The 142,784-nt window shown below is 50.0% G+C and overlaps 2 protein-coding genes across 5 annotated transcripts; one reads left to right on the forward strand and one right to left on the reverse strand.

Moving 5' to 3' along the window:
- The first annotated feature begins 17,256 nt into the window (after positions 1 to 17,256).
- On the forward strand, positions 17,257 to 62,260 carry BRPF3 (bromodomain and PHD finger containing 3). Of its 4 annotated transcripts, none has more exons than XM_054027014.1 (13): positions 17,257 to 17,466; positions 27,270 to 28,671; positions 30,701 to 30,857; positions 32,495 to 32,626; positions 34,993 to 35,121; positions 35,504 to 35,816; positions 37,671 to 37,940; positions 39,451 to 39,954; positions 43,922 to 44,018; positions 51,066 to 51,163; positions 55,140 to 55,237; positions 57,744 to 57,898; positions 59,829 to 62,260. In XM_054027014.1, the coding sequence occupies exons 2-13, from the start codon at positions 27,287 to 27,289 to the stop codon at positions 60,010 to 60,012; spliced, it is 3,522 nt and encodes a 1,173-aa protein (XP_053882989.1). In that variant the 5' UTR covers positions 17,257 to 17,466; positions 27,270 to 27,286; the 3' UTR covers positions 60,013 to 62,260. The 4 variants fall into 4 exon arrangements, with proteins under 4 accessions (XP_053882989.1, XP_053882990.1, XP_053882991.1 ...); XM_054027015.1 differs by having other exon boundaries at positions 43,925 to 44,018; XM_054027016.1 differs by having other exon boundaries at positions 39,454 to 39,954.
- Positions 62,261 to 119,701: 57,441 nt separating this feature from the next.
- On the reverse strand, positions 119,702 to 139,447 carry LOC128837213 (chemokine-like protein TAFA-5). The gene is made up of 4 exons (XM_054028187.1): positions 138,255 to 139,447; positions 130,053 to 130,205; positions 127,252 to 127,379; positions 119,702 to 120,559 (listed from the first exon to the last, which is right to left on the reverse strand). The coding sequence occupies exons 1-4, from the start codon at positions 138,349 to 138,351 to the stop codon at positions 120,551 to 120,553; spliced, it is 387 nt and encodes a 128-aa protein (XP_053884162.1). The 5' UTR covers positions 138,352 to 139,447; the 3' UTR covers positions 119,702 to 120,550.
- Positions 139,448 to 142,784: the final 3,337 nt, after the last annotated feature.

The following is a 142,784-nucleotide window of genomic DNA, read 5'->3' on the forward strand; positions in this document are numbered from 1 at the left end:
GTGACGGCAGCGTGGCGACGAGAATGATGAGGACATGGACATGGACACAGAATTCTCTCAAACCACGGGCCCCAGCGCTTTGGCGATCATGCTGTTAATGGGGCAAGTTATAGCCGTGGAACGCTGATTCTGGGCCCAGGAAACAAGCACAGACTGGTAGGACCGCATGGTGTTGCAGGTGTGGGACGATTCCCAGTGGCTGCGAAATTTTCGCATGCGTAAGGGCACTTTCATGGAACTTTGTGACTTGCTGTCCCCTGCCCTGAAGCACCAGAATACCAAGATGAGAGCAGCCCTCACAGTTGAGAAGCGAGTGGCGATAGCCCTGTGGAAGCTTGCAACGCCAGACAGCTACCGGTCAGTCGGGAATCAGTTTGGAGTGGGCAAATCTACTGTGGGGGCTGCTGTGATGCAAGTAGCCAAAGCAATCACTGAGCTGCTACTACCAAAGGTAGTGACTCTGGGACATGTGCAGGTCATAGTGGATGGCTTTGCTGCAATGGGATTCCCTAACTGTGGTGGAGCAATAGATGGAACCCATATCCCTATCTTGGCACCGGAGCACCAGGGCAGCCAGTACATAAACTGCAAGGGGTACTTTTCAATGGTGCTGCAAGCACTGGGACCTTTTCAATGGTGCTGCAAGCAATGGTGCTGCAAGCACAAGGGACATTTCACCAACATCAACGTGGGATGGCCGGGAAGGGTTCATGACACTCGCGTCTTCAGGAACACTAATCTGTTTAAATGGCTGCAGCAAGGGATTTACTTCCCAGACCAGAAAATAACCGTTGGGGATGTTGAAATGCCTATAGTTATCCTTGGGGACCCAGCCTACCCCTTAATGCCATGGCTCATGAAGCCATACACAGGCAGCCTGGACAGTAGTCAGGAGCCTGTTCAACTGCAGGCTGAGCAAGTGCAGAATGGTGGTAGAATATGCATTTGGACGTTTAAAGGGTCGCTGGCGCACTTTACTGACTCGTTCAGACTGCAGCCAAACCAATATTCCCATTGTTATTGCTGCTTGCTGTGTGCTCCACAATCTCTGTGAGAGTAAGGGGGAGACCTTTATGGTGGGGTGGGAGGCTGAGGCAAATTTCCTGGCCGCTGATTACACGCAGCCAGACACCAGGGCAATTAGAAGAGCACACCAGGAAGTGCTGCGCATCAGAGAAGCTTTGAAAACCAGTTTCATGACTGGCCAGGCTACAGTGTGAAAGTTGTTTTTCTCCTTGATGAAAACCCGCCCCCTTGATTGACTCATTCCCTGTAAGCAACCCACCCTCCCCCTTCGATCACAGCTTGCTTTCAAAGGAAATAAAGTCACTATAGTTTAAAAATCATGTATTATTTATTAATTGATTATAAAAAGAGGGAGAGAACTGACAAGGTAGCCCGGGTGGGGTTTGGGAGGAGGGAAGGAAAAGGCCACTTCAAAAGTTCAAAATAATGACAGCCTTTTGCTTGGGCTGTCCACTGGAGTGGAGTGGCAGGGTGCATGGAACCTCCCCCCTCCCCCCCCCCCCCAGCATTCTTATACTTCTGGGTGAGGAGGCTATGGAACTTGGGGAGGGCGGTTATACAGGGGCTGCAGCAGCACTCTGTGATCCTGCTGCCGTTCCTGAAGCTCCGGAGCATGTCCGTTTGATCACGCAGCAGCCCCAGCATTGCATCCCACCACCTCTCATCTCGAGCGTCCCTCCTGGCCTCACGTTCGTCCCTCCTGGCCTCACGTTCGTCCCTCCTGGCCTCACGTTCGTCCCTCCTGGCCTCACGTTCGTCCCTCCTGGCCTCACGTTCGTCCCTCCTGGCCTCACGTTCGTCCCTCCTGGCCTCACGTTCGTCCCTCCTGGCCTCACGTTCGTCCCTCCTGGCCTCACGTTCACTGACAGCTTTCCTATACTGTGTCCTTCCACTCATTCAGATGAGCTCTTTCATTGCCGGTCGATTTCATGATTTCGGAGAACATTTCATCTTGGGTACATTTTTTTCACCGCCTTATCTGAGATAGCCTTCGGGACGGAGGAGGGAGGCTTGAAAAATTTGCAGCTGCGGGAGGGGAAAAAAGGGAGAGAAGTATTTAAAAAGATACATTTTATAGAACAATGCTTATACTCTTTCACAGTGAACAACACTATTCACATTACATAGCACATGTGATTTAGGTACAAGGTCACATTTTGCATCTTAATATTGAGTGCCTGCGGCTTTGGTGTTAGAGATCACAGACACAGGTCCGGGCAACAGAATTTGGCTTGTATGCAGCCATGGTAAGCCATTGTCTTTTGGCTTCTGCAACCTTCATAAAAGCAGCATCCTCCTTTCCCACATACCAAGCAAAGCCTGTTGAGTGCTACGGTTTTCCTGTTAACGTGCAGCAGCAGAAACCAAACTAAACCCCCTCCCGCATCCAATTCTCTGGGATGATCGCTTTATCCCTCCCCCCACCGTGTGGCTGGTATCAGGGAAGATCGCTGCAGAAACCAAACTAACCCCCCTCCCCTCCGCCCCGTCCAATTCTCTGGGATGATCACTGTACCCCTCCCCCCACTGCGTGGCTGGTATCAGGGAAGATCCCAGCTAGTCAAATGCGAAAAGCTCAGCGCCAAGGCTCCACCCTCCCCCCGCTTGGCTAACTGCAGGGAAGGATTTCTTTTCAGCCACAGGCAAACAGCCCAGTAGGAACGGCCACCTCTGTCCCCTTAATTAAATTCCCATATTTCAACCAGGTTACCATCACTCTCCTGAGGATAACACAGTGAGATAAAGAACAGATGTTGCTTGAATGCCAGCAAACACCGGGACCATACGCTGCCAGGCTTTGTCATGCAATGATACCAGATTACTTGCTACTAGCATGGCGTGGTCAAGTGTCCTACCATGGAGGACGGAATAAGGCTGCACTGCCCAGAAACCTTCTGCAAAGGCTTTTGGAGTACCTCCAGGAGAGCGTCATGGAGATGTCCCTGGAGGATTTCCGCTCCATCCCCAGACACGTTAACAGACTTTTCCAGTAGCTGTACTGTCCACGAATGCATCCCAAGTCCTCAGGGCAAATTAATCATTAAAAAACGCTTGCTTTTAAACCATGTTTTATGTTTACAAAGGTACACTCACCAGAGGTCCCTTCCAGGCTTCATGGTCTGGGATACCGCCTGGGAGGGTACTTCAGTCAGGCTGAGAAAAAGATCCTGGCTGCTGGGGAGAACGGAGTGCTGTGTGCTCTCCGCAAGCTCATCCTCCTCCTCCTCATCTTCCCCGTTTGCAGAATCCTCAGGCATGGCTGAGAGTACCCCCTCCTTGGAATCCACGGTCAGGGGTGGGGTAGTGGTGGTGGCCCCCCCCCCTAGAATTGCATGCAGCTCAGCGTAGAAGTGGTATGTCTGCAGCCCTGCCCCGGACCTTCCGTTTGCTTCTTTGGTTTTCTGGTATACTTGTCTGAGCTCCTTAACTTTCACGCAGCACTGATATGAGTCCGTATTGTGGCCTCTCTCCATCATGCCCTTGGAGATTTTTTTCAAATGTTTTGGCATTTCGTCTTTTAGAACGTAGTTCTGCTACCACGGAATCCTCGCCCCATATAGCGATCAGATCAAATACCTCCCATACGGTCCATGCTGGTGCTCTTTTTCGATTCTCGGACTGCATAGTTACCTGTGCTGATGAGTTCTGTGTGGTCACCTGTGCTCTCCACGCTGGGCAAACAGGAAATGTAATTCAAATGTTCGTGGGGCTTTTCCTGTCTACCTGGCCAGTGCATCCGAGTTCAGATTGCTGTCCAAAGCGGTCACAATGGTGCACTGTGGGATAGCTCCCGGAGGTCAATACCGTCGAATTACGGCCACACTAAACCTAACTCGAAATGGCAATGTCGATTTCGGCGCTACTCCCCTTGTCGGGGAGGAGTACAGAAATCAATTTTAAGAGCCCTTTATGTCGAAGTAAGTGGCTTCGTAGTGTGGATGGGTGCAGGGTTAATTCGATTTAACGCTGCTAAATTCGACCTAAACTCATAGTGTAGACCAGACCTAGGAGAGGCTGAAGGTGTTTTAGGGGACAGAAGGGAAATGTCTTGGGAAATCTGAGATAAGTCATCCAGCCTCCTTTGTTTCTCAGGTGGGTTTGTGCAAGAAGGTAAAGTTGCAGGAAGTTACCTTTTCTCCCTTCTAGGTGAAGAATCTTGTGGATCCAGCAAATGATCCGACTACAGATTCATGTGATGCTGTTGTGCCACCACAGTGGGAGTAAGCTGAGTAAACTGGCGATGAAGCTACCACTGATTCCAGAATTTCTTTGGATCCACTGCAGTCCTCGGAACTGGGAAATGATCTTTACACAAAGATTTACCCTCATCTGAGATTCTAGTCTTTGGGCATGTCTATATGGAGTCTTTGTGCGCAGCAAAAAGGGGTGTAAATCTACAACACACCAGCCTGCTGAAAACTAAGTTGCGACGTAGACTCTGCTACCGCATGCTAGTGTGCCTTGATGTACTGCTGTTTTGGTTTAGAATTAGTTGTTCTTGGCTCTTCCTCTGACAGACCTGAGGAGTCTCATGAATGTGACTTAGCCTGCTTACAGGAGCCTTTTTGTCCTCTACAGACTTTTTCAGAACTGATATAGGTGGAACTGATGATTCATTTTGTGGTTTGGCTCTTATCTCAGAGCTGACACTGATCAAGTGTCTTAGTGCTTCAAAGTCAGATCTGATAAGTTAGGAACCAACTGCTCAGCAGTCTTGGAACTTGATTCTGAGACAGAGTCTTTTGCATAGCGGTCGTCTTCTTTGACCCAGAGGCATCCAGAGCCAATAACAGTCTTTGTGATCAGGTCTCTCAGAGGTATCAGATCTAAGAGGATTCATGACCAGAGCTTCCTGAACCAATAAAGCTTGCAGCCTGTTCTGGTGCTTCTTGTGCACTCCCGGGGTAAATATGCTGCAGACAGAGCATCTTGGAGGACAGTAGCCTTTGCCAAGGCGTGCCAAACATCTAGTACAGGCGTCCAACTCCATGAAGACTGCTGGGCCAGAGGCACACCTTTTAAAGCCAGGTCTCTCTACCTTCAGATGTTCCATGAAACCAGTAGCCAGAAACTATAAACTAAACTAAGAATGAAACTTTTCCTTATCAGACTAACTAAACCTTATCCTATGATTAACACTAACAACAAAACAGTAAACTACACTGAGGGTATGTCTACACTACGAGAGTAGTTCGATTTTACTTAAAGTGAATTTGTGGAACCGATATTACAAAGTCGAACGTGTGTATCCACACTAAGGACAGTAATTCGACTTTGTGAGTCCACGCTAACGGGGCAAGTGTCGACATTGGAAGCGGTGCACTGTGGGCAGCTATCCCACAGTTCCCGCAGTCCCCGCTGCCCATTGGAATTCTGGGTCGAGCCCCCAATGCCTGCTGGGGCAAAAAATGTGTCGAGGGTGGTTTTGGGTAACTGTCATCATTCAACCCTCACTCCCGCCCTCCCTCCGTGAAAGTGCTGGAGGGCAATCAGTTTGTGCACTTTTCTGGTGATTGACAGCATGGACGCTACAGCACTGTGAGCATGGAGCCCGCTGCGATCATCGCTGCAGTTATGGCCGTTGTCAACACCTCGCACCTTATCATCCACCTTTTTCAGAGGCAGATGCTGAGAAATCGGGCGAGGAGGCTACGGCAGCGCGGTGAGGACATTAAGTCTGAGAGGGGCACAGACCTCTCACAAAGCATGGGACCCCGCACCGTGAACATCATGGTGGCAATGGGTCATGTTGATGCTGTGGAACGGCGATTCTGGGCCCAGGAAACAAGCACAGACTGGTGGGACCGCATAGTGCTGCAGGTCTGGGATGAATCACAGTGGCTGCGAAACTTTTGGATGCATAAGGGAACTTTCCTGGAACTTTGTGAGTTGCTGTCCCCTGCCCTGAAGCGCAAGGACACCTGGATGCGAGCAGCCCTGACTGTCCAGAAGCGAGTGGCCATAGCCCTCTGGAAGCTTGCAACGCCAGACAGCTACCGGTCAGTCGCAAAACAATTTGGAGTGGGCAAATCTACCGTGGGGGTTGCTGTGATGCAAGTAGCCAACGCAATCGTTGAGCTACTGCTCTCAAAGGTAGTGACCCTGGGAAACATGCAGGTGATCATAGATGGCTTCGCTGCAATGGGATTCCCAAACTGCAGTGGGGCTATAGATGGAACTCACATCCCTATCCTGGGACTGGACCACCAGGCCAGCCAGTACATTAACCGAAAGGGCTACTTTTCAACGGTGCTGCAAGCACTGGTGGACCATAGGGGACGTTTTACCAACATCAACGTTGGATGGCCGGGCAAGGTTCATGATGCTCACGTTTTCAGGAACTCTGGTCTGTTTAGATGGCTGCAGGAAGGTATTTACTTCCCGGACCACACAAAATTACTGTTGGGGATGTGGAGATGCCTATAGTGATCCTCGGGGACCCAGCCTACCCGCTAATGCCCTGGCTCATGAAGCCCTATACAGGCGCCCTGGACAGTGAAAAAGAACTCTTCAACTACCGGCTGAGCAAGTGCAGAATGGTGGTGGAGTGTGCTTTTGGACGTCTGAAGGGGAGATGGAGAAGCTTACTGATTCGCTCTGATCTCAGCGAAACCAATATCCCCATTGTTATTGCAGCTTGCTGTGTGCTCCACAATCTCTGTGAGAGCAAGGGGGAGACGTTTATGGCGGGATGGGAGGTTGAAGCAAATCGCCTGGCTGCTGATTATGCCCAGCCAGACAGCCGGGCGATTAGAAGAGCCCAGCGGGACGCGCTGTGCCTCCGGGAATCTTTGAAAGCTAGGTTCCAGAGTGAGCAGGGTAACCTATTAAGTTTGTTTAAACAGAAGCTGAACCTGCCCCAGTTTCTTTACCCAGTTAATGTTGACTATCCTCTCCAGTTACCAACCCCCTTCCCCCCCTTCCAACACACCTTTAAAAATAAAATAAATGAAACTTTGTTCATTAACACCATTTTCTTTATTAAGGATTTCATGGTAAAGTGTTGAAACTGGGACGCAGACTGTGGTGGGGAGCGGGTGTAGTGATGGAGAGGACGCTTCTAAACTCGAGGAATGACAGGCTCCTGCTCCTAGAGCGGTCCGCAGTGGTGGACTGGTTGTTTCAACGGAGACTGCCACCCCTTCTTTTCAGGACTCGGTGTGTGGGGGCTATGTGGCTTTGTGGCGGAGGAGGGCGGTTACAGATCCCCTGCTGCGTGGCTGTCATCCAGGCTAAGGACCGCTGCATAAGATCTGTAACCGCCCTCCCCCGTCACAAACTCCTAGCGCCCCCCCCCCCCCCCGAACATGAAAACCACCTCCCAGACTGACCAGGGTGCCTAGTGACTGCAATGTGTGTGTGACCTTCTGCTGAACCTGCCCCTATGTCTGTACCCTGGTAAAGGTGACTGTCCTCTCCAATTACCAACCCCCTTCCCCCCCTTCAAACACACTCTCCTCTAAAAGAACATGACGGAAACAGTAATGAACAGAAACATATTTTTTATTAACAACTACACAGTTAGGGGATGAAACTGGGACGGGGGCTTGGGTGAGATGCTTTTGGAGTGAAGGAAAGGACTTATCAAATCTTTGGGAATGAGAGCCTTCTGCTACTTGAGCAGTCTGCAGGGGTGGAGTGACTGTTTTCATGGCCCCTGCCGCCCCTCCTTCTTGGGACTTTGGTTGAGGGGGGGATGGGACTTTGTGGCGAGGGAGGGCGGTTAGAGATAGAATGCAGTGGGGCTCTGTCCTCCTGCCTCCGGTCCTGCAGAACATCTACAAGGCGCCGAGCGTGTCTGTTTGCTACCTCATTAGTCCAAGCAGCGTTTGAGTCGCCTGCTGGTCTTCCTGCCGCCACCTCTCCTCCCGTTCGCTGTGTGATCGCTGGTATTGCGACATGTTCTCCCTCCTCTGGGTCTGCTGTGCCGCCTCGGCTCGGGAGCAGCCCATAAGTTCTGAAAACATCTTGTCCCGTGTCCTTCTCTTTCGTCGCCTGATCTGCGCCAGCCTCTGGGAGGGGTTGCCGGGGTAGCTTGGGCGACACTAGCAGCTGTTGGATGGGAAAAAGGGAGTGAATTCCTCACAAAGATACAGTTTTGCGAACAATGAATATAGTCTTTCTCTGTGAACAAGACCATGCACAGTACCTATCACATGCGCACTCAGTACAAGGTCGAATTTTCGGCCTTCCCATTGAGTGCCTGGGGTCTTGCTGTACAGATCACACAAGCGGGGCCGGACAACGGAATTCGGCTAGCAGGCGGACATGGTAAGCCATAGACTTTTGGCTGCTTAAAGCTTAATTTATAGCAGTGCCCTCCTTTCACATTCCAAGCAATGCTCCTAGCGTTGGCCAGTTCCTGCTGCCGGCAATCCGGCCAGCATGAACTCTGCCCCTGTCCCACCCCTCTCGTGGCTGTCCCCGGGAAAGATCCCTGCATGCTGCCCCTGTCCCGCCTCCACCGCGTGGCTGTAAACCGCCGGTTACAGTTATGTAAAGGAACAGGCAATCAGTCCTAATACTAACATTCCCCTAATTCAAAGCAGGTCACCATGAGTGATATCACTCTGATGAGGATTTTGGAGACAGAGAAAAACTGCATGCTGCGTGAATGCCAGCAAACACCAGGGCCGTATGCCGCCATGCTTTGTGAGGTAATGATCCCGGAGTACTTGCTGCTAGCCTGGCGCAGAAAAGTTTCCTACCATGGAGGACGCAATAAGGCCGCTCTCCCCAGGAACCTGATGCAAAGACTTTCACAATACCTCCAGGAGAGCTTCGTGGAGATGTCCCAGGAGGATTTCTGCTCTATCCCCGGACATATTGACAGAATTTTCCAGTAGCTGCACTGGCAAGGACTAAAAACTAAAGCGCCTAGGGCAAACTAATCATGAAAAACCGGACATGTTGACAAACTTTTCCAGTAGCTGCACTGGCAAGGACTAAAATCTAAAGCGCCTAGGGCAAACTAATCATGAAAAACCCACTGTTAAGATACCATTCCTATTCTGTTCAAAATAAATGTTTAAAACACTTACCTACTGATCCTTCCCCTGATTCCCGGTCTGGGTTACCGCCTTGGGAGGGTTGGTAGGGGATCTCTGTGGGGGTGATGAAGAGATCCTGGCTGTCGGGGAAATCAGCGTTCAAAGCGCTGTCAACTGCCTCATCCTGCTCATCTCCTTCCTCATCTTCCCCGTCCGCAAACAACTCCGAGGAAGCGACCGTCAACAATACCCCATCGTCAGAATCCACGGACAGTGGTGAGGTAGTGGTGGCGGCCGCACCTAGAATGGAATGCAGTGCCTCGTAGAAACGGTATGTCTGGGGCTGGGATTCGGAGCATCCGTTTGACTCTTTGGTCTTCTGGTATGCTTGTCTCAGCTCCTTGATTTTCACGTGGCACTGCATTGCATCCCGGCTGTATCCTCTCTCCGTCATGGCTTTTGAGATCTTCTCGTAGATCTTCGCATTCCGTTTTTTCGATCGCAGCTCCGAAAGCATGGACTCCTCGCCCCACACAGCGATCAGATCCAAGACTTCCTGATCAGTCCATGCTGGGGCCCTCTTTCTATTCTGCAATTGCATGGTCACTTCTGCTGGAGAGCTCTGCATCATTGCCAGTGCTGCTGAGCTCGCCACGATGTCCAAACAGGAAATGAGATTCAAACTGGCCAGACAGGAAAAGGAATTCAAATTTTCCCGGGGCTTTTCCTGTGTGGCTGGTGGCTGGTCAGAGCATCCGAGCTCGGACTGCTCTCCAGAGCGTCAACAGAGTGGTGCACTGTGGGATAGCTCCCGGAGCTATTAGCGTAGAATTCCATCCACACTACCCTAATTCAACATGGCCATGTCGAATTTAGTGCTACTCCCCTCGTCGGGGAGGAGTACAGAAATCGATTATTTTGATTTTATGTCGAAATAAATAGCTTCGTTGTGTGGACGGGTGCAGGTTTAATTCGAGTTAACGCTGCTAAATTCGACATAACCTCCTAGTGTAGACCAGGCCTAAATTAGGGCCCTATATTCTTCTTGAAAGAAGGATCCAAAATGATTCCCTTGCCTCTGTTGTTGCGTCTGGAAGGAACTGAAGTTGCTGAGTATGCCACCCCACCCCACCCTTTTTATAGCCTCACCCTCTGAATGCTCAGGGACACAGAAGGGGAGGAGGATGAGTGCTCAAATGGGCTCTGCTTATCAGAAGATTCTGCCGTCCGGGGCAGCACCTGCTGGTGCATCCCATGAATGGGACTATGCAGTGGACACTCGAAGAACTGATTTGTAGTGTGGATGCAATGTACCAGTGCAAGGAGAAACAATGTGCTTTCATGCACTCAGATACAAAGATGATGGACACATTTGAAAAAATTAGATTCTCCCTGCAACAGTGCACTTGCCTAATACAAATGGACTCTTGATAACTGTGGTACTGTTTCTTGCTCCAAGATATTGAAAAGAAGTGAGAGCTATAGCTCTAGGAAGATATTTCATCAGGCCCAGGAGCTTAATTTTTCTTTAATGTTCAGATGGAGAAGACTATTCACATCGGTGAGCAGTTACTCATATGACTAGAGCCACTGACTTCAATGCATCAATTTGTATGAGTAAGTGCTCACCAATATGAGTAAAGGGTTCACAATCTGGCCATTTATGAGTATAGGATACTATAAAAGCTTTCCTTCATTAACTATTTCATATATGAAAGTGAAGTCTCCATGATAGTTGATTCACAATTCAGTAGGTCAGCAAAAGAGTTGCATCATTCTATAGGATACTTTGTTAGTAAGCAATTCACTTCTATCTGTCATACGCTAAGGAGCAGTTTATCCACTCTGCTGGGCCAAAGACTCTTCTAAACACTTAGTGAAATTTTTGTTTCTTGCCTTGACCTGTTTATGTCTGTTGTTCATGTGCTGTCTTATACCACCTGATGATTTGCATATATCTGACTTCTTTTCATGCTTTTCATCACAGACTTTTGGTTTGCCTTTTTTCTGAAATTTTTTTTGTCCCCTACGACAGCCTTATGCTGGCCTGCAGAGGTTTGCTGATGGCCAAATCATTTTCACTAAACCAATCTTGTTTTCAGTGTATCTTGAACGCAAATATCTGAATGACAACCAATTCCAGTTGTAAAAAAATATATAGTCAATTCTTCTTCACAATCTATTGAAGCATCTTTGTATTTGTGGAGCACTTGTTTTTGTTCCATGTCATATCCATCAGGACACAGATACAAACAACTTTCCATTTTTAAGATAAGAACAAAATACTCTCGCATATCCTGTTGAGTCTTCAAAACCCTAGCCTAAATTCCTCTCTTCACCTTATCTTCCTGCTATAAAATATCACTTTTCAGTTGGACTAGGGTGACACACTCTAATAGTTTAAAATTCTTTTACATTCATTGTCACTTCCTCTTCATTGATTATATGAGACATAATTTTGGTCTTCTGCACATTCAAGGTTTCGGAAGATCTTACCGAGAAAGCAGAGGAAGAATTTAGATGCAACAGTATCTCGTTTTGTAAATCCATGCCCTCTGCTCAATCTGCTTATTCTCCTTGTTTTGCTTAACTGTTGCCGCACTATTTATGTAGCTATTTCAGAACTCTTACCTTTGTATTTTTCTACTTCTTACTCTTCTGTTTACAAAACTAGTTTTACTTCCACCAACTTCGAAGGCCTCTCCTTATCTTCAGAAGTCACATGCAACCATTTGTAGCCAACACTCTTTCCTCAAAACTTTCTTCACTCCCTGCAGGTGATTTATGATCCTGCGGTGCAGTCGCAAATAAGGAAAACTGGGTAATGCACTCAGAAAACTCCCAACTGTGGCTTCTGAGTGCCATTTGCAATAATAAAAAGCTTTCTTGTGAACTGGGTAAGGTATTATTGGATTTCCTGGAAGTTTCACAGCTGCAGTTTAAGCTGTTATATCTTTTTTTTTCTGTTTTCTCTAGCAGCAGTGCTGTGATATACATACATCTACATGCAAAACTGGATGTTCCAAATTCCTTAATACTTTTTGTTGGTCTATTTTAAAAGTAAATAATGTTTAGAATAAATTAAAAGCTGTTCACAAAAGTTGTAGAGAGTCTCACACAGACCCCACACCCTACATCTGTACATCAGCCTTGAACTCCTGAGATATTGTGTGTGGACTTGTTGGGTTGTTGCTTCGGCATGTACTTTTAGGGCTAGAAAGCACTTAAAGGCTTCACTTTTCTTTTTTTTTTTAAAGTGATCTTTCTGCAGATATTTTCCTTACTGGAAATCAGGGACACAACCCCATGCTCCAGATGATCCTAAACCTCCAACTTGCCCGAAGCTGGAATTGGAAACCAGAGGATGGATCACTTGAAATTGCCCTGTTCTGTTCATTCCCTCTGAAACATCTGCCACTGTCCACTGTCAGAAGACTGGATACTGGGCTAGGTGGACCTCTGGTCTGACCCATTATGCCCATTCTTATGTTCTAAATCAGATCTGTGAATAGTTACTTTGTTGTTCTGTTAGAAACATCAGTAGGAAAAGAAAAGGATGAAGGCAAATCTTTTCTTCTTTAAAAGGGCTCAGCACTTCCAGGACTTTGGACACCAACTAGAAGGCATTTAATTTCCTTTTCATGTGGATCTTTGGAAAACACCTACAGTTGCCTGGAAAACAGGTGGTTTTATTTTGTCCCATAGGATAAAAAATAAAATCTATTTTCATATTTAAACTGTAAACATTCTAAGGAATAGTCTGGGTAGACAAGTCACTTTCAAACTGATACTGTGATGTAGAAAAAGCTGAAGGGAAGTGATAGGAATCTCTAAAGAAGTTTGTTCACATTAATGAGATAATGGAAGAACGATGATTTTGGGTTCTCATATTGCATTGGCTGACCCCTACCTAAACTAGTGATGTGAATGGTCTGTGGAGGTTTGGCTAATCACTGGATGCTCGCTCTCCTTGTTTCTACGCCAGAGAAACAAAACTGGTGGAAGGGGATGATTGAGGGGGAAAAAGCAAAACAGACAGTGAGAGTTCTTTCTCCCCACCTCACCCCCCCAAAAGAAACACTTATTGCACTAGTGACCGGTAAAAATACACATACTTTCCTAATATTTTCCCATGTAATCAATACTTTCCATAGGGATGTCATGCAACAGCAAATGGCACACAAGATGGTGTCTTTGAGACCTCTCTGTTAAGATGCAGTCCACATTTGAGAACCCATGGACTGGCATAATCCAACAAATAGGGTGTCATAAGGAGGAGGGAGAGAACTTGTTCACCTTAGCCTCTAAGGATAGAACCAGAAACAATGGGTTTAAACTGCAGCAAGGGAGGTCTAGGTTGGACATTAGGAAAAAGTTCCTAACTGTCAGGGTGGTTAAACACTGGAACAAATTGCCTAGGGAGGTTGTGGAATCTCCGTCTCTGGAGATATTTAAGAGTAGGTTAGATAAATGTCTATCAGGGATGGTCTAGACAGTATTTGGTCCTGCCATGAGGGCAGGGGACTGGACTCGATGACCTCTCGAGGTCCCTTCCAGTCCTATAATCTATGAATCTATGAAAAATGAACTTATCCTAAGAAGGGGAAACGTTACTAGAGGTTATGTCTGTGCCATATACATAACATGTCTAAACACACTTTATTTCGAAGGATTTGTCCATCAGCGTTATTTCAGGATAGGCGTTTCAGTATATGCAGGTGCGTATGGCACATGTATTGTAATATTTTACCAAAATCCTTATCCAAAGAGACATTTTCTGAGCATGCCAAGTTTTTTGCATGCTTCTAATACAGTGGCATAGCCAATGCTGCTTCACATTTTAATACCATCAACATTTCTGTTCATTGATGACTGCTTTTTTTGAAAGGTCATATTTCTGCTGCTTTAAATCATACTGCAAGCTTAGCATATTTGTCTTTAGCCCTATTATAATTTTGAATTCATAAAAGTGACTTAAATCCTTCAAACCCTTTTTATAAATAAAGAATTTAAAAAATGGAAACCACTCCAATTTCAATCATTGCCACCAGGGCTTCAGACTTTTTTGCAGATAAGTTCAAGCTCAAAACAAACAAATGGGTTTGTTTTAAAACAAAAGTTTGCATATTAATGTCAAAAAGATTTATCCATGCCATGGATATATAAATGGATCAGTTAGGCCCCAATCCTGTAAGCTGTTCCATGTGGGTGGATGCTGACGCATATGCAAAGCCCTCTTGAAACGAGTGGGACTCCAGATGGCCATGGATTCTCAGGTATCATATGCAAGATCAGTGCCTTAGAATGCCATTTTTAAAGGGTAACTGAACAGTTGCAACTCCATCTGGAAATAAACGGGAGCTGAGAATGTACGAGAATGAAGCTGAAGAAATTTATGATTTGGAACTGAAGGCACACAGTTCTGTTTGAGCTTCATTTCCTGTCATTTTCCTTTGAAGGAGCAGCATTAATTTTGAACTTGCCCCCTTTAAAAACGGGTAGAGAAAATAAATTGAATTAAGGTGTCCCTCTGAGACAAGTTTGAATGTTTTTTCAAATAACACCTTAGTTCCACAGATGTATTGTAAAATTAAATGATGGAGAACCTGTTATAATGCAAGGCCCTCAATCTTGCAAAGGTTTATGTGTGTGCTTAATTTTATGCCTATGAGTAGTCTTATTGAACTCAGTGGAATTATTCACAAACATGACATTAAACATGTGTAAATCTTTACAAGACTGCGGTCTAATCTCGTAAAGATAGCAATTTCAGTGCAAGTCTAAGGCTAAATCTACACTGTGAGATAGGGGTGTGATTCTCATCTCCCATACACATACTTGTGCTAGCTCTCATCTGAGCTAGAATGCTAAAAATAGTGTAGCTGTGATAGCATGGGCAATAGTGAGCAGCAGTACATGGTACCCTGTGCACAAACTTGCCTGCACCCCAGGGGTATGTACTTGGAGCAGCTAGCCCTGTGCTACCATGGCCCATGATACCACAGCTACACTACTATTTTTAGTGTGCTAGCTCACGTGAGAGCTAGTGCCTGAGCAAGCTGGGAATCATCCCCCTAGCTCATGATGTAGAAGTAGCCTAAGGGGCTAAAGAGACCCAGAGCTGAGGTCGAAGTAAAGCAATTGGTACAAGTTACATCACTGTATATGCCAAACATATGTAAACACACACAAAAAAACTTTGTTTAAAATGAAAATGAAGTTCTAACATGAACAAAGGAAATGAGTTATTGACATTATTTTAATAGTAAGAAGGGTCTCTCCCTGCCCCCCCCCAACACTCTTGCTTCAGATATTTGGAATATCTATTTTGTAAATAATACTATGCTTCATTAATAAGATGGGGCTACAGTAATTATTAATTTGGGGCCAGTTACCATCCCACTAAAATTGATGAGAGTTTTGTAGTACCGGGTCTTGGCCCTTTTTTTCTAAAGCTCCCATTGATGCACTCATCAAGTGCAGCAGATAACCCAGTATGTGTTACTGAAGAGTTGTGAGTTCTGGCAATTGGGGGTTACCCTTTTCTTAAAGAAAAGAATGCATTGACGCATGGTTTGGAAAAGAAAGGTGGCTTTTATTTTGCAGCTGATATGGTGCTAAAACATGCATGTCCTTCTCTACAATATTCAGCACAAGTTTCCCAGTGTTATTAAACAGTTATTTCCCCCAAACTGGGATCCTTCTACCATGGGTGTGTTGCAAACCTGTCAGATGCTGCTGTCTCATATTCCACTGCTAAATTACATCAAAAGCTAAAACTCAGAATAGGACAGTAAAGGGGAGAAAAATCAGTATAATTTTCATTTCCATTTTTTGTTGAGATTTAACCAGAATTTTCCACCTAATTCTATACATTCTATTCTATACAGGGATATTATGCATGATCATGAGTGGGAGGTGGGATGTCCATGAGAGCTTTTCATAGGGCATACTACATATAAAAAAATGTTTGGGAACCCTTGTTCTACCTCACTGACTTCCCAGCTCAAAACCTAGTTTCTTCTGTACCCAAACCTTAATTACTCTTGCCGTTCTATGTGTAACTCCCCCATACTTTAGGTGACTGTCTGTATGAATGCTACACTACAAAATAAATGTGGATTTTATTGTTCCGGCCATTTGTTTAAACTTGGTCATTCAGGTGAACAGCAATAGAGACAAGATTCTGGGCTGCCTTTGAGGTGGGGTTGAAAAGGGGTGCAATGGGTGGCAGAGCAGTCAGTACACAGATTGCATTCAGAGTGTGAGAGGTGGCACTCAGGCTGACCCTTCAGCATATTTTTGGGGGAATGGGAAGGGAGAAAACCCCAGCTTGCTGTGTGTGTGGGAAGGATAACTCACCTGTCTTCTCAGACCACCACAGGGGTGGGGACACCCTAAGGCTGCCCATCAGTATATTGGGGTGTAGTGACATCCCCAGGGTAGGCCCCCTATATGGGTATGGGGATACCCTCAAACTACCCCCAGTCCAGCAAATGAGGGTGGGGGTCAACCCCAAGGCTGTGCCCCAACTTCAGCACACTGGAGGCAGGAGGACACCCCCTCAGCTTAATATATAAGGGTGGAGGTCATCCACCCAGGCTGCCCTTCACTTCAGCATACTGGAGGTGGGAGGAACACACCCCAGGCTGTTTCCCCTTTAGCACACTGGAGGCAGGGGAACACCCCCCCAGTTCAGCCCAGTGGGGGTACCCCCAGGCTGCCCTTCACTTCAGCACACTGAAAGAAGGGGGGCACACTGAAGCTGCCCCTTCACTACCCTGGAGGCACGAGGACACCCCCGCAACTTAACATATGGGGTGGAGGTCACCCCCCCCCAGTTACTCCCCCCCTTCACCACACTACAGGCAGGGGGCCCATCCCCCCAGTTCAGCCCAGCGGGGGTGGGGGCACTCAAGCCGGGCAGTCTCCGCTCCCCTCCCCCCCCCCGAGAGGCCGCTGCCCCCGGGCCTCCCGCTCTGTGGTGTCCGGGGAGGGGGGAGCGAGGGGGGGCGGTCCCTGCCTGTGGGGGGGAGCGAAGCTGCTGCAGCCCCCTCCCCCGCCCGCTCTCTCGCTGCCTCCTTCCCTCTCCGCTCGGCCGGGCTGCGCTGCCGCCGCCGCCTCCATCTTGTCCCCCCCTCCCTGCTTCCCCCCCGCAGCAGCAGCCGCCGGAGCCGCGGCGGCGGAGCGAGCGCGGCCCCAGGCGCGGCGCGGGGAGCAGCGGGGCCGGGCCGGCCAGGCTCGGAGCCGCCGCGGCGGGGGCATGCGGAGGCGGCGCTGAGGCGACAGCAGCGCAGGCGGCGGAGCGGACCCGACCCAGCCGACATCTTGTCTCCCCCCCCGCACTCCCCGGCCCTGTGAGCCCGTCCGCCCCGTGCGGGAGGCGGCGCGGGAGAGCCGGAGCCGCCGCGGCTGAGGAGGGAGGAGCAGGCGGCGGCAGCGCGGCCAGGTAAAGCGGAGCCCGCGGGGCCGGCACCCCACCCCGGGGGTCGCGGGAAGGTGACCCGGGAAAGCGGGCGGGGCGGCGGCCTTCCCCAGGCCGGGCGCGTGCGGGGCTGGGGGGAGCGCGGCCGCCTCTGCGGCGCCGTATCGCGGGGGCAGCGGAAAGGGGTGGCGGCCGGGGGGGGGAAAGCTGGGGCAATAACCCCCCCGCCATCTTGTCCCCCCGAACGGGGTAGCCCCGCCCACCTTCTCCCACACCATTGGCCGAGGCGGGACCGAGACCCACCCCTCGTGCCCTGCCACAGGCCCTGTGCTATCATTGGTCTCAATGGTCGGATGGACGGCGACAGCAGCCAATGGCAGCGGAGAGCTAGCTGCCCTTCCCCCCGGGCTCCCTCCGCCAGTGTAACCAGAGGAGGGATTTTCCCCGCTGAAGGTCTCGAGAATGCTGAAAAAGCGACAGACCACCCCACCCCTTCCGTCCCCTGCTGAGACCTGGCACAGCTCAGGGCCTGCACCATCCCCCTGCCATGGGCTGACCCACCTCAGCCTTGGGGGGGAGCGCCCTGCTGAGACCTGGCACAGCTCACTGCATGCATCAGACCTTTGAGAGGAGCTCTTGCCTAAGTCCTTACACATCTCATTGCATGCACCATCCCCTGAGAGAGGCTCCCTGCTGAGTCCTGGGAGCTTATTGCATGCATCATCTGTTGCCTGACAAAGTTCACTGCTTGCACCATCCTCCATAAGAGGATCTTTTCTGCTGAGACCTGACATGGCTCATTGGCATACTCCATCCCTGGTGAGAGTTGCCTGCTCAGGCCTGATACACCTTATTGCATGTACCATTCTCCTGAGAGAGGCTCCTTGCTGAGGTCTGACAGCTTGTTGTATGCACCATCCAGTGCTGAGTCTTGAGACAGCTCATTGCCTGCATCATGTGTTGCCTGACAAAGTTTACTGCTTGTATCATCCTCGCTAAGAAAGTCTCCTCTGCTGACAGCTGGCACAGCTCATTGCATGCAACATTCCCCCTTTAGTGGTGTCCTTACTGAGGTCTGACTCAGGTCACTGCCTACACTATCCCCACCATGGGAGCAGAGATTCTCCTGGTGAGGCCTGACATGACTCACTGAAAGCACACTATCCCTGGTTTGGGAGTCTAGAGGACCCCCATAGTGAGGTTTGCCACTCTTCTCTACGTGCACCAAACCCATCCTGAGACCAAGGCTTTCCTACAGAGACCTGATATTACCCATGGCATGCTCCATTCTCACAATGCGCAGAGATCACCCCTGCTAACACCTGCTGCAGCTCATTGCACGTGCTTTCCAGTGGTTTGACCAAGGTTGGGACTGAAATTCTAAAACGGAGGACCTTTCATAGAGAATGCCCTGCTAGCTGCTGCTTTTTCTTTATATCAAAGGAACGGCAGTTTGAGCATCTCTGCTGATCTCAGTTGCAACAGCATGTCATGGAGGGAGAGGCAGTCCCTGAGGTTACCAGGCCCCAAACCATTTAGGGGGTTGTAGGCAAAACCAACCCCTTGAATTCCACCTGGAAGCTTATTGGAAGTCAATTCAGATCATGGGGCACTGATCGGATGTGTTCCCATCATGTAACTCCATTTAATAAATGGGCTGCAGGATTCTGTACCATCCTCAGCTTCTGAATGGTCCTAGCACTCAGCCCCATGAAGAGCACATTACAGCAATCTTACCTTCATGGCATGGAAAGCTATGGCAAACTCCATTTTGGAGAGAAAACGTCGCATTTGTCTTGCCTGGTGTAGGTGGGAAAAAGTGCCCTCTTGGCCACATCTGCTGCCTGGGCTATCCAGAGTAGCCCAGGATATAACAACAGCTTCAAGTGGTTCACCTGTTTTGCAAATGGCAATTGCACTCTGTGAATGAGGGGTGCTAAAATAAGATCCCCAAACAATTCCAGCTGCTTTCTCCAGCCCACCTACATTATCTCAGCCCTGGTCTACACTGGGGTGGGAGATCGATCTAAGTTACGCAACTTCAGCTATGTGAATAACGTAGCAGAAGTCGACGTACTTAGATCGACTTACTGTGGTGTCTTCACTGCGGTGTCGACTGCTGCCGCTCTCCCGTCTTCTCTGCCTGAGCTTCTCGAGGCGCTGGAGTACAGGAGTCAACAGGAGAGGGCTCGGGGGTCGATTTATCACGTTTAGACTAGACGCGATAAATCGATCCCCGCTGGATCAATCGCTGCCCACCGATCCGGCGGGTAACGTAGACATACCCTCAGTCTTGTCTGGATTGAGTTGTATCCAGCCAACTCTCATTCAAGTCCCAGGTTCATCTAGGCACTCAATAATTTGTTTTGCTGCTCTCTCTGTGTCATACAGGATGAAGAGGTAGGGCTGGATGTCATCAGTGTACTGAATACAGTGCAGCCCATGTCACTTCCCTTACCCTCTTTGAGGAGTGTCTTATACACATTGAACAAAAGAGTTGACTCTGTTGACCCACGTGGCATCCTGCAAACGAGATCCATTGTGACATGGGACAGTTGCCGTCAGCTGTCTTTTGAGTTCTCAGAAAGATGGGAATGGAACTGCCCAGGAGTAGCTACATTCATCCCTGCTAATGTCTGCAAAAGAAACCAAAAAATTGTACGGTCAGCTGTATCAAAGGGTTCTGGTAGATCTAAAAGAATCAGTATGGACACTTTGTCCACTACTAGCAGGAGGCAGGAGATCAGCGGCTAACATAATCAATGCAGTTTCTACCCCATATCCAGGCCTATATAGCAAGACTGGGTAGAATCTAAGGAATCAGACTGCCAGAGTTGCCTTGTCACTACCCTCCTAATTAACCTTCCCTGAAAATGGGAGCTGGGACAGCAGTGGATAGATAGCCAGATTGTTGACATCAGGAATTGATTTCTTGAGTATGGGCCTCAACACTGGGGAAACTGACAATCTTGATTAACAGTGGATCCAATTTTTCCACTGGTGTTCACCTGCCAGGAATGACAAGAGTCCAGATTTCAGGTTGTGACACGAAGCGGACCCAGCATGTCTATAATCTCAGCAAGCAATACTGGCTGAAACTCAGCAGAGAAGACAGTGTGTGTATGTGTCCTCTCAAGATATAGTATAGCCCAGTGCAGACAAAATTGCTCATGTTTGGAACGTAACATGAAAACTTCACAAGAGAAACTTGACTTGGCAACTGAGGGGAGGCAGTGAGGATTCACCAAGCTGTCAGCCGTCACTTGGAACAGTTTTGCTGTGCGAGACGTTGCAGATGCGATGGTGGAAGTGAAGAAACCTTTCTTAGCACAGCCATGGCATACGATCTTAAGAGCTGTGTGTGCCACAAGCAGTCAGGCTCTGCTTTAGACTTCTGCTTCTAATGCTTTAGCAGTCTCCCCTTTTGCTTTGTCTGTCACAGTTCACCAAAGTCATTTGTGAAGCCGAAGACAGCAGAGAAAGAGGGCCTTTAGGGGGTCACTGTCTGTAGTGGAAGAAAAAAAGATTGTTATAAAGTCTTACTGAGCTATCAATAGAGTGGTCTTTTGGAAGAACAGCTTTCTCCCTCAAGACCTCCTGGAAACTTGCTGGTTCCATCAGCCTCTAGGGCATTGGTTCTCAACCTGTTTACCATTGAGGGCCGTATATGCAACTCTCTGTGTATTATGTGGGCCACATCCACACTATATATACTACCTGTATGGCCCTGAGGATGTCACATGGGCCACAGCTGTGTGCTGATTGGGCCGCAGCTGGTCCACGGCTTGAGAAGTGCTCTAGGGCAAACCATCAAAACATGTTCATCACCCTTGTGCGATGGGGGCATCCTGATCTCAGATTGAAGGAGCATGCGGTTGTCTCCTGACAGGAAATATCCATCATTCTAACCTCTTCCCCCTGACGCAAATATCAGATCTAGAGTATGTCCACCCTTACAAATGGAGCTTGCAATTATGTGGGGCAGTTTCATGGTTGTCATGGCATGAAATTCTGGAATGATCCAGAAGAACCATCATCTACGGGGATATTGAAATCACAAAGCATTATCAGTGACTCTAGTGCCACTGTGATGAGGAACCTGATCTTGCCACAGTGGGCCTCCGCACTCACCCCATTGGAGCCCCTTCCCAGAACTCACACATGGTGTACACACACAGACCTCGCTGTGTTAGGGGAGACAGCCTGCATTTGAGATCAGATGCAAAAAGCACAACACCTCCTCCTGGATACCTTTTTGTTTCATGCTGAACCAGAGAACTGGAGTCAAATGTGCCAACAATGATCCTGTAGCACCATTCATATTTTGCATGCAAAGTCAGGGGCCTCATCCATTATTAAGTCATGGGTGGTACTAACTTCTTTAGCCACCGACCCTGTATTTGATAGCGTGGATCCTGCTCTGTTGCTTCTCTTCACCAATGCCTTGTTCTCCTGAGCATGATTATTTGGTGAAACCAAAGGAACCAGGATGTGATATCTTGGCCTTGATTTACACCTTTGCCTCAGTCAGTGCCTGGAGTTTTCTTTTTGCCTTAGCTGCCTCTGCTCACCACCACAAGAATCGAGGGGTCTAAGCTCTCGGAGTCCATGCCTGCCTGGAGTCCCCCATATCCTCAGCTGATGGCAGCATTGTTCAACCTTCTTGGCCAGCCTAAGACATTTATCAGAGGGGCTTGGTGTCCAGATTAGAACCTCTCCAAGGCAGGACTTAAATCTGTCATAAAACACAGCAACTCCCAGGGCAGCCTCCTGTTTTCCGTGGTGCTCCCACTCAGATGGCACCTTTACTAGCTGTGGGGAACCCTAGTACTCTCACCCCCACTCCCTGAGGGACTTTCACTCCATGGCACCCATTCTTAAGCCAGCTTAATTCTCTCCACATCAACCAATCCAATAATACGGACAAAACACACACAATACTGTTTCAGACATTTTAACCCCATCGCCCCCGAATACCCCCCCGTACAAGTCTTAGTGGCTTCCTTCCAGTCCTGCTGGATGGAGGTGGTGGGGCTGATCTATAACCCCCTTTGGCAACTCTGTTGGGCGAGGGAGGGGAAGAACCAGGCTGCAGGTAGAGAAAGGGGGTCAAATGGCTGGCGTGTAGGCTGATGGCAAGTATGTTGTGGCCTTGTTACTCTGGAAATGGAGTGGAGGAAAGGTGAGACCTGCAGCTAGCTAAGCAAGGATTGAAGCTTGGTGGCACTGGAAATGGATTAGCAAAGAGATACTGAGCTGCTGGTGCTGGGGAAGGAGGACTTTGTTGTCAGCGCAGCAGAATAGCTCCAGAAGGACACCAGTAGAAAGTGAAGTGGTGTCTCTGGGATGGGATTTAGGAATCCTTAAATTGTGTGGCATAATGGCATGGGAGGAGAAATATTTTATGGCATCAAGGAAGCAGAAGGGAAGGACGGTGTTACAGGAATGGAGTGGAATGGAATAGGAAGAGTGTACAATGAGCATGGAGGGTTGGTGAAGGAGGGTGTGTTGGCAATGGAAAATAGTGTTGAAATTCTGGAAGGGGTAAATCCAGTATTGCATGGATGTAAATCAGTATAGCACTTGGCCCCTCTGTCAGAGGCTTTGTTTGTGTAATTGAATTGCTGCAGGCCACTTTTACATTTGAGAATCAGACTGCTCCTGAATGAACTGGTGGGATAGAAACAAGTTAAGCACAAATGGTTCAGTGTGTGCATAACAGTCATGCTATTTGGTTCAGTTGTAGTGCTTTCTAGGTACCTCGCCACAGTTCCCAGAAGCAGTGCAATATGGGAGATTTTTGAAAAGCCACCTGTGTACCATGTGACAGTAAGAGGAGGACTGCTTGAACCTTTATGCTATTACCTTTGTTCATGTTGGGACTAAAACAGCACAGACCACTACAATACTTAGCCCTGATGAAAGCAAGTATTTTGGCACACATGTACACCCTTTGGAGCAATTTTTTCATGACCATGAGGTGTTTTACAAAGTGCTGGGAGGACTAAAGAATTAGAATGGCAAATTTCGCTAATGTAGACAAAACTGCAGCATTTGGCTAGCTCTATTTCAGATTCTTTCCTTGTTTTGGAGTCAGGTTTCAGAGATGGTTATGCTGACACCCTGACAACTTTTTGGGTTCAGCTGCCCTCTCTGACCCAGCCACTCCGCTCTCATTGGCGGTAGTTTCAGTAACTTTTTAAATGCTTCTGCATAGTATTAAGTGATGGTATGTTTTATAACCTTGTTTTTTATGACAGCCAGTTGTGATGAGAGAAACCCCACTTTTCTCAATAGGCCTAAGTAGGAGGTAAACGTTGTGATTGGTTTGGGTGCATGCATGTATTTGCAACAGAGTCTTGAGGACATGGAGACTGCATGCTCAGTTAGTGGCATGAGTAGTGGAATTTAATTCTGTTTACCAAACTTGGGGCCTATTTAAATTCTTTAGGCTCCAGTTTCACTTGTGTCTCTGAAATCCTTGTTTTCCATGTTTCAGTCCCTCCCTTGTGTGTTCTCCAGTTCACTCTTTATAAGCCTGGCTGATTTGCAGTGGGGAAGGAGGCCAGGAACATTTAAAGGAATGTGCAGTGGGTATTCTGTTCCCATTGGTTTACAGGTGACAAGTTGGGAAGGGAGTTGACTAAGGATAACTTGTCTCTGCTGCATGGACATCCCTTTCTTCTTGGTTGAGTTCATTTCTCCCTTAACTCCATTCCCCAAGTGGGGATCTTTTGCATAATTGCTTTACTTCCCCATCAGAAAGTCATTTTTCTGCGGGGAAGCAAAGAAACCAGTGGGGGACATAAATTCTGCGCATGTGCAGTTGTGCATAATTCTCCCTGGAGTAAAATTGAGACAACCGGAAGCTCAGTCAGGACAAATGAAATTGGATTCTTTACTACCTGTTGATTAGTGCTTTAAGGTCCATGGTTACATTTTATGATACTCCATTAGTCCTGGCTGCAACCTGGACTCCGCCTGCTGTGGCATATTAATACTCCAGGGCTAGAAGCATCATTCCCAGAACTTGTTTACCCCTCACCAATAGAACTAACTGATTACTGTTGTAGGGCCTGATCCCTGCAAGCCTTTACTCATTCTTGTCTCTTGTGAATATGCGTTTGCAGGGTCAGGCCTTTTATAGACCAAAAATCATGCAATGGGCTAAACACAAATTATGTTTTATAATGTTTTTTCATGGCTGCAAAGTCTGTAAGCAGGGCTGAATTTATATATTTAAATAAAATATGGGTGAGGCAGCAGTTCAGACCCTTCGTGTATCCTCATTGCAGCAAGAGATAAGCAGGAGCCCACTTATCTTTTCAGGAGGCTTTCACGTTCTGTTTTTCTTTCTCTCCTCTCTCTTTCTTTCTGGGTTTCTTCCTGTGATTTGGCCGTTTTCTTCCCACAGCTCTTTTTCATGTTGCTGGCGCGGCTGCTGTTCTCAAGTGATTTATCTTGCTCCCTATTAACGTTCCCATCCTGCCTCTTTCCCACCTCTCTCCTCCATAGCATTTCTGTTACTGCATTTTCTTTCCTCTCTCCAGCTGCCTCAATTCCCACTGAATCTTCTGGCACCAGCATACGGTCCTGTCTCCCTGTTAAAAAATCATCACCCTAAACGTGTTGTGCTTGCTGTTTGAAAAGTGTTTGAGAGGAAAAAAAAAACTCCTTTCCCGTGTTACTCTCTCATCCCCTATTCCATGTTTGACCAGTCAGCGCTTGAGCCTGGGAATGAAACCTAATCTCTGTCACCCACTGTGTTTCCTTGAGAACCCCACCAAATCGCAGAAGGAATGGATGCTTCATCCTTACATCTGGCCTGCTACATTGCTAAATTCTTCCTCTGGCTTTGCTCGGCCAGTTGGGCCCCGTTCTGCATGTTCCTATTGGGTTCCGGCCCATTCTGCATGTTGGGAGGCAGACACAGGGCTAGTTACCTACACGCTCTCGAGAGTGCTCCAGAGGGAACAGCTGCCATTGTGGAGAGAGAGGCTGGAGACCAGTTTTCATTGCAGGCTCAGCTCAGTTGTGTTGGTCAGTCAGTGCACCCAGGTATTTTTAAGTTAAAGACAATCTATATCTCTAATCTATGTATAGTATTTATATTGCACCAGCCATGATGGTATGTAAGTGCTGGAATAGCATCTTGTCCTTGACAACTGGCTAGGCAGCGTACGTACACAAAACTTAAAAAATAACTACTAAAAATTAAGTCTTTTCCTGGCTGTAGTGAATAACTGGCCTCCATGTTGCGCACTCTCTCTCTCTCTCTCTCTCTCTCTTTCACCAGCACATGCATTGAACTCCTCTGTCTGTCCACTTTCCCCCCACCCTTTTCCCCATTTGGGCTAATGTTTCCAGCAGGTCCAGGAAGTCTGTTTATTACAGATCCAGATTGATTTGCAAATCGGGAGTTGCATTTACCAATAAAAACTAGTGATATTCAGTATAGAGGGATCACTGAAGGGATGATTGTGCACATGGGTGGAGGATGAGGTCCCTGGTTCTCGGTAATTCCTTTCATTGTTTTCAAGACACAAGAGTAGTGCCATAATGAATGAACAGGCAACAGTCATCAGCTTCTGTACTGTATTTTAGCAGTAGACGTTACTCTCTTTGGCTGAGAGCTGTGTCTGGGATTATATACCCATTATTTATTAATTTATTTTATTTCTTTGACTGTTTAAAAGAAGCACCTGTTCTGACATGCTGCATCCTTGTATGCTTATTTGCAATATAAAAAGCGAGGATAAATTGGATTCCCAGACTGCAGCAAGAATTGTGTTTCCTGAAGGCCAGGAATCTGAAGGCCAATCTATTTCAGTGCTAGTTCCTTTCGGTAGATACCCTGAAAGTGCTCCAGAGCCATGAGACAATTTCAAACAGCACTTGGCCAGATTAATCTCTTCCAACCCTTTCCATATCCCATTGCGCAACCACTGTCTTGCAGCACTGCCTAATGCAGCCCTCTGAGCCTGTGTGAGAATTTTTAAAATGAATATTTTTGTGGACTACTTTACAGAAGGGTTGAAAATAGGACCCAGATTCAAATGCTGGTTGCAACCTTAACCAAAGGAACTATGACTGGCTCCACTTAAAAAAGACTGGTTCCTGAAATGTAGCCTTATATCTGGAACTCACATAATGTATTCTGTCAGCAGTGGGATATTACTTGCAGATATAGGCATATAACCCTCTTCTGTAGAATTCTCAACTGTTTTTTCACCAGACTTTGGAAGTATTGCTGCAGCTGTTGAGTAAAAACAGTACCATGGTCTACAGGGCAGGAACAGTGCCTGCTTTTAAGTTTGGAAAATATCTAGCACATTGTGTGTGCTACAGGAAATAAATAATAATAACAACAGGCACAAGAACATAGAGGAAAATTCCATGTGCAGCATGAACTTATTAATGTATGGACAATGCCATCAGATATAAAAAGTGTTATTTGATTTGGTGGGAGTTCTAACTGTGAGCTAGGCAAAGCACAACATTTAGCTTGCTACAAAATACCATCAAACTCATTCCAGCCTTTCTCAGCTGGTTGTACTGTGGTATGCCAATCCTCTGGAAAGATAAGAGCAGGGGCCTGGAGGGGATTTGCAATGCAATGCTACAACATAATGGGAGAGATAGTAGACCCTATCCACTGGTGGATGTGTGCCCCCTTGGATCTAAAGAAGGAAGAAATGCTTTCGGTGCTTTAGTGAATCTGAAATTAGTTGAGCCTCTAGTGGACATGTTTCACTCCTATCGTGCTGAGTAAGTTTTTGAATCTGTGCTGCTGGCTTAAATTGTACTCTGTCTGGGTTGTGTTACAGGGTTTCCAGGTGCAGCTATGAGGAAGCCTCGGAGGAGGTCCCGGCAGAACCCCGAGGGGAGACGTTCTCCCTCGCCTTACAGCCTGAAATGCTCGCCTACCCGGGAGACTCTGACGTATGCCCAGGCCCAGCGGATAGTGGAGGTTGATATTGATGGACGGCTCCATCGCATCAGCATCTACGACCCCCTAAAGATCATCACGGAGGATGAGCTGACTGCCCAGGATATCACAGAGTGCAACAGCAACAAGGAGAACAGTGAACAGCCCCTGTTCCCTTCCAAGTCCAAGAAAACTCCCTCAAAAGGCAAAAAGAAAGAGTCATGCTCCAAACATGCACCAGGGACATCTTTCCATTTACCCCAGCCCAGCTTCCGGGTGATGGACTCCTTCAGCCAGCCAGATGCCCCTCCTCTGCCTGCAGCATACTACCGGTACATCGAGAAGCCTCCTGAGGACCTCGATGCAGAGGTGGAGTATGACATGGATGAGGAGGATCTGGCTTGGCTGGACATGGTTAATGAGAAGCGGAAGGACGATGGCTACGGGACAGTTTCTGCTGACGCTTTTGAGCTGCTGGTGGATCGGTTGGAAAAGGAGTCGTACTTGGAGAGCCGCAACAACGGGGCCCAGCAGTCCCTGATTGATGAGGACGCTGTCTGCTGTGTCTGCATGGATGATGAGTGTCACAATAGCAACGTCATCCTGTTCTGTGACATCTGTAACTTGGCCGTGCACCAGGAGTGCTATGGCGTACCCTACATCCCAGAGGGCCAGTGGCTTTGCCGCTGCTGCCTGCAGTCCCCTTCTCGCCCGGTTGATTGTGTTCTGTGCCCAAACAAAGGCGGAGCCTTTAAGCAGACCAGTGATGGCCGCTGGGCCCATGTTGTTTGTGCCATCTGGATCCCCGAGGTCTGCTTTGCAAACACTGTGTTCTTGGAGCCCATCGAAGGGATAAATAACATCCCGCCCGCTCGCTGGAAGCTGACTTGCTACATCTGCAAGCAGAAGGGCATGGGAGCTGCTATCCAGTGCCATAAGGTGAACTGTTACACTGCCTTCCATGTCACCTGTGCCCAACGGGCTGGTCTCTTCATGAAGATAGAACCCATGAGGGAGACCAGCATCAACGGCACAACTTTCACGGTGCGCAAGACGGCTTACTGTGGGGCACATTCCCCACCCGGTACAATGAAAAAAGGGTCTACGACTGCTGCTAGTGAAGGGGAGGAGGACATCGCAAAGGAGGAAGGAGAGGAGGAAGACGGCACCGGCACCCCCAAGGGATCCCTGAAGAAGAGCAAAGTGAAGCTGAAGCAGAAGATCAAAAAGGAAGCCTGTGACCTGGCAGATGGGCGTTCATCTATGCCACTGGTGACAGTCACACAGATCCCCTCTTACAGGTGAGTGTTGGCACCAATGCTCTCTGGTGGATACCTGGGACTGGCCAGGTCTTTTGTATTAAGGACTGGGTTAGTCCAGCATCTGTCTTCCCTTTAATCTTTAAACTGCACCCCCTGTTGTCGGCCCAGTTGTAGCATCACAGAGAGATAAAGCGGGTGAGGTAAGATCTTTCATTGGACCAGCTTCTGTTGTTATTTTTTCAGCAGTTATGCCCAAACTGTGCTATAAACTGTAGCTCATTCCCAGGGGATCTTTAACAAACACCAGACCTGGAAATTCAAAAAAAATATCATTATGGGTTGAACAAAATGTTTTCTTTTGATTTTGGGGCCTTTTTAGCCATTTTAAAATAAAATAAAAGCAAAGGGGGCTGCATTCCCAAGGGAACTTTGGGACTACTGGCATTCAGACAACTGAGGAGAAGGTGCTGCCGCTTTCTCCTATATCCTACAGGCTAGAGGTTCAAATCCTTCTTACTGATGTGGAGGATGGGTCTTTCCCTCCCAGTTTTGCACCCTGACCACTGGGCTATTGGCTATTCTAGGGTGGGTCTCTCTCAAGCTCTCCTGTTAATATTCATTGGGCCAGAGTGAAAAAGTGTCTTGATAGCTACATGGTTAGGACTCCCTCCTGGTGGCGGGGAGGAGATACCTGAATTTCAGTCCCTTTGAATTGAATATTTAATTATTTGTACAAAGTAGAACAGTTTTAACGGGAGAGACTGAGAGAGACTTACCTTCAAATGCCCCAGAGTCCAGTGATGAGGGCCCTCACCTGAGAGGGGGGACATCCAGGTTCCAGTCCCTGCGCCACATCAGGCAGAGGAGGGATTTGAACCAGGATTATCCTGGGTGAGTGCCGTAACCACTGGGTTATAGGTATAAGAGGAAGCAGCATCTCCACCTTGGGCCTTGTGAAAGCCAGTGGCGCCTTAGTCAGGAATCTAGTGCAAAATACTGAAATGGTGTGTTTCGGCAATCTCAACACCAAACATTTTGACATTTCCAAATTATTTTTCCTGACCAAAATAGTTTGCTAAAACCGACACAAATTCATGAAGTATTTTGATCGACCTGAATCTGTGTTTATTTGCGAGAAAAAGTTTAGTTTGAAAAATGTCACCCAGCTCTAATTATACCAAATTATAGCACACAAAAGTGTTCACGTAAACCATGTTGGGCTGTGACCAGGCTTTAAAATAGTTTCAGACTTGGTTGCAAGCCATTGGGTGAGCAGGGCCTCAATGGAAAGTAGCTTCCTATTGATCTAAAGCCACTGTATTTTGACTCCTCACTTCATGGCTCCTAAGCATCCTGCTTAATGAGCCGAATGCATCATTGTCATAGCAGCTGTGAATTTGGCCTAGTGTATTTCGGCCAGGACACCCTCACGGAGCAGGGATGGTGCTCTATTTTCTTTTAGCATCTTGGAAAGTGCAGCCAGATGCCCCATATATTTTAATAGATGTTCTGTTGGAAACGGCTCAGATACAATGTATTGTTTATTATTTGTATTATCATAGCACCTCGGAGTCCTAGTCGTGGGCCAGGACCCCAATGTGCTGGGTGCTGCACAAACACAGAAATGGTTTAATAATTATTACATGGTTAAGAATATTGTCCTGGGACTCCATTTGAGTTTGTTCCCTAGTGTGCCTCGCTTAATAATGTGAAACTTAAATGACTCTAGTAAAGTTAACTGCTCCCTTGGAGCTGAATTGGTGATTGGATACTTCTCACCCTGCTATGACTATTGTTTGGTAAGAGCCTCCAGCGGAGCTGCTGTTAAAATAACAATACATTCCTGAAGGCAGAGATGGCTATCTTCACAGCTGAAAGACCCTAGATTGGCACAGACTGGTGTGGATTAGGTGTATGGTTCTTACGCATATTGACACAACATTGCAAAATTGTGCTACACTGTTACTGCAGCAGGAGATCTTAACATGTGCCATCATGGTCCATAGAAGTTGATGATTGCTTTGATGTGCGGGGTAGTCTGCTTGCTGATCTGGTTTGTTTCCTGTAGGTTGAATAAAATTTGCAGTGGACTCTCTCTCCAGAGGAAGAACCAGTTTATGCAGCGGCTACACAACTACTGGCTGCTGAAGCGCCAGGCGAGGAACGGTGTCCCTCTGATCCGGCGCCTCCACTCTCACTTGCAGTCCCAAAGAAACGCAGAGCAGGTACCACCCCTCATTCCAGTACCACATGCTGTAGCAGCTGGGCAGAGAAGAGGAATGTGGTTGAGGAAATAAGTTTGGGGTAAACTGGAAAGGGGAGCAGGGTGGAGAAACTGGAAAAATGTAATTCAACTTTGAGCACTGGCAGAGGTGCAGTCAGGTGATGAGTTCTGGGTATTGAATTGGGGATTTGGGATGGGTATGAGCGGTAGAACTAGAGAAACACCCTGTTCTTTAAGGTAATTACAATGGAGAAGGAGTGCTCTTTCTTAATCTATGCTGCCTTCTGTTGGTACACTCAAGGAGTCAGGCCAGGTCAGTACTTGAATGGGAGATCCATTGTGCTGCAACAAATGGTGCTGGTGATTCAGTGGGTGGCACTCTTCCTCGTGAGTCAGAATGGAATCAGTGCCCTGGGATTGTGCTAGTGTGTGATGTGCTGCTGGTGGGACCATCTTTCAGATGAATCATAAAACCAAGCACTATTAAAGATCCCATTCACAAGACAAGAGGTGTTAGCTCCAGAATCCTGGCCGAATCCCAATTTGGGTAATTCCTCCTGCGGCTTCAATTTCAAATCCTCCAATGCACATTTATGGCCCTATTTAAATAATAATCAGATATAGCCTTTTTCGCTTCCTCTTCTGAACTGACGTGCAGTGTTAAACAGTGGCTGCGTTCCAGACCAGTGGTAGCTGATGAGGTAGTGAAGTCAAGTGATTCCTGTATGCTGTAAAACTTCTTTGTGGAGCATTGTGTATATTGTGCACATATATTTTTACCATATTTAGTGGAAATCACAGATTTGATTTGTGTGGTGACTTCTGACTGACTAATGCAAAATTTAATTTGAGTGCAAAATTTCCTTAATATATTGATTTAGCAGTTTTCAGTAAGTAGTCATTGTAAATTAATGCTTCTGGGTGAAAGACACTTATACAAGTGTAAATCATCAGTACTTCCTTTGTGTTTGTCTTTTATTGGTTGTCTCGGGTGAGCATTTATACATCAGTATGTTCTTGTCATTAATTGAAAAGCAAAGAAAAGGACCTTAAGAGAGGAAGGCTGGCTGTGTAGTTGAGGAACAGGGTTGGAACTTGGGAGATCTGAGTTCAGCTCCCAGTTCTGACTCTTCCTGTGTGACTTTGGGCAACTTGTTTATTCTCTCTGTGCCTCAGTTCCCCATCTGTAAAAAAGGAGATAATACTTCCTTTCTCCCATACATACAGACTAAACCCTGTCTGTCGAGGTTGTAAACTCTTTGAGGTAAAGACCATTCCTACTATGTACAGCACCTAACACAATGGGTCACCAAGCTCAGTGGTAGTGTAAATAATAATGACTTTTATATAAAAGGAGTGAGAGTGCGAGTGAACATGGACTAGATCTTATTTCTGGAATGTGGTTATAACCTGGTTTAGACCTGTCCACACAGACAAGACCAAATGCCTGTTTTACCATGATCAGGTTGCTATTTAAGTATAGTGCTTAAACCCAGTTGATTTTGTAGTGTGGATGGGGTCTAGTAGAAATGGAAGTAGACAGGAGGAAGAGTATGGGAGCGGAGACACTTGGAAAAAGTAGACAACATAAGAAGTCTGTATGTGCATTTCATCTCATCCCACTGTTACCCCTGACAGAAGGAGCAGGATGAGAAGACCAGTGCAGTGAAGGAGGAACTGAAGTACTGGCAGAAACTGCGGCATGATTTGGAGAGAGCACGGTTGCTCATTGAGCTGATCCGTAAGAGGGAGAAACTCAAACGGGAACAGGTAGGTAGATCCTGGGCCTTTCCTGCAGCCTCATGCGCCTCTCCACTTGCAGCTGGAAGAGGAAAGGAAACACAGCAGCTTTTCTTAAATCTTTTTCTCTTTGCACAGGTTCTGACCTGCAGAAGTGCTGAGCACCTACAACTCCCATTGAGGTCTGAGGGAGAGAGACAGGTGCTCAGTACCTCTGCAAATCAGACCCTTGCTGACTTGCAGTGCTCGGGAGAGGCTAACTGATGGCACTGTGCTGTGCAAGCTTCTTTATATACCTGTGCATTTGAATCATGACCTGCAACGCCCCTGCTATTTCTGTCCTGAGCATGCACCAGATGCTTGTGCAACAGAAACTAGATCTTCTTTAATGTTTATTCCAGTATTTTGGTAACCGTCACACCAAGAATGATCCTAAACCCTCCTCCTCTCCATTTGGTAAGGCAAAGATTCCCATGTCTTACCTTGAGGTGTTGTTGGTTTTTTTTTTTTTTTTTTTTTTTTTTTTTGGTGAGAGAGGCAGTTTTAAACTTAGACCACTTACTAACCTGGAAAGTTTTCTCTTTTGTCCTTGCAGTTTTTCAAACTTATACCAGCTTGCGTGGTCAGATTTCTTCCACACTCTCCATCCTGGTTTCAATATTATTTACTTTGCTTATGAGCTTGTCCAGTTGGAAATCCTTTCTAGTGACAGCTGACTGGACTCCATCCATTTTTTGACCGAGATCTTCTGATGGGGCCAGCACTGGTTCATCCTGTTTATGTTGTTCCTGACTTACAGGAGTGGGGTTATCCTGCTGTGAATGCTGACATCCTTTGGGTGGGAGGGTAAAAAATCATTCCTTTGTTTGTTTCCTTTTGCTTTTGATATCTTGATGTGTCTGTATCACAGGTAATTACATCCTAAACAGTTTAGTGAAATTCCAGTATAGTTTGGAAAGGAAAAGTTACCATGGAATCATAGAATCATAGAGTATCAGGGTTGGAAGGGACCTCAGGAGGTCATCTAGTCCAACCCCCTGCTCAAAGCAGGACCAATTCCCAACTAAATCATCCCAGCCAGGGCTTTGTCAAGCCTGACCTTAAAAACCGCTAAGGAAGGAGATTCCACCACCTCCCTAAGTAACCCATTCCAGTGCTTCACCACCCTCCTAGTGAAATAGTGTTTCCTAATATCCAACCTAGACCTCCCCAACTGCAACTTGAGACCATTACACCTTGTTCTGTCATCTGGTACCACTGAGAACAGTCTAGATCCATCCTCTTTGGAACCCCCTTTCAGGTAGCTGGAACTGCTTCTCAGCACAGCTTTTAGATGTATATAATATACATTCTTGGCAGTCCTAGCTTTTGGTCTTCATACAGATTCATCTTTGATGTTGTGGGAAATACAGTATAATCATGCTGTCACTGTAAAGCTCTTTCTGTGTTGTCGTCCAGGCTCTTACTGTTGCTGTCTTGTCATTTAACACACAAAATAAAGTTTGCCTCACATAAGTAGAAGTCCTTTCCATAGACATTGGGTTGGTGATTTTAATGCCATACAGAAGGACTGTAGTATCAGGGACCTTAAGAAATTAAAGGAGGAATATATTTTTTCATTCAGTTCCATTGTCCTTGAAATAGAAACACAGCCAGATCAGATCAGATCAATGGTCCATCTAGTCCATTATCCTGTCTCTGAAATCAACCAGTAGTAGATGCTTCAGAGGAAGGAGCAGGAAATCTTCTGATGGACAACTATTGAATAGCCTACCTCTAGAGTCTTTCTAGTTAGTGATTGGCTTATGCCCAGAAACATGAGAGTTTATATCCCTTATAATCTATTTATTTTGTCTAATGTAACCCTGGATGTTGCTATTCATATCAAAATGCCTAAATCTTTTATCCTTAAAAAAAAAAACAATCCTGCTAATTGATCTTATATTTTGAGGCTGGGAATTCCATGGGTTACTTTGTGTGGTGTTAAAAGGTGTTCCCTGTTATCAGTTTTACATGTGTTGCCTTTTAATTTCATTGGGTTTCCCCTTGTTCTAGTGTTATGAGATAGACTAACTAGGAGCGCCCCAGTTTACAAGGTTTAGTTCCCCGATAGAGGATGTATCAGATATTACACTTGGACTGTAATTATTTTTATTAAGACGGTAAGAAGGCAACTTCTTTAGCTATATGACTCAGTATACTGCACAGTATTTTTGTTAATTTCTACATTACAAACAGAAGAAACAAGCACTTGATCAAACGTGCTTCAGAAACGAGTTTAAAAAGGTCTGAGGTTGCCGTCAGTGAATGGAATGGAATTTAACAGAAGTAAGGGAAATGCCACTTGCATTTTCCATTTTTGATAACTGCATGTGATTCCTTTCCACCATTCCCAGGTCAAAGTTCAACAGGCTGCTATGGAGTTACAGCTGACTCCTTTCAATGTGCTGCTGCGCACAACTTTGGACCTGCTGCAGGAGAAGGATCCGGCTCAGATTTTTGCAGAGCCCGTTAACCTGAATGAGGCAAGTATCTTTCCTATAAGCTAAGGGCACTGCTTTGAAGATGGGAGGAAGCCCACATGGTGTCATAGTTGGCAGGGGCAGGGCATTGTTTTGAGAGAGCTCAGACCATCTTTGTCCTCAGTTAGCATGAGCTAAAGAATTTCTAAAGGAGGCTCACACGGGGTATCCTAGGCATTGTTTTCAGGAAGCTTACTACAGCATCTCAGTCAAGTAATTTCATTCTGCAGAGCCGGGGCACATCTGGCTCAATTGGGTGGAGTATATGTGCATTGGAGACACTACCCCTTCTGCAGGTGGAAAGGACATTAAGAGTGCTTATGATGGATGCGCTCTGGTTGGCTAGTAAATGGTTTTTGTAATTGTACAGGTTTTATATGTTTAGGTTCCAGATTACCTGGAATTCATTTCCAATCCAATGGATTTTTCCACCATGAGGCGGAAGCTGGAGTCCCACCTGTACCGAACCTTGGATGAGTTTGAGGAAGACTTTAACCTTATAGTTACCAACTGCATGAGGTATAATGCTAAAGACACGATTTTCCACCGAGCAGCTGTCCGGCTGAGAGACCTCGGAGGAGCGATATTACGCCATGCGCGACGGCAGGCTGAAAACATCGGCTTTGACACTGATGTGGGGATTCACCTGCCCGAGTCACCCAAAACGGAAGACTTTTATCGCTTTTCTTGGGAGGATGGTGAGTTCCCCTGGGCTGTTTATTTTTAGGATTGGCAAATAGTCCAGTAAAAGCCAGACTCCTAGACTCTGTGTGTAGGACCAGCCATCATTCTGACCATGTTACTTTGGCTGGGCTATAACTGTACCCACCATTTGAGGTGTAAGATTTGGGCACATCCATTTACCTATATAGGCACTTATATGGCTCCATTATTGTAGCATCTAAGGGCCAGATTTCAGATGAGTTTAACACCCACTTCCAGGGACAGGTTTTCAAACAATCTTAGCTCCTCTTTAGGGACTTAAATAAGTGGGCAGCTTCTCAAAAGAGCCCCGTAGTGTGCTGAGCTCGTTTGAAAGTCTGCAGTGCTGCAATGGGAGCTGCTGGCTGTTGAGCACTTTGGAAAAGCTGGCCCTGATTGGGGATGCCAGGCACTTGGAAATGTGGCCTTGAGCTACTTTGAAAATCCGGCTGTATGCATCTAACAATCACAAATTTATCCTCACAACACTCCCTGTGAGTCAGGGAAACATTTTTAATCCCCATTTTACAGATGGGAAGCTGAGGCATGGAAAGATTAAGTGATTTGCCCAAGGTCACAGAGGAAGGTTGGACTAGATGACCTCCTGAGGTCCCTTCCAACCCTGATATTCTATGAAGTTTGTGGTAGAGCCAGGTATTGAAGCCAGCTCCCCTTAGTCCCAGACCACAAGACCACGGGTTCACTATTTGCTGTGGAATCCACGTGCCACGGCCATAGTGTAAATTGGGTATTTTTAAAGAGCCTTGAAAAGATGAATTCATGCAGATTTAGGCTGCCTTGTACTTTATATAATTGGCCCACCATTCCCCGACCTCTACCTAGGTTGGGAGGCTGGTTTATTGGAATTTAAAATGTATGAGAAAGGCATTCCAGTGCATCTCACAGAGAAATCAGTTACATGCTTGTAGGGCAGTTTATTGTAGGGACAATCCTGTCCTGGCCAGCAGCTGGAATGGGAGGGTGTCTTCCATTTCTAATTTCCATGATTATTTTGAGTCACAACTGCAGATAGCCCAGTCTAACCTCATTTCACCCTTCTCCTTGCACTGGACATAATGACCACATGCCCTCTCTCAACAAGGTCAATCTGGGTAGTCAAAGAATTGGCATGTTCTGAAGGAGTTGAGGCAGGGGGATGGGAGGAATTCTTTGTGAAGGGGACAGCATGGGTATGGTGGGATTGTGACCCAGAATACCGAAAACACCGTAGCAACAGTCTTGTCACAGAGACCTTTATTCCTGGCATGGCCTGAACTTATGATTGCTTCAGTTGTAGAAACCACCATGAGACGAATCTGCATCTCTGTAGCATTTGTTCCCAACCCCATGCAGTACGAAATAACTTTGCTGAACTTAGTTCAGACTACTGCTTCCCATCCCTCCCATGGAGCTCGCTCTCTGTCTGTGATCTGCTTCCTAAAGGACGCATCCCTCTTGGAATGTGATCCTGAGAATTCTTCAGTCCTCCACCAGTGGCATAGCGTTCGCAAATAGCATTGATGAGAAGAATCATAGAAATGTAGGGCTGGAAGAGAACTTGAGAGGTCATCTAGTCCAGTCCCCTGCACTGACGCAGGACCAAGTAAACCTAGACCAGCCCTGATAGGTGTTTGTCCAACCGGTGCTTAAAAACCTCCAATGACAGGGATTCCACAAGCTGCCTTGAAAGGATATAATTATCCTTATAGTTAGATGCATGGCTGTGACGTGGAATGGTTGGTTTGGGTACAGTGGAATTTCCTCCTCCAAGGAACAGAGCGCCTTTCTTTCACTCTTTGAGTACACAAGGTGTCAGCAATCACTTCTTAACATTGCTTCTCTTGGTGCAGTGGACAACATTCTCGTCCCCGAGAATCGGGCTCACCTTTCCCTGGAGGCGCAATTGAAAGAGTTGCTGGAGAAGCTGGACATGGTGAGCACCATGAGGTCCAGCGGCGCCCGGACTCGACGCATCCGGCTCTTGAGACGTGAGATCAACTCCATCCGGCAAAAGCTGGCCCAGCAACAGAACAAGACCATGCCAAATGGAGAGCCTGCCTCGCGGGAGGAGGGGCTGGACAAACCGCTAAGGGGAGAGCAGGACGATGATGGGAAGAAAGGTGAGAGGTTTCCGAGGGAAATGGAGAACACTGCAGCCTGGGCAGGAAGGGAAACCTGTTGGGGATTGCAGAGGACTGGCTAGATGATTGTATCATTCATCTGTGTGCTGGGAAAGTGCGTTTATTGTATCAGAAAGAGGTATGGGCCACATGTAACGAATTTTTAAAACAATCTGGAGCAGGCTGTCCAAGGGATGTAGGGCATCAGAAACCTTCCTGATACTTCATGGTACTTTATCGATTGGAATAGGCCATAGATTTCTGCTGCCGGGATTGTATCGTTTGAGGGATTGGAATTGGGAATGGGGTTACAAGCCTTTCAGGAAAGGCTGGAAGAGTATGAGAGGAGAGGTTGGAGGAGTATGTCACAGGTTGGGTTACACTGCATCTCTTCCCCCTCCCGTGGTCTGCTCAAGGGATGTTCCTTTAGGTCTCAGATCTCAGCCATCATTTCTGTATGGGTGGAGACCCCCGTCCCTCTCTCTTTGGGCTGGGGATTTAGGCTTGCAATCCCCCTGTTATTCTCTATGGCTATCCCAGCAGGTCTGACCGTAGTTCAGCACCTGTGGTTCGTGCTCTCCCAGGGACTCTGACAGCATTACCATTGACTAGCTAGCTTTCACAAAGTGTAGTACATTTATTTTAAGACAAAAGCAATAGAGAGAAAACAGAACATAAAACAATACAGTCTACACTCATGCAACGCTTACCAGGTGTATCCCATCTTCCAGATAGAGCCCTGGTAGGTTCCCAAAGTCCTTCAGACCTTTCCAGCGGAGTTTTACCCTCTTGGTTACAGTTTCATGTCAGTTTGAGGTTCAAAATGAGGCGCTGTGGCTCAGTTCAGGCTCCTTCTTTATACCAAAAGCCCTTTTTTTGTCTGCTGGCCTCTCAAACCTGGCCTGAACTAGTTTATGCAATTCCTCCCAGGGGTGGTACTTCTCTGGAGTTATTTGTCACTGGATTTGCAGTAATTATCTCCCTCTGTTTGTAGTCCCTGGAGGAAGCTTGATAACCCTCCCCCCGTGGAGCTTAAATACAATCTCTCGCTCACAAAAATGCATATAACATTTATAGAAGCACAAGTTTATGAATAATCCCTGTGCCTACGGTGTATGGCATATCTCTAAATAATAGTCTTTAGAAGTTTCTACGCTTCCAGTGTCTCACATCTGTCACTCCCCTGCTTTGCTGTGTCTTACTATCTGAGGTTGTTCTTTCATACATTGGAAATAAAATACCCAGATAGTGGCCGTAGAGATATGAGGCATGCAACCGACATGGCAGCTGGATCTAGTGTGGAAGAAGATGGACTTGCTCTCCATCTGGGGGCACTCTAGTTCTGACCTGTATCTTTATCGGGGTGCCTTCCATAGGGGAGAATGACAGGCGTCTGTTATCATTTGAGCCCATGGCTTTCCTGTCGTCATAGGAAAGGGGTAGAGTTGCTGTCAGTATTTTGGGGAATAACACTTTCTAAAATGTTCAAGCAGGTTCTTTCTTTCTTTAGCAGATGACACCAAGCCCCCACATCCACCCACCCTGGAGCCCACGGGACCCGCACCCTCCCTGTCTGAGCTGGACTCTCTGCAGGACCCTCCAACGCTCAAACCCATCAGTGAAAGCAAATCCTTGAACAGACTGCAGAAGCGGATGAAATCGGAGGGCGAACTCTTTGATAAGAAGGCGCTACAGAGGGAGAGCCACGCTTTCCAACGCTTGCTCAGTGACAACGGGCTGAACGGACTGGCCCTTCAGGCCATGGACGCTCCTGCCAGCCCCCCGTTCAGTGGCGTGGGCAGGCGTACGTCTGTCCTTTTTAAAAAAGCTAAGAATGGGGTGAAGCTGCAGAGGGGCCTGGACTGCCCCCTGGAGAACGGAGAGGACCACAGCCAGAGCGGACAGCTTTCCCCCTCCAGTGCGGAGGGCGAACGACAGGCCCGGAAACGGCTGCGGAGTGGGAGCTGCAGCGCGAGTGATGGCGAGAAATCCCCCAGGCAGTCAGGAGAGACAGGTGACTCCGCTGGGCTTTTCTTCCTCTGATGTCTGGAGCTAGTCTGGGCAGGGCTGCCTGGTCACCACTCTCTTGGCCAGCTGGCACAGCTGCCTTTGTAAAGATGGTCTCCAAACTCCCATAGGGTCAGCTGCTTCCTTTAGTCATTGCAAAGGGGTTGTTGAACTGATTGGTGATTAGTGGGCATCGTAGGACTCCAGTGCTAAATAAATAGGGGGAAACTATGGTTAGGTAGGAATCTATCCAGAGGAATTGCACTCCAGTAGCCAGCCAAGAAGTGGTGGAGGGAAAGTGGCTTGCAAGTGTGCGAGCTTCCCCTTTACTCAACAAAGGCTGCATCTCTTCTTCCACCTCCCAGTGAGCCTGGCACTAATATCTCAGCAGGTGATTTATTTATTTTTGAATGTAGGGCTTCTTAGAAGTGTCTGGTTGAGTAAAGTCCCCAGTAGTGGTTTAGAAATGCATGCTTTCCTGCACTCCCCTCTGCCTTAAAAGCTGAACATGGACGGACCCCCTCTAGGAGTGAGAGTTCCCTACCACAGCGATGACTTGTTTAGGCCCTGGCATCTCTCCAAGGCCCTGACAGGGGAGCATAATGTACTGGGGGGCCATAGAGGTTTAGGGGCCTCTGCTCTCCGTAGCATGGTATCTGGTGTTGGATGAGACATTACTATGTTAAATTAAATTAAATTTACAGATGGTCCCAACTCACAAAAACTGGAGAGAAGAGAAAAATACAAAGGGCCCTTCTAGTGGTTCAAAATGTGCGTGGGAAATGCTAAACGAGATCCAATTTAGGATGCTGCCAAGTGTGGGGGAGCACCTGAGTGAAAACAATTCAAAGCAAAAATAATGACCGATGGGGGGACCTGGAAAAAGATCAGATGGCAAATAAAGTTAATGTGATTTTGGGCTGCATATTCAGAAGCATCACAGGGCAGGGAGATAAGAGTAACCTCTGTTTGTAAGACTTTAGTGAGCTTGCACCTGGAATATTGCAATCATTCAAGGACATCTCGCAGCCAGAAAGATGTTAACAAATTGGAGAGAGTTTAGAGAAAAGTAATCAGAATGGTGGAATTGACTTATCGGGAAAGATTAAAAGAAATGAGTTAAGTACAGTTTGTTTAAGCAGTGACTCCTGGTTGGGGGACACACAACAGATACTTAAAGGACAGAGAAGAATGATCTAAAGCTGTCCAAGGTGGGCTTAGGTTTAGCTGAGTAAGAGGATGAAATTAAGAAAGAAGAAAAAGTTAGGTAGGCTATCAGGAAGTCCACTGCTGAACAGGTCATAGAATCATAGAATATCAGAGTTGGAAGGGACCTCAAGAGGTCATCTAGTCCAACCCCCTGCTCAAAGCAGGACCAATTCCCAGCTAAATCATCCCAGCCAGGGCTTTGTCAAGCCGGGCCTTAAAAACCTCCAAGGAAGGAGACTCCACCACCTCCCTAGGTAACGCATTCCAGTGTTTCACCACCCTCCTAGTGAAATAGTTTTTCCTGATATCCAACCTGGACCTCCCCCACTGCAACTTGAAGGTGTTTACTTCTTTTTCCTATGAGCTGAAATGTTGCTTTTTTGATCCAGTCCCTTCCCCAACTTCAAACCTGGCTGATTTATCTTAATATTAGGAGTGTACGTAGTATATAGGGTTTGCACTACCGCTGAAGCGTATAGGTCAGCATGACCTGTCTTACTAGAACCAGGTTACTCCCAGAAATATGTTTCTTGTGGCTCCTTGTTCCATATTTACTGGTTCAGAGATTGTAGTGACATTGACACAGGCATATGGTGATCATCTCTGAAGTGTCACGTTTATTCCTGTTAGAATTCTGACAGCCTGGTTTGAAACTTGTGTGACCTGGTATCTAGAGCCAGATTCAGTCCAGGTGAAATCTATGGAGTTGCATCTGCTAACACCAGTTATGAATTTTGCTTCTGGTGTCCATGGAATGCATCTCATATGATGGTGCTCAGCCTCCGAGGTGACCTGTAAGCCCTCACTGGCTATTCACTGTAGGTGTGTCCCTGCCTGTTCTTTGGAGTTTGTGTCTCCTTATGGTTTCTTGTGTAAGCTGAAAGATGATCCTGCATTTGTATTTATTTATCAGAGAACACCACGTCCTTGCAATGTGGGTTATGTTTTGTTGAATTGGTAAATTCTGCAATTGTATAGAATGAAAAACCGGGCAGCTTAGGGAGTGTTTCCAACTTTGGATATTAGAGTTCAGAGGAATAAGTTTAAATATTCCGTTTCATTGTTAAAGTGACATTTGAAATGGCCTGAGAGAAAGATGGTAGAGGGAGATTTGGTCTACCCGTGGACCGTTGCTTCCTTATGCTTCCTTACTCTCTTAGCTTATTCAAGTGACCTATGCATTGGAAATCCAGAAATCCAAGGTAGAAGGTTTTATCTAAGGTGTCCTTTTCTAGATCTCGGATTTGGTTTCCTAGCAAAAAAAATACAATTATCCCTTTAGTTGTTAGTTGTAGCCAGAATGAGTTACCATTAGTGTTCCAGCAGATATGACACCAGACTGGGAGTCAGGATTCTGGAGTTCAGTTCCCAGCTCTGCCACTGACTTTCTGTGTGAATTTGAGCAAACTACGTTGCCGCTCTGTGCCTCAGTTTCCCCATCCTTAAAGTGGAGGTAATAATGCTCAATCACCTTTGTAAAGCAGTGGTCTCCAAAGTGGAGAGTTCGGGCGGACTATCCGAGCAGCTGGTTTTTTTTTTTTTGCTTCGGCAGTTCGGGTGGGAGTCCAAGCGGCTTTTTTTTTTTGGCTTCGGCATGGCAGGGGGTGCATGTTCAAAAATTTTGTACTGATAGGGGTGTGCGATCAAAAAAGTTTGGAGACCACTGTTGTAAAGCACCTTGGAACTGATGGGCAAGCTGTTGATCTGAGCTTGAAAATCCTGGGTGCATTGACTAATGGGCACATCTGACACAGCCGGACGCTAAAACTGGGCTCCTGCCTCGTTTTCTTTTCAGACAGCCCCAGAAGAAGCTGATGATTTGTTTGCTTTGGGTCTCCTCTGACGCTGCTTTGCTAGTTGCACCCCATACTGGTATGCCATAGCGGGCTCCTTTTGTATGAAATGTGGGGGGACTGCTGCTTTCCAAGGGAACAGAGGCGAGAGGCCTGTTTTCACGTTTAGCCGTGGGTAGACATAGCAGTCAATCAGTGCTCCCAGGATTTGTGTGTGTCATTCTTCAGCCTGTCCAGTGGACAGTAAATAAAGCGCTTCATTTATCCAGGACAGGTGTTTGGTTGTCCAGCCAAGAGGCCTTGCCTCCAGTAATCCCAGTGAGTTACAGACCAGCAGGTGCTGGGGAGAGCGAAGGTGAGCGAGAAGTGCCCTCTCATCAACAGTTAGAAACTGATTGGAGAAATGTACCAGTGACTGCAGTGACCACCACCCCTTGTTTGAAGCTAAACCATTGTTCCAAAGAGTTAAGGAAAAAGCTGTTTTACTAGATCCCTGCTGGATGCTGCTGGGTCTGGGAAACTGAGTTTAGCATTCACTTTGCTGTTAAATAAGATCTTTTTTTAAAAGTGTGTGTGAGGGGGGAACAGTCTGGCTGTCAGTATGATACCCTCCTTCTGAGATGCAGGATCCAGAGCATTAGGATGACTGCTAGCAGAGCACCTCACCCTCCCCTGATTGAACTAACCTCGTTATCTCCATACTGATTTATACCCGCCTCTGGAAATTTCCATTACTTGCATCTGTTGAAGTGGGCATTCACCCACGAAAGCTTATTCTCCAATACTTCTGTTAGTCTTAAAGGTGCCACAGGACCCTCTGTTGCTTTTTACAGATTCAGACTAACACGGCTACCCCTCTGATACTTGAGTTCCTGAGCAGGTTGTGATGCCTCTGGGTCTCCCCCTTCAAGCATCCTTGGGTCGTGGAGAGGCAAACCAGGCCTTTAGGCTGATTCTTTTGTGTCTTCTCAGCAGGAGTGACCAACGGCTTTGGGAAACATACGGAAAGCGGGTCTGACTCGGAGTGCAGCTCCGGCCTTGGCAGTGGGCTGGCATTTGAAGCCTGCAGGTAAGTCCCCTTTGCTGAGCTCTTCCCCAGAATACATACTGTCTACACACGAACACGAAGCTGGGGTGTAAATCTACCCCACACTAGCTTGCTGTACACCGAATGTCTGCATGGACCCCACTGCTGCGCACTAAAAGTTCCATAGAGTGCTTTGAGCTATCCCGCTTAGAAATGGACTGGATCAAAATGCTCTAGGGACTGACTGCACTGTCAGTGTGAAGCAGTAGGGTCCACCCGGACACTTAGTGCATGGTAGATTTGCACCCCAGCTTTTTGCAAACTAAGTGTAAGTGTAGGTAAGTCCTATATGTTCTCACTGCGTTTCCTTGCCCTTCTTTCTAAGGCAACTTCACCATGTAAAATCCTGTTCAAATTGTTTCTTAACTTCTGTATTAATGTTGGGGCTGAGAGCCAAAAGCCTCTTGCATCTGCACCCTTTACACTCCCGATATAGTCCTCAAGCCAGTTCATAGATCCCAAGACAGCGTTTGATGTTTTAGATGTACTGATGTAGAGTAGACTCATGTCACCTGATCGGCATGTACGTGCTCTAGCCACTTTTACACAGGTATATCCATTACCAGAGAGCCAAAGTTGGGGAAACATAGGTCCTGCTTGGTTAGCCCAACCCTCTTGAGGTGAAGATGAGCCCCCATCACTTACCAGCACTGCTGCTTTCATTCTCCAGCACATGAATTTCTTAGATGCTCTTGTAACTCACAAATAGTATTGTTTTTAAAGCCCAATTTTGCAGAAAGATAATCCACAGTACTCACTAATCTTTTGAATTGCTTTGACAAATATTTCAGAAGGTCTGAGATAGCAGGCTGTAAAACAGTCTACAGCATGTGAGAAGAATGTATTCCTTCCCACCCACCCCACCACTTATAGGGCTGGATTGTGCCCTATCCTCACACGACTGCGTCGGAAGGAACACAAAGACACTTCCCTGCACACATACCATGTGTGGCAAGTAAGGGCTAGTCACAATTTCAGGGAGCTTAGGGATTGCTTCTGACTTCCACCCCTGCAGGAGCAAAAGGACAGGGAGGGTAGAGGCTTAGCAAAGTAATGGGTCCATCCCTGAAGAAGGAGGTATACTACACCTATTAAGGGGGTGTAGTGAGATCATAGAATTCTATCATAGGACTGAAAGAGACCTCGAGAGGTCTTCTAGTCCAGTCCCCTGCACTCATGGCAGCACTAAGTATTATCTAGACCATCCCTGATAGGTGTTTATCTAAACTGCTCTTAAAAAGCTCCAAAGACAGAGATTCCACAATCTCCTGAGGCAATTTATTCCAGTGCTTAACCACTTTTACAGTTAGGATGTTTTTTCCAATGTCCAACCTAAACTGCCCTTGCTGCTATTTAAGCCCATTGCTTCTTGTCCTATTCTCAGAGATTAACGAGGAAAATCTTCCTCCTCCTTGTAAAAACCTTTTATGTACTTGAAAACTGTTATCATGTCTCCCCTCAGTCTTCTTTTTTTCTGACTAAACAAATCTAATTTTTCCCGTCATAGGTCATGTTTTCTAGACCTTTAATCATTTTTGTTTCTGTTCTCTGGACTTTCTCTAATTTGTCCACATCTTTCCTGAAATGTGGTGCCCGGAACTGGACACAGTACTCCAGTTGAGGCCTAATCAGCGTGGAGTAGAGCAGAAGAATTACTTCTTGTGTCTTGCTTACAACACTCCTGCTAATGCATCCCAGAATGACGTTTGCTTTTTTTGCAAGTGTTACACTGTTGACTCACATTTAGCGTGTGATCCACTATGATCCCAGATCCCTTTCCGCAGTACTCCTTCCTAGGCAGTCATTTCCCATTTTGTATGTGTGCAACTGATTGTTCTTTCCTTAGTGGACAACTTTGCATTTGTCCCTAGTGAATTTCATCCTATTTAATTCAGATAATTTCTATAGTTTGTCCAGATCATTTTGAATTTTAATCCTATCCTCCAAAGCACTTGCAACCCATCCCCGCTTGGTATCATCCGCAAACTTATCTAAATCGTTGATGAAGATATTGAACAGAACCAGATCCAGAACTGATCTCTGCGGGACCCCATTTGATATGCCCTCCTATTGTCTGGGAACGGTTTTCCAACTAGTTGTGCACCCACCTTATAGTAGCTCCATCTAGGTTGTAGTTCCCTAGTTTGTTTATGAGGTGGTCATGCGAGACAGTATCAGAAACCTTACTAAAGTCAAGATAGACCATATCTACTGCTTCCCCCCATTCCACAAGGCTTGTTACCCTGTCAAAGAAAGCTATTAGGTTGGTTTGACATGATTCGTTCTCGACAAATCCATGCTGTTACTTACCACCTTATTATCTTCTAAGTGTTTGCAAATTCATTGTTTAATTATTTGCTCCATTATTTTTCCGGGTACTGAAGTTAAGCTGACTGGTCTGTAATTCCCCGGGTTGTCCTTATTTCCCTTTTTATAGATGCGCACTATATTTGCCCTTTTCCATTCCTCTGGAATCTCTCCTGTCTTCCATGACTTTTCGAAGATAATCACTAATGGCTCAGATATCTCCTCAGTCAGCTCCTTGAGTATTCTAGGACGTATTTCATCAGGCCCTGGTGATTTGAAGACATCTAACTTGTCTAAGTAATTTTTAACTTGTTCTTTTCCTATTTTAGCCTCTGATGCTACCTCACTTTCACTGTGTTAGATGTCCAATCGCTACTAAACTTTTTTGGAGAAAACTGAAACAAAAAAGTCATTCAGCACTTCTGCCATTTCTGCATTTTCTGTTATTGTTCCCCTCCCTCCCCTCCCCACCCGCCACTGAGTAACAGGCCTACCCTGTCTTTGGTCTTCCTCTTGCTTCTAGTGTATTTGTAGAATGTATTCTTGTTACCCTTTATGACTCTAGCTAGTTTAATCTTGTTTTGTGCCTTGGCTTTTCTAATTTTGTCCATACATACTTGTGTTGTTTGTTTATATTTATCCTTTGTCATTTGACCTAGTTTCCACTTTTTATAGGACTCTTTTTTTTGAGTTTCAGATCATTAAAGGGTAAGTCAGGGTGGTCTCTTGCCATACTTCCTATCTTTCCTATGCAGTGGGATAGTTTGCTCTTGTGCCATTTCTAATATCGCTTTGAAAAACTGTTGACTCTCTTGAACTGTTTCTCCCCTTAGACTCGCTTACCATGGGATCTTACCTACCAACTCCCTGAGTTTACTAAAGTCGGCCTTCTTGAAATCCATTATCTTTATTGGGTTGTTTTCCCTCCTACCATTCCTTAGAATTATGAACTCTCTCATTTCATGATCACTTTCACCCAAGCTGCCTTCCACTTTCAGATTCTCAACCAGTTCCTCCTTATTTGTCAAAATCAAATCTAGAACAGCCTCTTCCCCTAGTAGCTTTCTCCACCTTCAGAAACAAAAAATTGTCTCCAATACATTCCAAGAACTTGTTGAATAATCTGTGCCTTGCTGTGTTATTTTCCCAACAGATGTCTGGGTAATTGAAGTCCCCCATCACCACCAAGGCCTGTGCTTTGGATGATTTTGTTAGTTGTTTAAAAAAGCCTCATCCAACTCTTCTTCCTGGGTAGGTGGTCTGTAGTAGACCCCTACCATGACATCACCCTTGTTTTTTATCCTTTTTATCCTTTCCTGGAGACTTTCCACAAGTCTGTCTCCTATTGCCATCTCACCCTCAATCCAAGTGTATAAGATAACATCTCCTCCCTTTTTTCCCTGCCTGTCCTTCCTGAGCAAGCTGTACCCTTCTATCCCAATATTCCAGTCATTTGTATTATCCCACCAAGTCTCTGTGATGCCAATTATGTCATAGTTGTGTTTATTCACTAGCATTTCTAATTCTTCCTGTTGTTTCCCCATACGTCTAGTTATTCCTGCTTATTCCCCATACTTCTCAAATGTTGATACAGTTGCCAGGTATCTGTTTTTTGCCCAGAACGTTCAGTCGAAAAGGGCCCCGCTGTCTCCAGTCAGCATCACTGACTGGGTTGTTAAAAGTCCGGTTGGCAGTGCAGCTGGGCTAAGGCAGGCTCCATCCCTGCTGGGCTTTGCACGGCTCCCAGAAGCAGCGGCATGTCTCCCCTCCAACTCCTAGGCATAGGGGCAACCAGGGGGCTCCGTGCGCTGCCCCCGTCCCAAGTGCCAGCTCCGCAACTCCCATTGGCCGGGAACCGCGGCCAATGGGAACTGTTGGGGTGGCACCTTAGGACAGGGCAGTGCGCAGAGCCACCTGGCCACCCCTCTGCATAGGAGCCGGACGGGGGACATGCCGCTGCTTCTGGGAGCTGCCTGAGGTAAGCACCGCCTGGAGTCTGCACCCCTGACACACACATACACACCCCCGCACGCCCCAACCCCCTGCTCCAGCCCTGATCCCTCTCGTGCCCTAACCCCTCGGTCCCAGCCTGGAGTATCCTCCTGTACAGGGCCGACTCCAGGCACCAGCCCACCAAGCTTGTGCTTGGGGCGGCACCTGGAGGGGGGCGGCGCGGTGCGGTGCTCCGGCTCCGGCCGCCGGGGAGAGCGGGGCCACGGCCGGGCTCGCCGCCCTCCCCCCGGCGGCCAGGGCGCCGGGGAGAGTGGAGCCCTGGCCGGGCACTTTGCCCTCCTCCCAGGGCTCCGGCCGCCCTCCCCCGCGGCACCCTCCCCCCGGCCGCCGGGGAGAGCGGAGCCCCGGCTGGGGCTCGCCTCCCTCCCCCCGGCGCTCTGGCCGCTGGGGAGAGCGGAGCCCCGACCGGGACTCGCCGCCCTCCCCCCGGCGCTCTGGCTGCCGGGGAGAGTGGAGCCCTGACCGGGACTCGCCGCCCTCCCCCCAGCGCTCTGGCCGCCAGGGAGAGCGGGGCTCCAGCCGGGGCTCGCCGCCCTCCCCCCAGCGCCCTGGCCGCCAGGGAGAGCGGAGCTCCAGCCGGGGCTCGCCGCCCTCCCCCTGGCGCTCTGGCCGCCGGGGAGAGCGGAGCCCTGGTCGGGCACTCCACCCTCCTCCCAGGGCTCCGGCCGCCCTCCCCCGGCCGCCGGGGAGAGCGGAGCCCTGGCCGGGGCTCGCCGCCCTCCCCCCGGTGCTCTGGCCACCGGGGAGAGCAGAGCCCCAGCTGGGGCTCGCCGCCCTCCTCCCGGGGCTCCGGCCACCCCTCCCCTGCCGCGCTGGGGCGGGGGCGGCTGGAGGCTTTTTTGCCTGGGGCGGCAAAAAAGCCAGAGCCGGCCCTGCTCCTGTATCCCAAACCCCCCAGCCCCAGCCCCACCCCAGAGCCTGCATTCCCAGATGGAGTCCTCACATCCCTCCACCCCGACCCCTTTCCCCAGCCTAGATTTCCCTCTCGAACCCTGAACCCCTCATTTCTGACCCTATACCAGAACCACACCCCCAGCCCAGAGCCCATACCCCCTCCCCCAACACCCTGCCTCAACCCAGAGCCCCCACCCATACTCCGAACCCCTCGATTCCATCCCCCAGCCCAGACGCCCCCTTCTGCACCCCAAACCCCTCATTCCCGCCCTCCCCCCCCCCCGAGCCCGCCCTCACCCCCCCACACACACTCCAATCCCCTGAGCCAGCCCGGTGAAAATAAGCAAGTGAGGGAGGGGGATGGAGTGAGCAGGGGGCGGGGTCTCAGAGGGGAGGCGGAGTAGGGGGCGGGGCAAGGGTGTTTAGTTTTGTGCGAGTAGAAAGTTGGCAGTCCTAGATGTTGAGCCTCTCTAAGGCATAGTGCCTCCAAGTGCTGTCCCTGAGCAGTGCACCTTTTCATCTACCCTTATAGTGGGCGTCCTGCTAATAATATGATCTAATCAGTTTTGCCACTCTTAGTTAGGTTGAGTAGACTCTTGTTCCATATGTTGTCTTGATGAAACCAATGGGACATCGAAAGCAATGGAACTACTCACAGAGTACGGTGCAAATGAGTATCAGAGGGGTACCCGTGTTAGTCTCTATCCACAAGAACAACAAGGAGTCTGGTGGCACTTAAAGACTAACAGATTTATTTGGGCATAAGCTTGGAGTGAAAATTACAGCTACAGGCATAAATATATTGGCACATGAAGAGAAGGGAGTTACCTTACTACTTAGTGTGAGCAAAAGTGGGAGAACTGGGCTCATAATTAGTTCTAATACTGATTAGGTAGATATTTCTGTATCCACTGGAAGTTCCTTAAAGGAGTAAGAATGGTCCAGTGATCTAAGGACAGGACCAGTAGCCCGAAATTCAGTGTCACTTCACCTTGCCTGTTTCCATATCTGTAAAATGGGGAAAATGATACTTGGCTCACAAAGGAATTGTAAAGATTAGTTAATGTTTTGTAATACACTCTGAAGATGAAAAGTGCTATGTAAATGCTTATTATAATTACAAGCAATTCACATCTCAAAAATGACATTAGTGTCGTGGGATGCACACAAAAACAGGGAGTTGAAAACTAGCCTGATGCCTCATGGAAAACATATACAATTATTCTAAGTAGGGTCAGTTCTCTTTACTGTTTTAAAATAATTGGTTACTAGGAAATTGCTATAATGTTACAAATGAAAATTTTCAGCTAGGGAACAAAAATCAAGAGTTACAAAATTCTTCAGACGTAGGGATACTGTTTTCATAAATGTTCTTGGTAATAAAGAACAAGGAAAAAGAGATCCTGAAAATCTGATACTGGAGCCCTATTTATCCATTAGAATCTGTTTCAAAGATGTTGGCTACTCTTTTATCCTCCAATGTCTAAACTCAAACCAGGTAAACTTGTTGAGTTTAAGTGTTATAGATTTGACTCTTAATGTACACTTCTTTGATGGGTTTCTTCCTCAAGTTCAACAGGTCTCCTTAACTGCACCCACAAAAATATATCAAAGCAGATATATTGGCAAATTTTACTGGAGCATTTAATGAGGCCTGCTGAAAGTAGACCTTTAGTGTTCTTTTCATATTGAGATTGCATCAGTCCAATCATTTCCCAGCATTTTCCAAACAGCTGGGGAATCCTGTAACTCAGCTGTGTTTTGTAGTGAAATCTTGCTTTCCCTAACACTCTACTTTCTGTTCCTTTTTAACAGTGGTTTGACTCCTCCTAAACGTAGTCGAGGGAAGCCAGCCCTTTCTCGGGTCCCCTTCTTGGACGGTGTGAATGGAGACTCTGATTACAGCAGCTCAGGTGAGAATAATGTCTATAGAAGAAGCTCTTTGGGGCAGACAGTCTTTTTTTCTTTGTTTGTACAGTGCCTGGCACTACAGGTCCTGGTTTGTGTTTGGGATTCTGAGGCGCTACCACCATACAAATAATAAATAATACTAATAAAAGGAGTGCTGTCTCTGAAGCTGACTTCATCGTTGTTCACTGTCCTATTGCTATCACTACTTTCCTTGTCAGTGTGTGCCATACATCAGTGTCATTAAGCCACACTCTTCTAATATTACCCAAGGCAATTCTGTGGTTTTCTAGCACGCCAGTGATCAGATTCTGATCGCAGGTACTGAGGCCAGTCAATGGAGTTATTGCAGATTTACACTGGTGCAGCTGAGATCAGAATCTTAACTCTCTACTATACATCTATCCCCTTCTTTACAGTCACTGTACTCTGTCTCCTATCTCAATGGAAACTGTTATTGTCAAGGACATTGTACACCCAGCAAACTGCTGCTGAGATAAGCTTTACATAGTCGGCCCACTTCTGGGGAAGTTTGAATCTTTGGGACAGCTCTGTGTATTTTAACCTCACATTGGGATAGCAAAAGAAAAAATACATCATATATTTCCCAACCTCACCCTCAGTTGGGTCATCCTATGTATGTATTTTTCTGATTCATTCTGACTTCCGATGCAGTCTATAGTCTGCATTGTACAGTATAGTGACCGTTCAAAGTCGGGCAGAGACTCTCTCACCCGGGGAAATTCACATTAATTAAAACTCCTTCTCAGAGGCCAGCAGCTAGCAGATTAGTCATGTGTCCCCCACATGGAACTTTTGCAGCCCTTCTGGCTATGATAAAAATGGGAGCTAATCTTATTCTATCAGCCTGAGCTAGACATCCCCTGCAGGGATTAAGCAGCCAGATACGTGACAGCAGAATAGTCTGCGTGTTTGTACTCCATTGAAAAAAATCTCGCTGTCTGAACAGTGGTGCGGATTCATCCCTACTGTAACTTCACTGATTTCAGCAGAGATTCACTAGGGGTAGATTTGACCTGTTATAATTTTGTTCTGGGGCTTACTGGGCCAAATTAATCTCTGATGATTTGATTTTAGGGGAGTTGCACCCATTTACTCTAGAACTGAATCTGATCAGTGTTTCTATATTAAAGGTGTGTCTTGATTCAGGCATGTGGTTGGGGTGGCAATTTAGGCTATTAGAAGGGAGTTGTGGTGACCCTATCCCATGATAAGAGGCTCTGATCTTGCAAGCCTGACTATATATATTACTATAGCATTAATAAGGCTGGGCTTTTGCCATGGGACCCATCGATTACGAAATCTTCCATGGGTGTTTTGTGGGGGCTGTTTTGTTTTAATGTTCACAAATTTTGATATTTTAGAGTTTTTTGTGGCTTAGGTGGTAAAATAGCTGAATAAACCTCACTGTGAGGTGCACAGTAAAACTGTGGGTTGCGTGATTGGCTGACAGAGGCTAGAAGCCCAGCCACAACACCGTGACAACACAAAGAAGTAGAGTATAAAACAACATCTTAAATGGAGGAGACTGTGTCTAGTTGGTAGAGCTAGTAACTGGTACGTAGAACCCCTGGATTCTCCTCCCAACTCTGCCAGAGTTGCTGTGCACTCTAGGGCAAGTCACTTCAACTCTCTGTGCCTGAGTTTCTGCAGTTTTATAATGGGGTTAATATTTCTGTAATGAAATCATCAGTTCAGGATTATCATTCCTGTGTCTTGTGCCTCCAATATGAGTGCCGTGAGAAACTCCCCAGCTCTTAAGACTTTTGACCCTCTGAAGCACCTCTGCCATTGTTTGATGGCTCTGGACCATTGAGTCTCCAACCTCAAGTATCTCAAATCATTTTGGCTGGTTCCTTTCAACAGCAGAAAGCAAGAGCTCTCCTACACCCTGCACTGCATATAAAAACACAACTAAGGACTTAACTTGCTGATTACCTGTTCTGTTCCCTCTGGGGCACCTGGCACTGGCCACTGTCGGAAGATAGGACACTGGGCTAGATGGACCTTTGGTCTGACCCGGTGTGGCCGTTCTTATGTTCTCATCTATACAACCATTTATTTTACGGCAAGCTGGGGTGTGAATCTACCCCGCACTAGACTGCTGTGGACTAATTGTCCGCATGGACCCTGTTGATGTGCATTAACAGTTATTTGGTGTGCTTTGGTCTAGTCCCGTTTCAAAGATGACTAGATCAAAGAGCATTAATTAAACATTAATGTGCGTCAGCAGGGTGCGCACAGACAGTTGGTCTGTGGCAGGCTAGTGCAGGGTAGATTCGTGCCCCAGCTTGCTGCAAACCAATTGATCATGAAGACAAGCCTAAGATTCCTCTTTTTTTTTCCTTTCAAAAAATTAAAAAGGGGTCAAACCGCATCTTTCCCCCAAGCACTTCTTGTTATGAATGGAATTCACCCCTGTACTAAAGTTACACTTCAACCCTATTTTGAAGGTTGAAGTGGTGTGAAATGCTTTGAGCCTGCTCTTTGCACAAGAGTGAATGTCACCCATTATTTGTACTGGTGTTTACAAAAGTATCTTCTGCTTTGGTGACTCTTCTGTTCAGAACTATTCCACCTGTCATCAAGCTACATGTACCACTGTTATCACCCTGTGACGCTTCTTAAAAAATTCAGTGACAAAATCTTAGTCCTGCTTAGAAATCACATAGGGCCTGATTTTCCGAGGTGCTGAGTCCCCCACAACTGCAGGTCAGCCACAGGTCTTAGCACCACCTTTTTCTTAACAGATTTCTTAGATGTGTGTGTTTCTAAATCACCGTATTGAGTTTTTAATAAAACTTTAACTGTTGAAAATGTTGTATTGGGAAATGAGATCAGGAGGATGAGCACTTACCACCTTCTCAGCTGTTCTTTGCTCGCCTTTCCCCGATGTTGTGAGAGTGTACAGGGGACCCTGCTGAGCCAAGTCAGAGTGTTTCAGAATTTGGAGGAGCTGGAGCACAGATTTACTATTAGGGAAGTAATGATTTATAAAATATTGTTGGTCTGGGGCCAAGCAGGGCTGCAATGGCATCCCAGAGGCAAAGCCATGTGCATTTTGCATCAGAAGAGAGCAAAGTTGGCATGGGACTAGTGAGACCCACCTCGTGTCAGGTTGGAGATGGCTGGGGAAATTCCAGGCAGTGGGACCATCTTTTTGTTCTGTGTTTGTACAGCCCCTAGCAAAGTGGGGTCCTGGTCCATGACTCGGGCTCCTAGCACTACGGTAATACAAATAATAATAATATAATAATAGTAATCTCCACACAACTGACCTTATAGTCACAGGTGGACAGATCCCAGTCTCCAACTTCCAAGACCTGAGTCATGAAGCCAGATTGTCCAACACAGTAATTAAAATAGATTAGCCCGAGATGGGGGGTTCTCATTGCACCATCCCAAGAGGAGGGGGAACTGTGTGGGATTGCTTCTTACCCAAGGCATGGAGAGGTGGTGGAGACTCCCCTCCTGCTTACTTTACTCCCTGCTCCGCCTGAGGATGTGAAGCAGCTCTGTTTCTGGTGTTGCACAACAACATAGAGCCTCGGAGCAGGGATATGGAGTGGCAGCAGAAGGCAAAAACAAGTGACTTTTCATTTTGCGTCAGCCCTCCATCAGGAAAATGGTGTTGATTATAAAATGATGTAGACGCCCACGTTCTAGTGGTGACATGTATCTATTTGTGGGGTAAAAGGTGGGGCAGATGTAGGTTTATTTTGAACACAGTGAAATTTCAGCTGCGCACTTACCACATAGCAAGTAGGTTTAAAAAAGCAAGGCAGAAATTCTGCTCATGTATTTTAGCCACAACAACAGTCTCATCTGCGTTAGCTGGTTGCTTTGGAGAATGTGTAGGCTGCTGTGTCTGAGTTGTAGATAGAGATGTTGCTTCTGTTCCCTACTTCTCTTTACTAATGCTCAGGCACTTCTAAGTCGTGTTTCTTTGTGACCCCTTAGGCAGAAACCTCCTGATGCCCTTTGAGAGCCACGCTGAACTGGAACCTTTGGAGCTGGTGTGGGCAAAGTGTCGAGGCTATCCATCCTACCCTGCCTTGGTAAGTACGCCTGTTGCACAGGATCCTCCCTTTCTGCAGCAGCAACTTTAGCAACGCAGAGTCCAGTGCAGGGGGTGCAACATAGCCAGTTAGAAAAGAGAAACTTCCTCCAGATCACGTAATGCCTGGGTCTTTCCGTCGCACTGTCAACTGCCATTTTGCTCATTGTTTCAGACCATTGGGAAAATGTTGCAAAACATAAATCTGTTGGTGCCCAGCAATGAGCGCTTTCTTCTCCTATCTTGCTCACTGTTCTGGCGTATTACGAGAGCTATCTATGCTGTTGGCCACATGAAACATGCATGTGCAATTACACACTTCGCTTGCATAGTTACTGCAGTCACACATGTATATTCCTAACTGGCCATTTGCATGTGCAGATACCCAATGAATGTGTACAATTACAATAATTGCATGTGCAAATATGCTGTTGCTTTCACATTTTTGCGCCAAGCCTTAGGCACCTGGTCTTTTGAACAACAATCCTTAGTACCTTTTGAGATTGGTGCACGGGCTGTTGCTAAGAAATCCATAGACTGGCATCAGGGGTTTAAAGGAAACGTGCTAGAGTTCATGGTCTAAGACAAAGAACACAGCTAGTGCTAAAAAGTGTAGTTAGCACTGTGTTTTACAAGCATCATTTAAATAACCAATAAAGAGAGTATTCTGACATAAGTTTGAACAGGAGCCAGATAAGCAGTAAGTGTGATTCTACTCTTCACAGTTTCTGCTGCATATAACAAAGACATCTCTCAAGAAGCTGATCTTTTTGTTCCCCTTGTCTGTGTAATTTCCCAGTGTGGCTAGCACTCGTGCATCTGCATTGTTGGGAGTGTTAGGATAGACAAAAAACAGATGGTCGCTGGTTACCCTTTGACGGAAAATTGTAGGAAATAAAAGCTATTGTAGACAAAGGGGTGGAAAGTACAAAGGTGTCATCTACACTGGTGTAACAGTAGAGTTTTCACACCATGCTTGAGCTTAACCAGGGTTTATACTTGATTGTGGCCAAGCAGAATTCCTTCACTGTTTGGTCAGTCACTGTAGACAGGACCAAACTATGCTAGAATGGTGTTCATAATCCATGTTCTTATCCCAGGTAGGAGCCCAAGGTAGAGAACAATTGTTCTGTGCTGTCCCATATTGGCCAACCTTAAGGCATTTTAGATCCTCGTTTGGCCACAAGCAGAGTTTAGACTGTGTCAAAGCTTGGTTTTTAAACTGTTATGTCAGTATAGACAGAGTCTTTTGTCATGGTTGAAACTGGACACAATCTGCTGTGCTGATGAAGAGTGTTGTTATCAAATTCGTCCAGCTGGCCAGTGTCAGCGCCCAACAGGTCATCCAAGCCAGTAGGCTGCATCTCTGCGCCCAGGTCAGAAAGCACAGAAGACTGGACCTGGTTTCATATCTGGTTTCTGCAGTTTCATCTTCCCCGTCTGACCTAATGTAAATGTTGGGCACATTGGCAGTTCTGCTTTATACAGAGAGAATTGATACGTTTGATTTTACATCTGCATTTTTGGCCAGAGTACCCCTGGATCTGGCACTGCCTGTCAACGCTTCTGAAATACTAGACCGGATTCTCATTTAGTACCAGTGTAAATTCAGAAGTAACTCCACTGAAGTCCATGGAGTTGCAGCCGGGTAAAACTGGCATGAGTGAGATCAACATATGCCTATTGGATGCAATAATTTTGTTACATTTACTGTGTGAATTTAAATAATAAAATACTGGGTTTATACTAAGGTATTGACTACCAAAAAAGTATATATTAAAATACAATATTGTGACAGTGCCTCACTCAACGCTGTATGTTCAAGTCCTTTCCCTTTCAAAATTAGCCTCTGGGCTGGAGACCTTATGGGTCTCCCACAATACTGCATACTCCCTAGAGACAAACCCTCTTCTACGAAGACTCTGTGCAGGGAGTTACTCAAATGGAACAGGAGGGGGCCTCTTGCTTATATGTCATAGGTTACTTTAACCATCTAGCTTGGACATACTGAAACAGAGAGAGTATAGATACTGCTTTTCTTCAGGGCTTCATGCTTAGCATAATGGGACCTTGATCCTGACCAGAGCCTCTGATTGTTACTGTAGTAGTCATTATGATTATAATTTAATATTCATATCTAACTATCTTAGGTGCTTATATGGCTCCCATTGCCCGTTTCTGTCCTGACTGATATCCCATGGAAACTCATTCGTTTCAGACTGCATTTAGCTTGGCTATGAAGTTGTTTAATCTCTGGTGCTGAGCAGGTCGAGAGCCCTCCCATTAGCACAAATGTATTTTGCATTGGGAAATCCCATGTCTGCTATCAAAAGTCTGAACTCTTTTGCATCCTCTTCCTCCCTCCTGTTCCCTGCAGGTTCCCTCCCTCCGGTGCCTTTATGCTCAAGCAGCACAGAGCAGGGCTGTGCTCTTAGGCTGAACTTGCAGGAGGCTCCTGTGGTGGGGCTTTCAAAATACTGACCCGTGCGCCTCATCTGTCTCTCCAGATAATTGATCCCAAGATGCCGCGCGAGGGCCTCCTTCACAACGGAGTCCCCATCCCCGTCCCTCCCCTGGATGTGTTGAAGTTGGGGGAGCAGAAACAGACAGAGGCAGGAGAAAAGCTCTTCCTTGTCCTGTTCTTTGACAACAAGAGAACCTGGTGAGTGAACAGACATCGCGGGATGGGCTGCCCAGAAGGAAGATTTAACAGAATCTCAGGAAAAGGGGGCCTAAAAGACTTGTCATTATTAAGGCAGATTTAACGTGGAGCATTTGTAAAGACACAGAAGTCACAAAAATCTCATTGAAGGGTTTGCACACCTCTCCCTTGCCCGAATGCATGACAGTGGGGTCGCCTGCTTACATGATCAGCAGGTGGAAGAGGCATTTGCGCTATGGCCTTACCCCAGGATCACAGGATGCTTTTACAACAAAAATACTGAATTGTATCGAGAACTAATTTTACAGTCAAAATTAGCAACCAATAAAAAGTGCCTTTTGTTCTGAAAGCAGAGGCAGACCGTGCAGCCAGTTCTACCGTTGTAGAGAAATTTTGCTAAAATTTCAAGGTCAGCATTTTCAAAACGTTAGATTTATTCCATATTTAGACACCTAAACAAGCAGCCTCGTTTTTCAGAGGTGCTGAGTGCCTACAGTTTCCAGATCAGGCTATTTGTTCAAGTTCCATAATATGGATTTTAGGCACCTATCGTAAGGCATCCAAGTGAAAATTTTGTGCCTAGCTCTCAAGGACTTTATCATTCAATCTCAGACAGACTAAATACTCTGCTGATCTTGGCCTCAGTGGATGACCAGGTTTATATGGTAGCAAAAGACCGATCAGATATAATAAGCCCCAAGCCAATGAAGTGCTTTGAAAATAAGCAATAAAGCCTTGAAATCCATATGTGAAGCAATGTAAAGATTGTAAAATTGGAGCGATATACTGGGAGAAAGACAAGGGGGGTGAACTAATATCTTTTAGTGGACCAGGTTCTGTTAGGGAAAGAGACAAGCTATCGAGGTACACAGAGCTCTTCTTCAGGTCTCTGGAGAAGTTAGTCCACCAAAAGATATTACGTAACCCACCTTGTCTCTCTTATATCTTGGGACTGATACGGCTACAACAACACTGCAGACATCCTGGGAGAGAGGTGAGTCCCTATAATGATGCTGATAGCCACATCCTCAAGGAGCTGCATTAGTGAAGCAGGAGCTCCCACAAGGAAAGAGGGACTGACTGTGGAAGTAAAAGTCAGATGGTAGGTAATAGCCATGTGCACTTCAGATCGCTGCTTCAAAGGGCTTACACGCTGAACAAAGAAGACACAGAGTAGACAGATACATTAGGAAACCCAGAAAAGATAATGAATAGGATTTTTCTTTCTTCTTTTATTATTAACTCTCCACTTGGCATTGCAAAATGGAATGATGCTAGGATTTTCAAAGGAGCCCAAGGGAATTAGGCACTCGCATCCCATTTCAGTGAGCCCCTAATTCCCTTAGGCATGGTCTGCAATACACAGGTCGACGTAAGGCACCTCATGTTGGGCTAATTATGTCAATGTCTACACTACAGCCTTGTCCTGCCGATGTAAGTGCCATACTTCACCGACGTAATGACTCCATCTCCACAAGAGGCCTAGCACAGGGGTTCTCAAGCTTCATTGCACTGTATGACTGTAGCTTTCTGCAAAGCTGGAGCGATTTTAGCCCTTAGCCTTGAAAGGGCTGGAAGTCTTGGGTGACCCTGGGCCATCGGCCATTCTTTCCCATCTGCCCTCTCTCCATTCAGGGCCGGCTCCAGGCACCAGCGTAGCAAGCAGGTGCCTGGGGCAGCCAATGAAGAGGGGCGGCACGTCCGGCTCTTTGGTGGCAATTCGGTGGCGGGCCCCTCGCTCCCTGTTGGAGTGAAGGACCTGCTGCCGAATTGCTGCCATAGAATGAAGCGGCGGTAGAGCTGCCGCTGAATTGGCGCCGATCGCGATGGCGGGGTTTTTTTTTTTTTTTTGCTGCTTGGAGCAGCAAAAACGCTAGAGCCTGTCCATTTCTCTCAGTGACAGGGTTTTGGTATTCTGCTTGGATTGCAGGCAATGGCTTCCGCGGGACAAAGTTCTTCCCCTTGGGGTGGACGACACGGTGGACAAGCTAAAGATGATGGAGGGCCGAAAAACCAGCATCCGCAAGTCCGTCCAGGTGGCGTACGACCGAGCAATGATTCACATGAGCCGCGTCCGGGGAGACCACCCCTTTGTCACGTCAAATTATCTGTAGGGAGTCGGAAATGCCCACTCTGCCCCATTCTTTCAGACTCAGTCCTTGCACCTGTTGGCACAGTGGACCTTGCCATGCACAGAATGGTAGGGGCTTCCTCCCTGCCTGGAGGAGTGTGATGGGGCATCTGCTGTGTTCTTTTCTGTTCCTGTGAGAGCTGAATTATGCCTAACAGTGTGAGCAGCTCCTATGAAGTACCTTGATTCGTGCCAAAAAGCCTGTCTGGATTCTTTCTGAATGTGTCTCATTGAAGAGCCGGCAGGAGAGGAAGTGATGTATTAGGCTGGACCACAAGAAAGAAGCCAGGAAGAGCTGCAGTGTGACAGCTGTGCCTTGGCAGAAGTCACAGTCAACTGGTGAAGTGCGGGGGGAGCTGCAGTCTGATGGTTGGACCTCACGCCCCGCACCTCTTGGGTTTTTAGTCTGCAGCCAGCCCTGAGTAATTCTCTGGAATCCATCACCATTGTAAATAAACCAGGACCCTTTAGTGGAACTCCAACTGGACTGTCTTGTGCCAAATTTACAATAACCATCACTGGACTTTTTTAATTTCATTTTTTAAATGACATTGGTTGCCCCATGGCGTTAACAAATTTGCAGCCTACTGTTATTGTTATGACTCCCATGCCTATGTATATATAATATGTTTTCATGGTAGGTTTTCACCACAATTAGAAAAGATTGAGATCATATTTTGATAACTCCCTTTTTCCTTACGCACACATGCACAGATGCACAGAGCTTTAAATATAAAAAACAAGTTCCCGAATTTTATTTTTTATTTTTGTGTGTGTGTGACCTAGACCTTTATAGTCAATAGTTTTCATGTGTAAATTTCAATTTCAGTGACAGTGTGACAATTCCAAGAACATGTACTTCATATTGCATCTTAACAGAGTATTGAGTCTGGGGCAAGAAAATGTCTTTTATGTTTTTTTAACCTAATTTTGGAAGCGTCTAATCAGCTGGAGCAGCTTTACGGACACTAACGTTGATCAGGGCGGGAGGAAGACACACCCTGTGGTGTCGTTTTATGCACATTCAGTTTAAAATAACTAGTTGGAATGTCAGACCCCAATTCCTCTCTGCCCTTATTTTTTCACTGACTGTCTTTTTAAAGTTTTCCTCCAGCTTGGTTTGGACTGAATTAAAGCTGTGACTGGATTCCTGCTAGCTGGAGCACATAACCATTTCACCCGTTCACTTTTTCTCACACTAACACATCTCTTCCCTGCTCTGTGGGTCTCTAGCATTTGCGATCCATTCAAAACAAAAAAACAAAACCCCAGCTCTGCAGAGAATCCTGTTTTATTGCTTTTATATTGCAAAAATGGGGACAGCTAATGTTTGAAAGCTGATGACAAAACTTTTCTTTTCTATTAGCCAAGGATTCATCATTTCTCTTATCTGTTCTGTTGTGTTTTTTTTTTTCTTTTAAATTTTAAGAACCAAAGGTGCAGATCAAGATTGTAGACAGAATATCATCCTTTCGCTTTTTAACTCAATATTTTTTTATTATTTTAACTTTTTCATACTAAAGAGAATGTGGGGAGAAAATAATAATAAATGGGTGGGGGGGGGAAATCACTGCCATTTCTACTTGGTCTACTTTTTTAAAGTACCACTTCTTATACATTGGGACATGGAACCACACTTTAAGGAAAATACCTGTAACATATAAAGACGGGGTATAGGATTTTGTAAAAAAAATAATAATCCCTAAAGAGTGTGGATAGGGAAGGAAGTTGTGTACATAGTTGTAAAATATTGTTCTAAATTATTCAGGCCTATTGTCACCATTCTTGAAAGTCCTCAGTTGTGTTGCTGGGTCTTTTTGTATGCACACAGTATAATTTATTTAAAGGAACATACACTTTTTCCAGATAGTAGCTCAGCTGTGGACTTGTGACCTGTGTATAACTGTTTTAAGATCTTGGGGGCGGGGTGGGGGATTTGTTTTGTTTTCTTTTTTTTTTTTTTAATGACATTTTAGAAGTTTAATTGGCTAATATCCTGCTGTTGCTATGGGACCTAAACGTTACTGTCAGTCTGCTGTAAAGCACAGATTGCTCTATTTATTGTAGAAAGTGAGTTTATTTGCTTTCTAGAATTGTTTATATCAGATGGTATAAGAGAGGTAATAAGAAAATCTATGCTTGTAAAGAAAAAAAATGCTAATTTTACCTACTATAATCTGACTGTCTGAAACTATATTTTCTCTCTGAGAAATAAATGTTCTAATGTAAAATCTGTGGTCGTGTTTTCCTGGCGTGTTCAGACTTTTGAAGACTGCTTTCCCACCCTCCGCCAGCCCACCGGGATGAGAAACATGCAAGAAACCTAATGAGGATCACATCTTGAAGAACTGTCCTCTTCTGCAGAGTGCTTTTTGGCAAGCAGAGTAGGATCTCTCTGACATCTGAGGAGCAGCTCCTTGGTTCCTCCAGGTCCCTTGCTAATTACCCGCTGCTATGGTTTGTTTCCCTTTATCCTCCGTATTGCCATAGAATGAATGGCTCCATGTGGGATGTATTGCAGTAAACAATGAAAATAGTCCTGCAGAGGATGTGAAATTCACCCCCGGGCAGAGGACCAATGCAAGGTCTATGTGCCACTGAAGTCTCACTTAAACCCTGAGCCTGGATCCTGCTGTCCCTCATTGATTTCAGAGGGACCGAGCACGGGTGCAGACGGTCTTCCTGTTCGTATCTCATTGCAGGATCAGAGCCTATCAGCTTAAATGGGACTTAAATGGTCCACATCGTGTTGGCACTCCGCGCATGGATGAATTTAACCCCTTGGTCTGAGGTGTCTGCTTCCTGGGCCGGCTTGAAGTCGTCTTGGTTCATCTGCTTTTCTTATTCCTAAGACTCACTGTAGCGCTGGTCTGGCCTTGTAGCCGGAGGGCTCTTGAGAAAGAATAACTACTTTGAGGCTTGTGACAAGCACCTGCTTTTTATTTGCTCACGTTACCGATGAAATCTCTCCTGTTGCTAGCTTGTAAAGCCTCATTCTCATCTCACTTCCCCCAGTGCACATCAGGAGTGATTCCACTGTAGTTGATGGATTGATATTTGGCATAGAGCTGTTGCAAATGAGAGGAGAATTGAGCCCTGATTTTCCTGTCTCCTGAAATGCCAGGCAGCGAGTAATATGACCTCCCGCTCCTACCGGCAGAGGGAGACAAGAACAAATAAACCATGCCATCAGTCCACTCGAATGGGAAACCGTTGGTTCCAGCTATGCAGACCTGCCAGATCAGTTCTTTCCTGGCTCCCAGCAGGTGGAGGTTTTCTGACCAGATCAGCTTGGGTTTAAAGTTCTTTTTTCAGTTGGCTCTTCAGCACATTCTTTCCTAGTCCTTTTAAGCCATGCGGCTTCTTTGCTTTTAAACCCGGTTGGGCTTTCATCTCAAATTCCTTTTTATATTCCTAACCCGGGTTTAAGATCTGGGCCTGCAGACATGGCAGGGCTTCACAGCCATCAGGTACGCCACACAACATAGCAGTGTGGGATAGACCTCAGAGCCTTCACCTCCAGCAACACCCCGGACGCTTACAGTGGTCCATTCAAACACTGCTGCTGAGATCAACTTGGCTTGTCACTCCTGTGGGAAGGCACTGGAGTGACTTACCAGTATTCTCACGGCAGCGGGTGGGTCACCAGTGAAAGCAGAGCTCAGGCTTGAACACCTCCCCCACCCACTCCCCGGCAGGCTAGCTAGCCTGGGTTGAAAGCACCACTTAACTTGGGTGAGGGAGGGGTTTGCGTTTGGATGGGAGGGGGGCTAGGGGCAACCCCTGAGTGAGAACCTAGGCTAACTCTGCAATGAAGACACACATTCTCCATGTGGGGGCTATATGGGTATCAGATAAAGTGATGCTTAGTTCTGCTATAGAGCTGTCCAGGGTTGGGACCCCGTTGTGCTAAACCACACAGGGTGGGGCCCCCTGCAGAGAGTCACAGTCTGATCCTAACACAGAATGTCGCGCCACCTTCATCCTTTGGGTAACTCCAGTGCAGGCAGCAAAGCACTGATTTACCACACGCCCAGATGTTGCTTCCCTAGCTGCTGCATCTGCTTCCTCGTGGGGCTGGATTCGGCCCTGGCGCTTGTTGTAACATCAATCCGAATCCGGCCTTCGTTGTGCAAATCCCCCCAAGGAACACCAGGTGGGTGCGAGTTACATTGCTTTACCCTTCCACCCGTTGGGCCGTTCAGACCATTGTTCACAGCCTCACTGAACTTGGCACTTGACCGCCATGGAAAGTGAAGGATCGGCACGGCCTTGTCTTGGAGACTTAGCAAACACACAGTAGGAAAAGATGTTGCATTGGCCAAGTGGATGGACTGGCTACAAAACTGATTCTCATCCATGTGAGATCTCTGTTCTGGCCCTTTGTCCGCGGTGGGATTTCTATCCTGGCCGTCTCTCGTTGATGCCCAGGCATTACTGTGGATGAGTGGTTCTGCAGATGCTGCCTGGCACAGGGCACAGCCTCGCTGGATTTTTCTCTGATTTCCCTCTACTTCCCTCTAGGTGGCAACCAGGCCGTTTAAGAGAATCTTCTCCCACTTTTCCATGCGCTGAATCTCTTGGGGGGGGGGGGGAGGAGGAGAACTCACTGTCTCGTTACTGCTCCAGGATCCATCACTTCTTTAGCTAGGGGCAGGGAGGGAGTGCTGCCTTATCCCAAATGCTGCTTTGCCTTTTCCGTCCAGCCACGTCTTAAACGGTTAGTTTTACTGCAGCCAATGCAACTGGCAGTCAGGTTATACGGAAACCCACACACATGCTGGAGTCCCACGTGTGCGCCAGTCCATCCGTCCCTCCAGGGTGTCGTCCTGGACAGTGTGGAATTGTTTTCTCTCCCTCCGAAGCACTGCTGGGCTCGGGCTAGCAGAGCGCTCAGAACCCAGGGCTGGCCCAAATTGGAAAGCAGCTGCTGAGAAACTGGACAGGAGAAAGGGCCGGGGAAAGGAGAACGAAAAGAAAACGCCTGCAGTGTGCAGACCCCGAGGGGACCAGCTAGCTCACAAGCCTAGGAGGGGAAGGCAGAGCTTCCCCCAGGTTGCCAGCTCAGGCTGGTAGTGCCCAAGGCGTGTTACCATCTGGTGGCTGTGTGGGGGCCTGTGGGAAACGAGCTGATGCTCCCTATAACAGGGTGGTTTGCCCTTTGCGGGCCAGTCCTGCTCCATCAACCTCAGCTGTGCCATAATTAGCTGCTCCCCAGCCTAGGGACTGGACTAACTGGGGTCAGGTAACAGCCTGATAAACATCTGGGCCTCAGCAAAGCAGAGCACTCACTTGGAAGGAGGAACTGCAGGGAGCAAACTGGGCTCTGGGGAAGGCCCCCGAGGAGGGGCTGGAAGGACTCCAGGGAAGCGGCCTGGGAGCTGGGGCTCCAACCCAGAGTGGACAGACTTAAAGGTATCCTGGAAGGGCTGGGAACTGAGGGGAGGCTGGCTGAAGAGGGGCCCAAGCTGGGAGGAAGTACCGTTTGTTTGTTTGGACTGGTGTTAGCCTGGAAGGAGACGAAACTCTGAGAGTGACCCAGCTGGAGGACTGAGCCCTGTGAATCACTGGGGAGGAAGCAGAAAATGGGGGTGAAGGGAAACCGAGGCCAGGAGCACATGCAGTAATGTGTTTGGCCAGCAGGAGGGGGGTGCTACAGCAGAACCGCTTACTCTCCCAGTCCAATTCCTAGTGGGTGTGTTGCAAAGCCATCCAGCCCAGAACTGGGCAAGCGCAGCAGAGAGGCCAAGGGCTGGATGAGCCCTGGAGACTGAACTGCCCTCGTGTGTCTGAGGTGGGTCGCTCCAGGCACAGATGGAGGAAGCTTTGTTGGCTCTGACTGTACTGCTGATAGAAAACACCAGCCTCCCGGTCCATCCGTCTTTCCCCTCTCGCCAGCCCTAGGCTAGAAGGAGCGACCCTTCTCCATCCCCATCTAGTGGCTGGGACACAGATGCACACACCAGGCCCAATATATGGGGTGGTGGGGAGGGTATTTAAAGCCCCTCCCACACATGGTTATTCCCTTCCTCCCAGCTCTTAGCCAAAGAGCAAGGAGAGGCCTGATCGGATGTGCTGCCCTGCGGCCCAGAGGAGCCGTCCTGCTGAGAAGCCTGCGGGATTCCTTCTGAACCGTGAGCAGAGGGCCCGTGCGCTGCCTCTTCTGTGGAAGGATTCAGGGCTTGCTCCAAAAACTCCCCAGAGTCAAGAGGAGTCTTTCCACTGATCACAATGGGCTTGGGGTCAGCCCCTTATGCTCCAGCTCTGTCAAGCCAGCACTAAATCGATGTAAAATGCATTTGCCTCCAGCTAACGTAAAGGGTGTAGACAATGAATGCAGAAAGGCATTGGGGGGGGAGGAACTAGCTCCTGGCTCCTCAGCTTGTGCTCAGGAGAGACCTAGAATTTGCACCCCTTGCTTTGAAGCATCGTCCTCGATCCCTGCTTTCTCCCCAGCTCTCTGGACCTACCTTGCTGCAATATTCCTGGCCTTTTCGGCTCGGGTGACTTGGCAGCCTGAAAAGCCCTGGTTTCTGGTAATCTCCCATCCCCGGTGGCCAGTCCGCTATCACAGACAGCTTGTAAACTCCCCAGTAATTAAATTCCTGGTTTCCCCCTAATAGATTTGGCCTTTCAGCCGCCGCTGCCTGTTCCTTAGAGCTGAGCTGTAGGTTTCAAGGGGCAGCTACAGGAATCAATTCCACTTACCTTTGTGCAAACTCTGTAAGAATTAAGAAAAAAAGTGTATGGATCCCCTAGCTCCTTCATGTCACCCTTAGCAAAGGAGGAACAGGAGGCTATGTTGCTGGGACTTAGTCTAGAGGCTGATTAATGCCCAGGCCAGAACACATGTTCAGCGTCCGGCATGGGAAATCGTCTCTCTCTGAGCACGGTCCGCTCCCAGCTCGGAGCTGCTGTATCACCAGAATAACAGCCGATGTAAATAGGCCAGTGCTTTAATAATTCACTTTCCCTCCCATGCCCAGGGTGTGCCTGGTCCCTGAATGTGACAGGGCATCGCAGGCAAAGAGAGTGGGGAGAGGTTGCTTTGCAGCCTACCTCTTTGCGGCTACGCTGCTTTGAGCCTTGTTTCTGTTAAGTGCTCTGCTCCTGGGAGGGCTCTTCATTTTGGATGGCGTCTCTGGCTTGGCAAGATGCCCGCAGGCCCGCCTGCTCCGCCGGGGTTAGCGTGGTGCCATTTGGAGACAGCCCGTGTTTGAGATTCTGTCTGGAGAGTCGTCCTCCGAACGCAGGGCCTATGGTGGGCCCAGCAGCAAAGGCACTGCAAGCTTGCTGGGCTGGAGAACTGTTTCCTTCAGCTCCTGGCCTGACCTGAGCACCGTCCCCGTACGTCCATGAGGATGGGCTGGAAGATGGCACTGGACCATCGGTGGGCTCCTCACTCACAGGCACTAAAGGGGAATGCTGCATGCTGGAGGGATTGCCAGGCGTATGGGTGAATGGGTGGCTGTTAGAGAGGGCTGGCAAGATCCCCAGTCTCACCGGGGACGGGGACGTTAGCATGGGGGGGGTTAGACCCTGCAGTAATGGATTTTCTGTCTGGGGGGGGGGCGGGTCTGTGCTGGAGAGGATGCCTGTCTCGGGGAATCAGATGAGAACTGCCCCCTAGTGACAGGGAGCAGGAAGCGCAGTCACAACTAGACACACTGAAAGCTTAGGATAGGCTTTGAATCCAGGTTTTGTTTAAACACTGAAGGCAGGGAAAGGGTGTTATGTTAATAATATTACCGTAGCATGGTAAGGCTGCCACTGACTCATCATCAGTCCTTGGGCAAGTCACGTAACTTCTTTATACCTCTGCTTCCTAATAGGAAGGACATATCTACCTTTTGTAAAGTGCATTGATCTATTCCGCCAGTAGATGCTATGGAAACATAATTGCTATTAAGGAATCGCTCCCTTCTCCCTCTCCCACCGTCTCCTTTGGCTGAATTTTCAGTGTATTGCAAGAGTCAACAAATTGTGTCACAGCTTGGGTGAGCAGACATCCAAGCATACGCGCAGCTAAGTGTCTTGAGCCACTTCGCTGCCAGGTACTGGCAATGCAGTTAGGTGGCACCTGGTTAAGCCAATTGTCAATCGTTAGACATCCGTGTTCTCTGTCACCGTCTTAGAATGCAATCCATTTCCCTCTGCTGATTATTAGACTCGCCTGTTAGATACCTGCAAGATGTGATGGCCTTTTGGGGCACATGCACCTTCTCTTGGCCTTAGGTAAAAATCTCTTCCTAATGGGAAACAAACTCTTTGGACCCTCATGGCTAACTGCCAATCCAGGAGGGATTTTTTTTGCAGGGATGAAGTCCAGGTTTTAACCAGGACTTGTTTCAACTGCACTCAGAAAGGGGTTGTGTAAGTCTCACAACCACCTAAGCTGCCTTCCTTTAGACACCGAATTGTTGATTGCAGGTGTTGAAAACAGCACCTAGATATTCAGTCCATAACCTTATAGACTCATAGACTCATAGACATTAAGGTCAGAAGGGACCATTATGATCATCTGGTCTGACCCCCTGCATGCTGCAGGCCGCAAGACCCTTCCCTGGACTCTACCGTTGAAGTCCCCAATCCTGTGTTTTAGTGACTTCAATCGGCTGGGACCCTCCTGCTAGTGATCCCTGCCCCATGCTGCGGAGGAAGGCGAAAAACCTCCAGAGGCTCAGCCAATCTACCCTGGAGGAAAATTCCTTCCCGACCCCAAATATGGCGATCAGTAATACCCCGAGCATATAGGCAAGAGTCTCTAGCCTGACCCTTGTTGGCCATTATGCTGTTCATGTACCATTGCTTGGTTTTCCTTGGCTACTATGTTTTATCATTAAACCATTCCCTCCATAAACTTATCCAACTTAATCTTAAAACCAGACAGGTCTGTCGCCCCCACCGTTTCCCTCGGAAGGCCGTTCCAATATTTCACCCCTCTGACGGTCAGAAACCTTCGTCTAATTTCAAGCCTAAACTTCCCCCCGGCCAGTTTGTATCCATTCGTTCTCGTGTCCACATTAGTACTAAACTGGAATAATTCCTCTCCCTCCCTTGTATTAACCCCTCTGATATATTTAAAGATAGCAATCATATCCCCCCTCAGCCTTCGCTTTGTCAGACTAAACAACCCAAGCTCCTCTAATCTCTTTTCATACGACAGGTTTTCCATTCCTCTGATCATCTTCGTCGCCCTTCTCTGCACCCGTTCCAGTTTGAGTTCATCTTTTTTAAACATTGGAGACCAGAACTGCATACAGTACTCCAAATGAGGTCTCACCAGCGCCTTATACAACGGAAGCAGGACCTCCCTATCTCTACTAGATATACCTCGCCTAATACATCCCAAGACCGCATTGGCTTTTTTCACCGCCACGTCACATTGCCGACTCATAGTCATCCTGCGGTCCACAAGGACCCCTAGGTCCTTCTCCTCTTCCGTTACTTCTAACCAATGCGTCCCCATCTTGTAACTAAAATTGTTATTATTCGTCCCCAAGTGCATCACCTTACACTTTTTACTACTACTTGCCACAACTCTAGGAGCACAGGGTGACCTTCAACTCTGGGCATCATCTGCAAAGCTGACTGTTAAGTAGCCCACGCTGAGACTCTGATAGTCATAGATGCTAAGGGACCATTGAGATCACTTAGTCTGTCTTCCTGTATAATCCAGGCCATCGAGAACCTCATCCAGTACAGGTTTCAGAGTGGTAGCCCTGTTAGGGTATGTCTACACTACGAAATTAGTTCGAATTTATAGAAGCCGGTTTTATTGAAACCGGTTGTATACAGCCGATTGTGTGTGTCCACACAATAAAATGCTCTAGGTGCTCTAGTCGGCGGACCGCGTCCACAGTACAAGGCTAGCGTCGACTTCCGGAGCATTGCACTATGGGTAGCTATCCCACAGCTATCCCACAGTTCCCGCAGTCTCCGCCGCCCCTTGGAATTCTGGGTTGAGATCCCAATGCCCGGATGATGCAAAACAGTGTCGCGGGCGGTTCTGGGTACATGTCGTCAGGCCCCTCCCTCCCCCGTCAAAGCAACGGCAGACAATAGATTCGCGCCTTTTTACCTGGGTTACCTGGGTTACCTGTGCAGACAACATGGAGCCCGCTCAGCTCAGCTGAGCTCACCGTCACCATATGTCCTCTGGGTGCCGGCAGACGTGGGACTGCATTGCTACACAGCAGCAGCTGCTAACTGCCTTTTGGCGGTAGACGGTGCAGTAGACTGGTAGCCTTCATCGGCGGTCTGGGTGCTGGCAGCCGTGGGGCTTGCCTTTTGGCAGTAAATGGTGTATTACGACTGTTAGCCATCCTATTACAAGTCGGGTCATCGTACGTTAGCAGAGTCTTCCCTGAGCAGCCGATTGTGCAATAGGCCTGAAGACCATCGTCATACACCGCCCCGTATTTGCTGCCAAGCACCCAGAAAGATGCCGAGGGCTATCAGTCACGCTGCACCGTCGTCTTAAGATGTAAAAAATAGATTTGCTCTGTATTCATTTGCTTCCCCCTCCCTCCGTCAAATCAACGGCTTGCTAAACCCAGGGTTTTCAGTTTAATCTTTGGGGGGACCATTCTGTGTGACAGTTGTTTGTGTCTCTCCCTGATGCACAGCCACCGTTCTTGATTTTAATTCCCTGTGCCTGTATGCCATGTCGTCACTCGGCCCGCCCTCCCTCCTTCCCCTAGTCCGTCAGATACTACGTTTGCGCCACAGCTCAGAGAGCCGAGAAGCGGTTCGCGCCTTTTCTTTGAATTCTGGGTTGAGATCCCAATGCCCGGATGATGCAAAACAGTGTCGCGGGCGGTTCTGGGTACATGTCGTCAGGCCCCTCCCCCCTCATCACAGCAACGGCAGACAATAGATTCGCGCCTTTTTACCTGGGTTACCTGTGCAGACAACATACCACGGCAAGCATGGAGCCCGCTCAGCTCAGTTGAGCTCACCGTCACCATATGTCCTCTGGGTGCCAGCAGACGTGGGACTGCATTGCTACACAGCAGCAGCTGCTAACTGCCTTTTGGCGGTAGACGGTGTAGCATGAGTGATCTGCATTGCACCAGCCCCTTGCCAGGAGATGGTATATTGTGACTGGTATCCATCATCGTCGTACTGGAGTGGCTGTCAATCATGGCCACCTGGGCAGACATGCTACTGTTTCGATGATGATGGCTACCAGTCGTAATATACTATTTTCTGCCAATTGCCCAATATTGTCTGCTAAGCACCCAGAAGAGGCCGAGGGCGATGCTGGGTGCTGGCGGATGTGGGGCTGGCAGACGTGGGGCTGCATTGCTACACAGCAGCAGCCCCTTGCCTTTTGGCAGACGATGGTATATTATGACTGGTAACCGTCGTCATCATACTGGAGAGGCTATCACTCATGCTGCACCGTCGGCTGCCAGCTTAAGATGTAAAAAATAGATTTGTTCCGTATTCATTTGCTTCCCCTTCCTCCGTGAAATCAACGGCCTGCTAAGTCCAGGGTTTTCAGTTTAATCTTTGGGGGGACCATTCTGTGTGACAGTTGTTTGTGTTTCTCCCTGATGCACAGCCACCTTTCTTGATTTTAATTCCCTGTTCCTGTACCTGTACGCCATGTCGTCACTCGGCCCTCCCTCCCTCCCTCCCGCCCTCCCTCCTTCTCCTGGTCCATCAGATACTACTTTCGCGCCTTTCTGACCAGGCGCCATAGCTAGCACTGGGATCATGGAGCCCGCTCAGATCACCGCGGCAATTATGAGCACTATGAACACCACGCGCATTGTCCTGGAGTATATGCAGAGCCAGGACATGCCAAGGCGAAACCCGGACCACCCGAGGAGGCGATTGCAGCGCGGCGACGAGAGTGATGAGGAAATTGACATGGACATAGACCTCTCACAAGGCACAGGCCCCAGCAATGTGGAAATCATGGTGTCACTGGGGCAGGTTCATGCCGTGGAACGCCGATTCTGGGCCCGGGAAACAAGCACAGACTGGTGGGACCGCATCATGTTGCAGGTGTGGGATAATTCCCAGTGGCTGCGGAACTTTCGCATGCGTAAGGGCACTTTCATGGAACTTTGTGACTTGCTTTCCCCTGCCCTGAAACGCCAGAATACCAGGATGAGAGCAGCCCTCACAGTTGAGAAGCGAGTGGCGATAGCCCTGTGGAAGCTTGCAACGCCAGACAGCTACCGGTCAGTCGGGAATCAATTTGGAGTGGGCAAATCTACGGTGGGGGCTGCTGTGATCCAATTTGCCAGGGCAATGAAAGACCTGGTGATAGCAAGGGTAGTGACTCTGGGCAACGTGCAGTCAATAGTGGATGGTTTTGCTGAAATGGGATTCCCAAACTGTGGCGGGGCAATAGACGGAACCCATATCCCTATCTTGTCACCGGAGCACCAAGCCACCGACTACATAAACCGCAAGGGGTACTTTTCAATGCTGCTGCAAGCCCTGGTGGATCACAAGGGACGTTTCACCAACATCAACGTGGGATGGCCGGGAAAGGTACATGATGCTCGCGTCTTCAGGAACTCTGCTCTGTTTCGAAAGCTGGAGGAAGGGACTTTCTTCCCGGACCAGAAAGTGACCATTGGGGATGTTGAAATGCCTATCGTGATCCTTGGGGACCCAGCCTACCCCTTAATGCCATGGCTCATGAAGCCGTACACAGGCAGCCTGGACAGTAGTCAGGACCTGTTCAACTACAGGCTGAGCAAGTGCCGAATGGTGGTGGAATGTGCATTTGGACGTTTAAAAGCGCGCTGGCGCAGCTTACTGACTCGCTCAGACCTCAGCGAAAAGAATATCCCCATTGTTATTGCTGCTTGCTGTGCGCTCCACAATATCTGTGAGAGTAAGGGGGAGACCTTTATGGCGGGGTGGGAGGTTGAGGCAACTCGCCTGGCTGCTGATTACGCGCAGCCAGACACCAGGGCGGTTAGAGGAGCACAGCAGGGCGCGGTGCGCATCAGAGAAGCTTTGAAAACGAGTTTTATGACTGGGCAGGCTACTGTGTGAAACTTCTGTTTGTTTCTCCTTGATGAACCCTCCAACCCCCCCCCCCCGACCCAGTTCACTCTACTTCCCTGTAAACCAACCACCCCACCCCACCCTCCCCTCCCGCTTGCAGAGGCAATAAAGTCATTGTTTTTTCACATTCATGCATTCTTTATTAGTTCCTCACAGAAGTAGGGGGATAATTGCCAAGGTAGCCTGGGATGGGTGGGGGAGGAGGGATGGAAAAGGACACACTGCATTTTAAAACTTTAACTCTTATTGAAGGCCAGCCTTCTGATGCTTGGGCGATCATCTGGGGTGGAGTGACTGGGTGGACGGAGGCCCCCCCATTGTGTTCTTGGGCGTCTTGGTGAGGAGGCTATGGAACTTGGGGAGGAGGGCTGTTGGTTACACAGGGGCTGTAGCGGCTCCTGCTACCTTTCCTGCAACTCAACCATACGCTTGAGCATATCAGTTTGATGCTCCAGCAGACAGAGCATTGCCTCTTGCCGTCTGTCTGCAAGCTGACGCCACCTATCGTCTTCAGCCCGCCACTTGCTCTGTTCATCCCGCGATTCAGCCCGCCACCTCTCCTCTCGTTCATATTGGGCTTTTCTCATCTCCGACATTGACTGCCTCCACGCATTCTGCTGTGCTCTATCAGCGTGGGAGGACATCTGCAGCTCCGTGAACATATCGTCCCTCGTCCTACGTTTTCTCTTTCTAATGTTCACGAGCCTCTGCGAAGGAGAAACATTTGCAGCTGGTGGAGGAGAAGGGAGAGGTGGTTAAAAAAGACACATTTTAGAGAACAATGGGTACACTCTTTCATTACAAGGTCGCATATTTCGGCTTGCAGGCAGCCATGGTAGGCCACAGTGTTTTGGCTTTTTTAATGTTCTTAACATGCGGGAAAGGTTGCAAACAGCAGCGCATTTCCCATATCAAGGATGAATTGGGTTGTCCATTTAAAATGGGGTTTCAATGTAAAAGGAGGGGCTGCGGTTTCCCGGTTAACATGCGGCACAAACACAAGTAAACCGCCACCCCCCCACACACACACACGATTCTCTGGGATGATCACTTCACCCCTCCCCCCACCGTGTGGTTAACAGCGGGGAACATTTCTGGTCAGAAGAGCAGGAACGGGCGCCTCTGAATGTCCCCTTAATAAAATCACCCCATTTCAACCAGGAGAGCTTTCTGGAGATGTCCCTGGAGGATTTCCACTCCATCCCCATACACGTTAACAGACTTTTCCAGTAGATGTACTGGCCGCGATTGCCAGGGCAAATTAATCATTAAACACGCTTGCTTTTTTTTTTTTGTAATGTTTACAAATATTTACAAAGTTACACTCACCAGAGGTCTCCTGTGTGCCCTGAGGGTCTTGGGTGAGTTCGGGGGTTACTGGTTCCAGGTCCAGGGTCACAAACATATCCTGGCTGTTGGGGAAACCGGTTTCTCCGCTTCCTTGCTGCTGTGAGCTACCTACAGTACCTCCATCGTCATCTTCCTCGTTCCCCGAACCGTCTTCCCTGTGTGTTTCTCCAGTGAGAGAGTCATAGCACACGGTTGGAGTAGTGGTGGCTGCACCCCCTAGGATCGCATGCAGCTCCGCGTAGTAGCGGCAAGTTTGCGGCTCTGCCCCGGACCTTCCGTTTGCTTCTCTGGCTTTGTGGTAAGCTTGCCGTAGCTCCTTAATTTTCACGTGGCACTGCTGTGTGTCCCTGTTATGGCCTCGGTCCTTCATGGCCTTGGAGATCTTTTCTAATACTTTTCCATTTCTTTTACTGCTACGGAGTTCAGCTATCACTGCTTCATCTCCCCATATGGCGAGCAGATCTCGTACCTCCCGTTCGGTCCATGCTGGAGCTCTTTTGCGATCCTGGGACTCCATCACGGTTACCTGTGCTGATGAGCTCTGCGTGGTCACCTGTGCTCTCCACGCTGGGCAAACAGGAAATGAAATTCAAACATTGGCGGGTCTTTTCCTGTCTACCTGGTCAGTGCATCTGAGTTGAGAGTGCTGTCCAGAGCGGACACAATGAAGCACTGTGGGATAGCTCCCGGAGGCCAATAACGTTGAATTCCGTCCACACTACCCCAATTCCGACCCGCAAAGGCCGGTTTTATCGCTAATCTCCTCGTCGGAGGTGGTGTAAAGAAACCGGTTTAAAGGACCCTTTAAGTCGAAAGAAAGGGCTTTGTTGTGTGGACGTGTCCAGGCTTAATTCGGTTTAACGCTGCTAAAGTCGACCTAAACCCGTAGTGTAGACCAGGCCTGAGTCCGTATCAGCAAAAACAATGAGGAGTCCTTGTGGCACCTTAGAGACTAATTTCAGAGTAGCAGCCGTGTTAGTCTGTATCCGCAAAAAGAAGAACAGGAGTCTCTAAGGTGCAACAAGTACTCCTGTTCTTCTTAGAGACTAACAAATTTATTTGAGCATAAGCTTTCGTGGGCTAGAACCCACTTCATCGGATGCATGGAGTGGAAAATACAGGAGCAGGTATAAATACATGAAAGGATGGAAGTTGCCTTACCAAGTGTGAGGTCAGTCTAATGAGACAATTCAATTAACAGCAGGATACCAAGGGAGGAAAAATAACTTTTGAAGTGCTAATGAGAGTGGCCCATTTCAGACAGTTGACAAGAAGGTGTGAGTAACAGTAGTGGGAAATTAGTATTGGGGAAATTAGGTTTAGGTTTTTTAATGACCCAACCACTCCCAGTCTTTATTCAGGCCTAATCTGATGGTGTCCAGTTTGCAAATTAATTCCAGTTCTGCAGTTTCACATTGGAGTCTGTTTTTGAAGTTTTTTTGTTGAAGAATTGCTACTTTTAGGTCTGTTATTGAGTGACCAGAGAGATCGAAGTGTTCTACTGGTTTTTGAATGTTATGATTCCTAATGTCAGATTTGTGTCCGTTTATTCTTTGCATAGAGACTGTCCGGTTTGGCCAATGTACATGGCAGAGGGGCATTGCTGGCACATGATGGCATATATCACATTGGTAGATGTGCAGGTGAATGAGCCCCTGATGGTGTGGATGATGTGGTTAGATCCTATGATGTCCCAGTACAGATATGGATGCCTGTTTCTTTAGATGACCACTGAAAAGGCATCCTTACTCTTCCACATTGAATATGTATTTGAAAAGTCATCCCACCACATGCACAACACAGCAAGAACAAAATTCACCCCTCTGCAGAAGGCCACTACATGGACTATACTTAAGGCTTCTGGGTTGGTTTTTTTTGGCGGGGGGGGGGGTGTATTTCATTTAATTTGGGGGGGTTATTTTTAGTCATTTTTTAAATTCTACATAGATGTCCAAAATCAGGGTTTTGCAGGGCTTTCTCTTTGTATAGACACAGAGTACTGTTTCAAAAAGCACTACATTAAGGCACACTAGGGAACATATAATGCACACAAGCAAGGTCTACCCAGACCAATTAATGTGCAATACAGTGTGCTTTAGATATCACACTCCCAGAGCGCGCATAACTGCGCTAGGTAGACAAACCCTTCTATACAAGCCAGGGAGCAGGAACATGCCTGTATAACCAAACTGCACTGGGGATGGGGTGAAGTCCACATGAATCTGGTAACCATTTCCAATGTCTTTTCCAGTGTTGGCTGAATAAACACTGGTTTCCTTTTGGGGGGTAGAGAGTATCAGGCATGTTTTATTGGGGTGGATCAGTTAAAACCTAAAATCAGAAGCTCTAACTATACTCCACATCAAGTGGAACCGTGTTCGCTGTTCCACTAAAGCAATGCAAGTGTCAGGGGGTTCATTAGCACAGGAGACAGAGTGCTCTCAGGAGCCGGACCTAAGCCACGGAATTCACTCCTGAAAGAGAGAAAAGACCCTGAGATTTCCCATGCTCCAGACTAACTGCAAAGCTCAGCTCCTTGACTTAGCTTTCCCTCCATCAGCTCAGCACCCACTCAGTCGCCAACCAGCTCTGTAACAATCCGGGTGAGAGATGGATCTTCCCACTAAGTGTGCTGGAGAACGCTGACGACTTCGTGCTATGGCCAAGGAGGCTACATCTTGCTAGAGTTAAGTTGTAGATCCCAGCAAGTTGGTTGGGTTGGTTTTGTCCGTAACCCGTTTGTCTCGCTTTCGCTCTTGCTTGAAATCCTTTAAAATTATGTTCTTTGTTAATGAAGTTACTCTTTGTTTCCCTACGAATTGTCAGGGGCGGCTCTAGGCATCAGCAAAGCAAGCACGTGCTTGGGGCAGCCCATTTGCAGGGGCGGCAGGGATCCAGCATGGCAGCTGAGAACCAACAGGGGCCCCTGGGAGCTGTAGTTTGCTGGTTAGCTCCCTGCCTATAGAGCCAGCCCTGGAGCAGGGAAAGAACTACATTTCCCAGCATTCCCTTGGCCACTACCAACAGGAAAGAGGGGGAGGGAGTGAGGAAGCTGAGACCTCATGCTGCAGCCTGCTGTGAATGGAGAGCTGCGCTGTGAGTAGGGATTCCATATTTTAACATTCAAAAAATAGGACACTCCATGGGGAGGGAGGGTAGCCCCACCCTGCCCCCATCCACTCCCTCCGACTGCCCCCCACAGAAACCCCAACCCATCCAACCCCCCCTGCTCCCTGTCCCTTGATCACCCCCTTCCGGGACCCCACCCCCTATCTAGGCCCCACTGGTCCTTGTATTCAACTTCCTCCTTCCTGAGACCCCCCCCAACTTCCCCTCTAGGACCCCACCCCCTACCTGCCCCTGACAAACCCCTGGGACTCCCATGCCTATCCAACTGCTGCCTGTCCCCTGACTGCCCCCCCAAACCCCTGATCCATCTAACTCCCCCTTCTCCCTGCCCCTGACTACCCCCCTGAGCCTCCGCCCCATCCAACCCCCCCTGCTCCCTGTCCCTTTACTGCTCCCACCCCGGAATCCCCTACCCCTTCTCCAACCCCCCAACCCCCCCGACCCCTTACCGTGCCACTCAGACCAGCGTGTCTGGCTTCGTGCAGCGCCAGACACGCTGCTGCATACATGCTGCCGTGCTCCCCTGTGGGCAACAGCCCCCCCCTCCCCCCAGCACCTGCCTTCCAGATTTGAACACCTCAAAATTCAGGAGAGCTCAAGCTCAGTTTGGGCGGCTGTTACTTCATTTCTCCCAAATCAAATATACTGATCCACTCTAACTTGCTGTAGAAAAAGTAGGATAATTTTGAGCAAGAAATGCTTCCCAGTGGTTATTAGGACTGGAATTGCTATTTTCAACAGCCATTGCCTTTTGTTTGTTTGTTTAAAAGGAAGACAGTGATATTGCATTGGCAAATTCCCCATAGAAAGAAAGAGTGGAACAAAAGAATAATAAAGGCACCTCAACTTTTCCTCATTTATATAGGACAGTCTTATAATATGCATCCAGATATCCTCCAATCACACAAGCTGAAAATTGTTCCACTTTACTGCAGTTCTGTAACCATGCGGGAACCAATCCTGTCTGTGTTCTGTGCACATCTAAAATTCCTGCTGAATGACCCGCCCTGGGAGCGAGTTACCAGTGACCCAGGGCTGTGGCGGAAGGAGGGTGCAGGTGGGGGGGGGGAGTGAGCCCAGAGCTGGGGCGGCAGGAGGTGTGTGTGGCAATGGTGGGGGGGTAGGGGGAACCCAGAGCTGGGGCAGCAGGGTGTGTGTGTGGGAGAGCCCAGGGCTGGGGCGGCAGGGGATGCGGGTGGGGCAGGTGAGAGCCCAGGGCTGGGGCGGCAGGGGGGTGCGGCGAGGAGCCCAGGGCTGGGATGGGGGGCAGCCAAAAATTTTTTTGCTTGGGGTGGCAAAAAACCTAGAGCCAACCCTGCGAATTGTCCCAGTGGTGTGTATGAAGGTGGAGTGTATAACCCCAGCTGAGCTAACAAGCTGTAGTGTGCCCTGGCTCTTTGGAGGCAGTGAACGTGGGAGTGTCCAGTACCAGGGACTGGATGCTGCAGGGGAGACTTGGGACTGGAAGGGTTGTTGGGGTCACCCAGCCAGGAGGAACTGGGCTGGTGGAAGCCAGGGTGAGACCACAGTGCTGTGAGCAGGCTGCTGATGTCGGGGCTCTGAGCCAAAGCTGCACTGCACAGACACCCAGGGTTGCAGAGCAGGTGGTGACAGAACCCCTTACTGGTCTAGGCTGGGAAGGAAGAGAAAGAGAGGGACACTGTTAAGACTTTGGGAGATGCTCAGAGGTGAGTGTAGAAGGGGACGCATGGCCTTGATCCGGCAGAGCACTTCAGCATGTGCTCATGTCTCATTGCACTGACTCTAATAGGATCACATACGTGCTTTAAGTTAAGTAGGTGCTTAAGGGCTTTGCTGAATCATGACTAAATTGCTCAGCTGCTTGCAGGTTTGAGTGTCCTAGCAATATCTGGAGAGCTAGCCTCCCCATTGCCTGTCAATGAGAGCATCTTTGACTGAGAGCAATAATTAATTTGCAGACTCATAAGCAAAACTTTCCAAAGGAGAAGTTTGATTTTCCTTTAATTACTTGTTACATCTTGCTCTGTGTTGGCAAGTGTTTCAGATACAATCACCAGGCTTTCCACACCAGTTTCTCCCGACTTCCTTTTGGATTTAGAAAAAAGAAAAGAAAATCAGGGTGGCAAATTGACAGTCGGAGGAAGTGGCTCTTTAATTAATGCCAGGCAAATGTTGAAGTGCTGGCAGTTTTTAATGAGGTGTGTGTGGGGTGGGGGAGTGATTGGATTTCTGCTACAACTCCTGATTTTCTGGATTCTTTTCTTTGCAGCCATCTCACACGGAGCTGTGAGCTCATCCGATTTTACCAACTAAGCAGGGTTGGGCTTGATCAGTACTCAAATAGGAGACCACCACAGAAATCATAGAATATCAGGGTTGGAAGGGACCTCAGGAGGTCATCTAGTCCAACCCCCTGCTCAGAGCAACACCAACTAAATCATCCCAGCCAGGGCTTTGTCAAGCCGGGCCTTAAAAACCTCTAAGGATGGAAATTCCACCATCTCCCAAGGTAACCCATTCCAGTGCTTCACCACCCTCCTAGTGAAATAGTGTTTCCTAATATCCAAACTAGAATCCAACATGCTGTGAATAATAATACCTGGCTCTTACATAGCTCTTCTCATCAGTAGATCTCAGTGACTTAGAAAAGAGGTTAATAGCATTATCCCTGTTTTACAAATGGGGAAACTGAAGTACCAGTAGGGAAAGTGACTTACCCAAGATCACTCAGTAGGCCAGTGTCAGAGCCAGGCTTAAAACCCAGAGTTCCTGAGTCGCAGTCCAGTGTTCTGTCCACTAGGCAGCACTGCCTCTGGTGGGTCACTGAGGTTGTTCTTCTGAGTGAATCCAGGACTTTTTGGTCTCACTGTGGTGCTATGATGCTGTAGGTACCAGGTTTGTTTTTCCACAGGCCTGCACCTTGTACAGCGGTGCAAAGTGGGGATAGAACAGCACCGTTTGGAACTGATAGCAGTTTACATGCCCTTTGCGCTGGTGCCAGTGACTGGACAAAGAGCAAGGCAGGAGAGTGGAGAATCAGGCCCAATGGGAGTTGAGGGAGATCAGCACCTTTTATCAGGTGCTCAGCACATTACAGGATTTATCCCAGAGTGAGTCATTGACGGGGGGAGGGCTAGAACCCAGTTCACCTGCTGCAACCACTAGACTCCACTGCTTCTCACATGCATACATAGAAGCAAAAAAGCCTTTTTCTTTTTAACGCTGAATACGAGAATTTAGGGGTTTGGGGGTTTTTCTTGTCCCCCCTCCCATAACTCAGACCAGCTGGATGGATTTCCTTCCAACTTCCCCAAGTGATAAATAATTCCTAACAATGATTCCTAACAATTCACATCTTGACTCAGACCAATCTCCCAAAGGAGAAGCTTTGAGTGAATTAAAATTGTGGGGTTAGAGCAGGTGCTGCACATAACTCTAGCTATGGTGTTTGCTACAGTGGCTGCTAATTACATGCATGCCCATGCATACACACAGAGCCAGATACATACACTGAGTCGGATCATGCTACAGTGAATGCTAATCTCTCTCACACACACACAAACACACAGAGCCAGATCTTGCTTCTGTGAATGCTAATTACACACACACACACACACACACACGTAGATGGTGCCAGATCTTGCTATAGTGAATGTTTATTATACAGACACATATGTATGTGTCTGTATAATATGTGTCAGTATAACTAGTAATTTATAAATATGCTACTATATAAAATGCTAACTGCTCTCGGGGGGTGGGGGTCGGGGTCAGGGGAATGCTGGTGTTAGCCCAGTGGGGACCCTAAGCGGGAATATTCCACCCCCGCCACACACAGTAGAACCTCAGAGTTACGAACATCTTGGGGAGTGGAAGTTGTTTGCAACTCTGAACAAAACGTTATGGAGGTTCTTTCAAAAGTTTTTACCACTGAGCATTGTCTTACTACAGCTTTGAAACTTTACTATGCAGAAGAAAACTGCTGCTTTCCCTTTGTCCCCCCCCCGCCCCCCCGTAGTTTACGTTTAACACAGTACTGTTCTGCATTTGCCTTTTTGTGTGTCTCTCTGCTGCTGCCGGATTGCGTACTTCCAATTCCAAATGAGGTGTGTGGTTGACTGGTCAGTTCATACCTGGTGTTCATATCTCCGAGGTTTGCTGTACTAAAACAGGCAAGTTCTTATAATAAAGGAAGAATATAGGGCCCCATTGAGCGTTTCGGGGCTCTGAGCAATTGCTTAGTCTGCTTATTCCTAGTGCCGGCTCTGCCTCATGTGGTGTAAATTAACTTCAATGGGAATATGCCAGTTTATACCAGCCGAGAATGCGTCCCATATTTTCTACCAGCTAAACCAGATGAACAATGCTCTGGCCCAGGGCTTTAGAACAGCAGTGTAAACAGGCAATCCGTGAAAAGGGGAATCTAGGTGATTGCATCTGATGCTCTAGTCACTGCCACATCTGCAAGTCAGCCCTTGGCATTTCTGTGGTGCCCGGGTGGCGTGAGTGCCTCTTATCCCTTGAAGTGTGGCATTTGGTTAATGGACAGAAAATTCATCAGAGCTTTCTCACTCGTAGGCATTTGCTGCACATTGGTCTTGGGGGGGGGAAATCCAAAGAAGGGACCCCAGCCATGGTCTATTGGGAGGATTGATCTCAGCCTCGTCTGCATGACCATCCCAAAAAAAGAGAGGTGTGCAGTAGGCACCTTAAAGGCCCACTGACAGTGGGGACAAACCCTAATGCTGCTCCTGGGATAAGGATTGATTCTCTCCTCCTCAAGACTCCCCAAATAGCCCCCTTCCTAGGACATGCACCAAATGCTGCCTTGTTATGTTCCATCACCAAATGATCCTATCTGCTTGCGGTTCCACGCCAGGATGCTAGAGCTGTTGACTGCTCATGTCTGCCGGGGTCCTACCACATAGCTGGAGAAAAAGGCAGGTAAGTTAGAGCTCTACAATTACCAGGCGTGGCGGGGGCCAGGAGCTAGCTTGAGGTGTTTTGGTGGAGCAGTGTGAATGGGAGAGGGAGATCAGAGCTAAGCCTCTTCACTCCCCTTTGTGTCTGATGGTTGATTCCAAAGCCCCCAGAACCCTTGTGTGTAAGGCTCTGATCCAGCAAAGCAGGTAATGTGCGTAACTTTAATCCCGTGGGCTATCCCCTTGACAACAACAAGATGACACATGCTTAAAGTTAAGCATGTGCTTAGGTGCCTTACTGGGCTAGGGCCAAAGCATTGAACAATCATAGAATCATAGGACTGGAAGGGACCTCGAGAGGTCATCTAGTCCAGTCCCCTGCACTCATGGCAGGACTAGGTATGATCTAGACCATCCCTGACAGGTGTTTATCTAACCTGCTCTTAAAAATCTCCAATGATGGAGATTCCACAACCTCCCTTGGCAATTTATTCCAGTGTTTAACCATCCTGACAGTTAGGAAGTTTTTCCTAATGTCCAACCTAAACCTCTCTTGCTGCAATTTACACCCATTGCTTCTTGTCCTATCCTCAGGGATTAAGAAGAACAATTTTTCTCCCTCCGCCTTGTAACAAGCTTTTATGTACTTGAAAATTGTTATCATGTCGCCTCTCAGTCGTCTCTTTTCCAGACTTAACAAACCCAATTTTTTCAATCTTCCATCATAGGTCATGTTTTCTAGACCTTTAATCATTTTTGTTGCTCTTCTCTGGACTTTCTCCAGTTTGTCCACATCTTTCCTGAAATGCGATGCCCAGAACTGGACACAATACTCCAGTTGAGGCCTAATCAGCGCGGAGTAGAGCGGAAGAATTACTTCTGTTGTCTTGCTTACAACACACCTACTAATACATTCCAAAATGACGTTCGCTTTTTTTGCAACAGTGTTACACTGTCGACTCATATTTTGCTTGTGGTCCACTATGACCCCCAGATCCCTTTCCACAGTATTCCTTCCTAGGCAGTCATTTCCCATTTTGTATGTGTGCAACTGATTGTTCCTTCCTAAGCGGAGTACTTTGCATTTGTCCTTGTTGAATTCAACAACAATAAACAAAATATCGGAGGGGGTTCCATGCTCCTTCCCACTCTCTCCACATTCCCAGCTTTCTTCTCTTTCTCTCATGGCTGTTTTTTTTTTTTTTTAATCCATGTTATTTTTTTCTTATTCCTTTTCTTTGCCGCTTCTGGGAAGAGATGCTGCCAATAGGGGAAGACTTACTGTAGTGTATCAGAGCTGGGTCGTACCTCTTGAAATAGTTCATCAGCCCTCCATGTGGTGTGTTGCAGAAGGGTGTCTATGTAGTTAGGTTTTGTGTTTGTCTAGGCTATTTGAAACCCAGCAGTGTGTGTGTGGTTTCCTCATATTCCTAATGCATATCTGTCCATTGTTGCTGAGGCTGATGTCACAGCCTCTCGTGTGTCCTCTTGTGGCTGTACAGTCCAATCTGTGAGGAGCAAGGTCACAAACAGATGTCACGTAGCAATGCGCAGACTCCCACTGAAGACTTGGCATGATGCTTGGTCTGTTTTGTCGATTCGTTTGCTGCGTCTGTCTTTCTCAATGTGTTTACAACCATTATTGATAGTTGCTCTCCATTCAGCTCTGTCCTTGGCTGTGTCTTCGAAGTTATCAATATTTATGCCGCATGAGTTGAAACTCTGCTTAAGGGTGTCTTTGAAGCGGTTATGTTGACCGCTCTTCTTATGTTTTCCGAGTTTCAGCTCACACCTAAAGGACTTTTGTCGGGACTCTATCGTTCTCTTAATGTAGAGAGTAGAGAGACAACGCTTAGTAAAGGAATGAGCCTTTTACTATAAGTGCACTGGGGGGCCTCAGTGGCACAACATGGGAGAGGTCACACTGCTGGCCAGCTGCAGAGATGGAGACAGACCCCAATCTTCTGGCTCATAGGCCAGTGTCCTACCCACTAGATCACACTACCTCACATAGTTTGCCTGTGCTGAGTCTTTCGTTTAGATGAGACTTGGGATCAGTTTGTCTCTTTCTGGTAAGGAATCCCACACGTAGGATGGCCGGTGTCCTTGACGTCCAAGGCCCTTTGGTTTTGGTTTTGACCAGAAGATTCCTGGGTTTTACAAAAACGATTCGGTTTTTTTTACTGATTTTTTTTCTTTCCCTCCAGCCCCCGCCTCCCAGACATGCCAGAACTCCCCAGACCAGGCTCCCCTCTCCAGAAGGAGACGTGGTGGGCTGGTAACCTGGGTAGACCCCAATATTAACCCTGATATTTACCCAGAAAACTATGAAGTTAACTTTTTTGGCACTGATTTTTTTTTTTCACCTGTTTTTTATTTCTTCCATTTTTGTAATAAACACAATGAATTCCTGGGAAATTCTCAACAAAATACAAACTGAAACCAACGGGCCTTGTTGATGTCTAAATAGTGACACCGGCGCAAGGAAATTCCTCTTATGAGAAGCAACCTGAAGCCCCCTGCGTCCGTGCTGGAGAGAGGTGCCCCTCCCCACAGCCGGGCCTCTTCAGTAGTGTTGGCGGGCTCAGAATAAATAGTTATTTTATAATCTTATGTTTCTATCAGTCAGCTAATGGGCTCGCTCAAATCTCCGGGCTGCAGGAGTTCTGCGCCATTAAGCTGGGTAATGCCATATTTCTCAGCTGACGGTCCCACGCTTTCATCAGCGTTGCTTACAGTGGCGGAGTCGCCATCAAAGCAGGTGGGGAGCGCGAGCAGGAGAGTGACCTCCAAGATGTGAAGGACGGCCCTGAGAGGGTTTCAAAGGCGCTCGCTGGGCCATGGGGGAATTAAAGCCATGCCAGATGTGTGTGTGGGGGGGGAAGGGCGACTCCATGCAACCTGAGGTGGTAGGGGGGAACCAGGAAACAGCTGTGCTACACAGCATGTTCCCAGATCCAACCTGGGCTGCACAGTGGGATTAATTAATGCAGCTTTTACCCCTTGGTATGGTCTGTGACCCACCCCAGTTAGCAGCCAAGGGCAACAGGACAGCCAAGCTGGCCTTGCCACCATTACAGATGGAGGAGCCATGCTTGGAGATGCTGTGGTGATGGGCACTAGAGAGAGCCCTGAGAGCATCCGATCCATCCCAGAATCCACTGTGTTTAAGTCACAGTTGCCTGTGCTGAAGCAGGGCTGGGGAGGAGCAATCGTACATCCCCAAACGTCCCATAATGTTCCCCCTCCTGAGAGGTGGGAAGGATCAATGGGGGATGGGCTGCCTGGGCCAAAGGAACCAGGCTAGTTCCCTGCAGTACATTTGGTTGTGTTTAACCCACATCAGATTGAAATATGCCCATGACTGGGCTCCAACCCTGCCCTCACAGGCCCACAGCCCAGTAACTCGCACTGCTGAGAAGTTCCTCCCACCGCTACCCTGTGCTCCGTTTGACCCTCTTACTCCCTCCCTGGATCCCCTTAAACTAGCCCCGTCTCCACTTCGGGGGGGGGGTGGTTTGCGCTTCAAGGACTTACAGCCTACCTGAGAGCATAGGCCAGAGCCACGCTGCCTGCGCTGTGCCAAGCCAAGCGTGCGCCAAACGCCTTGTTTACAGGAGGCAGGGATGTGAATTCCATTAGCGCTCTGTGTTGTACATGCTGTTTGCAACTTCCAGCTGAATGGCGCTGTGTGTGAGCAGGCATGGGGCCTGGCCCTGGAGTCCCGAGGCAGAAGGAGGGCTGGGCTGCGCTGGCCTGGCCTGGGAAGAGCTGTCTCAAGCCTGCTTTCGACCATGCTCAGACCCAGAAACAGCCTTAGGGTATCACACCTGAGTTCAGCGGGGGGCTGCTAGGTATCGACATCTGCAAATGGGCCATTTTACCGACCTCTCCCCCACCCCCTTCCCAGGGCGCAGCAGTTCTGCACGGGAGACCAGGGCTGGTGTGTCAGGAGAAGGCTGCACAAGGAGCCTTGCAAATGCAGCATGGATTTGCTGAGATGGGGGGTAGGGTCCCTGTTTGCAATAGGGAATAGCTGAGATCCGCCAGCTCGTCCCCATTCTAAGTACAGGGGATGATTGAACGGCCAGGCAGGGCCTATGGACCAACGCTGCCACTGAATGGCGACCACTGGCCAGGGTTCTGTGGGATCCGCTGTCCTGCGAGGATTCGGGTATCAGCCAGGGACCCTGGTGGGGTTACGCTGAGCGCTGGGGACATTGTGGAAATCAGCCCAATCCAGGTGGCATATAGAGGGGGGAGGGTTCTCTGCCTCGCAAAGATTCCAGGACCCACGGGCGCAAATGTAACCCCCCCAAGGAGCGTGTGTTATGGGTCCCTCTCTGTGCCCGGGCTGCAGGGGATATAAGCAGCCTTGGCTTTTAGCTCAGGTTGCAGCCGCTCTGGAGACGCCTGGTTCCCTCCTTGTGGTGCGCTGGTCGGTTCTGAGCACAATGTCTTCAGCATCAGTGAGACCAGGGGTTGGCCCCCTGGGTCTTCTCCTGGTGGAGATTCCCTGTCCCAATGCCAGCCTTGTCCTCTCCCTGCTGCCTGGCTCTCCCCCAACCCAGCAAGGAGGAGAGCTGTCAGGGAGGAGCTTGGCTGTTGAATTAATTAGAGCCAATAGGCTCTTGGCTGCAGGCTGGCTGCCTCAGGGCCCAGAGCACAAGTGAGAGCTGCGGGGCGCGGGACCCTCAGAGCCCTGCTTTCCCATGCCAGGGGTTGCAGTCTGTCTCCATCTGCCTTTCCCTTCCTCCCTCCCCCCCCCTCTTGTCCCTGTCTTTACCTCTCTCCACCTCTCTCCTTGCCTTCATCTTCCTCCTCCTTACTTTGTTTTCCACCTTCACTGTTCCCGCCATCTCTGGCCCCAGCCCCGTCTCCCCCGTCCAGGAAGAGACGGTCTCGCAGCTCCCCGTCTCTCTGAAGGGAAGCAGGAGGACTCAGAAAGCAGTGGGGCGGGTGATGCCTGCAGGGGGGACTCCCTGCATCCTGCTGATCACTCTATTCTAGGTAGGTTCGTATCCTGCTCTCTCAGCCACGGGCCCGTGGCTCTGTCCCGATGACAGGAGTGATGTACTTGCCTTTGAACAGAGTTATTTCCCTGCTAAGCACCTGTCCTAGAGCTCTGGGCAGATGGCACACACGCCCTCACTCCAACTGCTCCCTGCCCCGAGTGGAGGGGAAGCGAGTAAAATGAACATAAGATCGGCCATGCTGGGTCACACCAATGATCCATCTAGCCCGGTATCCTGTCTTCCCACAGTGCCAGATGCTTCAGAGGGAATGAACAGAACAGGGGCAATTTATGGAGTGATCCGTCCCCGGTTGTCCAGTCCCAGTCTCTGGTTCAAATAGCGTGGCTGTTATTGTGACCCCCCTGCTGCTGAGCCCTGCAAAGCATCATCAGGCGTGGGGGTACAGGGGGAAGGGGATGCCTTGGATGGGAAGGGCTGGTGGGTTTGTTAGCTGCTTTGTATCCCTTCCTGCGGCGCTCGCAGCTTTCCAGTCCGCCGTCAGGCAGCACCGACAGGCAGTGTGACTAATTTACCCACCACTCACTTTAATCCATCATCAGCAAGGCATTGGCCTGGGCGCAAGTGAAAAATTACTTCATTTTAATTAAGACTGCACAATTAATTTGCAGGCCCCCTGCCAGGGGGAGGGGTCAGTTTGCGCCGCTGACGGCGCCATTGGCTCACGGCGCAGACTGCAGTGAGGGGAGGTGTATGGCATGCGTGTGTGTGTGTGTGAGAGCAAGAGAGATGAGCAGACAGAGGGATACGGGGGGGGGAAAGAAAGGGGCCTATGGGGAGAGGGGCAAAGGCAGGGGAAGGGAGAGGGAGGGAACGACAGAAGCGGGTTTGAAGAGGGGAAAGAGGAGAAAGGCTGAGCAATCTAGACAGGGCTGGAGAGAGACACAGGTGGGAAGGCAGGATGGTAACCGCAGCACTTCTCCAGCTCCTGTCACCTCAAAGCACTACACTCATGGGGAAACTGAGGCACTGGCTTGCTGGAGGTCACCCAGCCAGTCAGCAGACAGGAATGGAACCCAGGAGTCCTGCGTCTCCCCCACACCATGTGCTCACCACTCAACCAGGCTGCTAATCTAAGTGGAAGTGAGAGGAGGAGGAATGAGGAAGGAAATGGAGGGTGGGGGCAGGGCCCAGGCCTCTTTGCTGGCTGCAGGGTGCCTGGCATACTGTGGGTGCTGTAGAGATGGCAGCAAGGGTGGGGAAGGGGAGACAGGGAGGAGAGGCAGGAATTCCCTCTGGGCCGGGCTGGCACGCAGCCTCTCCCGAGTCCCAGCATCACCCTAATGCTGGACCTTTCAGGGAGCATTGCCCTGTACAATAGGTGAGAGTGCAGAGTCCCTCCAGGGAACCCCGGCAGGTGAGGGCAGAGACACGTGCGTCTCCCTTCCCAGCCCCTTCCTTTGCTCTCCATTCCCCTCCCCGGTCCACCTCAGCCTGGGGCTTGTGCCTTCTGGCCATCTCGGAGCCTGAAACCCCAAGTGAAAATTGGGGGGTGGGGAGCGGATGTGACTGCAGGAGCCAGGAAACAGCTTGAAATGAATCCCCCTGTGACCTGAATCCACCCTATCTCACGTCACTGCTGGAGACCGAAGGGAAAGATGAATAGACAGACAGACAAACCGTGCCTGAGAGATGTGTTTCCATCCCCCATCACTCCTCCCTGGCTGATTAGCATTGAAATAGCTTTTACTGGCTGCGCTGTCACTACATGCTGTCGTGGGAAAAGTTGCACAGCAGGACCCTGAACACAAATACACAACCAACTATTGCACACATCCGCTGAGTTATTTATTGTATCTCATATCCCCCTCTTCCCCTTCAGCCTGTTTATCTCATCCCTCTGTTCCACCTTGGCAACTTAGCTTGTAAGCTGTGTGGGGCAGAGGCTGTCCCTTTGTTTGTACAGCGCCTAGCGCAGCGGGCCCCCACCCGGTTCGCCTCTTGGCGCTACCACAATAGAATCATGCAGAGGAAATGGAGGCTAGAAAAAGAAGAGGCTATAACTGGAATCACTTTGTAGGTGTGGGACCGAACAGGGGCTCCATTAACAGTATTTGGTCCTGCTGGCATTGAAGTAAATGGAGAAAAACTCCCCTGGACTTCACGGACTGCAGGCTGGGGCTAACACGCGGCGGAATTTCCTTGCTTAACCTTATTGACGCAGACAGGCGATGCACTGGGCTGATCTCAAGTGTAGCATCAGATTAACCGTTGCGTGTTCTCTCTCCTAGAGGACCTGAAGGGGGGTGGGTTAGTTGGTCTAACAGGCCTTTTCTAGCTTTGCCGCCGCGCTCCTCTCTGTCACCTGAAACGTGACCCTCTCCCCAGAGATACATCACTTGCTCTCCGGGCACCTCTACCACCAGTGTGCCCACACTGGTCGGACTTTTAGCTTGATTGTGCTCCCGTTGGAATCAACGCGAGGAGTGCTGCTGACCGCGAAGATCTAATGTCACAGTGCAGCGAGTTCATATCCTTGTTTTCCTTTCTCTTCCCCAGCAGGGGCGCTCAGAGCCCTGTCCAAAGGAGAGCATCCCCCCGTCTCCTGTCCCATTGCAGCCTGTGTTCCTGGCATGCCCAACGCCTGGGGTCTGAGTGCTAGACAATGCAGCTCCCACTGACTCTGAACCTCGGAAAAATCTGGCCTATGGGTCTCAGGTGAGGCTCCCAAAACTGGGGCCTGGTTTCTCCTCTCACTCACACCAGTGATCAGCAGGAGTAACTCCATTGAAGCCAGGGGGCCTGATTCTCCATTGCCCTGCACCCTCCATCGTGGGCAAAGCGGGCCTGTGAGGCTGCTGTTCAGATCTGGCTTTCCTGTCCTCTTGGCGCTGGCTTTATGCTGTGTAAATGGCCGTGTGAGCAGGGCCAGTAGAAGGATGTTTCGCGCCCTAGGTGAAACTTCCACCTTGCGCCCCCCCCCCCGTCCCCGAGCCCCCGCCCTGAGGCGCCCCCCCCCGCAGTAGCTCCTCCCTGAGGCACCCCCCCTGTGCCAGTGCCCCCCCTGCGGCAGCTCCCCACCCTGAGGCACCCCCGCTGCCCCAGCTCACCCCTGCCCCATCTCCTCCCTGAGCACGCCGTCGCTGCTTCACTTCTCCCACCTCCCAGGCTTGCGGCACCTCAGCTGATTGGCGCCACAAGCCTGGGAGGTGGGAGAAGTGAAGCAGCCATGGCGTGCTTGGGGAGGAGGCGGGGCAGGGGTGAGCTGGGGGGGGGGAGTTCCCCTGCGTGCCGCCCCTCCCCCCTTGCTGCAGGCGGCCTTCCCCGCGCTCCACTGCCCCAGCTCCCTCTGCCTAAATGCGGGCGGCGACCGGGGCGGCCGAAGATCCAGCCGCCGTGGTTGCTGCCGAAGAAAATGGCACCCCCCCAAATCCTAGTGCCCTAGGCGACTGCCTAGGTCGCCTAAATGGTTGCATCGGCCCTGTGTGCGAGGCACAGAGCAGAGGGGAGACAGGGCCAAACCGCTTGTAAAATGGGCGTGACTGAGATCAGAACCAGGTCCGTGCTTCGCACTCCCTCTCATCTGTTGCAAAACACGTTGTGAAGGACTAAAGCAGAGACACGTGAGCGACTGGGGAGCACACCGAATGTTGGCCATAAAACCTCACCTCCCATCTGGCATGGGGGGTGGGTAGAGGAAAGAGTGGGGGGCTGGCCCACCTACTGCTTTCCCAATAAGACTGCTGACACCCCCTCTCCAGCTGCTCAGAGTCCCCATTTTCCACGCTGTCCCTTCCAGCCTCCTCCTCTCCAATAACTAAGCAACCACAGAGCGGGCTCCGGAGTGATTTATTCCCCGAGCTTTGCCCTTAGCCTTCCTTCCCACTGCATCTCCCAGCCAGCCAGCTCTCTGCTGCTTAGACAATGAGCATCAAGTGACTGCTGCCACTCATTCAAAGTAGCAGAGGCCCCTGGTCCCAGGCAGGGGCCAGGGGACTGAGAAGACAGGCAGCCAAAGACGAGAACCTTATTTGGCATGGAGGAGCAGGCTGACAGGCAAAGGCAGAGTGGGAACTGCAGGGGGTGGGGAGTTTGTAGTCAGGAGCACTCTCCAGTAGGGTCTGCCCTAATATTGTGACACAAGCAAATTACCTGGAGCCTGAGGTTAATTGTTTAAATGGAAAATCAATGGGCACAGCCATCATCTCTGTTCCAGCGTGTGTCTTTCTTGAGAGAGGAACAGAAACCGCTCATTGCTTCATTTCACCAGCCATAAAAAAACCTGCAGCTCATCAGCTTTGTCCTTGGCCTGTAAGTGACAGGGAGAACATGCTGCGGGCAAGATTTCAGGACTCCCTCGGCTGCATTCGTCCGTTAGGGCTCACCGCTCCCCACAATCCATAGAAACTTTCCCCTATCCCTGTGGGGAATAAGAGAGAGCCCTGTCACAGTATGTCTGCTGGATTGGAACCCATGATTTTCAGCTTTGACTGCTACCACTTGAGGTGAAGGAGTATGTCCATTAGCTGGTAGCAGTATCAGGCTGTTATTCTCTGGATGGGCCAACCACTAGTGGGGAAGGCGACACACATTTTAGAAGTGTGGTACACCATCACTCAGTGCTCTGCTCTAGCTTCCTCTCCTTGGCTCTGTCAACCAGAAGGCTCTGCTAGGCACATAGACTGAATTGCCTTAACATTTTTTCTAGTCCCTGGCTCTCTAGCACCAGGAAAAACCCCTTATCCCACTCAAAACCGTGAACTCCTCTCTAACCACAAAATTCTCATGACCTTCGAGAGAACTCCTGGGTTTGGCTCCTAACTCTCTCTGCAATATTGGGCAAGTCCTTTCACCCCGTGCCTCAGTTTCCCCTTCTGTACAAGGGGAACAATACAGTAATATGTACATGGCTGTCTCTCAGAGGTGCCATGAGGATTAGTGAGTTCATGTTCATCCCAAAGTGCGAGTATTATTCACACACTGAACTTCCAGCCGGCCACTGTCTGCTCAAGGTAATAATCTCCAGCTACCTTGCTTGATGCTGGGTATTATGAAGTGGAGGGGCTGACCTTCTGATATTTCTTAGCAGTAAATGTCTTCAGCCACTAGAGCTATTTGAGAGCAGGCAGTGGCAATGTTATTGGCTCATTCCTGCAAGGAAGTGATGCACTGGACCTGATCATTTGTTACTTTCAGGAATAACCTCACAGTGTCCTCGAATCAGTGCTGTCCACCGCTATGATATCACACAGCATCATCCATTCTATGCTGTCCATTGCTCTGATGTCACAGAATCACACTGAATGCTGCCCAACACTATGATGTCAGAGTGTCAGAGTATCATCCAATCAGTGTGGCCCCCTGCCCTGATGTCATTGAACAGCCCCGTCTCAGAGGCACCTGCAGGGTTACTGTCTCTTTGTCAAGGGAGCGTTGGTATTTAGACAATAACGTGGCCAGCCCTGAATTCAAATGAATCCACTGGGCATTTCTGAGCGTGTGGCTGGTGATGCCCCCAGCTGTTGCAAGCTCTGACCATGGGCTCACCACTGAATTCGCACTCCATCAGAGGGTCCCTGGGTTCCAAGACTCCCGTGGAGGGAGCCGAGAACGTGGTCCAGGGTGGTGCTTCCGGCAGCGATGAGAGGAGGGTGGTGAGTGTGTTTGGAGGGTGCGAGAGGAGACTGAGGTCTCTCAGACGCGTGATTAGTTTTTCTTTAGCGTTGCTCAGCCTTTGATAGATGGTGTTACACTGCGAAATGTCCTGTAATTACTCAGTGGGACAGCGGGGATTCATCAGGCCCTGATCAATATTCACAGCGTCCAATCAAATGAAATCCCTCGTCCCTCGTCTGCTCAGCTCCCGGCACTCGGGGAAGAGAGGCACTAAGGAGAGGATCTATGCACTGCTCACTGACACACTGCACACAGCTCTACAACTGTGCACACACAGCTCCACCATAGCACACACATACTCACCAGCACAGCACACACAGCTCCACCACTGCGCACACACAGCTACACAAGTGTGCACACACGCTCACCAACACAGCACACACAGTTCCACAACCACATACACACAGCACGCACAGCTCCACCACTGCGCACACGCAGCTCCACCACTGCGCACACAGCACACACAGGTCCACAACTGCATGCACACAGCACACACAGCTCCACCCTGCACATGCACAACTGTAAACACACACTCACTGACATGCAGCACACACAGACTCACAACCACACACACCCCCTCTAGGCTTCAGAGCCCAAGCTCCAGCCCGGACTGCAATTTCAAAGCGCTGTCCACACAGCTATTTTTAGAGCCCTCGTTTGAGCCCCGATAGCCCGATTTTATTGACCCAGTCTGGGAGGCTTGCTGCTGCAGATGCATAGATGTACCGAAGGAGAACCAGGGGCTAGGCAGCCGGACAGCAGGTGTCAGGATGGGGTGTTAGACACGGTTTGCACCCTGAGCATGGGCCCAGAGACCCCAATACTGGGGCAATGGCTGGGCTCTGTTCATGCTCGAGGAGGCTTAAAACAACCTGGGATTCAGAGGCTGGCTTCTCACAGCCATCTGGGGCACCCGGACAGATCTATGGCTGGAGTCTTCCAAGAGCCTTCCGGCTGTCCTGGGATCTATGGAGGAGGCCACAGCCGTGATGAGCCAGAGCTGGGTGTGCTCCTGCTCTTTGCCTGCTGCACGGAGGAGTGCCTGGTGTGGGCACTGAGTCTAAGCTGCGGCAGCATATTTCCTTGCCAGGAAGGAGGAGGGCCCTCACCATGAAGAGACCAGAGAGGAACATCCTACAAGCACCAGGTTGGCTTTTGTCCAGGCCCGACAAGGACACCTGGAGTGTCCTGGAGAAGGCTGCCAAGCACAAGTCAGAGATGAAGATGAGTGGGAAGGAGAGGGAAAGTGGGAGCCTTCTCTCTCGCTGTCAGGGGGAGGTAGAGAAAGCAACAGAATACCAGCTCTCTGGTCAGGAGCGCTTTGATCCCCAACCCAAGGATGCACTAGAAAGTCACTTGGGATTTCCCCTCTGGATTTGGTCCAGCAAAGATGACGGGATGGGCCCCAGTGCTGGAAACTCCTGCTATTGCTAGTGGGGGAAACTGACGTGCAGCCATGGCAGTGTTATCTCCTGCAAGGTGATGCACCTGTGGGAATGGCCAGCAAGGAGCACGGCCCTTTCATGCAGTATCTTAGCTGCGTGCCCTTGAGTGCTTATTCTGAGTGTGGTTTTAGTGGCTGTTGGGGCTGTAGTCCCTGATTGAAGGATGCATTGATTAAATGCTAATGTGCCACCGAGGCTGTCAAGTAATTAGGGCTCAGCATTTATAATGGCTTTATTTAAAAACGAAAAAGGGTTTTAAAAACCCTAATGTGAATAGAAACTTTTTTTCCTATTTTGCACTTTCAGTAGAAAGCGTTGTATAGATTTTCTTTTCTTTTTTTTTAATTCTAAACATTTTGCAGCGTTTGCAAATCAGGAACCAGAGATCAGCCTCTGACAAGCAGGAGCCGAAACCACCTGCAAACACACAGCTAAAAGCACAGGTCTTCTTTCCATGGCCCAGCTGAGTGAAATGCAAAGGAAAAGCAAACAGCAGAGATAGAGAAAAATCGACTTGGTTTTTAACACATCCTTCCATTTTCAATAAACTGGAGGTGTTTTTCTTTAAAGTAAACTTATGATCTTGGTCTTGTCAGTGTCTCTTCAATAATAATAATAATTCATAGATCTCAAAGCACTTTAACAAAGGACGGTCAATATTATCATCTCCATTGTACAGAGGGGGAAACCGAGGCTCAGAGGGAGGCAGGGACTTGCCCGAGGCTACATCATTATAATTCTTATTACAGTAGTACCAAATGTGTTCATGCCCTTGTCATGCAGGGTGCTGTATGCACACATAGTAAGAAAGAGTTGCTGCCTTGAAGAGTTTACAATGTAAATAGGCAAGACAGGCAAATGATGGGAGAGGAAACTGAGTCACAGAGAAGAGAAGTGACTTGCCCAAAGTCACCCAGCAGGTCGGTGACAGAGCTGGAAACGGAACCCAGGTCTTCTGATTCCCATTCCAGCATTTGATCCATTTGACTCTTTAAGTGATCAATATTCAAAGAACTGATGGACGGCCTTCTTCTGCAGACTCCACTAGGGTATGTCTACACTACAACCACTACCATGGCACAGCTATGATGCTGCAGCAATGGCACTGTAGTGCTGTAGTGTAGACGCTTAGTTCCTACATTGACAAAAGGGGGTTTTCTGTCACTGTAGTTAATCCACCTTTCTGAGAGGCAGTAGCTAGGCCAACAGAGAATTCTTCCATCGACCTTCCTGTGTCTACACAGAGGGTTAGGTCAACCTAATTATGTCACTCAGGACATGACATTTTTCACAGCCCTGAGCCCTGGATCCTGGCTGAACTAATTTTTACGTGTTGACCTGGCCTGTGTTAGAACTCCCTGTCTCTCTGAAAGCTCATAGAGGGAGCCGGGATGGAAGCTACGTGACTTTTTGATCTCAGGACTAGAGGTGATGGGAGCGACATAAAATTCCATGTGGTTTTCTTAGTTGTGACCCTTTGACTGAGCTAGTTTCGAATGAAACCAAGACCCACAGTGCAACAGTTGTGAGGAAACAGCAAATCAAACACACAGCAATTTATGTGTGTCCCTACATGGGCGTGTGTGTGAGTGTGTCACGTGCTTGCATGTCTTTAAGTGTGTCCTTGAGTATTTTGTGTGTGTGTGTGTGTGTGTGTGTGTGTGCGCCCTTGAGTGAAAGTGGGTATGTGTTTTGGGGGGCAGTGAGTGCCTGGATTTGCGTGTGTGGATGTTTGCAGGCCTGTGACTGGACTTCCAAATGTGTATGTGAGATGTGTATGGATTGATGCCTGAGCATGTATATGTGTGTGTGTGTGTGTGTGTAGGTTGCCCAAGAAAACAATGCAATCGCCACGAGGTCAGGCCAACCTAGAGGCCAACCGCCAACTAGATGGTGGGACATTGTATGCTGGGACATGACCAGGCTATGCTTTACTGGAGGAACAAGCCAAAGACAGGAATGAATGGCAATGCAGCGTGTGTGTGTGTGTGTGTGTGTGTGTGTGTGTGTGTGTGTGTGAGAGAGAGAGAGAGAGAGAGAGAGAGAGAGAGAGAGTACCCAGACAGGTATATTATTACACCTGTGTCCGACCATCTTCTTAGTATTACACCAAAGGGAGGTAGGGTGTGGGGTCTCTGCTGAAAACTCCGAACTTGCTGATAGTCATGGTTATTGCGAGAGGTTTGTACGGGAAGTAATTTGAGAGTTTGGTAAAATGTAGAATTGTAGGTTTCAAAATGGTGGAAGTGAAACTAGTCCCCTGAGGCGAGGCAGGTCTCAGGGCTCAGTCAGTCAGCACTGAGAACAAGCGACATCCCTTGAGCCCGCCCTTTGTTTTCTGTCTGGCTCAGGTGGAGACTTGAGCATTTTACAAGGACAAACGAGGTCTGTCACTAGGGGAGAGTGAGGCAAATAAGTCTAGGCTATTGACTGCACTTTATATTTTTCTTGGACTTGTAATCCTGTTTCCAAACTCTTCTACTTGCTTTTATTTGAACCTCTATCTCAAGCTCTGTTAAATAAACTACAATTTGGTTTGCTATAGACACGGCTAATGCCTTGTGCTAAGGAGAGTTTTGAACGGAGGTGAACCCAGGGAACTGGGGTGTCATGCGTCCACGGAGGCAGCGGATAGACTACTTTGTGGGTTTCCAGAAGATAAGGGATTGGGCACTAGATGGTAACAAAGTGGGGTGTGTAAATTGCTAGCCTGTATTGGGAAAGAGTGGAGCGTGGGGAGCCCAGAGTGGAGCCCCTGTGTTGCCAGGGGCTGGGGAGAGTTTCCCCTGATAGGCACAGGCTGGGGTCCCTCCGGCTGTGAGCTGGTGCCGACACCGAGCATAACCCCGAAAAGTGCCACAGTGTGTACGGCTCGGGCAGCGCATGCGACTCGTGTGTGTTCATGAGGGTGTGAGAGGAAGAGGCTGGGAATTAGCAACTAGTTTCCTCTGCTAGCAACCGGAGCGGCTGGATGGATAAGTGGGGGTATTTGGGGCGACACATGCATATGATAAATGACCTGTGTTTACCATGTGCCTTCCCGGGCTCATGCGGCGTTATGAATCGTTTCCCAGGCGCTGCTGTCTGGCTGTCTGCAGGGGGCTTGTGACAGGAGATGTACTTGGGGCTGGTGTTTAAAAGGTATTTAGGGAAGGTTTTGCTGTCTGACTAGCAGGAGGTTTGCACCTGCTGCTTTATAATGGGAGATATGTGGGGGGTAGGGGTGGGGGGGGGACCGCAAAGGAGCTGGAGGGAAAGGGAAATCCCGGCACTGGGTGGGAGAAAGAGAGAACTTCTGAGAGGAGGAGGGAAGGGTGAGCAGTCAGGGGAGGGAGCAGCCATAAACAGCAAGGATGAAAGTGTGACAGGGCTGTCTCTTTGGGCGTGTTCTCACTCCCGCCCTGTCTTTCTCTGCTTCCCCCCCATCGCTCAGTGCTCACATCGGGGGTCTCCACTGCTGTCTAGCCCACTGTTTCTTACCCTCTCTCTCTCTCTGTCACACACTCACATTGCACGGACACACACACACTCAGACACACACACAGGCCCGGCCCGCGACCAAATGGCGCGCCCCCCCCAATTTGTTAAATTTGTTAATACCTTATTTTGATTGCATTCGTAGCCCATTTCACGACGCTGATGCGCGATTTGCATGCACCATTTCTCCCTGTTCGCAGTATCGCAGCTGGGCTCTCACTTCACTTCAGTTCGTTCTTATATCTCACTGACCGGCGACGTCCCGCCCCTTTGACCTGCGAGGGCCTGGCTGACAACGTTCTAGGAGGTTCGAGGAAAAGATAGGCCTCAGAAAGTCTAGAAGGTTCCATGAGATTCTAGAAAGGTCCAGAACATTCTAGGAAATGAGTGACAAATGACTCCACGTATGGAATACTTGAAACATGCCACTTCAGACGTTCTCTTTTCCCTTTTCTCACTAACGACAAAAGCAGCCCCCCGAGCCCGGCGCCCCCAAGCCTGGCAACCCAGGCGGTCGCTTGAATCACCTGCCCATAAATCTGGTCCTGTATGCACATGAATGCACACACACACTGCACATTCACTCTGTCTTGCACACACCCAGCGTAATGCCCATGCTCACCCTGTCTGGAAGGGCTGTGAAGCTGGGGCTGGTGCCAGGCTCTCTGTCTTGCTACATAGACCACCCAAGCCTGCCAGCAGCACCAGCTGGAGTGTCACACAGGTGTCATCAAAGGTAGGGGAAAGATGATTCTCGTTTCACGCAATCATTAACCTTCCTTTCTTGCCAAGGAAAGCCGCTCACAGGAGGCAGGGCCCCCTCAGGCCGTGCCTGAGGCCAGGGCTTCTGTGTGAGCCCAGCCTGGCTGCTGCCAGAGACTTCAGTACCCTCTAGGCAAACACAACTGAAAGCGCTCGTGGGCTCGCGGCCCTTCACTCGGAGCCAAGTTCCTGGGGAGGTTTGTTCTCCGTAGGCAGTTAGCCCCGAGCAGAGAGCCCCATCTCAGTTCCTGGCTGGGGGAGCTGAAACCACTGGCAGGCTGAACAGAGAGCCTCAAACAGCCCCACGGAGCTGGGGGAGCGAAATATTACACTCATCACTTTCTCTCCCTTCTCATCCCTTTCTGTCTCTCCCCTTCATCCTCTCTCCACTTCCCTTTCTCTCGCCATCTCCTTCCTTCTTTCCTTTTACCCAGCACATCTCTGTTCTTCCCTTTCTCTTTGTCTCCCCCCTGCAAAAAAACCCTCACTCTCTCTCCGTATTACCTACCCTTTTCCCCCACCCCCTCTGGAAATAACTGGGCCCAGATTTTCCAAAGGGAGCTAAGAAATTCTATCCCAGGGGTGGGCAAACTACGGCCCAGGGACCGCATCCAGACCTTCAGATATTTTAATCCAGCCCTCGAGCTCCAACGGGGAGCGGGGTCTGGGGCTTGCCCCACTCCATGCGTGCTGTGGCTCCGCACAGCTCCCAGAAGCAGCAGCATGTCCCCCTTCCAGTTCCTACACGTAGGGGCAGCCAGGGGGTTCTGCATGCTGCCCCTGCCCCAAGCGCCGTCCCTGCAGCTCCCAGTGGCCAGGAACCGTGGCCAATGGGAGCTGCAGGGACAGCACCTGCGGATTGGGTAGCGTGCAGGGGTGCCTGGCCATGCCTCCACGTAGGAGCCGGAGGGGGGATATATCGCTGCTTCCAGGAGCTGCTTGAGGGAAGTGCCACCCGGAGCCTGCACCCCTGACCCCCTTCTGCTCTCCGAACCCCTCTGTCCCAGCCCGAGCACCCTCCTGCACCCCCAACCCCTCATCCCCAGTCCCACCCCAGAGCTCACACTCCCAGCCTGAGCCTCCCCCCCGCCCTGCACCCGAACCCTCTGCCCCAGCCCAGAGCTCCCTCCTGCACCCTGAACTCCCCATTTCTGGTCCCACCCCAGAGCCCACACCCCGAGTCAGAGCCCTCACCCCCTCCCACACCCCAACCCCCAATTTCATGAGCATTCATGGCCCGCCATACAATTTCCATACCCAGATGTGGCCCTTGGGCCAAAAAGTTTGCCCACCCCTGTTCTATTCCATTTAGGCACCTAAACAAGTGGTCAGATTTGCAGAAGGGCTTGGCCTGGCGGTGGGTGCCGAGCCCTTGAAAATCAAGCCCTGAGCTCTTTAGAAATCTCTCCTAGCCCTACTGCCCTTTTTGAAATCACTAGGGGCTCGGCAAGGATCATAATGTCTGAGGCTTCGGTGGGGAATTCCCCCTCGCTGCCCATCACTTAGCAATGGGTGGGTTTTCCACTGAGCCCCACAGCTGCTTTGCCCAGCATGATTGTCCTGGATAGAGGGGACTCCCCACCCTGTCCTTTGGCTATGCATCTTCGGGGATGGCTGGGAGCCAGTTCGCCCACTGACAGCTCCCTGCCAAAGCCAGGCAGAGGGGATTATGCAGAATGCCCTTCAAGGTTAGCTTGTTTCTCAATTCTGTTCTCTGAAATGAGAAACCTGCTGAAAGTTTGAGACATTTGAAATAAGTTTCCAGCGCATTACAGTCCCTTATTACTGCTGTTTGTTTCTGAGACCAGGGGGATTTTCTGCGCCACTGAACTGAGAAATTCTATCGTTCTTGCAAAAATAGGTTGAAACAGAGGCCTGCTAAGGTACAGGGGAACAATTAGGGTGACCTTGAAGGCCCAGAGAGATCTTCTCATTGAGCAGGAGGGACACCTCCATTAGGGCTGCTTTGTCTGATTGGAGAAAGAGCCAGGGAGGGAAGTCTGAAGCGTGAGAGGGGGGCTGAGAGACAGCTAGGAAAAGGGGAACCCAAAGGGGAGTGCAGGGTGTAAGAGAAAAGCGGGTAAAAGCTAGTGGGGTAATGAGAGCCCCATTGAAGGCAAAGATAACATCGAGTAGGAGACAAATGGGGGTGGGGGGAATGGAAAGAAACAAAATGACAATCACATGAAAGGCAAATTGAAGCGTGAGAGAGTGATCAGCAACATGAATGGCACCTGCACGCAATAAAGCAAGCGACTGATGCTGCAAGCTCTCCACCATGGGAATGTGCTCTGACTTCCCTGTCAGCGGCGTGCATGGGGGCCCGAAGGTATCCTGGGGGGGGTGGCCCCCTGGAGTATCCGCATTGTCGACAACTCTGATCCTGGGCAGCGGCTGGGGGATATTTGTGTCTCTGCCTTTGCACACACACTGCCTCCTCTTGCTCACACTAGAGCTGAGCGAAGAACTGATCTTTCAATTTAGCAGCTGAGTTGAACAATTGGAAGGAGGAAAAAAAAAGTTTGTTTCATGCCAAACAGAATATTGTTGAGGGTTTTCAGGCTGAAAAGCAGAAGAAACGTGGTGCGGGTTGAACAAAATGACACCTCGGAACGGAATATCGAACTGTTTCCACTTTTTTTTTTAATGGCCTCTCTTTTTATTCAGCTGAAACTATTCAACAAATTTGACCCGAATTCACAAATAGTTTCAGTTGCCTCAAAACTGCACTTTTCAACCATTTCTGATTTGCCAAATTTCCCCCCGCCCCCAACTCTGCTGCACAGACTCTCTGTTCCCAGCCACTCGCTTGGTCTCCCTCAGGGAGTGTGTCTGCACTGCACACTAAGCCAGGGTCTGTGGGAGCCGAGCTTGTGGACTCAGTGGGTACAGTGGGCTTGCGGGGCTTGGGCTGCAGGGCTATGAAACTACAAAGTGGGGAGAGTCTCAGAGCCTGGGATCCAGCCCAAGCCCAAATGTCTACATTGCTATTTTCAGCCCTGCAGCCCGAGACTCAGAGCCACAGTTGTTGTTTTTTGCGGTTTCCAAGCCCATGCTTGAGTGTCCACACTGCACTGTAAACCTGCGTTTACAATTGCTGCACACTGCACTACTCAGATCTTCTGACTCGGGTCTAGGCTTGAGCTGTGTCCACACTGCAAAGTGACAGGGCTTGGACCTGAGTCACAGCAGGACTCAGGCTCTGATCCATGCCCACCCAGCAGGATCCTAGGACCGGGGTCCTGAGTGCTGGCTGACCCAAGTCAGACTGATTGGTGTGTGGATGGAAGTGGGGCTTGGGCTCAAACCCGAGTCAGAGCCTGGGCTTAGTGCACAATGCAGACATATACATTGTCTCCCACAGCCTCTCTCCAAAGGGGGCCCATGCACTGTCCTCCGACCCCACCCACCCACCCACAGCTCCAACCTCCTGCCCATGATGCTCTCCCAACCCGCAACCCCTCCCAACTCAGCACTACGACTGCTGCCCTCCGAGTACTTCGTGCCCCTATGTGCTGCGTTTGTTTCCTGCTCCGTCCTAGCCCAGTGCCGCGGTTTGAGTTCAGAGGCCTGGCTGGCTTTTGCAGGACCCTGCACTGCAGTGGATCTTCCTGAGGTTCAGGATCTGGATCCCCAGGGCGACAGAGACTTGCACGGCAGCCAGAGCTGGCGACTCTCCAGTTCGTTTGAGAGTCAGGATGTGTCGTCTCCTATTGGCTGCCCTCCAGCACGCGCTGGCTGCCAGAGAAGTGAGAGCAAGTATCTCGGGGGCTGTTAATTCCGAGGGTACAAAGTGGATAACCAGGCAATCAGTCGGTGAAGTGAGATCTTTTCACTTCACTTGCAGCATCTCCAGGTTGTAGAAAGACAGGCACCAAGGGGAACTTGTGTGTGTGAGTATGTGTGTGCACGCTGTGGGTGGGGACACCTCCCTCTTGCTTTCACATGTTAGAAGGGGCTGAGGACAGGTGTTAATGGAGCAAGACACTGAGCATCCTCAGATAGATGCACCGGCGTTTAATAAGGATTCTGAGCCAGTGATGGAGCGTGCAGAGTTGTCTCGAAATCCCTCCTTTTGGCTCACAGAGCTCGGATTCTCCAATATGCCCGGGCCCAACCCCGCAGCTCCTCCAGCGCGGTAACTATCAGAGGCTAAGGAGATGGTGTGGTGATAAAAGGATGGATTATGGCTACAGGAGATTGTGAGGATCATTGAGTCATGATGATAGACCAGCGAGCATGGTCACTAGGATAGGGTGATGACGGTCTGGGAAGCAAGGCAGTGGGATCATAGGAAAAGAACCACGGCTCAGGAATCAGGACTCCTGGGTTCTGTTTTTGCTCTGACACTGACTTGCTGTGTGACTGAGGCAGGATATATGTGGTTTACCTGAGCTATGTCCAGCCAGGAATCCCTACACTTGTAAGTGTGCCACTGTTTCTTTAACGCCCACAAGTGAGCTGTACATCTCATCTGAGTGATGGAGCCTCTAGCAGCGTGACACGGCCCTGGGAGCTGGGCTTGGTGCTGACTCAGAGGGAAGGGCACTGTGGCCTGAATCACTAACACCTGTGAGGATCTAGGGGCCTACAACCAGAGCCGGTAGAGCTCTTGGTGAGCCAGCATCCACACCACCACTCATAGCAGAGCTCTACTCCGCCTGCCATAAATCTAACCACCATAGGAAGTGCCGCCCATAGAAGACCGGGTTGGCAGCATCCCCCATGCCCCTCTGATTGGTGCAGGACGGTGCATGATTGAAGCATGGAAGATGTTCCAGGAAGCTGTCTGTGCAACCTGACAGTACCTGACCTGCTGCTGCTACAACAGACCCTGCTCTGAACTCTGGCTCTGTTCTTCAGCTCAGATGCCTGGCTTTTGACTGTTGACTTCTGCTTCTCACCCTTGGCTTGACACCTGGCTCTGGCTTTGGCCTTTGCTCCAATCCTACTCCTGCTCTAACCACTAGGCCTAACTCCTGGTCCTACCCAGGAGCGGCACCGGGTTTTTGCCGCCCTAGGCAGCAGCGCTCCTCCTCTGAGCATTCTGCAGCGGGGGGTCCTTCCGCTCCGCATCTTCGGGGCACTTTGGCGGCGGGTCCCGGAGCGAGTGAAGGACCCGCCGCCGAATTTCCGCAGAAGACCTGGAGTGGAAGGACCCCCGCCGCCGAATTTCTGCCGAGGGCGGCAAAATGCCGCCCCCCAAATCCTGCCGCCCTAGGCAACCGCCTAGGGTCGCCTAGTGGAAGCGCCGACCCTGGTCCTACCCACTAAGCCAGATTGCCAACATCCTGGTCATGACAAACACCAAGTGTAGGATCTTGGGTTTTCTCATGAGGTCTCCAATCCAAGTATTGACCCAGCAAAGAGAAGACACTGATCTTATGTAGACCATATGTAAGGGTTCACATAATTTTGCAAGGCATTCAGATATAGATAGCCTGATCCCAATCTGTTTTGTCTGGATGGGGCATCTGACTTTTGCATATGGGTCGCTCATTTCATTCTAAGCACAATCTGAGTCACCCAATCCATTTTATACCAATGGATTTTTTTAAAGAGTTTGTCTAGCAAGAACCAGCTTCCTCTTAAAAGCACAATATATAATTTTTTCAATCCTAATTTTATGGATAATCAGGTCCCTGCGTGACTGAAGCAAACAATAAGTCTGTTCTATAAGACAATCAGAAAGCAGCTCCTTAATAACAGTGCAGCGAGCAGCTGTCATTCTCCTGTTCCAACATCTATCGGGCAAAATGTTTATCTAGCATTTGGTGTAAAAGACATAAAGGATTGTAACAGAACATTGTCATTGGATCAATACCACTGAAAATGTGTAGTAGCAAGGGACCATTGTCCTGAGACCTAGTTCTAATCCACTGGCATTACCTCTTAATGCATCCTTAGCACCTATTGGACTGTAAAGCCCTCTCCTCCCACTCTTCCCACCTAGCCAGCTAGAAACTTCTGCTGACCAATCAGCTTTTACCATGTATTGATCAGAATTTGTCTTACCAGAATTCATATCATCCAAGCTGTCTTAGAACAGTGGTGTTCATCTGTTGTGTATGCAGGCATCCAGCTCTGGGATGGAACACGGTGCCTGTTTAACAACAAATGGCAATGCTATGCAACAGCCTTAGGACAGGGAGGTTGTACCAAGCTGAAATTAAGGAAGAGAAAAATGCATTGCCCTATCTCTATTCTTCTGCACACATATGGTACAAGAATTAGCAGATGCTTGAAGTTATGTGCTTTGCTGAATCAGGGCCACTGTGACCTTTGCCTCTGTGCAGAGGCCCACCACAAGGCTAATATGCACCATTTAATTCTCACTTAAGTCCTCAAAATAGTGGTGTAGAGCATTTGTGCTGGACAGCTGGTAAAATCCACAATACACAGACTGCAAGCTGGCTGGGACCATCTTCTACTATGTGTGTGTACAGCACCTAGCACCTAGCAGCCTGGATCTGAGCCTGAAGATGCCACGCTAGGATCAATAAATAATGTCTATGCCACAGGGTGGCTGGCCTCTTTAACAGGTGATGGGCCTCAGCCCCCACCCCAGAACAGTGGTGGTGACCTGCAACGGATGTGCCGTGTTCTTTTTCCTGCCGGAAGACAGAAGGGATTTCCTGTGCATGAAGCACTACTTGGCTGAGCTGGAGGAGAAGATTTTTGGATTGGAGGGGCAAGCTGAGAGGCTACTGAGAATCAGAGATGGTGAGGAGTTCCCAGACAGGCAGGTTCAGGAAAACACCAGGTTCAAGAAAGAATGGAACTGGCCACAAAGGAATTGGTGAGAGAGAAAGTCAGAGAAAAGGTCTGGCAGTCCATAACTACCAAATGCGGGAGATCAGGGAGGCATTCTACATGGCTGTAGCCAGTTGAGGCTGGGCAGGCGGTAGCCACCAGAGAGAAGAGAAGCAGGAGGAACTCCACGCAGCTAACAGTTTCAAATTGGTACCAGGTTCTCAACATGGAAATGACTGAAGATACATTGCAAGATCCAGCTGATCCAAGGGAACAGATTGATGTAGAGGACATGTGTGCAGTGCAGGGGCGGTTCTAGGCACCAGCAAAGCAAGCACGTGCTTGGGGCAGCCCATTTGCAGGGGCGCCAGGGATCCAGCATGGGAGCTGAGAACCAACAGGGGGCTCTGGGAGCTGTAGTTCCTTGGTTAGCTCCCTGCCTATAGAGCCAGCCCTGGAGCGGGGAAAGAACTACATTTCCCAGCTTCCCCTTGGCCACTACCAACAGGAAAGAGGGGGAGGGAGTGAGGAAGCTGAGACCTCATGCTGCAGCCTGCTGTGAATGGAGAGCTGCACTGGGAAGGGTAGGGATACCGTATTTTAACATTCAAAAAATAGGACACTCCACGGGGAGGGAGGGTAGCCCCACCCTGTCACCATCCACTCCCTCCGACTGCCCCCCACAGAAACCCCAACCCATCCAACCCCCCTGTCCCCTGATCACCCCCTCCCGGGACCCCTGCCCCAACTGCTCTAGGGTTACCATACGTCCTCTTTTTCCCGGACATGTCCGGCTTTTCGGCACTCAAACCCCCGTCCAGGGGGAACTGCCAAAAAGCCGAACATGTCCGGGAAAATGGCGGCTCTGCTCCTCCCCTGACTCTTCGGCTCTGTTTAAGAGCCGAGCGCTACGGGCTTTGGGCAGCCCCCATACCTCTGGACTCTGCGCCGCTGGAGCCCGCGAGGGGAAGTGCCCGGCTGGGGGCGCAGGGTCCGGAGGCAAGGGGGCTGCCTGAAGCCCAAGCGCTACCGGCTTCACGGTTTGCTGGGCAGCCTCCAGACCCTGCGCCCCCGGCTGGGCGCTTCCCCTCCCGGGCTCCAGCTGCGCTGGGGAAGCGTCGGCCAGGGGCGCAGGGTCTGGGGGCTGCCCAGCAAACCGTGAAGCCGGTAGCGCTCGGGCAGCCCTTTCCGCGTGGCTGGGAGTGGGAGGGAGGAGGGGGAGGAGTTAGGGCGGGGAAGGGGTGGGGCTGGGGTGGGGAAATGGGCGGGGCCAGGGCCCGTGGAGGGTCCTCTTTTTTTATTTGTTAGATATGGTAACCCTAAACTGCTCCCCAGGACGCCACCCCCTATCTAAACCCCACTGGTCCTTGTCCCCAACTGCCCCCTCCTGAGACCCCACCCAACTTCCCCCCTAGGATCCCACCCCCTCTCTGTCCCCTGACAAACCCCTGGGACTCCCATGCCTATCCAACTGCTGCCTGTCCCCTGACTGCCCCCCCAAACCCCTGATCGATCTAACTCCCCCTTCTCCCTGCCCCTGACTGCCCCCCCGAATCTCCACCCCATCCAGCCCCCCCTGCTCCCTGTCCCTTGACTTCCCCCCCAGAACCCCTTACCCCTTCTCCAACCCCCCAGCCCCCTTACCGTGCCACTCAGACCAGCGTGTCTGGCTTTACGCAGCGCCAGACACACTGCTGCATACATGCTGCCGTGCTCCCCTGCGGAGCAACAGCCCCCCCCTCCCCCCAGCACCTGCCTTCCAGATTTGAACACCTCAGAATTCAGGAGTGCTCAAGCTCAGTTTGGGCGGCTGTTACTTCATTTCTCCCAAATCAAATATACTGATCCACTGTAACTTGCTGTAGAAAAAGTAGGATAAAATTGAGCAAGAAATGCTTCCCAGTGGTTATTAGGACTGGAATTGCTATTTTCAACAGCCATTGCCTTTTTTTTTGTATGTTTGTGTAAAAGGAAGACAGTGATATTGCATTGGCAAATTCCCCATAGAAAGAAAGAGTGGAACAAAAGAATAATAAAGGCACCTCAACTTTTCCTCATTTATATAGGACAGTCTTATAATATGCATCCAGATATCCTCCAATCACACAAGCTGAAAATTGTTCCACTTTACTGCAATTCTGTAACCATGCGGGAACCAGTCCTGTCTGTGTTCTGTGCACATCTAAAATTCCTGCTGAATGACCTGCCGTGGGAGTGAGTTACCAGTGACCCAGGGCTGCGGCGGAAGGAGGGTGCAGGTGGGGTGGGGTTGGGGGGGGAGAGCCCAGGGCTGGGGCGGCAGGAGGTGTGTGGGGGGGGCAATGGTGGGGGGTAGGGGAGAGCCCAGGGCTGGGGTGGCAGGAGGTGTGTGTGTGGGGCAATGGTGGAGGGGTAGGGGAGAGCCCAGGGCTGGGGCAGCAGGGGTGTGTGTGTGTGTGTGTGTGGGGAGATCCCAGGGTTGGGGTGGCAGGGGGATGCGGCGAGGAGCCCAGGGCTGGGACTGGGGACAGCCAAAATTTTTTTTGCTTGGGGAGGCAAAAAACCTAAAGCCAGCCCTGGTGCAGTGGCAGCTCAGCCTAACCTATCAGAAAGTCAAGCTGACCCGCAAAGAGTTCTTCAACTCTCTGAGGAAGACAGAGGATCCTTGTGGGAGATTCAATGCTCAGAAGAATCGAAAGAACATTCTGCAAGGGACAGGTGGACAACAGGACAGGGTGCTGCCTTCCCAGAACCAAGACATGAGAAATCACTCTGGGGTTGGCTAAGCTCTGAAATCGATGGGCAAGGATCCATTGGTGGTGGTTCCTATCAGCACTAATGACACTGCATTGTGGGATACCTCACAGGTAGCAGAAGATATTGGGGAACTCAGAAGCATGCTGTAGAAGAAGAATGTCCAAGTACTCTTTTCTGAGATCCTTCCTGTCCCACGAGCAAAGGAACACAGAAGGCAGAAGATTCTGGAAGTGGGAACTGCTTGCTAAGTGCGTGGTGTAGTGTGAAGGGCTTTGGTGTTCTGGAACATTGATCCCCTTCTATGGAGAAAGGGAGCCAAAGAGTTTGGATGGCCTCCACCTCAGTAGGAGGGGGACCGATCTCCTTGGGGACAGGCTGGCTAGAGTAGTCAGGAGCGCGGTGAGTAAACGAATAGCAAAAGAGGAAGGCAAAAGGAGGGAAGATATGAGCAATCTGGATCACTTGGTAAACTGGGCTCAAGCAAACACTATGCATTTTAATACGGCTAAATGTAACACTGCATCTGGGAACTAAGAGTGTAGGCCTTACTTACAGGGTGGGGGACTCTATCCTGGGAAGCAGTGACTCTGAAACAGATTTGGGGATTGCAGTGAATGATCTGCTGAACCAGGGCCGGCTTTAGGAAGTGTGGGGCCCAATTCGAACATTTTCGGCGGGGCCCCAACAGGGATGACTTAAAAAAAAAAAAAAAAAAACACGTAAAAAAACACCTTTCATTTCTTCCATGTATTATTTACTTTCCATAACTATATAAATAATAACAAAATTATATCTTACATACATTGCGTAATGTATGCGGACGCATGCTAAGCCTACCTAAAGTTCTTGACCCCCCCCCCCCGAGACCCCTGCCCCATCCACCCCCCTTCCCTGTCCCCTGACTGCCCCCTGCCGCCCCATCCAACCCTTCCTCTCATTCCTGATGGCCCACTCGGACCCCTGCCCCATCCAACCACCCCTTCTCTCTGTCCCTGACTGCCCCTGGAACCCCTGCCCCTGACTGCCCCCCACCGCCCAACCCAACCCCTGCTCCTTCCTGACTGCCCCCGGGACCCTTGCCCCCATTCAATCCCCCTGTTCCCTGCCCTCTGATCGCCCCGACCCCTATCCACAACCCTCCAAACTCCCCTGCCCTCTTCCAACACCTGCTCCCTGCTCCCTTACCGCGCTGCCTGGAGCCGCTCGCCCGGGTCCGGGTCCGGGTCCGGGCTGGGTCCGCTCGGTCCGGGCTGGGTCCAGACCTGGGTCCAGGTACGGTCCGGGCCCGGGTCTGGGCCCGGGCCCACTCAGCCTGGGCCTGGGTCCGGGCCCACTCGGTCTGGGCCGGGTCCGGGCCGGATCCGCTCGGTCTGGGCCGGGTCCGGGTCTGGGCCGGAGCCGCTGGGCCAGGGCCGGGCCGTAGCCTCTGGGTCCGCGCTGGCGCCACTCGGCTGGGGCCGGCGCCTCAGGGCCCGAGCTGATCCAGGCCAGAGCCGCTCGGCCGGGTCCACGTCCGGGCCGGGCCCGGGGCCGCGGGGCCGGGCCGGAGCCTCTCGGGCCGGGCTGGCGCCACTTGGCCAGGGCCGGCACCGCGGGGCCCGAGCTGGGCCGGAGCCGCTCGGCCGGTTCCAGGTCCGGGCCGGAGCCGCTCAGCCGGGCCCAAGACCGGCGACGTGGGGCCCGAGCCGGGCCGGGCCAGAGCCACTCGGCCGGGACCAGGTCCAGATCTGGGCCGGAGCCGCTGGGCCAGGGCCGGGCCGAAGCCTCTTGGGCCGGGCCGGCACCACTTGGCCAGGGCCGGCACCGCGGGGCCTGAGCTGGGCCAGAGCCTCTCGGGCGGTTCTGGGTCTGGGTCCGGGCCGGAGCCGCTCAGCTGGGACTGGGCTGGGGGTGTTCGGCCGGGGCCAGGCCGGAGGGAGCCGCGCATTCGGCCAGGGCCGGACTGGGCCGCACTGCACCTCCCTGGAACTCTCCTCGTGCCCCCCTCCCCCCCTTACCTCCTGCCTGCTGCTTGTTTCAGGCTTCCCGCGAACATCTGATTCGCGGGAAGCAGGGGAGAGGGAGGAGCAGGTGGGCGGAGCGTTCAGGGGAGGAGGGGGAAGTGGGCCGGGGGCGTGGTGGACAGCTGCGCGGGGCCCTCTAGGCGCGGGGCCCCATTCAGGGGAATCGGCCGAATCGGCCTAAAGCCAGCCCTGTGCTGAACATGAGCTCCCGGTGTGACGCTGTGGCCAAAAAAGCTAATGCGATTCTGGGATGCATAAATGGGAATTTTGAGTAACAGCAGAGGGGTTATTTTCCTGCTGCATTTGGCGCTGGTGCGACCATTGCTGGAATCCTGTGTCCAGTTCAGGTGCCCACAATTCAAGAAGGATGCTGATAAATTGGGAGAGGTTTCAGAGAAGAGCCACAAGAATGATGAAAGGATTAGAAAACCTGCCTTATAGCGAGAGACTCACAGAGCTCCATCTATTTATCTTAACAAAGAGAAGGTTAAGGGATGACTTGATTACTGTCTATAAGTACTTACACGGGGAACAAATATTTATTAATGGGCTTTTCAATCTAGCAGAGAATGGTCTAACATGATCTGATGGCTGGAAGCTGAAACTAGACAAATTCAGACTGGAAATAAGGCGTAAGTTTTTAACAGTGAGAGTAATTACCCACCGGCACAATTTACCGAGGGTTGTGGGGGATTCTCCAGCCTGACCATTTCTAAATCAAGAGGGGATGTTTTTCTAACAGCTCAGCTCTAGGAATTATTTTGGGGAAGTTCTCTGGGCTGGGTTATGCAGGAGGTCAAACCGGGTGATCACAGTAGTTCCTCTTGGCCTTGGAATCCATGAATCTATGAACTTGTGATAAGATACTTCCCCAGGTGGGAAAAAAATATTTTGGCCATGTGACAAGAAAGTCATGTGACTAACTCAGGCCAGGCCTCGGGGTATAAGGGAGAGGCCTGAGAGCCTCCTGGGGGAGTTTGAACCAGTAATGCCAAGTAGTCAGGGCTGGGAGTGCAGGAGCCTGGGGAGTTGCAGCTGGCTGGAGGAAGCAGCTGTAGGTGAGTGCTGCAAGGAGCAGGGCTGGCTCCTGAAGGGATGAAGGGACTGTTGGGGTTGTTGTGACCCAGCTCTGGGAAGGAGGGCTGTGGGCTCCTGGTTCAGGGACAGGCTGGTGGCTGGTGCTCCCTGGATTAGGGGGAAGGGTTGGAGCCTGGAGGGCCAATGTCTGGATGGGGTACATGAATTGGATCCCCCTCCAGAAGGGGAATGTTTTAGAGTGATATGGACTGAGTGGAGTTCTTGGGGGGGGGGCTCTGTGAGACGGGGAAACTGAGGCAGGGTGCTGCAAAGCCACCCCAGCCCACAAGGGGGTGCTTGGGAGGCAGTGACCTGTTCCTGTGCCAATATAGTCAAAGAGGCCTATGTGATTTAGGTGCCCAACTCCCATTGAAAGTCAATGTGAGTTGGGCACCTAGGGGGTAGGACTTTCAAAAGTGCCTGAGACCAGACCCACAAAGGTATTTAGGCTCCTAATGTCCAATGATTTAAGTGGACGTATCTTTGTGCATCTGGGCCAAAAGTGATGTAGGGGCACTAATCTTTCAATGGTACTTGTGCTCCTAAGTCATTTTTTCAAAATCCCACCTCTAGCTCCCAGCGGAGATCAGGCGAATCTGGAGTCAGGCGGTCTCTAGGAAATACTGTAAAGCCTTCCTCTTTCACAAAACCTTTCCCACCATCAGCATGACACAACACCCCCTCCACCCACGCTGACACCTGCTTCTACCCTGAAACCTCTACCAAAAAAAAAAAAAAGGCAAGTTGATAAAATTTTGAAAACCAAACAAGCCCTATCTGAAGCGGAGTTTTGACCCCCAAAAAGGACCAGTGTCAGTGTCTCCACAAAGTGCATGCATGACTTCACTATTGCTATTGATTTCAGATGGCAGGATAAAGCAGCTAGCTAGCTGGGTGTGTATGTGGCTAGATAGATGGATAAACTCCTTTCAGGCACCTTTGAAATCCCACTTTGGCTACGGTCACCTATACTGTAACTGGACTCTTCCCTAGAAGGAGAAAAGCGTGATGAAAGTTATCAAGTGATAGGAAAAGCCAGAGTGACTGATAAGCTACTTCACAGTTGAAAGATACTTTGTGGGCTGTGGGAGAGTTTGCTTCACAGCTTGTGTATTTAACTCTGCCTGTTTACTTTGTAACTGATCAGAAAAGAAATGAAATTGTCATGCTGATATATTTTAATTGGTCCATTAGAATTGCTAAATAAAATAAATTTTCCCTGGCAGATGCACCCACTGGAGCGTGAACTTTCATTTCTCATTCTTGGTTTGAGCAATGCAAAATTATTTCTTCTGCCTTCCAAGAAGATTTCAATTAAAATTCAGTGTCTGACGCTGTATCCATCCACATACGCTGTCTTTTGCTGTGTGTGATGGTTCAGAGATAGCTCTGTCCCAGCTGGGGCTGAGACAGTCTGTTGGGAATGGGAACGTGGCATTGCTAGAACAGCTACTTGAGCATTGGAAGCTGAAAGTTGCCTATTAGATAAAGGAAAGTTGATTGTGGTTAGAGTCTACGGTGGAAGGTGGGTGGCTTATGAATTAAGTGGACATGGTTTGTGGGATGGCTTGCACAAAAGTGGTTGGGATCAAATGATTTAAAAGAACAAACTTTCCTGAATCTGTGATTTTAAGTTAGACGGAGACGTGTTAAGCATCTGAATTAGGTACCTGCCATATCGGATCAGACGTGAAGTCCAATATATTTTAGCTGCGTACACATAAGAAGATACTTTAGCACTGATAGAAAAGCTAATATGTATCTAGGTGTGCAATGTTACGTGTCAGGGGGATGAAGCCCGGGGGGTGCCTTCCTGACCCCTAAAGATAACCAGTTTATGGCATGAAGCATAAGAACTGATTTTAGTTTTTATAGAATTACAGAACAGAGCTGTGAAACCAGTGCAGGATTGATCTACAATTATCTGGATTCAGACTTTGCAAATCTGTTTTTCAGACTGTAAGCTTTCAGGGGACATGGACAGTTTGCTTACGTGCATGTGCAAAGCCTAGCATAGTAGGGCTTCAGTCCTTGACTAGGCCTCTCGGGACCACCACAAGGAGCTCTAGCCATAATAATATCTGTGTTCAAGTTTTACCTCCCCTCAGTGGCGGTTGCATCTGGGGGGTTCTTTCAGGCTCGTTGGGAATAATTGAAAACTGTCAGTTTATCTTTATTCCTGTTTAATCCAAGATGATAACCTACCCACCCACACCCCACACACATCTGAAATAAGAACGCAGATGGGGTTGCATCTGCTCTTTAGGATAAACCTGTACACAGATAAACTTGGGATGCGTGGTAACTAATTCTCTGTGTGTGCGGCGCTTCGGCATTGCCTTGCTGCTTGCGGTTAGCGGTGAGCACGATTTGCCACCCGTGTCTGTTTACCGCCTAACCTGCCTCATGGCGTCCCTTGCTTTCTGGTGCGTGGCGTTAGGCACCGCTGGTAGTCAGTCGCCTCCAACCCCTCCGGGAAGCCAACAGCTGTGAGATGCAGTGGCGTGCTGGCATCAGGAGGTGCTAAACATGCTGCCAATGAGCAGCTGGCACGCACGTTTTAACAGAGCTTCTTGTTCCCCGTCAGCTGCTGGCTGGAAGCTTGGCAGCTCTGGAGATGTGCCAGCACATGAGGAGGAGGAGAGCCAGAAGCTTTTGGGGAGTGACAGCCAACAAGCCAAGAGAACTTGCATTGCCGAAGCACGAGGGATGAGAATGCCAAAGCAATGCCTAGATAAGAGAATCAGTGGTGCCAAAGCAGTAAAGCTGGCAGTGCCGAGACCGGATTGCTGGCAGTGCCAAAGCAGGAGAGTTAGCAGAGCCAAGACAGGCAAGCTGGCACAGCCAGGAGGCAGTATTAGTCTCTCCAGTGCACAGGCATTGTTCTTTATTCCATAAAGAGCATCTTGTAAAGTCCCAATCAGTCCTGCTACAGTTGTTGCAATGCAATTTTTCTGCCTCAGTGGCTCAAAGCAAAATAGGTTTCATGCTGTCTCTGGCGTTCCTCTCGGGGGAGAACAATACTGAATGGAAGGCAGGGCTTGGCACAAGGGATGTTTAGTGGGCCGGGTAGCAAAGATGGGGCTTAATTTTTGAGCTCACCAAAATGAGTCCACTCTGCTTGACAGTCTGGGCTACTCCGTTTAGTCAGAGATGAGTGACAGAGCAAGCTTCTACCACGCGGCCCCCAACTCTAGTTTGGAGGGACCACCTCAATCTCCACGGCCCTTTAACTCCTAGGTTCCTGTCATGCAAAATATGGAGTCACAGCCCATCATAAAGAAATCAGCAACAAAGTATAGAAACAAACAGGATTCCACCTAGCTTGAGTACCAGCTTTCTCTGCTTTGTTTACCAGGGGCTGCACCCTGGCTGGAACTCAATACGACACGGAGACACCTAATGGCTGAATAACATACTGCAAGTAAATATATATTCGGGGCCATCTCCCAATATTACCCACTTGTGCCAATTGTGGGTATGCGCCCCTGCCCTGTAAGAACAAGAGCGAGAGGACTTTAGCTCATTTCACAGTGGGTAGAGGGTTAGGGCTTTCAGCACTACCTACCTGGGCAACAGCTACCCAGGTAAACTGCAAGAACCCTGTACCTTATTACCAATCTCTTGAGTCTTCCATGCTGTCACCCCCAATTCATTCTGACCCTCAACGCTGCTTCAGCTGATTTGTTTTAGGGTAATTGACATTGTGATCTATGGGTGGGGAGTGGAAGAAGAAAAGGTAGAAGGACCTGTAGTAAATATTTCAATCCTCTTATTTTAATCTGGAGCACTAATGGAATATATAATCTACTGGTTTTTATGGTGCATAATATTCACCGGTTCAGGGAAATATGTAACTGTAGTGATATTAAAATATGGGTCCTTGGCTTCCTTTATGATTCCTGGCTGGTGCAGGAAGTTGTATTGGTGATTTGATAGCAGGGGGTTCAAGCCAGTCTCTGACTCAGTACTGAGTTGATGCCCTGTGCATGAAGTCAGGGGGGTCTGTATTGCTGGAGGTGGCCTCTTTTGGATGTTATGCATTATAAGAGCACTACTGGTCATTAATAATTCCAGGCAGGGAGCATAAATTCTTGCGTCTTGACCAAATTACCTTCAACAGGGGAATTACAATCTGCCTTCCTAAAACTTCCCCTGTCATTTTCAGTTGGGTGGAACAATCTTCACTTCCTGTCCTGCGTAATAGCGCTGTGTGGTATTGTCAAACAGCTCCACCCCAGAGTTGGCTGCATTTCAGAGGTTGATGATTCCCGTATGATTCTCTATTTATGAAAATACTTTGGGCTCTTCCTGGACACAAGGCATTATTGCCATCCTGTGGAGTGCTTTGTGGTTAGTTGGATCAGGGGCTAGTTGGGAAATATTTAGTTCAGAGATGTTAAATAAATAAATGTTTAAACTCTTGCAAGGTGATCATGGAGATGAGCATGATTTAAGTCTTAGACAGAGTAGGTAGGTAACTGTGTATTAAATTCCGTGATGACATTTTTGGATGAAATAATTAAATTTTAAAAAGCATGTGTGTTTTTTTTAAAACAAAGTAATGAAATTACAACTTATCGAGTTACTCCATAGGCATCCATAACAATAACAGCACCTCATCAGGAAAGGCAAGTTAGGAAACTGTGTAACCCAGTGGGTAGAGCACCTATCTAGCTCTCCAGAGAGCTGGGCTCTGTTCCTGGCTCTGCTGTGTAGCCTCTAACAAGGTAGTTACTGCTCTGTGTCTTCGCTGTTCCCACCTGTGAAACGAGTGTAAAGATACTCTTCAAAATGCTTTACAAAGGAGAGAAGCACTACTAAACTAGGAGCGTCCTTGTAACTCAAATAGACCCGTTGGGGAGGACCAGTTGGCCATCAAAAAGAGGGGTGGCAGCCCAGTTCCTAGCAAACAAATGTGTACATTGCACAACCCAACTCCAGGCCGGCACTAATTGGGGTAGCAATTACCATAGTGGTGCTGTCTGTGTAATACCGTGGTGGCCGTAGCATCTGGGCGCCCTCTTAGACAGTGAACTCCTTGGGGGCAGGGACAGCACCTAGCACAGTGCGGCTCCTGGCCCATGACTGGACTCCAAGCGCTGTGATGATATAAATAATTGGGTGGCAGCCTCAGCAGAGAAGCTGAGGACAGAGGAGGGCCTGATCCAAAGCTTGAAGGCAAGTGGGAGAGTCCCAGTGACTTTGGGCTTTGGCTCAGCCCCGGCATGGGGCCAGGGACCAGTTGAGATTGCTTTTCCAGATGAGGGACACTGCTCTCCTGCCAGCCTGTGTTTTATGGGTAATTAAAGGCTCCTTGTCTGAACTGCTCTGTGCCTGGGCTGCAAATCGCCTCTCTTGGTTTGAAGCCGCTTCTCTAACAGACCCTCACGTAGAACCGCTCCGAATGGTGCCCTGATAATGACAGAGACTGTTGAACGTGGAAATCCAATCAATGGTAATTAGGTGGAGACATGAATTAGTGCCTTGGAGACTGACTCTCTGAACTCTGGAGGTGGGGGGAGAACGATGAAGCCCTGTAGAACAAGGCAGGTATTTAAATGCTGCTGGCTAGCTGCCCACCCAGCTCCCTTGGTGGCTGCCCAGTCGGAGGAGAGTTCATTGTGCACCTGAAGCACATCACAAAGAGGAGGAGGCAGCTTCTGTTAACCCTGCCACTGGCCTGGGAGCTGTTGAAGGCCCATGCTTGCTGCTACCCATCCCCAGCCACATGTGTTCATTCACAGGCAGCAGCCTAGCACAGAAGGAAGAGGAGGTGTTTACGGCTTTGTAAGGGGACTAGAGGCTTTACTCCCAGTCCTGCCGTCCTGATGGGCGGGCGGGGGACCTTGGATGTGTACAATAGGGGCAGGTTCTCAAGAGCTCAGCTGCCACAGTTGACACAGGATTTTTCCAAAAAGCTCAGCTCCCAGTGTGAGGCTTATGGCCGGATTTTCATCACAGCTGTGCACTCCTCTGCAAACCTGGCTCTTCGTCTCTCTGGGCCTGTCTTTCCCACTCTATACATGGGGAGCATAACTTGGTGGGGAGTCAGAGGGATAAATTCAGTAATGGGGGAGGCTGCTCGGATATTGCAGTGGAGGTGGGGCTATAGAAAAGCCTATCCCACTCCCTCAAGCTCAGCCCTCTACCTAAGTGAGGTGAAGGGCCGAAGAGGGCAGTTGGCTTTTGAACCTCAGAGCAGCTGCCGCAGTTCTCTGGCCAGTGCCTTCCATTCAGGTTGGTGCGCTCTGCCCCCAAAGTCCGGAAAACCAGAGCAAGCCACTGAAATAGGAGGTGGTGGCTGCAGCGTATTGGCAGGCCATGAAGCCTGAAGCAATAGGTTCCTGTAGGGCTACCCCTTCACTCTGCCTATTTGTGGAGGGATTGCAGGATCAAGGCCAGGACCTCTCGTGTCACTGATTCCTTTTAAGATGTGCCCGTTACGTAGCGGCCTGCCAAGCCATTGCCAAGAGCTCCCAGGAGGTAATCCCCGCTTCCCCCAGCCTGCCTCGCTGCGGCAGCGGGGATGGGGGAAAACTATCACCAGGAAAACAAGAGCCTGCCCAGAAGGGGCCTCTTTGATTAATAAAGTTAGAATTTTATTTCCTTATATTGTTGACATCACAAGTTTTTTGGAAACTTATTACAGTGAAAAAAATTCCGTGGATCAGAGTCCCACTCATAACGAGATGGTGGGGGAGGAGAAGGACCCCTGTTAATATTTACAAGATGATGGAGTGGGGCTTGCTAGGGATCTTCTCCCTGGAGCCAGCTCTTTATGCCACGTGAGAGAGGACTGGGCCAGGTCACCCCTGGGCTGCAGGGAATGAAAAGTGGAACCCAACCCATGGCCCATCCTGCAATCCCCAACTACAAAGCCACTCTGGGACCCAGGATAGGAAAATGCTGTAAATCACCAGCCAGCTACCTGTTGGCTCTCAGTATTGGGGGCACAGAGTGAGACCCCCCCTCTTGGACAATGCTGCCCCCCACTGTCTAGCATTCAGAGACACCCCGGTAGCAGGGATCAAGCCTCTCCTAGTTTAAGTCAGTGCCTCAAGGACTCCTGCAAACTTTGATCCACGTTGGTCTTGCTCAGTCTCCCCTTGGCCTGCTCTCTGCCTTCTGCCATGCCGTCCCCTTGAATTGCAAGGGACCTTTCCTATAGGCCTCCTTCCTCCCATGCAGACCCGCCTGTTCTGTAAGGCCTGGCTGCACTAGAGTCCAGATGCATTTCATGTGTGTTGATGGCTCTGTACCTGTTGGTACCTTGGAGGAGGACATGCAAGGCCTGAGATCCAAACTTGCCCACAGCTCGGGGATGTCTGCACCCACAGCTTTGGCTCAGGCGCCTCTCTAAGGATAAGCTCTTCGGGGCATGGACCTTCTCTTCTTCAGCTGTGTAGTTCTCACCACCGTACAGCACTCTCTATAGAGAGCAGAAAAGGCCTGATCCTGAGAGGTGCCAAGCAACTTCAGTTCCCATTAGCTTCAGAGTGGGTTGTAGGCACTCGGGCCTTGTCCGGGCAAGGATTTGGAAGGTGTTAACAGTCTAGTGTGGTCAAGGCACAGTGCTTTTAATATGTGTTACACTGGTGCCTTGACCTAGGCTTTAACATGAGCCATGCAACATAGATCATAGACTATCAGGGTTGGAAGGGACCTCAGGAGGTCATCTAGTCCCACCCCCTGCTCAAAGCAGGGCCAATCCCCAGACAGATTTTTGCCCCAGATCCCTAAGTGGGCCCCCTCAAGGATTGAACTCACAACCCTGGGTTTAGCAGGCCAATGTGCAAACCACTGAGCTATCCCTAGGCACCCTACCTTGTCTGCACCAGGCCATGAACACAAGTTAGCCCACGCCTCCTAAATCCTGGTCTAGACAAGGCTGCAACATTGAGCCCTGAGTGCTTCCCCAGCAACCTGACCGGCTCCCCTGACCTTTCTCTTACTTCGACCGTGGGATCAGACCAGTGTGAGGCAAACAACCCTTTCCAACCCAACAGCTCAGAGTCTCAGCACGTCCTCACTCCACCCTCTCTCTCCCTCCTGCCCATGCACACGGCGAATACCTCCCCAGACTACCCTCCGCCGACAAGAACTGAACCCCCGTCGCCCTTTGGGAATCTCCTAGCCAACGTTTCGTAGCAGGGACGTCAGCGTGAAGGTTGGAGGGCACTCATGGGACCCCAATTCGGAACATATAACCCCATCCCAAGAGCGATGCTTGGCCAGTCAAGGCCCAAAAACACCACCATGGGACCAATCAAAACAAATGAACATGACTCAATTGAAAGATTTCCCCCCCCACACACCTACCCAGTGATGAATTGACTGCAAGTGGGCGACAGGCTGAGAATTTATTTGTAGGAATAATTTGGCCATTTGTTCTGAGCTGCTGAATAAATCTGGGGAAATTGTGAGCTGCTGATGGACAAGTTGCAAATGGAAAGGGAAGAGAAACTCATCAAATCAGTGTTTCCCTATGGAACAACTCACAGCAGCCTGTGGGGAACCTGTGCTGCTGGGTGTGGGGTGAGGGCTTGGCTCAGACAGCCCCACAACCTCAGGGGACTCTCGAAAGGGCTGAAGGTGAACCAGTGGGGTCGAGATGAGATGACCTTAGCACCTTCTCTCTGGAGCTGTCCCCTCTGCATCCTCTCTGTCTCTGCAGATTGGGAGAGGAGGAGAAATACAATAAGAGAGAGTTTGCTTCAAGGTGATGGACAGAAATCCCCAACTCTCAGCTCCGCTGTGGTTGAACATCAGTCTGCGTCCGTCTCTCCTTGGGTCTCACCTGGGCTGCTCCCTAGTGAGCCAGCCGCAGCAAATATGCCCACTCTTTAACCCTCTGGGTGCCAAGGGGCTGCTCCCTCTGTTCACAATGCAAAGGTTTGCAGAAAGATGCATTTCAGTTAAAACCCCTCCGGACGCCAGAAATCCATTGGATAGGGGTAAACCCGACACGTCTTTCCAGCTGTTTGACATCATCCCAGCCGGCAACAGAGCAGGGCTCCCGGCCTAGGCGGTTCTGTGTCCAGCGTATGGGCTGCAGAGCAGTGTCTTACCAGGCCCTGCTGCAAGGAGACCGGGGAGCGGACAGAGGGGCTGGCCCCTTGCCCCAGGGCGGCGGTATTTATACTGCTGCGGCAGCCAGGAGTGGAGGCACCAGGCTCAGGCCTTCAGCTGCTGCTGTCAGGAGACCTGGGGAAACAAAGCACACAGGGAGCCTGTGAATCCCTCCCTCTTTCTCTGCCTCCTCCAACAGCCCTGGGTGCTTTGGGGCAGGTCGGGAGGAGCCCTGGCTAGGGGTTTGTGCACCCAGAGACCCATCTGCTGCCTCCTGCCAGGGGCATCCCCACTCTTCAATTAGCCCCTGTGCCTCACTGGAGCATGGCCTCCATGCTCTTAGCTTGACCCAGTTAGGGACACTGTGGAAAGGCCTTTTGCACCCCTGGGATGATGGGGAGAGCCCAGTGCACAATAGCTCTGCCCCCTCCGAGAAGGAAGGGGCCCCAAATGCGGATATCAGCAGGGGACGGGGGTCTCAGCCTACAAGGACGGGGGTGCAGGCTGCAGGGTCCAAACGGGGGATCCAGAGGGGGACACTGAGCAGAGAGCCCTGGACAATGCGTGTGCGGAGTTCGAATGCCTGTGTCTAGCCACAGGGCAGGTGCCATGGGGCAAGCTCGCTGCGCCTCTCCGCCCCAGCCTGGTGGGATGAGACGGGAGGTTGGCCTCCCTGCCCCGGTCAGTCCTTGGCCTCGCTGCGGGCAGCTCCTGCACTTAGCACTGGCCATATATAAGGTGGGGCCAGGCACCTCTGGAGAGCAAAGTCCTACGTCTTTGGAACAGGTACAAGCATGGCCAAGTGGCAGGGCAAGCATCCCTCATGCTGCCCTAAACCCTGGCATGGCGACCCCACCTCCAGTCTCCATCCAGTCAGTCCCCGGCACCTCTGCCAAGACTTGTCATTTGGTGCCAGTTATGACAGTGTGTGTCCACTAGGAACTAGAGTGAGACCCATTAGCTTATTGCACATAATCTTCTGATGGCAACGGCTTTTGGTCACTCACTCTCTGGGCTGGAAATGAATCCCAGCCCCCTGAGCCATCACCTTAGCTCCCTGTTTCTTAAATGGTTGTAGACAACATCATGCTCTTGGAAGCAAAGGTCTAGCAAGGAGTCTGGCTGCACTATACAATCAGCTCTGTGCAGAGTCGCCCAGACAGACCGGCCAATGTAGCTCTCTCCTGACCTACAATCTCACCTGCTATCTAGGTCGGGCCTCCCCTGAGCCGGGGCTGCCAGCTGGCCCTCTCTGCATGGTGGTATTGCACACAAATGTCTCCCACAGATTAAGCCGGGAGCAGAAAATCAGTTTCACCTGGGAACAAAGTGGTGTTTTATCTCAGGTCCCCAAGAGCTGGCTGATGCTTTACCCTGGTTGTCCTCTGAGAAACTTGTCTTTCAAGCCCCTGATCTCCTTGCTGAACTGAGACCCAGCCAACTCATCACACAGTCCACAGGCTTGTGCCACAGTAGTTCTCGACCTTTTCCATATTGCAACCTGCTTTTCAATAATCTAGCCCTGACATTTATCAGTAGGGGCAGGGCAAGGTGGCTATGACCCCCCTGACACCTGGGCATGACCTCCAGGTCAAGAACCTCTTCCCTAAGCCGGTTGGTTAGTGCCTTGTCTAGCCAGTATCTTCCCCCTGTACTGATCTACTTCTGGTTGGGCTTATTGAAGGAATTAGGGGCTCCCGCTCCTCCACAGGAATGAACTCTGAATCTCAAAGGGGTCAATAAGGAAGGCCCTCTTGACTGTCCCAGGACAAGAGGCATAGAGTGGGGGGAGAGAGGTGGGGTGTGCTGCCCCTTTCAGACCTCCTGGAGAGAGGTTGCAGTTGTGTCTGTTTACTGTGATCCCTTTGCTCTGGTGCGGAGGTTTCTCCGCTCCAGAGGCAAGTAGGGTTCTGCGTTTCCCCCAACTCCTGGGGAGAAATGTGCGGATTCCACACTGCTGCCCAGTGTATCTGAATATTGAATTATGCAAAACAGGGCTGTGTAAATGGGACAGGAGGGCAGTTCTGAGATAGTGTCTGATAAATATGAATGCGCCGCTCCTCTCCCCTGGTTCCCACTCCCAGCATCCCAGGGTGGATTTATCTTTCCTTCACTGCCTGGAAATGGCACGCAGTTGGCAGTTGTTCTCTGGAACGGTCGGGATCCTTCTACGCTGCACGCCAGGCTTTTACACCAGAGAGACACGCAGGGAAATTCAGGCTGAGTCAGAGGGATGGAAGGATGGGATCCCAGCCCAGCAGAGCCCCAATATTCTAGACGAGGCCTGGGCTCCCCAGAAGTGAGCCCACTCCCCATGAACAAGAGTCCTGACATTACAGACAGGGCTCCATCCATACCCTCACCACCCCAGACTTCTCTCAGAAGTCTCCCCAATCTCTCAGAACCAGCTTCAATCCTAAAACCAAACCCAGTTACAACTGGAGAAAAGACCCTGATCCAAACCCAGAGCTCAGCCTTATACAGAGACTCAGTCCCAACCATGTAGATAATGCCCTGACAATACAAAGGGTCCCATCCTTTTTAGACAGGACTCCATGGTCATAGAGGCATAGGCCTGGAAGGGATCTCCTGGGTCAAGTCCCCTGCTATCGCCAGGGCTGGCGCTGGCAGCCCAACTCTGCAAGGCAAAGCCCTGACAGGACACACAGACCCAGACAGGACATCAGCCCTGGATACAGCGTCCTGAGGCTGTAGATCAGGTCCTGACCACGCTAATTAGATTTGTCATTTTGCACATCATTTGACGGTGGAACTCACTGCCACATGATGTCACTGAGGCTAAGAATTTATCAGGATTAACAAAGGGATTGGACAGTTACATGGATACCATGAATAGCATACAGTAGTTATTGCTAACACGTTTTGGAAGGGCTAACCTCATGCTTCATGGCTTCAACTGATCTCTATAAGGGATCAGGAGGAGACATAATGCAGGTTTTTCCCCTTAGCCGCCCACTGAAGGGTTCTTGCACCTTCCTTTGAAGCAGCAGGTGCTGGTCACTGTTGGCAACAGGATACTGGGCTAGATGGGGCCCCTGGTCTGACCCAGTGTGGCTGTGCCTATGTAACTAAACAGGAAACTAAACTGTACTTCAGAGCCCAGAGATCAGCCCTTTGCATGGGCACCTCATTCTAAACCAGCCAGAGAGCCACATTTCTGCAAAGGCTCCGTCCAGCCCTGATTCCTCCCTGTGCAGCAGAGGGTCCCTCCCACCGGGCCCTGAGACAAACCCGATAACGTGGCGATGGCTAGCGGCCAAGACAGCCGTGTTCACACGGCTGTCTGCTTGCGAGATAAATGGCCGTGGCCCGGCGAGGCCTGTCTCCCCTGTACTGCGGGGAGCGTAATTCGCTCTTCTCCAAATCTTCATGTCTCTGACATCAATAAAATATCCCGCTGCACTTCGGAGGCTCCCGCCAGCAGCGCCCAGCTCCCCGCTCATTGTTATTCACTTGCTGAGCTGCCTGCAGAGCAGACTCCCGGGCCTCGCGCGGAGGGAAGCCACGCAGCTGCTTCTGGATCCGAGGGCTCCTTTGGAGGATGCTGCTAGAGGAGCGTCACTTTGACAGCCTTCAAATGCAAGCTGCACAGACCCTCCTCCACTGTGTTCCCTCAGCCCTCCCCACAGCAGACACCAGGGCTCCAGTCTCTCTCGGCTGTCTGGGAAGGGAAAGGCCGAGCAGCCTGACAGAGATGGGCCCCAGCTCAAACCCTGGATCCAGACAGCCCCAGATTTTCGGGAGATGCCTGGAGTCTGAACCTGGATCCAGATCTGAACCTCACAGCTGGCCCCCATAGCTATAACAGACCAAAACCGAACCACCAATCTCAACACCCCCAACACTTGGGGTCAGAAAGGGTTCCACATCTGGATCCAAGTTTTCCAGCTCGGGCTTGTCCACTCCCCACCAGCCTATAAAATATCCCCAAAGTTCCTGTGGGTGTTAGGAAAAGCATGCGCCTGTTGGAAGCTGGCCCCCTTCCCCTCCTCTGTGGCACTGCTGCTGTACCAAGCCCTACAGCGCCCCCTGCTGGGAATGGCAGGGACTGGAGTAGTTGGGAGCTCCCCCACAGCCAGTGATCTTGCCTTCTTCTTTACAGTTCCCGTGCTGGGAGAGGCTGGCACTAAACCAGCTGTGAACCAGTCTGCAGGTTTCAGATGTTTAAAATGACAGCATGTGTTGGCTGTGTACAGGTCTAGTCCAGGCTGCAGCCTGTGGCATGGTGGGGGAGCCTGGCAAGCAGTCCCAATGGAGAAGCGGGCCTTCCTTCTGAAGACAGAAGGGAGCAGGTGCCAGAGCCTGCTGCCTGTATTCCCTGCACTAGAAACAAAGCCATGATGCATTTGTACTCGGACAAGGCAGAACCGAACTGGGTCCACTCTATAATAATGCAGGGCCAGGGCTTGTACTAGGGTTACCATTCGTCCGGATTTACCCGGACATGTCCTCCTTTTTGTTCTAAAAATAGCGTCCGGGGGGAATTTGTAAAACACTCACAATGTCCGGGATTCCCCCCCTCCCCCGACAGAGCAGAGCGAGCGGCTGGGAGGGCTGCAGGGAAGTCCCGGGCTGGACTCTGGAGCAGCTGTAGAGGAGCCGGATCCGCCCTGCATTCTGAGCCGGCAGCTCTCCCCTGCAGCCCGGTCCAGCAGCACTGTGCAGGGCCAGGGACCGGGTTTTGTTGTGCTGGGGAGCGCAGCCATGTGTCCGGCTCGGCTCGCACAGAGCCCAACACCCTGTTCTGAGCAGCAGGGTAAGGGGGCCAGGGAGGTTCTGGAGGGGGCAGTCAAGAAACGGGGGGGGGGGGCTTTTTGGGGGGAGTGGAGAAAGTTTTGGGCAGTCAGGGTACAGGTAGGGGGTAGGGTCCTGGGGGGCAGTTGGGGGGGTCTTAGGAGGGGGCAGTTAGGGGATAAGGAACAGGGAGGCTTAGGTAGGGGGTGGGGTTCTGGAGGGCAGTTAGGAGCAGGGGTCCCAGGAGGGGGCAGTCAGGGGACAAGGAGCGGGGGGGTGGGGGGCTGGGAGTTCTGGGGGGGGGGCTGTCAGGGGGCAGGAGTGGGGAGAGGGATCGGCGCAGTCAGGGGACAGGGAGCAGAGGGGTTTAGATGGGTTGGGAGTTCTCGGGGGGGCTGTCAGGGGGCAGGAGTGCGGAGAGGGATCGGAGCAGTCAGGGGACAGGGAGCAGAGGGGTTTAGATGGGTTGGGAGTTCTCGGGGGGGCTGTCAGGGGGCAGGAGTGCGGAGAGGGATCGGAGCAGTCAGGGGACAGGGAGCAGAGGGGTTTAGATGGGTCGGGAGTTCTGGGGGGGGGCTGTCAGGGGGTGGGGAGTGGTTGGATGGGGCGTGGGAGTCCCAGGGGTCTGTCTGGGGGTGGGGGTGTGGATAAGGGTTGGGGCAGTCAGGGGACAAGAGGCAGGGAGGCTTAGATAGGGAGTGGAGTCCTGGGGGGCAGTTAGGGGCAGGGGTCCCAGGAGGGGGCAGTCAGGGGACAAGGAACGGGGGGAGGGTTGGGGATTCTGAGGGGGCGGGAAGTGGGAGGGGCAGGGGCGGGGCTAGGGCGGGGCTCCTCCCGTCCTCTTTTTTGCTTGCTGAAATATGGTAACCCTACTTGTACCAAAGGACACCTCGTGTTTATCCCGTCCCTGGGGCAGAGACGGAGCTGAGTGGAGTCTGTGAGTGGGGGTTGGCAAGTGGGCACTAGACCTTCTGCTCTCCCTGGGGGATGGAGCTGGGTCCGAGAACAGGCCTGCAGGATCTACTATTCTCTCCCTGTGTTAGCAAAGCTGATTCCCTTAGGTGCCAGCAGCTGCCTCCCTGTGCTCTCAGGGCAAGCGGAAGGAATGTACCTTGTGTTGGGATTTCAACACAAGCCATCAAAGCCCACTTTAGCCAGAGGTCTGTGTTTCTTGGGGCTGTTTCTCCCGTCGGGGTCTGTGCACATTGCATGGAGCAACCACAGTGCTCTGCTGGCCTGTCTGGAGTAAGAGACAGCAAGCTCCCTTCCTGCCATGCAAATATTCCCCCTTCTCTCCCTATACCTAAAGACTTGACCATCCCCATACACACATGTATGCTAGGAGAGGGATGGTCTTGTGGTTAATATCCAGGTCTAGGAGGCTGGAGATCTCAGCTCTTATTCTGACTCTGTCACTGAATCTGTGTGAGCAGGTTACTTCCCCGCTCTGTGCCTCATCACTCTAAGATGGGATAACAACTAGGCTGACCTGTCCCACCCCTCACAGGCTCATTTGCGAGGTGCCTAGGCCCAGACCCTTAGGCTCCTAAATAGCTTTAACTCCCATTGAAATCACTGGGAGTTAGGCTCCTAAATACTTTTGAGGATCCAGGCCCTAGATAATATGGTACTTTTAAAGCCAATCTCATGATCTTCGGATGCCTGCCTCATGATCTTTGAATGCTTGGGGTTGACTGTGCAGGGAGAGGCCTGGAAATGCCCATCCCCACTGAAGCTAAGATCAGGCAATGGGAGTGAATCCAGTTTCTCCAGCAAAGGAGCACCCAGCCCTACGGAGACATGTTTATAGCCTTTCCTTATTGCCTGTCCTGGTTGGTTCCTGGAATAGCTCTCTGGGCAGAGCAGCTCAGGTTTTACTGGCATGAGCTGATGGGGGGGGGGGGGGTGTCCTCACTCACCCATGGAGACCGACACACACCCCAGTGATTCACCTTCTTTCCCAGCTAACACCAATCCCCCTCTCTCCAGATACCTTCCGACCAGGACACCCTCCACCCCCACCCCCGGCTGGTTTCAGTCGGGTTGGTTACAAGGAGGCAGGAGTTACTTACTGTGATGGTTTTTATTCGGCCCAGTCGTCTAGTGCAGCTCCAGCCTGAATGATTTATTAACAAAGTGCACTGTTCCCCTTCATCACAGGGCTCCATCCCGCACCACTGCTTACTGACAATGAGCTGAGCTGCCAGAGAGAGCGGGGGAGGGAATGGAGCATGGGGAGGGGAGGGAGAAATTAGAAGGGTTATGAAAGAGGGTAGTGTACAAAGGGGAAAAAGATGGGTGTATATAGGGATGGATAGAAAGGTGGATGTGTGTATATATATATATATATATATATAAGGATGGAGAGACAGATGTGTATGGGATGGATGGATAGACAGATGTGTATATATAGAGATGAATGGATAGATGGGTATATATAGAAATGGAGAGACAGGTATGTATGAGAATGGATAAATAGATGGGTGTATATATAGCAATGGATGGATAGATGGGTGTATATATAGGGATGGAGAGACAGATGTATATAGGGATGGATGGATGGATGTGTATATAGAGAGATGGATGGGTGTATATAGACATGGAGAGACAGATATGTATGGGGATGGATAGATAGATGGGTGTGTATAAGGATGGATGGATAGGCACGGGGGTGGGTGTGTATAAGGATGGATGGATAGGTACGGGGGTGGGTGTGTATAAGGATGGATGGATAGGTACGGGGGTGGGTGTGTATAAGGATGGATGGATAGGTACGGGGGTGGGTGTGTATAAGGATGGATGGATAGGTACGGGGGTGGGTGTGTATAAAGATGGATGGATAGGCACGGGGGTGGGTGTGTATAAGGATGGATGGATAGGCACGGGGGTGGGTGTGTATAAGGATGGATGGATAGGTACGGGGGTGGGTGTGTATAAGGATGGATGGATAGGCACGGGGGTGGGTGTGTATAAGGATGGATGGATAGGTACGGGGGTGGGTGTGTATAAGGATGGATGGATAGGTACGGGGGTGGGTGTGTATAAGGATGGATGGATAGGTACGGGGGTGGGTGTGTATAAGGATGGATGGATAGGTACGGGGGTGGGTGTGTATAAGGATGGATGGATAGGTACGGGGGTGGGTGTGTATAAGGATGGATGGATAGGTACGGGGGTGGGTGTGTATAAAGATGGATGGATAGGCACGGGGGTGGGTGTGTATAAGGATGGATGGATAGGCACGGGGGTGGGTGTGTATAAGGATGGATGGATAGGTACGGGGGTGGGTGTGTATAAGGATGGATGGATAGGCACGGGGGTGGGTGTGTATAAGGATGGATGGATAGGTACGGGGGTGGGTGTGTATAAGGATGGATGGATAGGTACGGGGGTGGGTGTGTATAAGGATGGATGGATAGGCACGGGGGTGGGTGTGTATAAGGATGGATGGATAGGTACGGGGGTGGGTGTGTATAAGGATGGATGGATAGGTACGGGGGTGGGTGTGTATAAGGATGGATGGATAGGTACGGGGGTGGGTGTGTATAAGGATGGATGGATAGGCACGGGGGTGGGTGTGTATAAGGATGGATGGATAGGCACGGGGGTGGGTGTGTATAAGGATGGATGGATAGGCACGGGGGTGGGTGTGTATAAGGATGGATGGATAGGCACGGGGGTGGGTGTGTATAAGGATGGATGGATAGGCACGGGGGTGGGTGTGTATAAGGATGGATGGATAGGCACGGGGGTGGGTGTGTATAAGGATGGATGGATAGGCATGGGGGTGGGTGTGTATAAGGATGGATGGATAGGTAGGTATGAGGAGAGAAAGGGCACAAGATTAAACAAGAACAGGAACAATTAAGGAAAGTAAAAAAAAATCAAAGAGAGTGGAAAGAAGGGTTGAGTTACTCAAAACAAGGAGACCAGGAGATAAAATAAGAGTAAAATAAAATGTGTCAAAGGGGCAGAGGAGAAAGGGAGAGAGAATTGAGGCCATTAGGGACAGTTTATGCAGAAAGTTACAATCTGTATCATTGTAGCACCTCAGAGCAGCCTCTTGTGTTCCCCATGCTTAGGGACACCTGCCACCTGTGAGGGACACATTCCCTATGCAGAGCAACCTGAGATGACATGTCCCTCCCTCCCCAGGGCTCCACGTGGCCCCTGACAGCTGCGGGCATAGCAACTCTCTTGCTTGGATCAGTGGGGCTTTCTTTGCAGCACTCTGTCCAGCAGGGCCTCAGCACGGCTCATGCCTCCCTGCACTCGTGCAGTGCCCGGGAGTGGACAGGAGTTCGCTTGTGAAGCTGGACTTCCCAAAAAGTTCAGAGCTAGATTTTCATGGGCTCGGCACCCACAAACGGGCCAGATTTTCCGAAGAGCTTTGCACCCCCCCCTCATGTTTAGGGGGTTCTTCCCCTCCCTTGCCCCCCACCTTGCTACCAACAGATATAAACCCTGATACAGCCGGACGCTGCTGGACCATGAGTGTTCTCAATGAGCAGGTGTGTGTGTGTGTCAACATGGACCCCTCCCAGGACTGTTTGACTGTGTGTCATGTCACCTGTATGGTTAGCAGCTCCCAGTGATGATAGGGGCCTGTGTTTCTGGGCCAGGCAGGGGTGCTGAGAGCCATTGAACTAAACGCTAAACCCTGCATGTGATGGAAACTGCTTCAAGCCAGGGGGTGCGGCCTCACCCCTAGTTCCAGCCCCTCTGGGAGCAGGAGGAGCTAAGTTCTGTGGCTGCTGTCATCATAAAGTCCCAAGTGCCCATGGCGTGCATAAGATTGAATGAGAACCAAGAAGCCCCAGGCAGCCCCATGGCCCTGGCCCATAGCGCTCTGGAGCAGTCAGAGATCTCTTACCATCCACACAGGCAGGTTTTGTCCTCGTTGTGCCTGCGACTTGGCCTCTCCTGCAGGCACAGCGTGCTGTCTGCCGGGCGATCATCCTCCTGGGGTGGCTGAGGTCTCTGTTCAGTGCCGTAATCTCACACGTCCCCACCTCCAGCTCCTTCCCTGCAATGAGACATGGGGACATCCAGCAGCCACTGTGCAGTGAGAGCACCAGGGCAGGGCACCTGCGCTCAGGGTGCAGCCCTTGTAGCAAGAACAGGAGGTGGGAGTCAGGGCGGCTGGGTCCCATGCTCAGCTCTGTCACTGACTTGCTGTGTGTTCAGGGCCAACAGAGTCAAAAAAAGCCACTGATTTTTGGATGCCTCTATTTCTTGGGAGCCCAGCCAGAGCCAGCGAGGGCCTGGTTCTCAGAGGGGCTACCAGCCTGACGCTCCCATGGACTTTAGATGGCAGAAGGAAACCTAAACCCCACAGAGGTCCAAATCCATCAGTCCCTATTGAGTTCAGTGGGAGCAGTTCCTCCACGGGACTTGAGCCTGAGTCAGGACAACTCTGGAGATGGCCCAATCTAGAGAAAAGGCTTTTCACCTCCCCCCTCGCCAGGTACCGAGCACCTTCCCTCAGCTCCTTTCCTGTCCCATGGGGCCTGGGAGTGGCTTACAACATAAGCAGGGTGCCTCTCCCCTGATCAAGGGGAGGAGGGGGAGTCATTCGAACAGCTCTACTGTGATCCCAAGCACAGTCTGCAGCTGTGGCATCTCTCTATTTCAGACAGTCCTGCTCCTTCAAATGAAAGAAACTCCACCTGTTTGCCATTTACCCTATTAGCTGGATAAAAACACTTGCTCTTTCTCTTCATATTTTTCCAAATTGCACAGATGAAAAGAGATGAGATCACTGGGATTTATATGGAAGCATTTGGCAGGCCTTTTCCTATTTATTTGGCCTGTAATATATAAATTCAATCTGGACTCTCCCAGAGTAAGCTGTTTGTTATCTGAGTAAGTAGATGTGGATGGGTAAGATGTTTCTATTAGAATGGCATTCGTCAGGTATGACTTGCCTCGGAGTATGTTGTTTTATGCTTTTGTTTTGATTAATTAGGGCCCGGTCCTTTATTCCTCATGACAGTCGTAGCACTGAAGTCAGTGGGGAATGATCTGATGGGGAAGGATTCCAGGATCAGGCTCTTCATTTGGGCACGTCTACACAGCAAAAAAACCAACAACAACATCCCTGCGGTGAGGAGTCTCAGAGCACGGATCAGATGACTCAGGCTCCTGGGGCTGGCACTGCGGGGCGAAAAATAGCCACGTAGATGTCTGGGCTCGGGCTGGAGTTGGGGCTGTGAAACCAGGTGAGCGGGGAGGGTCTGGGAGCCAGGGCTCCAGCCCAACCATCTACATGGCGATTTTTAGCCCTGCAGTGTGAGCCCAAGTCTGTTGGCCTGGACTCTGAGACTCGGTGAATTTATTTTTTTGCTGTGAGTAGATGGTTTGTTTGTGGGGAGGGTGTTGTGGGGTTTTCTGGTTGACTTTTTAAACTTTGGGACGCTAGCTATCAAGAGGAATGAGGAGGTGCAGTCATCAGGGCTGGGACACCTGGAACCTTGGGCAAGTCAATTAGGCCCAGATCCTCAAAGGTATTTAGGCACCTAATTCCCACTGATTTCAATGGGAGTTAGGCTCTGATCCTTATGTGTCTTAGTTTCTCTGTGCCTCGGTTCCCCATCTGTACAATGGGGATAGTAGCACTGCCCTATCTCCTAGGGGCGTGAGGATAAACACATTAAAAATGGTGACGCACTTCGAGATCAATTGTTGAAAAGTGCTACAGAAGAGCAAGGTATGATTATTCAAAGAGTGTGAGGCAGTCGGATGTTATGGCGATGCGGGCCATGTAAGTACCTATGATAGCTAGAGATGGGTCTCAATTGGCATTATTTAGTCTACAGAAGAGAAGAGTGAGGGGGGATTTGATAGCAGCCTTCAACTACCTGAAGGGGGGTTCCAAAGAGGATGGATCTAGGCTATTCTCAGTGGTACCAGATGAAGAACAAGGAGCAAGGTCTCAAGTTGCAGTGGGGGAGGTCTAGGTTGGATATTAGGAAAAACCATTTCACTAGGAGGGTTGTGAAGCACTGGAATGGGTTACCTAGGGAGGTGGTGGAATCTCCTTCCTTAGAGGTTTTTAAGGTCAGGCTTGACAAAGCCCTGGCTGGGATGATTTAGTTGGGGATTGATCCTGCTTCGAGCAGGGGGTTGGACTAGATGACCTCCTGAGGACCCTTCCAACCCTGATATTCTATGATTCAATTCCCAAGTGTGTAGAAAGCAAGAGCTAAACTCTGATCCAAGTGGGCTGTCCATGGAATGGACCGAAACAGTGAACTCTGTCAAATCTTAACACCTCCAAGTGCTGGCGCTGAGTTCTGGCCCCAAAAGCAGGTCTGCATTTGATGGTTCGGGGTCATCAGGAAATCTAAAAAACCCACTGAAAATATTGTCTAAGTATGCAAAAAGAAGAACAGGAGTACTTGTGGCACCTTAGAGACTAACAAATTTATTAGAGCATTAGTCTCTAAGGTGCCACAAGTATTCCTGTTCTTCTTTTTGCGGATATAGACTAACACGGCTGCAACTCTGAAACCTGTCTAAGTATGGTTACACTTCAATAATAACCTTCAGCTCCCGCTCAAGTGAATGGGAGTTGGGCACTTGCCACATCCCCGAATCAGGCCCTTAATTCATAGCAAATGGAGGGCAAAGCATTACAGAGCTTTCAGAACTTCTTTGATCCTTAAATCTATGATCCTCATTTGGCCTCACATAACAATAGTGCCTGAGCACCTCACAGCCTTTTAATGTATTTATCCTTAGTCTTTTCTGTTTTTTATTGATCTGAAAATATAGCCACTTCTTTCTTCAGCAACAGGTTCAGCCTGCAGTCATGCTGAGTAACTGGGATGCGGCTGCTTTGTTCTTGTGTGGCCTGCTGGCTGGAGCTTCTCTGTTGTCCTGACAAATCCTGAGCTGGCTCCTGCTCCCACTAACAGGGGAGTAAAACAGGAGGGACTCTATTGAAGACAAGCGAGGAAGGCCTGGAGAGTTTTATTGCACTCACTGTCTGGTCTCTTCCAGCCACACCCAGTGCTCCTTCTGGATGAAAGCCAGCAGAAAACCTACACTGCTATACTTTGTGCCAGGCTCTCTGCCGGGATTCCTGGACAGCCTGTCTCACCAGCGCAGCCACATTTCCATAGAGCGAGTGCCCTGCCCCTCAGGGCAGACTCTGGAGTGATGTGATCAGGCCTGACTCTCTTAAATGCTCCAGCTGCCCCTCTAACCAGCTGGCCAGAAACCCCTGTGGGCCCATGCTCTGCTCCACCTGCCTCTCCCCTGAAATGCAGGCTGCTTGGTTTCAATGCTGGGCCCAGTTTGAAATGTGCCGGGGTCAGGCACTGTGGAATTCACTGTGCTTGGAGCTCAGGATGAGCCTTGAAGACATGAAGCGGCGTCTCTTCAGGTCAGCCTCCTGCTCAAGGGAATAAGCCATCCAGCTCAGACTGTCTCTCTCTGTCCACTGCCTGGATGCTCAAGTGTTAGAGCGACTGCCATGGATGGATGGATAATGAGCTAGCATGGTTTTCAAACACAAATTGACTCCATCCACTCCCATCAGCTAAACCAGCTTAGGAACCAGTTTAGGTGGAACCATTATTCAAGCCAAGTTTACACCCAGTTCCTTACACTTGCAAGGAGGACCCAGCCCAAGGAGGCCAAAGTGGGCTCCCAGCTTGCAACCTGACTTGCAGATCCCTTTAACAGAGAGACCATCTCATGGATGCCTCCCCTGCCATCTATGCTTCTGAGGCGGAGATGGACACCCAGCCTTCTACCCAGCCCTGGGAGCTATGTACATGCAGTTCCCAGTGCTGCAAAAGGCTTTCAGTACAGATGTGGGGTGAAATGAGGCTCCTGGGGGAAGTCAGTGGCAAAACACCTGCTGAGTTCAATGGACCCAGGCTATTAAACTTGGCATTTAAAGTGGAAGAGCGGGGGAGTTAGTCCCCTGGAAGGGTCTGGGTAACTGAGTCAACGTAGGTTTTAAATGCACATCAGAGGCAACACTGACGAATGCCAATGGACAGCTCCAGTTTGTACTTGGTTATGAATCCAAAGCCTCCGTTCCTCGGGGCAATTATTTAACACGCTGTTATCCCTCCCATTACATTGAAATTAATTGTGTGCCTGGCATTCAAAGTGTTCCTAGATTTAAAGCAGCCAGTGCATGTAACTCTAGATCTCTGTTTGCTCCTGCTTCTCACTCCTCTCTCAATCAGCCCCTTGAAAATAGCACTGAAGAGATGGGGCGTTTTCTCCTCCTCTCCTCTCCTCGGGTGACGTGAGTGAGACATCTTCAGGAGCATCAGTCTGTATTAGACAGAGAAAAGCACCACATGGAGAGAGACAGGAGCAGGAAAAATTCACTGGGCTGAGATGTGCACCCCATGGACCATTCCTAAGTGATGGGTCAATAACACTGACAATCCCTCGTCATTACCACATTTTAAAAAATGCACGGACCAATCACCAGGGAGAATCTCTCAGAAAGGGAGTCTGTGGATGAGTATTAGGGGCTTCGGCCATCATTCCCGGCCTCTGCTGGGTGCAGACAGGGTCACTGCTGAAGAAGCGACCCTACAGTCTGCTACAGGAACTCACAAGTGTTTTATAGGCAGCTCCAGCGTGAGACATGTTTGGCCTAGTGTTTGGTAGCTTTGAAGCCAGTGCTGTTTGCTGCCCACAGCCAGGCATCCTCTGGGCCAAATACTGGTTCCAATGAAATCAGTGGGAGATTTGCCATTGATTCAGCAGGGATTGTGGTTTGATTTGGGATATGCCTTGGGAGTTTCTGGGATCTGCAGCAGGGGGATTCATTCACCACCACCCCTGCCCACACATACACTGCCAATTAGCTGTGGCCATTTGAACGATGGGGGATTTCAATAATGTCCGGAGGAGATTGTATGAGTCACAGGTTGCAAAATGCTCCAGCACAAGAATGATGGCAGCTTGGAGAGCATCTAATATGGATCCAAACTAAATCCTCCTTCTAAAGGAGGGGGCGCCGCCAGCTCTGCATTCATACACAACTGCACGCCACAAGGAACGCAAGAGAACTGCTCTGAGTTGTTTTATTCCATCATAAGCAGAGTGAGAAGAAACTCTCAAGCAGGTCAAGGGCACCGAGAATCACGGCTCTGAAAACGTTAGGGTGTCTCTGAAATTTCTCTGCTCATTTGCTTCAAGGGGTGTTAATTTCAAAATTTGCTCAGAGCCATTCAAATTCTATGCTCTCCAGGTACGCAGCCAGAGAGAGAGGGGGTCTTTTGGGGCCACTGGTTTTTAAATCAGAACTCCCCCTTGAAATTACTGGAAACCACTTCCCCCTCCACCAGGATACAGGCATGCACCCCTCCACCCGGCCACACGCACACACATCTGAGCATTATACTTCGCACTTGCCTAGAGAACATTAACTGATTAATCCTCCCAACCCACATCTGATGTAGTTAAGTGCAACTGTCCCCTTTATATAGACTGGAGCAACTAAAACACATGCGTGTCAAATTGAGAGCGGGCCAAAGTCTCACTTACTCCACTGTGAATCAGGAGTGACTCCACTGAAGTTACTCTGGATTTACACCAGTGTCACTCAGAGCAGAAATTTGGGCCAGAAAGGTCACATGATTTGCTTAAACCCACACAGTGAGTTAATGGCAGAGCTGAAGTTTGAATTTAGGATTTCCTGGTTCAATCTGCACCTCTCTGACTAGGCCTTCTCTCTATTCATTTGCTAAGCAGGGCTTTCTGGTTTAATATCTTAAATCAGAAAGACGCTGGGGTTCCTTTCCTCTGACATTTGCAATCTGCTGCGGCCCCTTACCTCTAACAATGCTTTACAAATTGCCCAGCAGGGGGTGCTGTGGAGTCAGGAGCATTGCACCCTCTAGCTGTCCTATCTTATAGCTCTGCCAACCTAGCTGATGCTTCAGCAGTTCTAGCCTCTTCCATGCCCGAGGCCAGGCTTGAACTTGTCTCTTGCTTGGCTGAGTAATGCTGCATCATTTGAATTATTGCACAAATGTTTAGTTACAGTTGGTAATTGTGGCATTATTTATGGATCCACATGGCTCAGCAATGCTCCTCTCACATCCTCATTTGCAAGCACAGCCTCTGGAGGCGAGGGAGACGCGGCCGGCTCGCTGAAGCGCTCAGCGTAACGGTGCCGATTCAGGGGGCAAGCAAACATCTTGGCACGGTTTGTTCAGGTTGCTGCCAGCCCTGGCAGTCACGCGGCAAATTAGCAGCAAGAAAGCGGAGGAGAAGATTGAATGGCAAATCAGTTACGTAGCATGGGGCCTGTCCTTTGAGGTGCCAAGCAACCTCAATTCACGCTGGAATCATAGAATATCAGGGTTGGAAGGGACCTCAGGAGGTCATCTAGTCCAACCCCCTGCTCAAAGCAGGACCAATTCCCAACTAAATCATCCTAGCCAGGGCTTTGTCCAGCCGGGCCTTAAAAACCTCTAAGGATGGAGATTCCACCACCTCCCTAGGTCAAGGGGCACAGCACCCCCGCAGGATTGAGCCCCAAAAAAGGGGAGTGTTCTCAGCCATTTGTCACCCCAATTTCCATGCCGTTTTAACAGCTTCTCTTCCAGTTTCCCACTGTCTTTCCTTGGGTCATGTGTGAAACCCTCCTCCCCCGTGTTGGCAGCAATTGGGAGACAGACCAAGCAGTGCTGGAAGTGAATTTCATTTCAGCTATAAAAAGGATCAGTACTGCATGAGATACCATCAAAAGACAAGAGAGAGAGAGATTTCAGCTCTCATTCAATATAGATGTCTGGCCATCCCCAAGACACCTTCTGGAAACCAGCTGGGACAACACTGGAAAGTGGGACACTGAACTAGATGAAGTTCAGTCACTGGAAACATACAGCGCCCCCCAGTTTGAAGGAAAAGGGAAACTGACAGTGCTTTTCAGGGTTTTTTTTTTTTTTTTTTTTTTTTTTTTAACCTGGGAGTTTTCCTTTCTCTGTCCTACTTTCACTTCTCTCCCCCCACCCCCCTTGTCTATGAGAAGAGTCACCCTGGGAACCCAAGCTGCAATCCGCATTATATGGGACTCTGTACAATTAAAGAGAGATAATTCCCAAGGCAGCTTATTTTAATTTATCCCATGTAAATATAACAGCCCCAGCCCCCATGGCACTAATATTTTGCACTTTGTAGCACCTTTCATCTAAGCGCTTTAACCCTGTTAATAAACAATCCTCAGTAAACCATGATCTCCAGTTCACAGATGGGAAACCAAGGCACAGAGAGACTAAGTGACTTGCCCATGGTCCCACAGGAAGTGTGTGGCAGAGCCCAGGGTTGAACCCATACTTCCTAACTCCCAGTCCCATGCTTCAGACCTTAGAATAAACTTTTTCCCAGGGTATCCCCACATCTTCAGGGAGAGATTGACCTATGGGCACATCCCCACTCATGATGGCACAGACCACTTCCCTTCCCACTGGATGACACCACAACTGCCTTACATGGAGAGGAATTATTAGGGAAGTACTGACTGTACCTCATGCTCTTTCTAATGTGATTTAGCAACTGGTAACAGGGAGGAGAGGCAGCCCCATCTCTTGGGCCAGCTCTGACCTAGCCCCATTTGACCCCGTGCAACGCGCAGGCCCAGCATCCTCGGGAGGGAAGTGAAGCCCCGGTTTCCTTACTGAACAGCTCAGCTCGCAAGGCTTATCAGGCCCCCAGACTCCCAGTCCACAAAGAGGTGAATCCTCCCCCTACTGCAGGCCAGCGCCTCTCAAATTGAAAACCAGTCCAGGGGTCTGGCCAGGCACCTGGCAGCCAAAGACCAAGCCCAATGGGAGACTGAACCTCTTCTCCCCTGGGGAGCCCTTGCTGGAAAGTTTGCCCCCAGCCCTTACAGCAGGAGATGCTAACTCTGCTATGCGAAATCCCGAAGAGGAGGGGGATCCGTGCAGGTTGCATGGCATCAGATGGCTCTGATGCAGGCTCTCTCGGGTGGCATGTGGCGGAAGGCGACACAACCCCTTTAAAACTCCCACTGCCCCAGCTGGCACAAGCCAGCAGCCTTGGCAGGCATATGATACCGCGGAGACTTTACCTTCCTTAGGTGGATGAGAATACAAGAGCCAGAAGAAGAGGAGGCAGCAAAGCGTGGCACCAATCCCTGCAGAGAGCTCTCTCCAGCCGGCCAGCATCCTGAGTGGGCTGGGAGGGGGGTGGGGAGGCAGGGCTGGGCGGGCCCCCCTCTCACGCTGCAGGAAGTCCTGGTCCCCTCTAAATCCAACTACCAGGGCCGTCTCCACCTGGCACAGGGTAGCCCAGCATGGCTGGGGAGCAGCTGCATTCCCTTCAGAGGAGGAGCAGGAGCTGGGGCGCTGGAACCATTTGTACAGTGGGGGTGCTGAGAGCTGTTGAACCAAACTGTAAACCCTGGATGTGATGGAAACCACGTCAAGCGGGGGGGGGGCAGCCCCCCTAGTTCCAGCCCCTTTGAGCAGCAGGAAGGCTGCAGCCAGGGAGCCCCCAGCTCCAGCCAAGCTGGACAGACTGGTTCCTTTAGTACCTGGGTCACCGCATCCCAGCCGTGCAGGGGGACCCCACGCGCGGGGGAGGGAGGATCTGCCCCTCTCGAGGGTGGCTCCTTGTCACAGCTGCCTGCACCGTCCCGTGCTCCTGGGCCAGGCAGGGTCAGACTCTCACCCTCAGCGGGTTGGATTTCTCTAAAGCCCAGTTTCTTCCAGCGGATGAAACCCGAAAGTATCCAGAAGATGCAGTGGGTCCACCCGGCTCCTCTTTGGGGGCCAAGGCTCCAGCGAAAACGCCTCTGCTGCCTGGCGGGGGCTGGAGGGAGCCCGGAGCCCTAGGCTGCTCCTTTGCATTCAGCCCGCAGAGCGGCGGCTAATATTCCCCCCCGGTTTGATGCAGTTTGCCAGGCGAAAGCCAGGCGGTAATTCGCTCTCTGGCCCCGCACGCAGCAACTCTGCGCTTCCCTCCCGCAGCTGAGCAGGGAGCGAGGCGGGCGGCAGGAGGATTCATGATAGGGATGGGGAGGAGTAGCAGACCCCCCTCCCCCTTCTCCCCGGCTGCACCTTGGCAAGCTGACTTGCTCCGCTGGGTGGGTGGTCCTTCCAGGCGGGGGGGCGCCAAGCTCGCTGCCCGGCTCTAGGCTCGCTAACCTGTGGCGGGTACCCAGGAGCAAACAGCCCCCGCCATCCCGGCTCAGCTCAGCAAGCGGCAGGGGAATCCCGGGAAGCGCAGCGGGGGGAGGGGAATCAGCCCCGGTAGGTCCCCCCCTGCAAACTGAGACTTGCCACAAAGCCCCCCCCCTTGGGGTGTCAGCTCCCCGCAGCCTGCGGATTGCAACCCCCCTCCCCCAGTGCTGCTGCAACCCCGCGCCCCAGGGCTAGGAGCGGTGGCGGCTCTGCAGCCAGCTGCGGGGGGACCCACGGCGGCTTCTCCCTCCTCCGAGCATCCCCCGCAGCTCTGGCAGAGCCTCCGTCTCCCCCCTCCGACCCGGCCGTGCAAGGAGCCCCCCCGCCAGCAGTCCCTGCAGCCGGGGCTGCCTCCCCCTCCCTGTGGAGCCGCTGCCGGGGGGGGCGGGGTCCGGGCGCAGGGGAAAGTTTCTCGGCGCGCGGCGGTGGCTCCCGGGAGCCCGAGTTCCCCGCCCGGGAAGGGCTCACGCTGCAGCGCCTCCCGCAGCCACCCGGCCTGAGCTGCCGCAGCCTCGCCGGGCCCGGCTGGGAGCTGGGGCAAGGCCCGGGCCGCGCACGCAGCACTTCTCTGCTCCAGCCCGGCCAGAGGAGGAGCCCGCGGCTGGGATGCAGCCTGGCGCGGGTGAGCGGCTTGGGGCTGGGATGCCCGGCGCTGGGGGGTCTGGGATGCCCAGGGGGAGGGGCTGGGATGCCCGGCGCTGGGGGGTCTGGGATGCCCAGGGGGAGGGGCTGGGATGCCCGGCGCTGGGGGGTCTGGGATGCCCAGGGGGAGGGGCTGGGGTGCCCGGCGCTTGGGGGGGGGAGGGAGAGCTGGGTTGCCCAGGGGGAGGTTCTGAGATGCCCAGCGCTGGGGTCACGGAGGATGATGTTGCTGGGATGTCCAGCTCACCCCCTGGGGTGGCTGTGGCGGTTGACCACAGGCCCCTCTGGCACAGCTGTGGTGGGTGGCTGCTGGGGTGCCCGGCCCTCTCCTGGGCCAGCTGGGGTTGCTGTTGTGGTGCCCAGGCTTTGCGCAGGGGGAGACGTGGCGAGCCTGCAGCGATACCCGTCTAGTCCAGCTCTCTGGCTGTGGGGGGGATGGCTGCTGTGTGACCACTTCTGGGGCACTTCTGTGGTTTCTTTTTGTGGCTGAGAGCTCCAGACTGCTTGGGTCTGCTGCACGGTGCAGGGGGAGGCGGGGTATTCTAGGGTCCCGAATGGCAGGGCCTCTTGGCTGAGACCCCACACGCTCATCACATCTGCCTGACTTAGGTCTTGATGGGATATAAGGCCCCGGTTCCCAGAAAACAAGGGGTAAGACTCTAGGGAGAAAGGTACAAAACTGGAGATGGGCTTGAATGAAACTCCTGGCCCAGTCCCTAGCCCCCCCAAACCTGGATCTGGATCCGAATTGACTCCTATCTTTATAATGGGCTGGACCAATCCTCCAGGTCTGAACACCCCCCAAATTGGGACCTGGATCTGGATGGGGAAGGTTGTGGGGCATCCATCTCATCCCTGGCACCGAGGGAGAACAGGCACCAGCCTCACGCCCCTCCGTCTAGTGCCACAGATTCCATTCAAACACAGTGACAGGAGCTAATTTATTACCATGGGCAGCTCCAGTTTTAACCCCTGCTGCCCCTCCCCCATACACCTTCTCAGCCCTCTCCTTTGATTTGGGGGAAATCGATACATGTTTTCCGCCACAGCAGCGCCTGTGACTAGTTTGTTAACTATGAGGACTCCTGAATGAATAGTGCTCAGGCAGGTAATTTACCAGCAGATCTGAGAGGGGATAAAGGGAAACCAATATAAATAGTCAGTAATAAAACTGTTTACTGACACCGGGCCTTCTTTTAATGAGATTTGTATGCAGGGGAGGGCGCCTCTGATAAGCTCTCCAGCTTACAATTATTGACTCTTGTCCAGTGGAGCCACAAAGCAGGAGAGACTATCTTCATAAAGCCCCTGATCACATCAATCGGGAAGAGAGCTGGAACAGAGTTGAAAAGGAGCCGGGGCACGAGTCAGTGTTATTAGTGCTGCTAGGATGGGACCTGATGCTACAGCACAGTGCCAAGACCACTCAACTCCCAGGAGCTGAGAGCGCCCGGCACCTTGCATGAGTGGGCACGCGATGCAGACACACTTGCCTTGAAAACACTGAGGGCTCTGCGGGGTCTAGTGATTTTGCTAGTGATTTTCCTGCACTCTTCAGGAGTTATGCAGCCTCGGCCCCAGACTGCGATGGTGATCCTTGACCTTCCTATTGTGCCTTCCACCTGAAGTAAGCAGGACTAGCCTTATTTTACTGATGGGGAAACTGAGGCACGGAGACGTTATTGGCCTGATCCTTAGAGGTGATAAGTATCTGCATCTCTTGTTGACTTCAGCTGGACTTTTTTGGGGGGCGGGGGGTCAGCACCTCTGAAAATATGGCTGGAGGTGTCTTGAGTTGCTCCCAATAATTGAGGCAGCCAAAGTCAGTGGCTGCTTTTGATCTGAGTGAGTTGCCCAACATCACAGAACAAATCAGTGGCAGAGCAGGGAATAGATCCCAGACTCCTGATTCCCTTTTTGCTCTAAGCACTAGACTACACTCCCACCAGATGTGAGACTAGAACTCAGGGTCCTGACTCACAACCATCAGATGTACCCTGGGCTGTAGGGAACTGTCCTGTACCCACTGGGGAATGGATCATGGGCTTGCCAGCCTTTCCCCACTCTCGTGATGCTGCGTGCACTTCCATGCCCTCCCGTATCTCCCTCCCTCCTTCAGTTCTCATCTAACCCGGTACCAACAGGGCTTCGGCCTGGTTAATGCTGCCCCTTGTGGGAGGCCACCAGCAGCACTGAACTGATCCTTGCTCAGAGAAATGCTTGCTGCATACATAACCCATTGCGCTGATCGCAGTCCGTGCAGCTCTCAGTGGGGAAAAGGAATGTGGCAGCCCCTCCCCAAATAGCAGTGCCGAGATTGCTGGGTAGATGAGCACAGGGAGGACATGGACTGGCAGGATCTGGAAAGCTGTCTCCACTAGAGCGGCCTTGTTATGGGCTGGACTGAACCTTATTGAACTGGGAAGGGGTGTGTGTGTGTAACTGCTGCCCTTCATTTAAGACAGTTGGAGGTTAATTGTTTCTTACTTTATGGAACCAGATAGCTGAAACAATAGCAGCCTCCACCCAAAACACAGGCACATTGGAGGGGTTTCGCTGGCTATTGTTCTGTGTGGGTTTGTGTGTCTGTGCAAGAGAGACGGAAGGGCCAGAGGAGCAGAGACAGAAGCAGGCGATAACACAAGAGAGCAGGGGTCAAAAAGCCCCTGTACAAGTACTGGGAGTGTGGCCCTGAGAAAAGCTTTTGGGCTAGGTGCTGGCTAGAAAGGGTCTTGGATTTGGAACTGCAAGCAAAGAAACTGTCTCCTGTTGTT

This window comes from Malaclemys terrapin, chromosome 4, assembly GCF_027887155.1.
Source record: "Malaclemys terrapin pileata isolate rMalTer1 chromosome 4, rMalTer1.hap1, whole genome shotgun sequence".
Lineage (NCBI taxonomy): Eukaryota > Metazoa > Chordata > Testudines > Emydidae > Malaclemys > Malaclemys terrapin.

Coding starts and splice junctions, on each gene's coding strand:
- BRPF3 (XM_054027014.1), top strand. CDS start 27,287: ATGAGGAAGCCTCGGAGGAGGTCCCGGCAGAACCCCGAGGGGAGACGT. Junction 35,817..37,670: donor TCGCTTTTCTTGGGAGGATG/GTGAGTTCCCCT, acceptor CTCTTGGTGCAG/TGGACAACATTCTCGTCCCC. Junction 55,238..57,743: donor ATCCATCCTACCCTGCCTTG/GTAAGTACGCCT, acceptor CTGTCTCTCCAG/ATAATTGATCCCAAGATGCC.
- LOC128837213 (XM_054028187.1), bottom strand. CDS start 138,351: ATGCTGGCCGGCTGGAGAGAGCTCTCTGCAGGGATTGGTGCCACGCTT. Junction 130,206..138,254: donor TTCTCATCCACCTAAGGAAG/GTAAAGTCTCCG, acceptor GTCTCATTGCAG/GGAAGGAGCTGGAGGTGGGG. Junction 127,380..130,052: donor AAAACCTGCCTGTGTGGATG/GTAAGAGATCTC, acceptor TCTCTCTGGCAG/CTCAGCTCATTGTCAGTAAG.